General features: G+C 42.8%; 5 protein-coding genes across 10 annotated transcripts; 4 read left to right on the top strand and 1 right to left on the bottom strand.

Annotated features, from left to right (window-relative positions):
• The first annotated feature begins 8,171 nt into the window (after window positions 1–8,171).
• LOC117474917 (NADH dehydrogenase [ubiquinone] iron-sulfur protein 8, mitochondrial-like) lies at window positions 8,172–17,303 on the top strand. The gene is made up of 8 exons (XM_034120951.1): window positions 8,172–8,327; window positions 9,173–9,228; window positions 9,576–9,641; window positions 11,008–11,097; window positions 11,275–11,383; window positions 11,765–11,828; window positions 11,929–12,057; window positions 16,720–17,303. The coding sequence occupies exons 2-8, from the start codon at window positions 9,186–9,188 to the stop codon at window positions 16,849–16,851; spliced, it is 633 nt and encodes a 210-aa protein (XP_033976842.1). The 5' UTR covers window positions 8,172–8,327; window positions 9,173–9,185; the 3' UTR covers window positions 16,852–17,303.
• Window positions 12,461–15,005, top strand: LOC117474915 (golgin subfamily A member 6-like protein 22). Of its 2 annotated transcripts, XM_034120950.1 has the most exons (3): window positions 12,461–12,856; window positions 13,327–14,250; window positions 14,356–15,005. In XM_034120950.1, exons 1-3 carry the CDS (start codon window positions 12,626–12,628, stop codon window positions 14,917–14,919), a joined length of 1,719 nt encoding a protein of 572 aa, XP_033976841.1. In that variant the 5' UTR covers window positions 12,461–12,625; the 3' UTR covers window positions 14,920–15,005. The 2 variants fall into 2 exon arrangements, with proteins under 2 accessions (XP_033976841.1, XP_033976840.1); XM_034120949.1 differs by having other exon boundaries at window positions 13,327–15,005.
• Window positions 17,304–39,652: 22,349 nt separating the features above from the next.
• LOC117474905 (scavenger receptor cysteine-rich type 1 protein M130-like) lies at window positions 39,653–65,882 on the top strand. The gene is made up of 7 exons (XM_034120930.1): window positions 39,653–39,841; window positions 42,527–42,835; window positions 43,092–43,412; window positions 47,958–48,263; window positions 62,963–63,286; window positions 63,430–63,747; window positions 65,195–65,882. Exons 1-7 carry the CDS (start codon window positions 39,718–39,720, stop codon window positions 65,221–65,223), a joined length of 1,731 nt encoding a protein of 576 aa, XP_033976821.1. The 5' UTR covers window positions 39,653–39,717; the 3' UTR covers window positions 65,224–65,882.
• Window positions 65,883–66,331: 449 nt separating this feature from the next.
• On the bottom strand, window positions 66,332–85,071 carry patl1 (PAT1 homolog 1, processing body mRNA decay factor). The gene is made up of 20 exons (XM_034120929.1): window positions 84,937–85,071; window positions 83,056–83,161; window positions 81,577–81,792; window positions 81,043–81,294; window positions 79,334–79,422; window positions 79,078–79,158; window positions 78,688–78,888; window positions 78,304–78,405; window positions 77,990–78,076; window positions 77,349–77,566; window positions 77,100–77,244; window positions 76,521–76,638; window positions 71,841–71,938; window positions 71,328–71,387; window positions 71,078–71,223; window positions 70,830–70,989; window positions 69,894–70,019; window positions 67,208–67,299; window positions 66,906–67,055; window positions 66,332–66,688 (listed from the first exon to the last, which is right to left on the bottom strand). The coding sequence occupies exons 1-20, from the start codon at window positions 84,949–84,951 to the stop codon at window positions 66,667–66,669; spliced, it is 2,484 nt and encodes an 827-aa protein (XP_033976820.1). The 5' UTR covers window positions 84,952–85,071; the 3' UTR covers window positions 66,332–66,666.
• Window positions 85,072–85,105: 34 nt separating this feature from the next.
• LOC117474906 lies at window positions 85,106–103,597 on the top strand. Of its 5 annotated transcripts, XM_034120936.1 has the most exons (6): window positions 85,213–85,263; window positions 97,815–97,968; window positions 98,385–98,492; window positions 102,635–102,728; window positions 102,933–103,085; window positions 103,264–103,597. In XM_034120936.1, exons 2-6 carry the CDS (start codon window positions 97,822–97,824, stop codon window positions 103,455–103,457), a joined length of 696 nt encoding a protein of 231 aa, XP_033976827.1. In that variant the 5' UTR covers window positions 85,213–85,263; window positions 97,815–97,821; the 3' UTR covers window positions 103,458–103,597. The 5 variants fall into 5 exon arrangements, with proteins under 5 accessions (XP_033976824.1, XP_033976827.1, XP_033976826.1 ...); XM_034120933.1 differs by having other exon boundaries at window positions 85,106–85,219; window positions 102,635–103,085; XM_034120935.1 differs by having other exon boundaries at window positions 102,635–103,076.
• Window positions 103,598–109,479: the final 5,882 nt, after the last annotated feature.

Here is a 109,479-nt window from a genome sequence, read left to right as displayed (position 1 = left end):
CTAGCAAGGGTAACAACAGCAGAGGTACTCATTAAACTGAACGCCCTCAAACCTAACAAGGCCACTGGCCACGACAATATCCCCTCCAAATTCCTCAGAGACACAGCAACCGCCATCTCACCAGTCATAGCTCACATAATTAACCTCTCCATAAAACAGGGAAAAGTACCCAAAGACTTCAAAATTGCAAGAGTAACCCCCCTGCACAAAAAGGGCAGCAAATTGGACCCAGGCAACTACCGCCCTGTTTCTATACTTACCTCCATCTCGAAAGTCATGGAAAAAATAGTATATGAACAGGTCGAAAAGTACCTCGCAGAAAAGAAACTAATCTATGAATTTCAATCTGGCTTTAGAACATCCCACTCCACTGACACATGCCTTCTTTATTTGAACGACCACATCAAACAAGAGGTGGACGAGGGTAAATACTGCGGCATGGTGATGCTGGACCTACAAAAGGCTTTCGACACTGTCAATCACCCCATTCTGATTGACAAGCTAAAAGCAATTGGTTTTGATAAACTATCGGTGAGCTGGATGCAATCCTACCTGGAGGGGAGAGAACAGATGGTGGAGGTAAACGGTACTCTGTCCCCCCCCCTCCCAGTGAGCTGTGGTGTTCCACAAGGAAGCATATTAGGTCCGTTACTGTTCCTAATTTATGCAAATGACATGTCATCAGCATGTGACTGCAACTTGTTCCTGTTCGCGGACGACTCAGCCCTGCTGGTCTCTGACAGGAGCAGATTGCAGGTTGAAAAAACCCTCAGCTCCGAGCTCGGCAGAATCTGCACCTGGCTCGCCGATAATAAATTATCATTACACCTGGGTAAAACAGAGTCCATTCTCTTCGGTTCGAAACATAATCTCAGCAAATCCGACGACTTCTCAGTTGCAGTGGGTGACATTATTGTCACAAGTAAGAAGGAAATTACATACCTAGGATCTATTCTTGAGGCAAACCTCTCCTGTGACAAAATGGCATCCAATGTAATAAAAAAAGTCAATCAAAGAACTAGATTCCTATACCGGATCTCCTCTCTGGTAAACAAAAACACCCTGAAAACTCTGGCAGGAGCACTCATTCAAGGGTACTATGACTATGCTTGCACGTCATGGTACCATAGCACCTCCAAGGCGCTAAAAATAAAACTTCAAACATCGCAAAATAAACTGGTCAGACTACTGCTTGACCTTTCATCTAGAACCCACCTCACCTCTGCCCACTTTGACAACCTAGGATGGCTTAGAGTAGACGACAGAGTACAGCTACTTGCAATGGGCCTGGTCTACAAGATCCACTACACCTCTATGGTACCCATGTACATGTCAAAATTCTTCCCAAAGGTCAAGGAATACCATGATCATAACACCAGAGGGAGCTCCACAAATCATGTAAAACCCAGATTTGGCACAAAAAAAGGGGAATACACATATCGCAATTATGCCACATCAAGGTGGAACGCTCTTCCCACAACTGTAAAGGAAAGTAAAACTATACTTACCTTCAAAACCTCTCTTAAAGAGCACCTTCGGGGGAAAGCATTGCAAAACTGGCCCCGGTAATGGTACAAATCTCAACCTGTCGTACAATGGACAGCTTCCCCCCCCCATCTATGTATATACTCGCATTTTAGACTCTGTTACTAACTGTATATCTGTAGACTTGGTATGTCTTAAATGTCCGGTTAGGATGTATTAGAACGAAATCTAAAATGAAAATTGTAAATAAGCCATCTGTATGTAAAAAACCACCTGTATGTAAATTGTAAATAAGCCATCTGTATGTCAAATATGTCTTATATGTCTTAAATGATATGATGAATTGGAAATGGGGGACCCTGATGTAAACAAGACGAAAGTCTTTCTCTGGTCTGCATCCCCTTAACAATTGTATGTTTTGAGCTGTACTGTACTGTACCCAATATACAAGCTGTTAATAAACTTTTCAATCAATCAATCAATCAAACCACTGTGTGTGAGCTCTTTGTTGTCTGACGAGAGGGCTGCGGATCTGTTGAACAGCTGGCTTGGTTCGTTCTCCCGGGTGGCGAGGTCCTGTGCGTGGTTGCCAACTATTAGAAGTATTCGATGTTCTCGCGTCCAGGAGAGGAGCTTAGAATGAAGAGACTAATGGAGTCTCCGAAAAGGTTCAAATTGGTGAGTTTAATTAAATGGCACGATGATACAACAAGCAGAGGGTAAGGGAAAAGACAAAGCCGGTGTTGTCTTCAGAGTGGCTGCAGCGAAGAAGGAGTCCTGAATTGTCCTCTGCCGTTCTCCTTTATCCTCTCCTCGTTCCCTCCCGCTGTGAAGATAGGGGGTACGTCCTCCTCGGTCTTCGATGTTTGACATCGCGTAAAACAGAGGACTTTGACATTCTGTATTCCCTGTCTACTTCCTTAAGCCTTTTCTCCTTCTTATCTCTTTCATGACTTCCTATTTAATACCTTATAAACAGCTGTAAGTTAGTTTAAAACATTGTTCGCGACATGCTACGTACTGACCGGATATGAAGGATTTTCAGAATAAAAGCTTGGCATTGAGACTTTGAGAACTTCCGGGTTTTTTTCACAATAAAACAGCTTTTAAAACTGACGATATATTTTAGACTAATTATGCTATTAACATTGATTTTAATTTCTAACAATCCCTCCTTTCACACCTTTTAAGGTGTGAACACAATACTGAAATTAATGAGTTCTTCATCTGTAAACATTGATTTTAAATTTCTAACAGAATATTCCCTTAAGATTTCCATCTCTTCTTCTATTCTTTCCAACTCAGTTTAACATTTGTGCAGAAACAGCTGAATAGTACCAAACAGGAAATACGTGGCGCTGTCAGTTGCTGACTGATCACGAAGCGTAATTTCTTGACCTTTTTCCTCTCAAGGGCCATTTCAATTTTTACAACATCCTCCGAGGGCCGTACAAATTATTGAACTCAACCTCTGCTAAAAAAAACTAAAATCACAGCCCATTCATTTGGCCTTTCTTTCATGCTTCAAAGAAAAAGCAACCTCTTAATCCAGATATCTTTCTGTTTTATTTTCAAAGTTTTTATGTTATGCTTTGGAGAGAGTGTGTAAAAGGCCTAAGGACCAAAATGCAGACACTCGCGCATGCATGCACGTGCACGGTTGTGGCATGACCACCAAAACAGAAAGATATGGACACAAGATGTGTGCAAATGCAATTTAGTTTCCTATCCATGTGGACATGATTTAAGTGGGGGGTGGACCTAGCCTGCTTTAGGGGGGTCCGGGGGCATGCTCCCCTGGGAAGATGTTTTATTTTTAATATTGAAGTTAAAAGCATCAATCTGGTGCACTTTGAGAGCAACATTAAGAGATCTATGGATACATCTCTCAACACCCATATGAAACAGAAATGGGTGGCTGCAGCTTAACATTGTGGAGGACGAGGGGCTGCGTTAGATAATTCGGATCGCATCCAACGTGTCGACTGCACATCACAGCGCATTATTTTGACCCACAGTGGGAACGTCTCATGCTTTGACTGAAGATGAAGACAGAGGAGCGGCATTTCGCCGACAACTGTAAACAGGCTTGTCTGTTTGAGCAACTGGCTCAGTGCAGAGAACTATAGACAGGGTTGGGAGAGAGTGTAAGAGAGAGAGAGGTTCCAGGTTGTTGTATTGAAAATATTCAGGAGAATATTTGTCATTGTTCAGAGGTTGTTGTGTTGAGAATATTCAGGAGAATATTTGTCATTGTTCAGAGGTTGTTGTATTGAAAATATTCAGGAGAATATTTGTCATTGTTCCAATGATAATAAACAAACATTTGCATAAAGCATATTTGTCCACTCATATGTTGATAAGAGTATTAAAAACTTGAAAAATATTCCTCTAAGGTACATTTAGAACAGATAAAAAATGTGCGATTAATTTGCGATTAATCGCGATTAACTATGGACATCATGCGATTAATCGCCATTAAATATTTTATCTTATTATAGATATATTATAATTTAATCGACTGACAGCCCTATTATTAATAACAACATTTTTTTTACTGTCATATAGTATTTTATACCTGTTTTTCATTTATTCTCTTATTTTTTATAAATATAATGATCATATAAAGGTGTGCCTTTACCTCACTGAGCTGAGGTTATCAGCCTCTCAGTCTGACAGGAGAGAGCTCTCTTCCACCTGGTTGTAAAAGCTCTTTATATCCGTTAGCATAGCTAGCTAACCAGATGCTAATAACAACAATCCCCGGTACAGTACCGCTCTCTCTCTCGCTCGCTCACACAAAATACGCTCGTGCCACACACACAGAGCCGAGCTTGAGTGACACACAAAGACCCAGAAGTAGTTGTACTGTAATGTAGCATATTATTTCTATGGCGTTATTGTATGATCAGTATGACAGATGAACAGATTCCACTGGGCTTACAACTAAAGACACAGTCACGCAAAAACTGCGGCATGTGTACGGCTCCTTATGTGTATACTGCAATTGTTGAAGTGCTGGAGCGGCATTCGGGTGCGCTCCGGCAGCACTACACCACGTGATGACACGTTACGCTCGTGTTGTGTTCAAGGAACCTCTCCTTGGTCAGGAAAAACAGGCAGTCGTGTGTTTAATTCTATTGCGGTCTAGATTTCTTAAATTTGTTTGCGTGTTTATAAATTACCTCGAGGGCCGTATCAAATGGTATCGCGGACCATATACGGCCCGGAGGCCGGAGGTTCCCCACCCCTGCCCTAAAGGAATACCCTTTCCGTAATTTTTTAAATGTCGTTGTGTTTTCTGAAATGCTCTAGTGTTTTCTGAAATACTGTAGTGTTTTGTGAAATGTTGTTTTGACTGGCACTTCAGAGCCACCGTAAATATGGTCTTTATTTACATTAGCAAGCATCGCTAACACTCAGAGCTAACGCTATACTGGAGAGAATATGTGTAAAGAAGCAAGATATAAAAAGGTACTGTTCTTGTGGTAAACCCGCGAGAGAGAAAGAGTTTGAGCTCCATACTGTTTCAGAAATAATCCTTGATGTGGTTTGGAACATAATATGGCGTTTAATCATGGCATCGTTTAGCTGAGTTTCTGCTGGTAGACAGCCTTCTCTTCACAGAGCTCACTGCTTGCATGCAGCAGCTCCAAAGGGGCGTGGTCAGCAGCAGCTCGGTTACATTTAAAGGGCCAGACACAGAATCAGCACTTTAGTAACAGGGCTGAAATAGAGGGGTATGAGGCATGCTACAATGGGTGATCTGTTTGGTATTTTGAGCAAAACACTAAAGAGACATGTTTTGTATAGATATGGCCCTATAATAGATTGTTCAAATATAACATAATAAGTGAGCTTTAAAGGGAATCACAGATGTATTATCACAAAATAAGTGTAATACATCTGAACAACAAAAAGGACCACATAAAACTGTATTCATGTATATATATTTATCATTTTCATTTAGGCAGACAATTTTGAGCGTTGGGTTTAACAGCCTACTGTAACAAGTTGTAATTCTTCCTGAAAAAAATAAGCGTTAATAAATAAATGAATAATATAAAGGCATCAACAGGTCCGCTCAGCAGGACTCAGAATAACTACAGAGAGCAGGGTTATTAATGTGCAGTGCAGGTGTGTGTGGAACAGGAACACACTGCTGCTGCTCTGGCATAGATAACTGTGTCTTTTAGTAGTAGTAGTAGTAGATCAGCGAACATGTCTGCAAACCCAAACTCCATCAAAACTCTCTGCAGTGACTGACACAGTCGATCCAGATGTATCAGCTGTCGCTGTCATCACAAACAGAAGTCGCTTAACGTGACGTCTCATTTAGTGGGAATGCTGATACAGCATTCCAGTTATGCTACGCACGAAAAGTTTATTATTCCGCCGGCTTATTTTGCCGCGCTTCTCCTCCCACATTCCACATCGCAGAAACTCCGTTCAAACATCAAAACGTTCAGCTCGGTCGGGAATCGATGGCTATTACTTTTCTCATTCATAACTTTCATAATTCCAGAGATATATCCCATAATTCATCAAATTTTTTACATTTGAACTTTAATATTGCACAGCTCGTTAAGGCAGAGTGCGTGATGTCAGAGTTAGAGTGGAGGACATTTTGAAATTTGCCTTCATATTTTTTTTTAAAACTGCCATAATTCCCAAACCCTACATTCCTGAGACATCATTTTTCATGACAAACGTAGGAAAACATCTCGTAGCTTGAAAAATGACAAATAATTAAGCAAAAATAATTAAACAAAATGCCTCTTGAGGGCATGAAGTGACAAAAACGTTCAACATGCCTCCATTAAAACCCATTGTAATTTCAGGCTGATATTTCCTCACGGTAGCAGCCGCACACCTTTAGTTAATCTGCCAAAAAGGCCACATTATTAACCCGAAAGAACACACAAATTACACTTCAGATACTTAACTTCCTTGACATGCTTCACGTTTTGAAATTTCGACAAAACTTTCACATGTAAGAGGTTTATCTCTCATTCAGAACAATGGAAACCTTTGATCTCTGCACACCTCGTTAGCTCAAATATAAACACCTGTGTTAGGGCTGTGCAATTAATCGTATTTTAATCGCAATCACGATTTTGGCCTGCCACAATTACGAAAACAACATAATCGAAAAAAACGATTATTTGGCTTTGCTAGGTTGTGACAGTGCACTGCAACATATTTGATCTAATTTATTTTTATTTATTATATTAATATATGTTTAGTAGTTTGTGGAAGTGCGCTCCAAAATATTTGTTGATCTTGTTTATTGGTGTTTATTATTTTTGATATTATTTATTTAAATTTAAATATAAATGTATAATTTATTTTATTTATTTTTGTATTGGTTTTTCAGTTGAATTATATGTTCAGGGTAATCAACAGTTAAAAAGATACTGTTCAATAAATGGATGTTTTCAAAGTCAATGAATAATCGTATTTAATAATCGTGATATCAATTATTGACCAAAATAATCGTGATTATGATTTTTGCCATAATCGAGCAGCCCTAACCTGTGTCATGAAACACGATGATGTCATAACACACAGGTGTTCGTGTTTGAGCTAACGACGTGGTCACTGGAGTTTAACAGACTGTCTGAGCCTATTCTTTTCTGTCTGATGGAGACTTCATACTGACTTCAACATGTTCCACCTATTTTATACATTATTGGTGACACACAGCTGTCGTCGTTAGCTCAAATATAAACACCTGTGTCATAGAACACGATGATGTCACATTGACAGGTTTGGTAACGATGCAGCCATCAACGCATCTAAGCGTATTATGGGGTGTCATCCTATGCCGTTGCCATGGCGACACAATGCTCGCCATGAAACACGGTTTTCTCATAACTTCAGTGAAAATGCTCCAAACGGCCCAAAACTTCACAGGTTTGGTAACGATGCAGCCATCAACGCATCCAACCATATTATGGGGTGTCATCAAATGCTGTTGCCATGGCGACATACCACTCGCCATGAAGCACGATGTCGCTGTAAGTCCAATGGACACGGTCCGATCGTCCCCCAAACTTCGCTTGTATATCACCGGTCCAGCCCTCAACAGCTCTACGTCAATTATGGGGTTTCTTCAAATGCCGTTGCCATGGCAACACAATGCTCGCCATGAAACACGGTTTTCTCATAACTTCAGTGAAAATGCTCCAAACAGCCCAAAACTTCACAGGTTTGGTAACGATGCAGCCATCAACGCATCTAAGCGTATTAAGGGATGTCATCAAATGCCGTTGGCATGGCGACAGATCATTCGCCATCAAGTTAGTTCAAAAGTTTGCAGTTCAAATATTCTGCTGCTTTTCCAAGCCTTTTTACTTTCTTTTCTTCTCTCATCACACATTCAAGCCCCCAGTGTTCATGTATCATTTCAATCTAAATTCTTCACTTTCTTCTTACACATTACATTTCAGCATAGCAGTTTAGCGTCAGCTTTTCAGCATAAAGCATTCCCACTAGCAATTTCTTCAGGAATTGCATTCTCTAGTTGCTCTTAAAACACATCTCCTTTCTTCCTCTCTCTTCAAGTGGTGGGAGCACCGGGAGGGACTGACGCAAGTGAGGGGGGCAGGGATGCAAGTTAAGCGACTTGTACCCCCATGGATGTATAATAAGAACAGGTACCCCCGGACTGACGGGGACTGTGCGCTTTAACAAACTCCAGGAGATGGCAGTACTGCAACACGAAGAGCTGTAGAGGAAGTGACGGAATTACGTTGGGTAACTTCCTGTACACTCAGGGTCCGGTCCGTTGCGCAAATCGTCCGCTGTTCTGGTTTAGAAGGCCAAATAGCAACATTTCGGTAAGTTCAAACCACTTAAAATGCATACATGTTATTTCTTTCAATTTGAATTGAAAGAAAATTGAATAGTGAATGTTTTATTATTTATATTGAAATGATTATAATTACCCATCATTCACCTTACACGACCTTTGAGCAAAAGTCCTTGACAGTATGAGCTCTCGCTTCTTACGTCGACGTTAGCTAACCGGTGAGATTTACTCTTCCCTCACTAAACACACACACAGTCTGACTAAACTCACCGTTTGATCCACTTATTGCCCACAAAACTGCTGGGATTAACTGCCCGGTGTCACTGGGTTATTCTGTGCGTGCTTTGCAAAATACTGTAGACTAACATCAGCTAAACATTGGACATGTTACATAGGTTAGCTAGCAATATTTGCATCTGGGTAAGCTGAGGTCAATGATTCCCGGTTTAGTATGTAGAGTTCTGTGCCTCAGAATATGACTTTGTACTAAGTAAGACAATGCTATCACGTTAGCAGCTGAGAAACGCTAAGGTTACACCATCGCTCAGAGCAGGACATGTTTATGAGGGTCTTTTTGAGTGAGTGTTTAGGACAGATGGAGTATCCTTCGGACTAAAGGCTACAGTAACGGTTAACATAAACTAGGGTTCTGATGATAGCCCAATGTAGAACAATGTCACCGTTAAGTGTCTGTCAGAATCAACCTAGCGCTGTTTGGATTCTGACAGACATCTGGGAGAAGAAAGAAACTGTTAACCTCTAACACGTAGAAACTGTTATCCTTCAAGTATATTATATAATGTATGTAAGTATACGATAATGCTTCCATGCTTTTTCTGAACTGTGTCTCATCGGTAATGTGTGTGATTTCAGCATTGAAGACGTGATGGCTGCAACCCTGCGTTCCCTTTACTCTGTGTCAAGGCCAGGTAAGGGTCTCTTCCTCTCCTCCCCTCCCCCCCCCCCCTCCCTCCCTCCCTCCCTCCCCCTCCCCCTCCCTCCCTCCCCCCCCTCCCTCCCTCCCTCCCTCCCCCCCCTCCTCCCTCCCTCCCTCCCCCCCCCTCCTCCTCCCTCCCTCCCTCCCCCCCCCCCTGGATGTGCATTTAGAGAAATTAGATGTCCTTCATTACGGCGTGCTGAAATCGAGTCCGAGTCACTACCGGAGGACCGAGGAGGCGGAAATTAGAGACATGAGAAAGGGCTCTTGAGAACTTTGTAGTATCCTTCAGTTGTCTAGTCAGTGAGATCTTAATGATTATTCCATTTTTCCTTTCAGGCACTTTTGTGGCCAGCCATAATCTCATGAGGTCTTTCGGTGTGACCTCACAAAGAGAAGGGTTCAGTAAGTGTGTGTGTGTGTGTGTGTGTGTGTGTGTGTGTGTGTGTGTGTGTGTGTGTGTGTGTGTGTGTGTGTGTGTGTGTGTGTGTGTGTGTGTGTGTGTGTGTGTGTGTGTGTGTGTGTGTGTGTGTGTGTGTGTGTGTGTGTGTGTGTGTGTGTGTGTGTGTGTGTGTGTGTGTGTGTGTGTGTGTGTGTGTGTGTGTGTGTGTGTGTGTGTGTGTGTGTGTGTGTGTGTGTGTGTGTGTGTGTGTGTGTGTGTGTGTGTGTGTGTGTGTGTGTGTGTGTGTGTGTGTGTGTGTGTGTGTGTGTGTGTGTGTGTGCTCTCATTCAGCAGGAACATGAACTACTCATTATTCACAATCAATAGTGGTTTGTTTATCATTAGACAAAAGAGGAGAAACACTCAAGAGAATATACGTTTTTTGTATTAAGCCAAATGTTATTTAAAGTATCCTTTTAATACTTATCATCCTTATGTTCAGTCTGGGCCTTACTTGTAAATAGAACTCAAAACTAAAATTATTTTAAATAGAAGCTTAAGGGTTGTTGAGAACAATCATTTTCATTCTTTCACATTTTAAGGTTAACCATTAAATACCATTCTGACTTTATAGATGGAGCGATATATAAAAATCACACGTGTCCTTTACAACAAAAGTAAAGAAAATACATTTTCTTCAGATTTTCTCTCATCTTTAATTTAAAAAAGCAGACTGCAGAAGCTGCAATGGCTGGTAATCATAACCAGAGATCTTCCTTATCCTAGAATCATGTTACCTTGAGAGGCAGCTGGATAGGCCATATTGTGATATGACAAGAGAAAGCATGAATCTTGAGATTACACGAGATTAGCTGCTACAGGACAGGTATTGCAGAATCTCTACCGGTGTACTCATTTCTAGCAGTTCTAGGAATATAAGCTCATATCACACAGGTTACAAAGCTTCTAGCCATGGCAACGTAATGGATAGCATTATTTTAATCATGAAAAATGTTAATCCAATTCCACACAATTATGTTCTATCAGTCGCTGATTGTTAATTTTGCACATTTTTCAAATCGTAATGAAGCTGCTTCACCTGGTCTTGGCTTTCAGAGCCAGAATAATGGGAAGGAGCTAGGGCAATACTTCCATTGATCATCTTTCAATGGTATTGTGAAATCATAAATTGAGATATGCAGTTTCTCAATTGCGTCATCTAAAAGGATAATAACAAGCAAATACTAACTACATTTCTCAAAAATAAAATGTCTGTGTAAATAAGGTAATTTTTGTTTATTTTTTCAACTATTTGATCAATCTGATGGGCATGGAGAACGTACTCCCAACACAGTATAAGCAGCTCACCTGTTGTGTTTGTGTGTGCAGAGTATGTCAATGTCAAAGACATCCCTACAGACATGAAGTCCATCACAGACCGGGCGGCTCAGACTCTGCTGTGGACGGAGCTCTTCAGAGGTCAGCTCAGCATGGTCATATTTAAAAATGTCTCCTGTGAAGGTTAATGCATGTACACAGTTAATGTGATCGAATGGAGCTGTTTTCCACAGATATGCTATCTGTCCCTGTGATCTGTGTCAGTTTGACAGATGTTCTCTTCTCATTCAAACATGACTGATTGTGTTGTGATGTCAGGTCTTGGCATGACAATGAGCTACCTGTTTAGAGAGCCCGCCACCCTCAACTACCCGTTTGAGAAGGGGCCCCTGTCCCCCCGCTTCAGAGGAGAACACGCACTGCGCAGGTGAGGACGACCCCCTTGTTTTTTTATTGCAAGGTCATTGTCATCACATTGACTTTCCCCACATGTGCAGGGATAGCCTCCCCCGGTTTCGCAACTGCTAGCTTAAAGCTATGTGCGGCATTCAGGGCATTAGCATAGCAGCAAAGAACTACGTGCTATGTAAAGCTAATGGTATCCCTCTGCACTGCGCTCATTGGGCGGTTAGCTTTTATAATGACCTCCCAACACAAAACGTACTTTTGGAACCAGATGGATTGAATTTGTTAAGCATATTGGTTAATATTGGCCAAAGCTTAGAATTACATGTTTCTTAATTTGTCTTTGGAGTCATAGCACAGTCCATAACAGCTTAACAAAGTCTTTGTGATGATGTTACACCAGGTATCCTTCAGGAGAGGAGCGCTGCATCGCCTGCAAGCTGTGTGAAGCCATTTGCCCTGCACAGGTACACACACACACACACACACACACACACACACACACTCCCAGATCAAAGAATAGCTCTGTCAGTGTGTCTCTTTGTTTCTGACCATGTGTATGTGCAGGCCATCACCATCGAAGCAGAGACTCGTGCTGATGGCAGCAGGAGGACGACTCGCTACGACATCGACATGACCAAATGCATCTACTGCGGCTTCTGTCAGGAGGCGTGTCCTGTGGATGCCATCGTAGAGGTGTGTGTATAATCCTGACGATGTGTGACACACAGGGTGTCAGCATATTTAGACGAATAGACGTGCAGTAAAAACACTTTGTGAGGTCACAGATTGCATGATAGTAGGAAAGTCCTTTAAATAATATTAATAACTTGGATTTATATAGCGCCTTTCACGAAAGCCAAGGACGCTTTAAACAGTCATTGTTTTTGTTTATTAGCATGATATTGATTTGGTATTGAGAATCTTGGAATTTCACTGCTATTGATAAATTAGAATACCTTAATTCGTCCCATAGAGGGGACATTTAAAAGAGGCTCTGCATTTGACCCATCCTAGTGTTAGGAGCAGTGGGCTGCCATTATGTACGGCGCCCGGGGAGCAGTGTAGGGAACGGTGCCTTGCTCAGGGACACCTCGGTAGCACTTGGTCTTTCTGGGACTTGAACCGGTGACATTCTGATTCCCAAGCCAAGTCCCTACGGACACTTCTGGTAACATCACATCCCCTCAGTGATCACAATCAGGAGACACGGTTTTCTTTTCTTTATGTTAATTCCATTCCAAATTAAAGTGAATTTATTGCCATGTCCAAAGGAAAGGGCAGGGTAAACAACAGACTATGGAGGGTAAACAACAGACTATGGAGGGTAAACAACAGACTATGGAGAGTAAACAACAGACTATGGAGGGTAAACAACAGACTATGGAGAGTAAACAACAGACTATGGAGAGTAAACAACAGACTATGGAGAGTAAACAACAGACTATGGAGAGTAAACAACAGACTATGGAGAGTAAACAACAGACTATGGAGGGTAAACAACAGACTATGGAGAGTAAACAACAGACTATGGAGGGTAGTAGAGTAAACAACAGACTATGGAGAGTAAACAACAGACTATGGAGAGTAAACAACAGACTATGGAGGGTAAACAACAGACTATGGAGGGTGAACAACAGACTATGGAGGGAAAATAACAGACTATGGAGGGAAAATAACAGACTATGGAGGGTAAACAACAGACTATGGAGGGTAAACGACAGACTATGGAGGGAAAATAACAGACTATGGAGGGAAAATGACAGACTATGGAAGGAAAACGACAGACTATGGAAGGAAAGTAACAGACTATGGAGGGTAAACAACAGACTATGGAGGGAAAATAACAGACTATGGAGGGAAAATAACAGACTATGGAGGGAAAATAACAGACTATGGAGGGAAAACAACAGACTATGGAGGGAAAACGACAGACTATGGAAGGAAAACGACAGACTATGGAAGGAAAGTAACAGACTATGGAGGGTAAATAACAGACTATGGAGGGTAAACGACAGACTATGGAGGGTAAACGACAGACTATGGAGGGAAAGTAACAGACTATGGAGGGAAAATAACAGACTATGGAGGGTAAACGACAGACTATGGAGGGTAAACGACAGACTATGGAGGGAAAATAACAGACTATGGAGGGTAAACAACAGACTATGGAGGGAAAACAACAGACTATGGAGGGAAAATGACAGACTATGGAAGGAAAACGACAGACTATGGAAGGAAAGTAACAGACTATGGAGGGTAAACAACAGACTATGGAGGGTAAACAACAGACTATGGAGGGAAAATAACAGACTATGGAGGGAAAACAACAGACTATGGAGGGAAAATAACAGACTATGGAGGGAAAATGACAGACTATGGAAGGAAAACGACAGACTATGGAAGGAAAGTAACAGACTATGGAGGGTAAACAACAGACTATGGAGGGAAAATAACAGACTATGGAGGGAAAATAACAGACTATGGAGGGAAAATAACAGACTATGGAGGGAAAACAACAGACTATGGAGGGAAAACGACAGACTATGGAAGGAAAACGACAGACTATGGAAGGAAAGTAACAGACTATGGAGGGTAAATAACAGACTATGGAGGGTAAACGACAGACTATGGAGGGTAAACGACAGACTATGGAGGGAAAGTAACAGACTATGGAGGGAAAATAACAGACTATGGAGGGTAAACGACAGACTATGGAGGGTAAACGACAGACTATGGAGGGAAAATAACAGACTATGGAGGGTAAACAACAGACTATGGAGGGAAAACAACAGACTATGGAGGGAAAATGACAGACTATGGAAGGAAAACGACAGACTATGGAAGGAAAGTAACAGACTATGGAGGGTAAACAACAGACTATGGAGGGTAAACAACAGACTATGGAGGGAAAATAACAGACTATGGAGGGAAAACAACAGACTATGGAGGGAAAACAACAGACTATGGAGGGAAAATGACAGACTATGGAAGGAAAACGACAGACTATGGAAGGAAAGTAACAGACTATGGAGGGTAAACGACAGACTATGGAAGGAAAATAACAGACTATGGAGGGAAAATAACAGACTATGGAGGGAAAATAACAGACTATGGAGGGAAAACAACAGACTATGGAGGGAAGATAACAGACTATGGAAGGAAAACGACAGACTATGGAAGGAAAGTAACAGACTATGGAGGGTAAACGACAGACTATGGAAGGAAAGTAACAGACTATGGAGGGTAAACAACAGACTATGGAAGGAAAGTAACAGACTATGGAGGGTAAACAACAGACTATGGAAGGAAAGTAACAGACTATGGAGGGTAAACGACAGACTATGGAGGGAAAATAACAGACTATGGAGGGAAAACAACAGACTATGGAGGGAAAATAACAGACTATGGAAGGAAAACGACAGACTATGGAAGGAAAGTAACAGACTATGGAGAGTAAACAACAGACTATGGAGGGTAAACAACAGACTATGGAGGGTAAACAACAGACTATGGAGGGTAAACGACAGACTATGGAGGGTAATTGTCCCAAATTGACAACTAGGGTTGGGTACCGAACTCCGGTTCCGATACGGGGCGGGGCGGGAAATGTAGCGAGCACAAGACCAGGGTTGGGAAGCAAAACCCGGTTCCAAATAAGAACAAATAATAATTGTCCAGTACGGGGATTAATAAGAGTTGTTAGGACAGGAGTCTCTCGCTCTCTCTTTCTCAATGAATTCAATTCAATATGCTTTATTGGCATGAATGTCAGGGGAACAATATTGCCAAAGCGTCAAGGATAATACAATTCAATAGTGAAATGATCAGAAAAAGAAAAAAAATTCATTCATTAGGTAAACTAAAGTAGATAAATATATGTAAATAAAACAATAAGCTTTGTGTGTACCTCTCGCTCTCTCTCTCGCTCTCTCTATCTACAGCTCGTTAAACAGCTTCATCTTTATCAACCTATCTTATGTTCTTTCTCTAACACGTAATGAAAGTTATTAGTTTTAGCGTTTTAGCTCCTTTGTTGTTATTATTGACCACCATTACCTCTATGAAGTAAAGCAGCCTCCCTGTCTGTGTCCTTGCGCTGTCCTCACATCCCCGGACTGTGAGACAGACTCGGAGGAGCACAGGGATGTCAGTATTGTTTATGAAGCAGGGTATAGAAAGTACATTCTTTAAATGAAAATACTTTTTATTTACTTTAACAACCAGTGAAGCAGTTGGGCATCTGTCAGATATGTATTGCAGGACATGTGTTGGACAGACTGTTTGGTTGGACGTTGTGTCCCACAGGCAGGTTGCATTGTAACATCAGAGGAGGTTGTACATTCTCAAATTGCACCACTGCAGAGATGATTTGTATATAATTGTATTCAATAACAACAACCAAATTAAAGTGTATGAAGTGAGTTGTAAATATCAATACAGATTTAAATGTTTTCATAAATATATTTTTCTCCCAGTGAAATTGACATGGGACTTTTACCCACTCGAAGAACTGAAATCAAAGACCGAAAATAACCATAATCAAAAGCAGATCTGGAATTGTTAAGATCAGAACAATATCCAACCCTAAAAGTCCTTCCCTCTTTTTGTACACATTAAGTCCATAACACTGTATTAGTGTCCTCATCTGTTATTGGAAAGTCCTAACTGGCTGTGAGTGGCACGGTGCGGTTTGAGATGATTTTTAGATATAAAAAAAATGACTTGCATATAAATGAGAGCAACCTATCCGGGTACTTTCCCTCTACCTCATGCATTATGGTTTCATTTCAACCAATAGGGGATGCAGCAGCTGACACTGGGATTTGCTTGGCTTGTCAGTGTATTTTGAAATGCAGCAGCTACAGTCACTACTTTGACTTTTAACATTACAACTGTGTACTTTGATGATTGATGTTAGCCTCGTTAGCATCATTAGCTGTGATGATGTGTTTCCCACAGATGTCATCTATTGAGTGACCAGGTCCCATTGATCTCCGTCCTCTCTGTGGAGCCTGAAGACACAGATATTTTCTTTTACCATTTTCTATCGAAGTAAAAGTAAAGGAATTCATAACTTTGGATCTGTTTTGTTGTTTGACATGCAATACACGAAACAGCAGCTTTTAGTAGGCAGTATAAAAAAGGTTTTCCACTTGGCACCAATTCTTTGTTTTCACCAGAAAGTGGGCAGGGCCGTCATTTTGCCAGGCAGTGACGAAGTGCTATTGTATGACTGTTTAAATGATGGTTTACTGTGATTTTGCATGTTATGGTCCTCATCCTTGCCTCTGACCCCCCTCTCTTCCTTTTATTCCTGCTCCGACCGCTGACTTCTCCCCCCTCCTATTTCTCCAGGGTCCTAATTTTGAGTTTTCCACTGAAACTCACGAAGAACTGCTGTACAACAAGGAGAAGCTCCTCAACAACGGAGACAAGTGGGAGGCAGAGATAGCTGCCAACATACAAGCTGATTACCTTTACCGATAGAACCCCCCCCACACACTCACATATAGAGTATAGTTAGCACTTCATAACACACTCATACATCCATTCTGTACATACTGTAAGAAGACAGACTCGGCTGTGGATGAGCTCAGGGTTGGAATCTAGTTTGCAGAGCATCTTTTATTTCACACCAAACATCACCATGCCAGCCCCTCATGTGTTGAATATACTTTGATATATCTCTGGGTTTACCATGTCATTGTTTAGATTGCATATTTATTATAAAATGGCTCTTTCTGTGTGATACCTCAGCATGGTCCAGTCCTTCATGTGGGTGTCTGGAGCTGTGGCAGTGTCAGTGCTGTACACTGATAACAGACTGCTGATGTCCCATACAAGTATACACAAGTTAGTGTTATGATCTTGGATGTCAGTGCAGAGTTTTTTGGCTGTTTCCACCCTGACTCAAAAAATAAAGTTAAGTGGAAAACATATATTGTGTCGATTGTTCTTCTTTACCTTGCAAAATAAATGTACAACAGTCCACCACATGTAAAGGTCTACAAACTGATCAGACCCCTCCTCTGAGAGCGGGACTGTGACTGCTGCCTCCAGCTGGGTTATGTCATTCATCCGAGCCTTTCATGTCTCAAAGGTCAATGTGTAAAGGTCAATGTTAGGGGGTTACTTAGTGTAAAGTTATCTGATTGGTAAATGAAATTAGTTTAGCTCTACAAAGTACAAGTTACAGAAAAAGCTCAAAGACCTTGACAACTAATTATTTTGATAAACGTATTTGAAAAGTTTGTTTGGTAGAATGAACAAAAATAGGTATTTATCGTCCTAAAATATCACCACAGACTTTGGTAAAGGGAATCTTCTCAAGCTTCTCCTTTCTCGATGGCGAGATAAGAATCTGAGCCGGAGAAAGTGTAATGTACATTTTTTCTAGCTTTTTTTGACAAATAACTCTTTCTTTGAAAAGTCACTGTACATTTCCCACTCAGCAAACAGCAGACTAACGCTAACCTTAACCAAGTTCACCATATCAATGCAAGTTGATGAAATGGCCATGAAATGTTGTGTTCACAGCTTGCTTCAAACTGCTGCACAGTTCTGGAAGCTTCACAGAGATCTGCACCTTTCTACTTCTGTGGTGTTAGTCCGTACACTGTATGTTAAAGTTTACATCTTCAGAAACTCATTTGACCTTCTCTTTAATTTAGTTAGTGGCTGTCATTTTTAGAGGCACAGTTTGGTCTCCCATCATCTTGTTTTTTTCCAAATGTGAAATGACATGAATTACCTGAACAGTAACTACAAAACCTCTGCTATGAGTATTACCATGTGTGAGTGAACTGAAGTGTGGTTTCCTGAGCTGAGCCCCACAGCATCAGCAGAGACCGGTCGAGCTAACCTCGGTCGGTCGGTCACCTGGACTTCAGATTACCTTTCAGTTTGATGTATTCATGTTGTCAGCTTGATTAATAAGCTCATGTTTATTTGTATTTTACAGAATGTTCACACAGTGAAAATGAATATGTTATTTTGAATTGAGCATACTGACAGGTTAAATGATTTCATTGTTGTGATGTAAAGTAATGTTGACGGTGTGTTGAGCTGTTGGATCAGTGTGAGTAGTCTTTCAAACTTCAGCCGGTATGTGACCTCTGGCTCTAGGATCAATAAGACACTGGACCTGCTGTATGCCACACCGGAGTACTTTTCCCACAATAGTTCATCAGAACTACGATATATTTGCGTTCACACCAAAAAGCCCCAGGAACTAAAGTAGTTCAAATTAGTTCATCTGACCCGCTTTTCAGTCCCTGCTAGAGAGCAGGGACTGTTGTGGGAGAAAATAGTTCATACGTCTGATTGGCTGTGCGGAATGCAAACAACGCCCCGTTTAACTCTAGAATCTTTTTTGAAGGCCGCCATTGTATTTGCTCGCATTAAGCTCAGCACAGCGCACCAACGAGTGGATTACTTTTGTGAAAGCAGTTATTATGGCAACACTAAATAAATCATCGGAGCGGTGGAGTGATGAGGATGTGTCGGCGCTTCTGGCTATTTACTCGGAGGACGCGAAGCGCCGCATTCAGAAGCTTCTACTGAATGCAGTTTCCGTGGTTCAGCAAAGTTAGCAGACCTGGCAAAGTCATGTCGGGACGAAGGTAAACTGAAATACATGCACTGCACTGTTTTAATCTGCACAATACTGGTCTCAGATGTACTTTTATTTGCTCAGTAGATCGAGCTAGCCATGCTAGAACTGGCTAACAGGTCCAAGCTGGCTAACAACATCTAGCTAGCTAGCTATTCTCAGCCGTGCCCGCTATGAACACGTTTTGACTTGTGAATAAGTGTGCAATCTTCTGTAATTGCTTCACTAACTCATGGCACTAATCGTGTGTTTCAGGCGAGGTGTTTCTCTCTGGATTGGAAACTAGTTAGCTTTTCCCTCCGGTATAAAACGATAATATAACGTTAGCAATTAGCATGCTAGCTGGACATAATGCTACCTGTAACAATACATTGTAGTTGCTATAATTTCATCATTTGCAACATTCATTCCACATGTTAATGGTAAAAGCTTAAACAGTTGATTACCTGCATGCCACAAAGACTAATGTTCTAATATTTTGCACATTTAAGCAAAAATGTAATTGAAATTCTATTTATTTTTCCTTTTTTTTATTGATTGTTATAATTGTACTCAGCCATGTTATGTTAGATGTCAATCCACTTACACTGTTACTACTCTGGCCTTGAAAGAAGGCTACGCATCTAACTGATGTCCACTAATCCCTATAAAACAAAGTTCAAGCATACATTAAGCACAAAACAATAAATAAGGGCACTTTGATATTTATTTGATATTATTTGATCCTATCTTATCTTCTACTTTACACCTGCATTTTGTACACTGTCCCTGCCTGCACCATCTCCAATGTTGTCTCTGTTGACAACCTACTAGGCGATTAAACTGATCTTGTATCTTGCTTATTTCTCCTTAGGAAAGCGGGCATCATGGCGATGGACCGCCGTGCCATGGTCAGCAAGGAGAATGAGGACCTGCGTGCCAAGGAGATGCACGACGAACGGCTGCTGCATTCACACAAGGCCCAGGAATCGGACGACCAGCTGCTCATGGTGATGCAGCGCCATGCTGACTCAGTGTACCTTTCAGGCTGGGCTTCTGGCAGTGCTAAGCGAGCTGATTAAATCCAACAGGCCTTCAATAAAAAAATAAAGAAATACTTGTCGTCGTTGATAAACTGTACAATGACTTGTTGGGAGGCATGTGGTGCAGTGGTCTGGTGCGTTGGTGTTCGGATCAGGGGAGCACAGGTTCAAAACCCACTGCAGTCAGCATGTCGTTGTGTCACTGGGCAAGACACTTCACCCCAAATTGCCTACACCTGGGACAGTTCATTTTGTATTATTGTGATTATATATATATGCCACTGTTATTAATACTGACACTTCACTTTGCACTAAGGTGTGTCTGCTGAGCCTACCTATTGTTATTATATATATATATATATATATATATATATATATATATATGTTTTGATACTACTGACACTTTATTTGATATTGAAAATGTTAACTTCTATTTACATGCATACAACACACCTGGGACAGCGTGATGCTGTTGATATTGATATTGTCTTGAGTGTGCAATAAAAGAGAACCTACATGGCGATTAAACAGATCCTGCATCTTGCTTATTTCTCCTCTGACACTTTATCTTTACAGTGACCTGTGTAGCATCCTATACATCACATGTAAGTGATTATTCTGATACCATCATGTTTCATCGGTTATAAACTGGCGAAGCTTTATTTATTGTGGCTTTCAAAAAGATAATTTCATTGTATTTCAAAATGGCGTCCAACACAAGCACTATTTATTTATAGAAAGAGAAATGGTTAAGTTATTACCAGTGTTGTGAGTTCAATATTTTTAATTAATTATAGTAAGGGAACATCTTAGGAGTTAGTGTAGTGAGTTTCAGAGCAGTGTAATAATTATTTGACCTAAAACTAAATGTTTTTATGAATGTCCTCTGAGGAGGACATGGGGATTTGCCAACTTTTGATTTCCCCCATTTTACACGACACAAATGGAGGCCACTATGGGCCAAAACTAACACGTAGGTTTCTGTAGGGTTCATGGCAGACGGATGCAGTTGCTCTCAGGAGGATATATAATAAAGGTGTGTTAGCTGCTGAGCCTATTTAGTGTGCATACGACACACCTGGCACAGTTTATTCATTTCACGCGTGCGTGCATGTCGTCGTCCAATCCTTTTGTCAATCCTTCTTAACCGCCTTCGCTTCCGAATCAGCATTGCTATTGCATTTGACTGATCGACGATCTGTATTTGTGTTTGCTTAAAGGAAACCTATCATGCTATATTTAAATGATATATTGTAGGGCCATACCTATATAAGGTATATTTATACGTTTCTGTTTTCAAAATACCAAACAGATCATGCATTTTAGCCATGCCTCATTTCGCTCTATGTGCTGTTTGCTGTCTACGGGTCTGATTCTGCTGACCACGCCCCCCTGCAGGAGAGGGGAGCCGTGCTCTGATCAGCTGCTGGGCTGTCAGAAGAGGGGGAGAAAAAGAGATCTCCGTGTTTTATTATATAGAGTCGTTATTCATTTGTTTTAAAGCTCAATAAATAACAAAGAAGACCTTTGACCGGCACTTTTCAAATTTTGTCCAGAAGATTTAAACTTTAACGGACATCTTGACCGGCGAAACAAACTGAAACTGAAACTCTGCCGCACGGTCCCCTCGTTCCTTGGAAGAGGCGTAGAGAGGTGGGTGTTTGTCATCTGCTGGTGGACTAACCGGAGAGAATTACAGTGCTTGCCTCGACGGGGAGGGATTGCATTGCAGCGGGAGCAAACGCTTGCCTCGGGGAGGGAGAAAGAAAGCCACAGCGGAGAATAAACACAAGGGTAACCATGGTAACCAAGTCTTCTTCACTGCTTTTGTGGCAGACTACAGCGCCACTTACAGGCCTGGCATATGTACTACAGCGTCTCCAGCGCTTTCGAACGGCAATGGCCGTGGCTGTCTCCTCCTGATTGGTGGAGTTGACCCAATAGCCGTAGCGCCACCGTCCTGACGTCAGGACAGTGTTCAAATCTGGATCAGTTTTTATCAGATCTGTTGCAGCCCCTTTTTTAGAGATTTGGGTATGGAGGAAAATAGAGAGGGTTGTGTTTTCTGACACTTGGTGAGTTCCCTGGAACACCGGGGACACATATTCATGTATAAAAGACGTACAAAAGTGCATTTTGCATGATAGGTCCCCTTTAAATAACTCAGACGAAGCTCATGTCTGAGGTCGGAAGGTAAACAGACGCCTCATTTACAGCAAGTGGGTGCGGGAGGTTTTTCTTCTTCTTTTTCTCTCGTTTTTTTGGCGGATTGCAACTTGAAGGTGCATACCGCCACCTACTGTACTCGCCGTGAAGTTGTTTGCGGCCTGCCAGTAAACCCAAAGCAGAAGAAGAAGAAGTTACGTCAGCGGTTCATTTGCCTAATCCACCCCCAGGAACTCATTTCGGTGTGAACGCGATCTGCTTTAGTTCATCAGAACTAAAAGAGCTCTCATGAACTAAAGTTCTCATGAACTATTGTGGGAAAAGTACTTGGTGTGAACGCGCCTAATTGTGAAGGAAGCATGTAGCTCCCCCCTCCCCCCCCGCCTCGGCAGTTCAGACCACAACCTGATAGGGTGGCCTGTAGCTCTGACTTCTCACATCACAAAGATCTTTGAGAGACTGATCCTGCAGCATCTCAAACCCCTCGTGTGTGACTCCCTGGACCCTCTACAGTTTGCCTACCAGACAGACATCGGTGTAGAGGACGCCATCATCTTTATGCTGCACAGAGCCTACACACAGCCAGTGGCGTTTTCTCCTGGAGGCCAAGGGAAGTCAGGCTTCCCCTGTTTTTTCGGATTGTAGTTATAATTTTAATAAATAAATAAAAACACTAAACTTCGTTTAGTTTCGGAAATTCTTCTTTGCTGTGTGTTGCTGCCGGCCCATCTCTCCCCCATTCTCATTGAGTATTTTACAAAGAGTGAAACAGCGCCCCTCTAGATGTTATGGAAAAACAGTAGATTGCACTCTCTGTTGCGAGAGGAGGCCAGCCGAAATTGGCTTCCCTTGGGCTGCGTCTCAGGTCGACTATTTTCATTTCCTCGGTCGTCGGTCCTCGGTATCACCGGAAGTTGATTTGTCTGCGCCATCTTGAGTAGCGTCCCATGGCTCTTATTTGTGCCGGAGGACCGAGGATCGAGGAGCGATAATGGAGGAGCGATAACCGAGGAACCACCAGACCATCCTCCGATGAAATCCTCAGATACTTGCTCCGCCCCCTTACTGTGTATCGCTCACTGATTGGACGATGCAGCGCATGCAATGATCTGATGCTTCTTGACATGAGAGCAGTTTCCCAGCGGAGTGAAGAAAACACATGAAACTCACGGGACTCACTCCTCAGTTTATACTGTGTTTTGTTTCAATTAATGCATCATTCAGTTACAAATATGTGATATATCTGAACAACAAAGTGGTCAAAAATGATTTTATTAATTTATTGGAAACATTTTCATAATCACCTTTTTCGTTTATACATTTTAAGAATGGCGTTTATCTTTTTTGAGAATGAGTTCTTATTTTATTTTATTTATTTGGGTCTACAACAGATGATACAAATGTATATGTCAGTAAATGTGTACTAACAGAAGCGGGGGTGTTTGTGAAAACAAAGGGGACAGAGCTGCTGTCAGACATCAGCTGTGCGGTGTCATCACAAACGGACGTCGCTTCACGTGACGCTCCGGAGGAAAGGACGTCCCATTGCTCTTAAAACTCATTTCCCTGCTTCTCGTGGTTTCCTTGTGTCTCTCCATGCTTCCTTGGTGGGAGGGACTAAACGCAGGGAAACGACGCAAGTGAGGGACGCAAGGATTCCATTTAATCGACCTGAGATGCAGCCTTGGTGAAAAAAAATGGAGGGATTGACCAATCAGACAAGGCTCACTTCATGCCCCTGCCAACCTGTGATTAGTCAGAGCCAGTGGCGGCTGGTGGAAAATATTTTAGGTGGGGCTGTGGAAATGGTGATCAAACAATACTAGAGGGGTCCGGGGGGATGCTCCCCCGGTAATTTTTTTTGAGAAAAGACCCCTTAAATCATGACTTCTGGTGATGTTAGAGGGGGGGAGAAGGACAATTTGAGGCTTAAAAATATGAGAAGACTGATCAATACCTCCATAACTTCAGTGTGGTTAGCTATGAATCTTCCAAAACTTCCAAACACCTTGTCCTGGACATAGTTTCTACAGCATAAACTGTGCAACAGTACAGTAGGCCCACACAAACTGCAGAACACCGGGGCTTTGGGAACACTGATTTAATTCCCATTTAACCTGTTAAGGGGCTTTTTTCCCCCGTTTTTTTCTCTCACGAAACTGTGTCTCAGGGCTTCTTAAAATGTAATAAACTATTCATGTGTCCTACTCAGAGGAAACGCATCTAACTGATGATATGAACCATGTTTACCGAAACAAAACACAAGTCTCACAAGAAGCGTCTAAATGAGCCCTGAGCGAAAAAATGCTAACGCACTCTAGGTATAAATCAATCGATATACTTATCGGATATGCACAAACAAGCTTACAAGCTGAGATTCCACATATTCTAGAAATATAAGTATCATCACTGAGCGATCAGAACTCGCGACAGGGGAAGCAAATACAGACATCACACGACGTAGCTTTAGGTAGCAAAACATGGAGATATGCTCACCTTTTGCAGAATAACAATTCTGATCAAAAACGAGAAAAACGCAGCTGAAGGTTAATCCATAAATTAATCCAATGTGTCTGTCACTTTGAAAAATGATTGATGATCCATAATTCCATTTTTATGTCAAAAACGGAGTTTTCATTAGCTGCTAAATGGTAGCTTCCAGAGTGTATGACAGCTTCCTGTTTTGTCTCCTTGGATACGAGTCCAAACAACTCACAGACTGCACCGGGCGCTCACGTAGGAGCCCTGTGACCATCATATTTGACGACGCTGATTGGCTGAAATTATGTTTTCGCGGCATAGTTTACACGTTACAGATAGCAACAGTCAGCTGCTAGTGGCTGCTGCTGCACTGGTTGAGGGCTCCTCTCTTAGCGCCCAGACGAGAGAAGGTACACGGGCAAGGCCAGGCAGGAAACATGTGACTTATCAGTAACTTTAGACATCGTAACACAATTTTAAACGAGATTTTATTGTAGATTATACATTTTACTGATACCAATTATATAATATTTACCTTGTTCATTAAAAAAAAAAATAAAAAAAAATATATTTTTTAAAATATATTATTATATATTATTTTTATTTTTATTTATTTTTTTTAATATGGGAAGAGGTGGGGCGGCGCCCCTAGCCCCCCTATGGACCGGCCGCCACTGGTCAGAGCCATGCCAAGGGAAGCCAGAGGCGGCTGGCTTCCCTTGCCTCACAATCCAATCAAATCGCATCAACTTAGTGGTGCAGTAACGCGTCCTAAAACCCAGAAGTAAGCTGCGCTCGCGTTCCCTCGACAAAAAAGCAATGGGATTTCTCCATAGGATTTTGGAAAAGAGCTGGAAATAAGGTCTGTGGAAAACGAACCATGATTTTCGAATCATAAATCTAATCGATAGATAGATAGCGTCACTGCACCACTCTGTTGTAGCAAACACTGTGGATGGTGGCTTACAGCCCCCCTCCGCTACGCGCCGTTCGTTAGATGAGGCTGGTTATATTTAATAAAGAAAGGGATTCAAAACACCGGAATAAAGGTTATAACAATAATCTGATTTTACTGGTAAGAAACAAAACACGTATACAAGTTTACAGAGTACTCCGGACTTTCAATTTCCACTGCTGTGCGATACAGGTATCGGGACCAGCCAGTCAGAAAACAGGAAGCATTTTACATGCAAAAACAACAGTATTCATATTCATATTTTGGGGCGGAGATGTGTTGACTTCTTCCTTCCCATTTTACTCCGAAGCGAATCAGAGAGTCCGTGGGGAGGAGCTGTGTGAGCTGCTCACTCCCCCAGGTGTTTTTACTGGTTGGATTCACTTCTGGTCGGGTCCAATACAGCGAATCAGAGTTCTGAGAAAAAGTATGTTTTCTTCTGAGATTCGGAAGTTCACAAGAACAGAGTCAACCAAACATTGTACACAGATATATTGATGCCCAGAAAGAACCTTGAAAAGAATATGTGTGTGTGCTGGTGGGAGGAGGTGTATGTGTGTGTAACAGGATCTCTGGGTCAGTGAGTTGTAAGTGAGAAGACAATATCTATATATGGGATTACTTAAAACAGTTCAAACCATACATGTTCACTAAAATACAATTCAAAATAATACATGTTTACTTCAATACAGTTTAGAACCATATCTGTTTACTTTAATCCCTCTTTTGATCTCACCTCACGAGATCAACATATACACAGCATTTGAAACATAACCACTGTCATTCTTTTCTACTGTGTCTGTCCCAACATTTATATAAATCCATCAGAAGCTGGGATTTAGAGCACTTTAAACCTTTAGGAACAGTCCATCATAACAACTTCTTATGACAGTGGAGGGAGACCAAAATATGTTTAAAAAAGTTCGTCCTTGTCGGCTGAGTCATCGTACTCTTCCCCCTCCGACGCGTAAGCCAACAAGGGCATTTGGTACGAAGGGGAAGGGGCAGCTTTTCCCTCAATGGTGGAACTGATGAGTCTAACACACAATGAGCGGATACAAGGCACACAACAACAACCACATGTCACCAAAATGGCAATAAAAGTAGCCACAGAAATTAGAAGAGACATTATTAAACATTGCGCAAACACCCCCTTTCTCCGCCAGAAGCATATCCAACGCCATTCTATTTTGTACAGCCATAAGGGAGGTAGGCCCTAACTGTTCAGCTAGGCCTTCTACTGCGTCCCTAGTGAGGTTTGCTAAACGTAGGACATTGTAATGTACAAAGTTAATCCTGTCTACATTTTTGTTAGGGGTAATGGGAAGAAAAGCTGAAATGATAGGAATATTTTCGAACCCTGCCGCAATCTGGTCAGCTAATTTGTACTCATTAGGGACCCTCCGAGGGATTCCTATGGAGTCAATGTAAGTAGGGGAGTTACTGGAAAGGTCAAAGTTGACCTCTGCGTCTCTTTTGTTTAAAACGTGTCTTCGCCGTCGGTTAGCTAACTGACCGTTCAAGACGTGTTTCGCATCGAGGGGAATTAACCTGTCACCTAGTAATGTCAAAGGGGCATGGAGGCGGGTCATTGCACAAAGTCCTATTGATGCTCCCGGAATTCTGGTATACAACCGTCGGCCGCCACAATAATAGTAAAGCCCACCCCTGGCCCACTGACCTACCATATTACCTGCTAGAGTGCTGTTGCAGATTAAATTTAGGGGAGGCGCTGGTTAATTCGAAACAAGTGTATCCCCCTCTGCCTTTTCTTGGTGTAAAGCAGGGGTCGGCAACCTTTTTGATATGACGTGCCATTTTGAAATGTTCCTGTTAATCAGCGTGCCCAGGGCTGGCGGGGGGGGGGGGGGGGGGAAATCATTTTCCTCGCACACCGGAATCTTGTGCGCATATATCTGCATAAGGGCATAAAGGTGCGCTGCATTTGCGCATCAGATGAGGCTCCCTCCGCGAGGGGGAGGGGCGGCCCTTAGTGTGCCATATCAACATTAACTTTAATTATGACACCACTTCCATTTTTTTTATCTCCATCGGATTTTATTCCATCCATATAGGCAACCTACATAGCAACATTTTTAATAAACATTTTTCTCCCATAATCAGAACATTGAAATTATATATGAGCACTATACAACAATGCTTCAGCAATAAACTTAACAAATCGTTTTTAGTATGTCATTTGTTTTAAGCCCTGTGGTAACAAATTATATGCACAGTTGCCATTTCAGCATACTGCTTTCAATGCGACTCCTTCATCTACAAAGTTTTGCAAGGGCAGCAAATGTTAACAAATTAAATGTAACAAACTGAAATATGAGCACTATATAACAATGCTGCTATGCTTTTGAAAATATCCACATCGAAGAAGAAAAAAGAGACCGGGACAAAGAGCTCCATTAGGCAAAGCCATGTGTGCTACACATAAACAGAGTCATGTGTGCTACAAATAACAGTCAATGTGATCCCTGGCCCTGCTTTCCTTTGCTGAGCTCCATTATCTGCGGATCGTATTTTGTCACTTTAAGTTGCACACAAGCTTCAGAGTGGTCAGTTGTCAAACGACTGCGGGAGGGGCTGAGCACGCTCTTCATGTGCGAGAATATCTGCTCACAGAGATATGTTGAGCCAAAGACTGTCAGCAAAGCCAATGCAATTTTCCTGACACAGCTGAACTTCTCCGGTAGAGATATCCAACAGGTGAAGATGCAAGTGCTGTGATCATGTCTTGCCGTGGTTTCCAGCTGTTTCCGCAACTCCGCAAACTTCGTCATCCACAGTGTTGAACTCTTCAGCTCAATCAGCTGCATTATCATGTCCTGTGTATCCAGCCAGTCTATCACAGATACATCCAGTTCATGTCCATCAAAGCTGTCGGGTTTGATCAAGAAAGAGAACATGGGTCCATACTTCTGAAATTCCCCGAATCGTGTTGTGAACTCTGACTTCAGCTCGCTGATGTATTTGCATATTTCAGCGGTGCTGATGCTGTGCTGCGTGGACAGCTCCCTCAAGTGGGTGAAGTAGCGGAAAGTGGAGGTGGCCACGTCATCTGAAAAAACTGCCAGCTTTCCAACAATAGCCTTCCATGTGTCAAACATGTCCAAAACAGTTTGACCTGCGCCTTGCAGTTTCAAATTGAGCTCGTTGAGGTGTCCAGTTATATCTGTGAGAAACATAAGTTTCACAACCCATTTCTCGTCCTCGAGCTCTGGAAAGTCTTGGCCTTTTTCAGCCAGGAAGGCCTTTATGGCATCAAAGCAGCCAACAAACCGCTCCAAAACTTTTCCACAGCTTAGCCACCTAACTGCCGAGTGGAGAGGGAGATCTTTGAATGAGCTGTCCATTTCCTCCAGCAGGGATTGGAACTGTCGGTGTGTCAGAGCAGATCGCTTAACTATGAAGTTAACAATCTTCACCACTGTGGCCACGACCTCGTTAAGATCTGCATTTGACATCTTTGCACAGAGGTTTTCTTGGTGTATAATGCAGTGGAGTCTCATGATGGGGTGACCGACTTGTTTCTCAATTAATGTGACCGCTCCCTTGTTTCGCCCGACCATGGCGGGAGCGCCATCTGTTGTCACTGCAAAAATCTTGCTTATGTCAATCCCTCGCTCCTCAAACATAAACACTTTGGCTATGTCCTCACCTTTTGTTGTTTCAGGCATTGGTTTTAAGCAGCAGAGCTCTTCTCTTACAGTCGAATCACAATATCTTACCATGACTGCCAAGCGTGGTATGTCGTTCACGTCCACGCTCTCATCCAGTGCAACGCTGAATACCGTGGCTTCTTTCAAACCAGCTGTCTGCTGCACGCAAACGTTTTCTGCCAGTTCCTCGATGCGTCGTTCAACAGATCTGGCTGACACTGGGATTGCTTTTATTCTTGATTTTATTGTCTCTTTGTTTGGTAAGGAATTAAACAAAACCTCTGAGCTACAGAGGAAAGCTTCCTTAATATATTCACCGTCAGTGAATGGCTTTCCATGCTTCGCGATGCAATGTGCAATGCGATAGCTTGCTTCAGTAGAATCATTGTTAGCAGTGGCAAAGGCTTTGAGAGTGTTTGCCTGTTTCCCATAACCAGACACGGCACGTTTGATGGATTCAGCCTTGTCTGCCTCATCCTTGAAAGTTGTCTTGTGTTTGGTCTCAAAATGCCGTTTGACACTTGACGTCCGGCAAACAACATTTTCCAGACATAAAGTACACACAGCACGGTCCTTCTGAAACACAAAACCCCACTCTTCTGTCCACGAGGGCTGGAATGTCCGAACATTTATTTTAGATTTCTTAGGTAGCGGACCTGCCATTGTCTACCGGGCCTGCTCCGTCACTGATTAAAACAATTTTTTGGGCTGGAGTCGTAAATCAATTTACCGTAAATAACACGTCGCGCATATCTGCCAATTGCTGTGAAAGAGGTAATTTAGCATGCAGATGAGAAAGCACTTCAACATTTCCCCCAAAACAGCTCATTATGGGTACTACAATTTGTGAAGTGCCGGCGCGGCAGCAGTGCGTTCCTCCGTGGTGAAACGATCAGCACTACACCACAGTGGAAAGCAGCAGCAAATCGCCTGGAGATAAAGAGAGCGGGGCTGCGTTGCGTGCATGGCTTCTTTCTACACGTAACGGTGAGACGTGCTCTGTCGGCGGTCCTACATTTAAATATTTTGCACACTTATTCCACTTATTCCTAGCGTGCCACTGGTTACGGTGCCGCGTGCCAACGGTGGCACGCGTGCCAGGGGTTGCCGACCCCTGGTGTAAAGGGTCCTGTTTTTGTGCCATTATCAATCGGTGGGAAAAGGCTGGCTAAGGTTGTACAGTTTGATGGGCTAGCCATTTGGGTAAGTTTTAACATGCAGTTGTAACCCCAGGTGTCTGAAGGGAAGAGAGGAGCTGGGTCAGTTATCAAGTGGGGACGAGCGGTCGCGCAAGCTAAACAATCACCTACCATTTGTTCGTGAGCAGTCCCAGCAACCCATTTTAACCATAGATTATCATCAGTAAAACCCGTGGCCATTTGAATTATGTCTAGTGGTTCAATTTCGCCAACTTCGCTAGTACATTTATCTCCGCAGATGATTTTGGACATATATTGTATCCCGGCGTTAGTTGGGCGAGTTACTGCTGGTTTCGGAGTGACAACTATTTTAAACAGACCTTGGGGTGACTTGTTTCCTGCGTGTGCTGCCAAAAATATATAGACCTGCATCGCCGATCTCAACCCTTCTTAGGATAATTAAGACAGGGTTGCATCTTCCTGTAGAACAGGGAGAGGTAGGATTCTTTCTAATGACTTTCATTCTACGTTTTAGTGACGCAACAATCCTTGCTGATTTGAATTTAGGCGTATATCCCCAGTCTTTCGGACCAGAGTTAACTAGTACATAAGACCAGGATTCGCATTTACATCCTTGGGTGTGAGTAATATATACGTTATCTGCCCTCTTAAAGGGAGAATCAGAGGCATAACTTGTACCTGTGGACCTTTCCGTGAATGTATTGCATACTGTTGGGGTGAGGCAGACATATTTAGCGAAACCTGAGTATGATCTGTCATAGTTGGAACATGGGGCGATTGCGCACAGATCTATGTCCACTATTCCGTCGCTACCTTCTTGGAGAGTGAAGGTTCTTTTTGGAGACATAAGGCTCGCTACTCTAGTCCCTCTTTTGGTCCTTACTATCTCTTCCTCTGGGGCGGGAGTTGGAGAAAGAACATCATTAGTTTTACAGACAATGAAAATTATCGTTACCATAATGGTAAGTAGGAGGCCCAGGCCTGCTACCATTCTCCAGTGCCCGTACATAATTATGCTGTTAGCTCCAATTCTTCTGGTATCTTTAAACCGTATATTACCAATGGTCAATGCGATCGTACCTTGGATTCCCAGAATACAAAACGTGCCCCCTGAGGGAGATTGAGACCCAGATATGCCAAAACCCTCTTGAGTACGAGGAGTATTTAAATAGACATCTACCCTCGTCCAGATGTTGAGTAATGATAAAAGGGCCTATTCGGAAAGTAAAACAGGAGTTACTCCAAACTTGGTTAGTGATTGATTTTAAGCTATAGGTTTTAAATGGTAAATGCGGGTCCCCACATATATCAGTAGTCTTCCACCAACTGATCCAAATTATCAGGGGTGAGGGAGATACCCGGGTTTTATTACCTATCTCACGGAGGTTTTCTAAGCGCCTCTGAAAGGTACTCGTGTTGCTCGGAGTCTGAAGAGAGATTCCTGTGTCTGCCCCAAAAGAACCCTTCAACATTTCCTGGAACCTTTAACACATAGTTCTGTAGAATAAAAATAAACAAATCCCTTAAACAATGGGCAAAAAATATACAAATCCCTTAAATTATGGGATAATAAAGCAAAGTCCAAAGTTCCTCAAAAAATTGATTGTTAAAACAAAGTTCCACACTGGCTATATCAACCTGTTTCAGCGGGAAGTGGAGTTCCCTGTGCCGTCTTGGTTTGCCGTGTCTTTGTCCCCCCAGCCCGCTGACGGCGGCTTCTGGGCTGCCTGCTAGAGAGATGTCTTCTGGATTCTCCTCCTCCGGCCCGCTGATAGCGGCTTCCGGGTTGATGCTGGAGAGATGTCTTCCCGATCCTCCTCCTCTGGTCCGCTGATGGCGCCTCCTGGGTCGACTGCTGGAGAGATGTCCTCCTGATCCTCCTCCTCTGGTCCGCTGATGGCGGCTTCCGGGTCGACTGCTGGAGAGATGTCCTCCCGATCCTCCTCCTCCGGTCCGCTGATGACGCCTTCTGGGTCGACTTCCTTGACGAGGGCCAGATCTGTCCTGATGTCGTCTAGGGTCCTCGCAGGTGTTTTCCCGACCGCACACTGGCTCCAGTGGTACCAGTTGTCTCCCTTTCCTTCTAGGCGGACGGCATGGGAGGTCCTTTGGGTCACTCGGTAGGGGCCGGAAAACCTGGGGTTGAGCCACTTAGGCCTGATGACTTTCAGCCAGACGAACTCTGCTGTGTTGGCCTCGTGTTTCTCGGGTCCCCCTTTGTGCAACCTGTGTGGAGAAGTCTCATACCAAGCCCTTATTGAACTCATCTCTTCTACTTCTTTAGTGTTTATTGGCGGTTGTCAAACCAACTTGTAGGTGCATTACCGCCACCAACTAGACTGGAGTGTGGACAAGAGACTATGCAGAAAACAATAAACAAAAGAAATAAAACAAAAACAAACAAAAAACAAACAAACAAACAAAACAAAACAAAACAAAAAAGAACCAAAACTAGATTATTTTAAATTTATCAATTTCTCTTAAAAACGTAATAATCTCACATACATATTGCCTGATGTTTTTTTCCTAACAGTCCTGATAGCGACAAGTCATGGAATATTGCTTTCTTCAGTGTCTGGAAAAGCACATCTCTCTGAGTACTATATTTCTTGCAAAGCAGTAAAGAGCCTGCTTCCTGTGCTTCTTTAAGAGTGTCATCTGTTATGGCGGGCAGCAAGTCAGTGGACTTCATGACGAGCATTTGGAAGTGTCAACTCTGTCCAGTCTGATACTTATGTACATCAGTATTGACCTATATCCCCCCTTTTTCTGAAATAGAATGCCGTTAACGGTGTTCTCATTTTCAGAAATATCGAGCCTTATATATCAGTTATTAAATATCAGTTATATATTATATATTATTATTACTTATATATCAGTCATTAAATATCAGCCTTCTTCCGGTCCCCCAGTTTGATCCCACTAACGATCAATTTCTCTGTCTGCCCCCACTGTTCTCGTTCAAATTCTAAATATAATATAATCTACAATATGTCCAGCAGATGGAGCCAAACCTTAATTTATCATTAGTCTCTGTTTGTTTTGTGCCACACCCTGTTGGCCACCAGATGGTAGCACCTGACCAGGAATGAGCTTCACTTCAGCCACAAATACTTGAGACTCCCTTTTTTTGATTCCACTGAAAATCAATCTCTCAGTCTGTTCCCATTGCTCGCGGAAGCTTCCGGGAATTGGAACACATTTCAAACTCTCCTTCCATGATTGACTTCGTTTCTTATTATCTGACTAGGTTGATATGTGTTCGCTTGTATTTATTTAATATACTGGACAATTCTTGTCTTTACTCTTAACGTCCTTATTGTATTTATTGGAATGCCCTGTCCGAAATTTAAAGTTGTCCAGCGTGAAATTGTGCAGAATATCGTTACACACCCTGTTCGCTACCAGAGGGCAGCAGCTGACCACGAATGAGCTTCCCCTCTCTGGTGCAGACTCTGCACAGTTCTCCACACAACTCTCCTTCTATAGTTTTCTCTCAATTATTACACAGATTTTACGTAAAAAATCACACAGAGTTTATTCCCTTATACAGACTTCGTACTATCTGAATTCTATCTCCGTGTACTACTTCTTTTCTAAGTATGTACTGTGTACAGAGTGGTGTTCTTAAATTATGTTTGCAGTTTTACATATATTTATCCCCATACAGTCAGGCAGATTTTTATTGTGCGATGTATATTTCAACAGATAGCGTGACTTCCTGAAGCAAGCTTCTACAACCCCCTTACGGCGGCTGCGGCTTCAGGCAAGGAGTCGGAACCCAGTCAACAAAATCTCTTTATCGTCACATTTAATGAGCCTGATTAACCCCACAGCAAGAGTTGTGATGAGATTCGGTCGTTCCAAATGGTTAGTTGGAAGTCGCGTATCTCTCCTCTCGTATCACCCACATATAACAATTCTAGCAATTTTCAAAGAGGGATTGCCCACTCGATTGTTATTCAATAGGAAGTTCTTTATAACAACCTTTTACCTACGAGACAACTGTATAATCTTTACTTGACTTACGGGGACTTTAACCCATCTGTTTTTTACGTCCTCGCAGTTCTATACATTTAAAGCACTACCAAGGCAACCGTATAATCTTTACTTGACTTACGGGGATTTTAACCCATCTGTTTTTTACGTACTTGTAGTCTTTCTTTAGTGAGTTAAGGCACGGGACTTAGCTACCCGCCTCTTACAAACACTTTGTGCCTTAGGTACAGGAATGCTCTACCTGACTCTAAGCACTTTCCCAACTAGAATATGTATTGTATTTCCTACCGTGACTAAGAACACTGAGAACGCCGCTGACAACTCTAACATTTTGTAGTATAATCAATCACAGATTTTTGGTAGTCAAAACAGGTGTCTGCTCACCTTTTGTATATCGCGCACTTGGTTTAGTTGTCAACGGTGTCGAGGTGTCCTCCCCTGGACTGAATTCCGTCCGCTGGCTGTCGGTGTTCCTTTCTAGAGATCAGCACTCATCACGTCGCAGGTCACCATAATTGTTGTCGCAAATACTGTGGATGGTGGCTTACAGCCCCCCTCCGCTACGTGCCGTTCGTTAGATGAGGCTGGTTATATTTAATAAAGAAAGGGATTCAAAACACTGGAATAAAGGTTATAACAATAATCTGATTTTACTGGTAAGAAACAAAACACGTATACAAGTTCACAGAGTACTCCGGACTTTCAATTTCCACTGCTGTGCGATACAGGTATCGGGACCAGCCAGTCAGAAAACAGGAAGCATTTTACATGCAAAAACAACAGTATTCATATTCATATTTTGGGGCGGAGATGTGTTGACTTCTTCCTTCCCATTTTACTCCGAAGCGAATCAGAGAGTCCGTGGGGAGGAGCTGTGTGAGCTGCTCACTCTCCCAGGTGTTTTTACTGGTTGGATTCACTTCTGGTCGGGTCCAATACAGCGAATCAGAGTTCTGAGAAAAAGTATGTTTTCTTCTGAGATTCGGAAGTTCACAAGGACAGAGTCAATCTTATCTCTGCACCTGTATTCACTCCTTTACTTTCCCAAGGAATATTTCACACAAACTATTCTTTCCCAGACAACCAAACATTGTACACAGATATATTGATGCCCAGAAAGAACCTTGAAAAGAATATGTGTGTGTGCTGGTGGGAGGAGGTGTATGTGTGTGTAACAGGATCTCTGGGTCAGTGAGTTGTAAGTGAGAAGACAATATCTATATATGGGATTACTTAAAACAGTTCAAACCATACATGTTCACTAAAATACAATTCAAAATAATACATGTTTACTTCAATACAGTTTAGAACCATATCTGTTTACTTTAACTCTCACCGCCGTTAGAAAGTAGCATGCAACTGAAGCAAGTGCAATTATGGAGGATGGAGATTTGGAGTATTTAATCACAAATAATTGTACTAAACTTCCGCTACAGCAGCAACTAAAATTAAATCTGATGACAGGCCAATGCCCAAACTGGAGCTGTGTACAGCGAGGAAAAAAGGAGCGAATCAGACGTAAAACGTTAAAGGTCTCCTGATTTAGTTTGTCAGTTAGTCATTAGAGTTTCGTCTAGAGAGTGTGTGCGGACCTGTCGGTTAGAAAGCAGGCGTGTGTAAGTCCTGCATCTGTATGATACAAATGTGTGCAAAATGATACCGGGCGCTGTAATCACTCATCTGGTTACAGCGTTACATTGACCACCCTCCACCCCAAAAAAAGGACGTATTATTGGCTTCCCCTAATCTTTTCCCCACGCCACGCTCCGCCGCACAGCTCACTAATGGGGCATTGCCACCATGGCGCGGAGCACGGTTTAAGCGTGCCGTGTCGTGCCGGGCCCGTTTTTGGTTGCGCTTCCACTAGGCCTAGTTCCGGCCCGGGGGTACTTTTTCACCTCTTTTCTGGCCCGACAAAATCGTGGTTCTATCGTGGCCAACAAACAGGGCTGAGTCGGGCTGAGTTTGCTAAACTAGAGAGAGAATCGCTGGCAAGGGGGCTACAACTACAACAAGATGAACATATTTGACCGTGATTTAATTGTAATACACGTCTCAAAATGATGCCGAAGTAACAACATACTGTTACCGGTTAGTAAAAACCATGAATTAATGCTTTGACAAGTCTGCAGACAAGACGGCAGGCGAAAAACCTTTTAAAATGCGTGTTTTCTAGATGGAGATTGGCTAAGCTAACGCAATATATGCTCCGACCGTCCACACTCACAACAACGGCCTATACAGACATAAATAAAGCAGCGACTGTATTCGCCATGACACAGACAGTCTGTGGTTTGTACTTGTTTCACTTGTGTCTAGTTTCTGAACAGATATGAGGAGCCGTGAGCTTGAGTTGTGTTGTTTTTCTGGGGTTCTCATTGAAGATGACGTCACGGCTCCGCCTACACTGCGTTACTATAGTAACTACCCCAGTTCCTAAACTGTAATGGAAGCGCAGCATGAAGTGAGCCGGCCCTAACGCGGCCCAACGCGGCCTAGCAGTACCGAGCGAGGCCGAGGCCGACCGTGTGGTGGAAATGCGCCATAAGGATCCTGTTCTTCGACTTCTCCAGCGCCTTCAACACGATCCAGCAGCTGCAGGGCAGCGTGTCTGATGTGCTGCTGAGCAACACTGGAGCCCCCCAAGGAACTGTGCTGTCACCATTCCTGTTCACCCTCTACACCTCAGACTTCCGCTTCAACTCCGGCTCGTGCCACCTACAGAAGTTCTCCGATGACTCCTCCATTGTCAGCTGCATCACAGATGACAACGAGGAGGAGTACAGGGTGGAGAACTTCGTAGGCTGGTGTGACAACAATCACCTCCAGCTCAACATCAGCAAGACTAAAGGCCCGGACACACCAGCCCGATTTTGGGAGTCAGAGGCCGTCAGAAGCAGTCGGGCATTCGCGGCGCCCTACTCAGGTTGGTGTGTCCCGCACCGTCGTCTCTTTACGGCACCTTTTCACACCTCCCGACGCCTCCCGACGCCGATTCAACATGTTGAATTGGCCGCGGGAGGTCAGAGAAAGTCGGGACAAGCAATCACTCTGATTGGCTGTTCACACTACCGCTGCCTGCTGGTAAGGACAGTTATTGCCACTCGTCGACTGAAGTATTTGCGGTGTGTTCGTAGGCGGGCGGCGTAGCCGAAGCAGGCGACGTGGCTGACGGCAAAGTCGGGAAAAGTCGAGACGCCTTCGGTACGCGTTCTTTGGTCTCAGGTGGGTGTGTAGCGGCCTTAAGGAGCTGGTGGTTGACTTCATGCAGAGCAGGAAGAGGCCTCTGACCCCCATCACCATCAGGGGGAAGGATGTGGAGGTGGTGAACAGCTACACGTTCCTGGGAGTGCTCCTCAACAATAAACTGGAGTGGAAACACTGAAGCTCTCTTCGGGAAGGGGCAGAGCCAGCTGTTCTTCCTGAGGAGGCTCAGGCTGCTGCAGATGTTTTACCAGTCTGTGGTGGCCAGTGTGCTCTTCTTTGTTGGGGTGCGCTGGGGGGGAGACAACAACAAAAGGGACACTGACAGGCTGAACAAGTCGTGAGGAAGCAGGGGTGGATCTAGACAGATATTCATGGGGTGGCAAGAGGGTGGCAGGAGATTTTGAGGGGTGGCATCCCCAGGCAGAAGTATATGCTGATTTAATCGCAGTCATATCAATCAATGTTAACTTGGAAAGCCACAATATTTATATTTTAACTCAATAACATTAGGTGACATTATTGTGGCACAACAGTAAAGCCTTACATATAAATATATAAGGTGACAGACATCATTTAATGAATTTTAACTGAACAATAACTGAATGAGTTTGTTTCACTCTTAGACCAGCAGGGGTACCAAATCTATGCAGACTGCTGCAATAAGTACATAAATTAACTATCTCATCGATGTTTGTCTGAATGAATATGTTAACAATCATATTATTCCTATCAGCTGTCAATCACTGTTATGATTCACATATTCAGTGTTATTATTGAATAAACTATATTTTTTGGAGGAGTTAATGATGAATGTTCCTCAAGATGCTTGCTCACCCTCCTTCAAATTTGAAAGACAAGTAATTATATCATATATCAAAATTCAAAAGATTCAAAGGAACAGTTCAGCGCCCCACAACTTTACTGCAAACAGTTACAACCTTGACTTTACATCAGAAAGAACAAACATTAAAGAAGTGACTAACTGCATCAGTTAGGGTTAAAAAACGTGTATTCAGCTAAAACATATACATCGCTGCAGTTATTATCCAGTGGAAAGTCCTTACCTACTGGCCTAGTTAAATCAAAGTGGTTACTTTTTTTTGGCTGGGCAGTGTAGCTTTACACACCGTCTTATTTGACTTTCTCCCGGAGGGGAGGACGAGGAGGAAGCTGGAGTGTATCCTGGAGAACCCCTCCCCCCCTTCATGCAGAGTGAGGATGAAGAGTCAGCCTTGGACTCATCCCTCCTCGGCACAGCACCAAGCACCTCGGACTCTCCTTTGTGCCGGTAGCCATCAGGCTGCACAACCAGGGGTTAACAACATAACACACACAAAAATAACACGTATTGTACATAAAATCTGAACTGTACAATCTCAATGTAAATATATTTAACAATCTGGACTCAAATATGTATATATGTTCATTTAATTAATTTCTTGTTTTAACAGCTACTTACCTGTATATAATTTAAATGTAATCTTCAATTGTATTCATCTTGGGTGAATCTGTATTGTACTTTCGCTCTTACTCTATTGCTTCTTAAACTCCTGAATTTCCCCACGGGGATGAATAAAGGTCCATCTTATCTTAGTACTGATTCCCTAATGCTCTCCTCTTTTGCATTCATTAGATAACACACTCAAAGAGATGTCTCTCCCTTTGTTTACCTTTGTGATTGGCAAAAAGCTAATGATAAAGTTTGGACTTCAGTCTGAGGTGAAGCGAGTGTCACATCTCACCTCACAGTAACATTTGGCAACACTCCTGTCCTATCCCAGACAGTCATATTTGTTTTGATATAGCATTTTTTCAAGCTTAATTACAAAATGCTTTCGAGGTTATTGCCATTTGTCACATCTGTTTACATACTGTACTGTACAGTGTATAGCCACAGTTGACCTTTAGTGACCACCAGAGCATGCTGGTCATGTTGGTGCGCCCTCCCATAGGCTGCATCTACTGTGCAAACAAACCTGTGCTTTAAAGAGTGCAGAGTGCAGTGTGTTCATGGAGCGAGCTGCCAAAACTGAACGAATGGTCGGAGTTGTGTTTACATGAAATCAGAGCAACATTTAAAATGCTCTGGATCAAGCATAGTCTCATTTTCAGATGGTCATTAGCAGTATTTTGGTATTTTGCTGTGCAGATGACAGACATCTCCAGTCTAAAAGCAGAAGAAAAGCATGTGAGCAGGACGCCTGGTGAGTACCGCTGACTGCTTTCAAGCTGAGGCATTTAGCTTTCAGTTCAGTCTTTTCAAAATAAGAATACCTTTATTCGTCCCACAGACGGGAAATGTACATTTGTTACAGCAAGTAAAGAGCCAAAGACAGCTTAAAATTAATTAAGAAGCATACAAATATTAAAGATACAACTAGAAATTACAAAATATACAAAATAAACATCCAGTACCAGTAACAGTTTAGAGATAGCAGCCAGGTGAGAGTGTTGAAGGTGGGAGTATTTATTTGCAGTATATATACAGTATATTGCACATAAGAAATATTGCACAAAAGGGGTGTTATTGTCTTTGTTGTTTGTGGGTGGGGGGGGGTCTACCAGGGTCCGCGAGACACCGCGGGGGCAGCAGCATCCAAAGGTTCATCCCTTAAGAAATAAAGAGAATGGCAACTCAAATACTGAACTATACTTTGTAAAGTTATTAGAAATAATTTCATATTACTCCTTAATGTTTCTAAAAGCATGGACTGGCATGGTGTGGTGAATCATTATTTTGTTTATTATATCCGAGTTTTAAAGATTGACCTGTTAATTGAGGTTTCTGAGAGAAGACTCTATGTTTGCTAACCTCTGGTGACGTCCTCCAGCCGGGCCTGAGGACGCTCGGCTGGCCGGGGGTCGAGGGCCCTGCTCCGGCAGGCTGGAGGTGAAGCACCAGGGGAGGTGGAGAGCTCTGACCTTGAGGGGCCGAGAGGCTGGAGCCCAGGCCAACGTCCGCTACGCTCTGGTGGCATGCCGCCATATTGGTTGTGGTTCTGTAGTTTCCATTGAACACAACAGCAACAACACTGACAGTCAACCAGCATGGGAGGTTAACTTCAGCTGCAGCGGCCCCGAGCCTGTGACCTAAGGGGGGGGTAGGACGGTAGGACACGTTCTAAGCACATGGTGTAGTCCTATAGCTGAGGATTCTGGGTAGTGTAGTGCCTTCTGCCATCCACACACTACGAACAAATATTTGTTTCTCCGAATTGAAAGGGGAAAATACAAAAGCATTGTACACAATTTAAACCAATCAATGTTGTGTAATTAACAAGGATAATCTGGTGTTTTTGAGTTGATGAGTAGTGCAGATATCACTGTAAATAAAATCAATGGACAGTAAGGAGAATACTTACTTCCGGGTGTAAAATGCTCTGTTATCCAATGGGAATGGACGCTCAGCTCTTTGGGTCCGTAATACAATAAAGGGTACTTAATCAAATAGGAATATAATTATCTTTTAAATAAAGTTAACTAAAGGGAACAATCTCTTTGACACAGCTGAAGCTCTGGCCTTCCTTAAAAACGAACTAATTTAATAAAAATCACAGTTGTATTACTTACAATACATTGTTTTTTGAGAACAAACATTGGTGAATAATGCACCATAATACATTCTGACGAAAAATAAAAATTATTATGAATACAAATAAAATAAAAGAAGCCTCCTGTGAGTTACTACAAGCTATACAGTAGATTTTAAAAACGTTTTATAGAATAAAAGCTCACTGCTGGACGTTGTAGAAATGCGTGTGTGCACCACGACAAAGGAGCCTCATTCACTTTACATTGGCGTTGTTTGCGTGGTGCAGACACGTAAATGTAACAAAGTGCGTGACTCCACCACGCAATGCAGTGTTAAGGAGTCGTGGTGGAGTCACGCATTCTGGTGAGATCAGGTTGGGAAAAAGTGCCCCAGTTCTGATTGGCTGGGCGAATTGCAAACCACGCCCCGTAAAACTCTGAAAAGTTTTGTGAAGCCGCCATTGTATTTGTGGCATTAGCATTATTAGCATTAGCATTAGCCATTAGAGAATAACTTATGGCAACACAAAAAAAACATGGGAGCGGTGGAGATGAGGAGGTGTCGGTGTTCTGGCGATTTACTCGGAAGGCTTCAGTAGAAGGTGCTGGGAGTCCCAGCAGCTTCTACTGAAGCCAGTCCCCAACTCCTGGGACTTCCGGCCGGGGACTTCGGGCGGCAGTATACGCGGTGAAGTAAACCCAAAGCAGAAGAACAGGAAGTGATGTCAGCGGCTCATTTGCGTAATCTTCCCTCAGGGAAAAGTACTCCGGTGTGAACGCGATTGGTACTTAGCGCCCTGGGGTAATAAGTGCCGGGGCACTAAGTGCCGGCACTAAGTACTGCAAAGTACGCGGTGTGAACGCGGCTCTTGACATTTCCTGATGAAACGTGGTGAGACCAAAGAAGTATGATCTCTGTGTGATCATTTGTGTGTTATTCAAAGTTAAATATTTGTTTTAGACATCTGTTGTTTTTAATCTATTTCATACTTAGGGTTTCCTTAAATTGACCTCTAAAGCAGTATGGCAGTATTGTTCCAGGAAGTTCATGTGTGTGTGAGAATGTGAGGCTTGGAGCTGCTCAACAGTGCAACATGTCTGCAGCTTCATTTATCAACACATTCAATAAGGTCAGACTTCAAAGAGCATCCATGCTTCACCCCCTATTCCTGAGTGTTATTCCTACCCCTCGGTTTTCACAGCACACTGGTTACGGACCTAATATCCATCTTGTATTGACAATTCATTTGTTTACCGTGTGTTCATCCCCTGAGCCGTGTGATGGACTGTTTGAGAGTAGTCATAAATTACAGATACTGTCCCTTCTGACCCTCACTTGTCTCTCTCTGTCTCCCCAGAGGGGGTGAGGCTGGTGGACGGCCCTGAGAGATGTTCAGGGAAGCTCCAGCTGAAGTCCACTGGCTCGTGGGTTTCAGTGTGTTCTGGCTACTTCAGACCAGAGGCTGCTCTAGTTGCCTGTAGAGATCTTGGCTGTGGGTTCGCAGATCGTTTCCATGGGAGAAGTCTTGGCGCCCAATCTCAAATCTGGGGTCCGCTGTTTCAGTGTGAAGGCACAGAGAAGCATCTCGTGGATTGTCCTTCCACTACGCTCAACGCCACGGAAACTGACCCAAGTGAATGTAGTAATACTTTCCTACACTGTGTTGGTAATTATCCCGTTTATTTTTTATGTTATTTTTAAATAAAAATAGTATTGTTTATGTTTTCAATGTAGTAACTAATTTGCATGTTACAGAAATAAAACCTTTGAAAAATACAATTTTAGAAATGTTTTATAATTTATTGTAGATTTGCAAGTTACACGTAACACTTTAAGATACACTATTCATACATATTGGCTTATATTATTCGAACAGAATGTGGGTAATCCCTTAACTCTCTTTTTTACTTTTACTTTTTCAGAACGTCCAAGTCAACCTTTTGCCGAGCTGTATACCTCTCAGGGGCCTGTTGATGACAAGAACAGAGAGGTTTTGAAGGGCCATCGCTTTGCCATCTCTTGCTCCTACGCTTCACCCTACAATGTTTCCTCCATCCGCCTCCGCTCCGGGGACGGCAGTGACCCCTCCTCTGAGCAGATTAAGGCCCCTAATCAGAATGAAGCAGTCTTCCTCTTCCCTGCTGCAGAGAATTACCACCAAGGCACCTATCAATGTGACTACAACTTTGATTTCAGTAAAGAAATCTTCTCTGAGCCAAGGATAATGCACCTCACTGTAAAAGGTAAGCCTGAGCCTAAGCCTGAGCTTTTACATATAGCATAGGTAAATCACAGCAAAGAACAAAAGAAACAACTGAAATAAAAATATTAGTTACAAATTAAAAGAAAATGAAAAGAAAAATCCAATCAGTCATTTTCTGGCTACATTTATTTAACTGTCTTTGCTCCAACCTAAAAGTATAGTTAGCACTGGGGCCAAAGCAGAACAAAGCCAAAGCAGCTTTCATTTTTGATTTTCTTGCTCTCTCTGTATTCTATGGAAGCCAAATTCTGCCACAGAAAAGAAAAAAGTGTATCCCGCTAGTCATAATTATGACTTACTTTCACATTTTCTGACTTATTTATCTCAGTGATATGGCTTACTATCTCCTTATTTAGACTTAAAATCTAATTATTATGACTTACTTTGTCATTATTTTTGACTTGTTATTACTATCTCATTATTTGGATTAAAGTTCAGTTCAATCAGGAGAGACTTCATTTTTTGTTGAAAGAACATTTATTGACACATGCACTTCGCCCGACTGACATCGCGTGAGGTGTCTTCCATCTTGGGAGCGGACAGTGTCGATTCCAACCTCTCGGGAGACTTTACAGCAGATGAACTCAGTGAGGCCATAAGTAAGCTCAAGCCGGGCAAATCTCCGGGCCACGACAACATCCACCCGGAGTTCGTCACCCACCAGAGCACAACAACATCTGGCTTGCTCTGTGCATTATTCTCGTCGTGCTACCGGAGGTCAAAGCTCCCAAAGACCTGGCGCCGCGCCTCCGTCATAGCTCTGCCAAAGCCAAATAAACCTGCGGAAGACCCCAAGTCATACAGACCCATCTCGCTGCTCTGTGTCCCATTCAGGATCTTGGAGAGGATGATCCATAGCCAGGTAACACTACTCTTTCAGGACATCGAAGACAGCTTCCAGGACAATGAGAAAGCTGGGGTAGTGTACCTGGACCTGACTGCCGCATACGACACCGTCTGGCACCGTGGACTCCACCTGAAGCTGTTGAGGACAATACCAGACCGGCATATGGTTAAGTTCATCATGGAGACGCTTACCAACCGCAACTTTGTCCTCCAGACCAGCAATGGCCAGCGCAGCAGGCTCAGAAGACTGAGGAATGGTGTTCCGCAGGGGTTGGTTCTCTCGCCGATGCTGTTCAACATATATGTACACGACCTACCTGACACATCATCCAGAAAGTACGGCTATGCAGACGATCTAGCTATTATGCTGAGACAACGAACATGGAAGGCGATGGAAGATGGCCTTAACGACGACATGGGCACCCTGGTAGCATACTTTCAAAGGTGGCGTCTACAGCTCAACATCGGAAAGACAGTAGCAGCGGCATACCATCTTAGCACCAGAGAAGCTAGGAGGGAACTTGAGGTGCGCGTCAATAACAAACGTCTGGAGGTCCAGCAAGCCCCGAAGTACCTCGGCGTGCGTCTGGATCGGACACTGTCCTTCAAACAACACCTTGAAGAAGTCAAGGCCAAGGTAACATCAAGAGTCGCGCTGATCCGCCGCCTCGCTGGAACAACCTGGGGAGCCTCCGCTAAGACGCTGCGATTATCAACCCAAGCCCTGGTCTTCTCTGCAGCGGAATACTGCGCCCCAGCCTGGAGCAGAAGCCCTCACGCAAGTAAGGTTGACGTGGTCATCAACAACGCCCTCCGGATTATAACTGGATGCCTGAAGCCTACCCCTGTGTGCCTCTTGCCAGTTCTCGCGGCAATAGCTCCGGCCGGCCTCCGACGGGAGGCTGCCACCCTCGCCCTGGCCAGGAAAGCTCAAAAGCATGACTGGCACATCCTGCATAACATTACAACGACAGCAGCGCCTCTAAGTAGGCTCAAGTCCGGCCTCCCCTACAACAAGGCAGCACAAGAGATGCTCAATTGAACCTCTGAGGACCTCTCCAGAGATGCATGGTTGGCGGCTGCTTGGAAGCAGGAGTGGGAGATAGCCGGGCCCTCTCGCATCCATTGCTACATCTGGGACCCAGGAGATGGCGCCATAGGAGGAGACGACCTACCACGCCGGCAATGGACCACACTAAACCGTCTACGAACTGGGGTCGGTCGCTTCAAAACATCGATGAAGAAGTGGGGCCTGGCAGACAGTGCTGCATGTGAGTGCGGTGACCCTGAACAAACTGCCAAACACATAATCACCACCTGCCCTTTATATAGACCACCCTCGGAAGCCAGCCTGTAGTGGAGAGTTAGAGATAACGAGGGGTTACGTATGGTAACCCTTGTTATATAAGCAGAGGCGGAGCCCTCTACTGGACTCTATGGGTACTACCCCTTGATCATATCATGCAAGCATTCATCCACTGAGACTTCTATAAACGTAGCTGGCCCCGGGGCGGGCCTACCTGAATGCGCGCGCATCTCACCGTATAAAAGGAGGCCTCGCCTCCTGACTGTCATCCTACACTTCTCTTCAGCAAGCAGCATAGGACAGACAGGGCCCCCGAGTAGAGGGCTCCGCCTGTGCTTATATAACAAGGGTTACGATACGTAACCCCTCGTTATATCTCTCACAGCCCCGATGTATACACACGCTGTCTTCCAACAACAACACTGTTCCATCTCACTGTCTCTGACCGGCTTTCTGGTTAGCTGGTTAGGCTGACAGAGCACACTCTGACGCGCTTACCTCGCGAAAGTGTGCTCGGAAAACAGCGCTGAGGGCTCTCCCCCCGCGCCCATAGGCGGACGGAGAGAGTCCCCAGCCCTGTATGGGCTCACTATGCACCACCTCTCCCGAGTCCCTAAGGAGCACGGGCAGAGCGCAAGTGCCCCATGTCCCACACTCAGACACGCTTACCTCGTGAAGAGCGTGTATGGACTGGAGGGCTCCCCCCTCCTGCCCTAAAGCAGGGGGAAAGAGTCCTCCAGCCCCTTATGGGCCCAGTGCGCGCCACTTCGGGGAAACGTAAGCGCATTACGCCCGGGGAGGGGGTCAGATGCCCACTGACCCACAGCCCCCTTCCCTCCTCACCAGTCCTGTCTTGCCCCAGCAAGCACAGACGATGAATGTGTCTGGTCATGATGACTGGTGGTGGATGGGGGGGAGGCGGGCGGCAGCATGAACACCTGAAATCACAGCTGAGAGGAGAACCATTTTAAAGTTTGGCTGCAGCACGATGATTGGCTGCTGGAGATTGAGGTGAAATGTAATAGGTTAAAGAGAACGCTGTGATGAGCTGATTATATGCATCTGCCGAGTGAATGAATATATACCCGGGTTGCGTTCGAATAGTCCATTTAGCTTAGGAACCTTCCTAACAGAGTGAAATGACCCGGAAGTCCCTCAGTGGCAGCCATGATAAGTGCCGTTCGAATTCTCTAAATGAAAGGAAAGGAGGTTTCAAACTTCCTTTATAACCTCCTTTAGCTTAGGAACCACTGGACCTCCCTAACCGAAAGGAGAGGAGAAAATGCTGCCCCACAATGCCTTGCGGCCGCGGCATTTGCCGTCACACAACATTCGGCCGTTCACGGAAACAACCGATTATGAACGAGAAATGATATCATGAAAGTTACGGTGCTTATTAAGCATTTTAAAACGTATGTGGTAAGTTGCCAAAGTACTTTGTTTTGAACGTTCATCAGTATTATAATCAAAAAGAGAAATATGAACGTTAGTTTTTACTGAAATGATCAAATAAAGTCAACATTTCACAGTCTTTACTGAGCTTTGTGGGGTTTGTTCAACTTTTAAAATATGTTTGAATGGTGATATACACAGTGATAGATGTTAAGGACTAACGTTTATAATACATACATTTGTATTGATTTTAAGATCTTTTCATACAGTCATACGTATTGGGATCATTTGTATTAATGTCGACCGGAGGGAGAGGGTGACGAGCATAAGTTTCACTTTCCTTTTTTATTTCAATTCCAACTTTGGTCATGAAGAATATGTTTCTCTGTTGTCCCCGTTCATAAAGCATAAAACAACAGCATCAGAGCACGGTGCAGAGTCTCTAGATGAGTTTACAGTAGTCCCTCGTTCTTATTAAACATCCATGTTGTAGTCCGCTGTATAGAAAACTGTAGTTTCCATAGTTTCCCCACAGCAGCAGACGCACATTTATGACCTCCGCTGGCGCATCATAAACACGTCGGATAGTGAAAGTGCAGTCGGATTCTCTAAAGTACCGCAGTCTCTTCTCCTAAGTCCTTTTGAATTCTCCTATCCACTATCCCTTAACCCCGTGACGTTTCACTCAGAGGTCAAGGAATAGACGATAGGGTTAGAATTTAGGAGCTGATTTTTGGATTATTCGACCGCAACCCCAGTCTTCCTGAAAGAACTTGCGCTGAGCTTCATTTGAACATTTCTTATTATTTTGAGATAGTATGTCATAATAATGAGATAAGTAAGTCATAATTATGAGATAAGTAAGTCATAATTATGAGATAAGTAAGTGTAAATGTGTTTCTTCTCTGGCGGAAATGGGCTTCCACAGTATTCTCGACCTGGCCCAGGTTTGATTAATTGTACCCAGCTGGTGACTTTCAGATCTGGAGGATGTGAGGCTGGTGAGCGTTCAGAGCCGCTGCGCTGGAGCACTGGAGGTGCAGCACCAGGAGGAGTGGAGAGCCGTGAGCTTCCTGCATTCCTGGAGCCTGCGGGAGGCCGCTGTGGTGTGCACGCAGCTGGGCTGCGGCGCCCCAGTCTCCAGCAGCAGAGTCCAGCTGCCTGGTGCCGCCCGGCCCGCATGGCGCTTCTACTCCGATTGTGATGGCTCTGAAGGGGCACTGATGGGCTGTGGCTCCGTGAGGAAGTGGCTCTCCTCTTCAGGCTCCACTCAAGTGGTCTGCTCAGGTGAGAATGGCAGTTCCAGCTCTAGACAACCTTCCACAGATTCATATTTGATGAAATTGCAACTGATATTAATGCTTTTATCATAAAATAGCTGTTCTACATGTATGGAGCTGTTCAAATTGACCGCTAGCTACATCATATTATTATTACATTAACTTGAATTAATACTATTGTTGCACACTTGGAAATAAACAAGACTTCCAGACTTAAAATAAAATCCTTTTACTTCCGTCGTTCATTCTGTAACATACAAAAGCACTCAGCTAAGTCTAAAGAGTGATTCCTTTAACTCTTTTGCGTTTCACCTAAAGGACCCCTGAGCTGCCCTCTGTGCCTGTGTGCCTTTACTTCTTGTAACTGTTCTAGTGAAAGCTTCACCTATAAATTGGTATTGCACATGAATATCAGAAAATGACAGGTTAATTAAATAAATAAATAAAGTGCTTTTGAAAAATGACACAGTTGCATGCCCATTACCAGGCCCAATATTACTATGGGGCCCACACTATACTACTATGTTCTCTTAAGCAAAAAAAGAAAAAGAAAAAGGCTAAATAGTTTCTTTAGGGTACTGCACATTTTTCCATCAGTTACACTATAAAAATGTTTGTATTGAACTAAACAGTGAAGAAGATAACCTGTTCACAAGCAGTGCTTTAATCATACCACTGTTTATATGTTTATAATAATGATAGCCAGGTTTGTAAGAAATGGCCGAAGTGAGTCTCACTTTGGGCCCAGGGGAGAGGTGGAGGTTAACCCCGGTCTGACACCAACAGATGATGGTTCAGTGAAACATCACTCACATTTGGTGGCTTAGTGATCTATATTAACATAATACGCTAACTTGTAACACAGTAATACGCTACATGTTAACACTCAAGAATGAGTTGTGAAGCATTCCTTGCAGACTGTGGCAAGGCAAGTTTATTTATATAGCACCGTTCAACACAAGGCAATTCAAAGTGCTTCACAAAAATGAAAGACATTAAGAGCATTAAGAAATAGTGCAGCAGAAACATATTATAAACTGGCATTTCAAAAGCAAAGATGATAAAATAAACATAAAACATGAATAAAACAGGTATACATTACATGAATAAAAGTTACAGTGCAGTTTAAGATATAAATAGATCAATTAAAAGCAGCGGAAACAGAAAAGTCTTCAGCCTGGATTTAAAAGTAGTCAGAGTTGGAGCGGACCTGCAGGTTTCTGGTAGTTTGTTCCAGATATTTGGAGCATAATAACTGAACTTCTCCATGTTTAGTTCTGACTCTGGGGACAGAAAGCTGACCAGTCCCAGAAGACCTGAGAGTTCTGGATGGTTTATAATGTAGCAGCAGCTGTATTTATAAATCAATGATTTGACACACAGGAAGCCAGTGTAAAGACTTCAGAACTGGACTGATCCACTTTCTTAGTGTTAGTGAGGAACCAGTGTAAAGACTTCAGAACAGGAGTGATGTGATCCACTTTCTTAGTGTTGGTGAGGAACCAGTGTAAAGACTTCAGAACTGGAGTGATGTGATCCACTTTCTTAGTGTCAGTGAGGAACCAGTGTAAAGACTTCAGAACTGGACTGATCCACTTTCTTAGTGTCAGTGAGGAACCAGTGTAAAGACTTCAGAACTGGTGTGATGTGATCCACTTTCTTAGTGTCAGTGAGGAACCAGTGTAAAGACTTCAGAACTGGTGTGATGTGATCCACTTTCTTAGTGTCAGTGAGGAACCAGTGTAAAGACTTCAGAACAGGAGTGATGTGATCCACTTTCTTAGTGTTATGGCGCGTTTCCACTACACAGCCTCGCTCGGCCCCGCTCGGTATGGCTGGGCCGCGATTGGCCTCGTTAGGACCAGCTCACTTTATGGCGCGTTTCCATTACAGTTTAGGAACTGGGGTAGTATCTATAGTAACGCAGTATAGGCGGAGCGACGCTGCTTAAAACTGCCGTGACGTCATCTTCAATGCGACACAACAATGGAGGATGTGAAGATGTGAAAGCGATCGTTTGCTTGTTTCTTGCTGTGTGGTTTATTATCACAAGAAATAGACAAGAGTTGTTTCAAAAGAGGCGACGTATAGCAAGACGAGGTATAGAAGAAGCTGACGCGAGAGTTCTGGCAGTCCTCCTACGCCGCAGAGACTACAGGACGACTCGAATCACTACTACTAACTACAATGCTACTTGGTAAGCTAACGTTCGCTAACTAGCAATGTGTTTAGGCTCACGCTCCCTATACGACCAAAGTATTTAAAGTATTTAATTAATTGTAGCTACCACTTTTACGTATTAAAATATGTATGCTTTTGTTTGTGTATTTCAGAAGTTACCGACCGAGCTACCGAGTGGTGGAATGTGATTGTTCCATCTTTCACACACACTCAGTGGGTGGAGAACTTCAGGATGCCTGAGGAAAACCTACGTCTACCAGGGGTAGCAGTGGCACAAGGTGCAGAGGAGAGCAGGGACATACGAGAGGGTCTGATGCGCTACCTGAATACCTAGAATGTATAATGTAATACCTAAATATTCATTGTATTGTATTGAACATAAATACATCTTTTCTTTTTCACATACATGTGTTTGTCAAATTATTTAAACCAAAAAAATGTTATCAGAATTGACTATTTAGTAAATATTTGAATTTCAAGCACCAGTACTGCCCCCATAATAATAATAATCTAATAAATTAAGTAAATATCAAAGCAAACATAAATACAAAAGTGTAAAACACAACAGAACTATATTCATAAATGCAAGTGTAAAAAATTGTTAACATGGATGGAGGCTAAAGTATCCACAGCATAAAATAATATGATTATGATGGTTTGTCTGAAAGACACAGCCTCAAGGTTCAAGGTTTTTTATTTTGTCATACGAACATAGCTACAGTGTAGTTATGACAATGAACATCTTAGGTCACAGGCTCCTCCAACAGTGCAACACAATAACCCAGATCAACAGAAATATAGTGCAAGTAAATATTAAGCGCTGTGCACCGCTCTCTTTGTATAGGTGTTTTCTTTTGTTCTCTTCTCTTTGAAATATATAAGCAATGTGTTTGAGTCTAGCACAACGAGGGTCTTACAATTGAGTAATTTTTACTACATGTATTTATCATGTATTCTTAATACCATTATGTAATGTTATGTTTTAGAGGAGGACCTCAAGCTAGCAAACTCAATTTCAAACAGTATGCAGAGTTGTCCTGCTAAAGAGTTAAAATGTATTATTTAACCAAGTATTTATTCTCTTATTTGCTTTAATTGCAACAGATGATAAAGGTTTCACTGTGATAAGTATTCTCTTAAATCCATAAACCCCTGTACAGTGCTTTGTGGACGATGGTGTTTATGATATTTCTGACTGCAGAGGGACGCCTAGATGATGCCATCTTTCTGTGTGATCGCTGGTGGGTGCAATTATTTATCAACAAGCAATAAGATAAGACATGGCATTGATTCTGCTGGGCCAGTTGCCGTTCCTGCAGGGCCAGATCCTCTCCTCCTCGGTTTGTGCTGTTGATGCAGAGGACGTTGTTCGGAACTGTTCCTCCTCGCTAGTCCCAATGTAATCATCTAGAACAGAAACATGACTTGTAAATTCCACAAACTACTGCAGCACAATACTATAAATAGCAACAACAACTATAGAAAAGACAAACTGAACGTAAACAATGGCACATATGGTGTTAGCAAACAATAGCTCTCGCTAATGCTATCTGCCTAGCTAGCCTTCGGGGCTCCATAAAAGCATGGGTTGTCGAACATAAATGTAAGGGTAAAATAGACTTATTTGTTAGAAGTGAGCTTTAGAACAGATAGGGACACAAAGCAGGGACACAAAGCTTTCAAGCAAATAACAGAGCGTTAGCAAAAATGTACCATGCAGACTCCAGTAACGCCGTTGGAGAGTCCAGTGTCTGTGTAGAGACCTCCTGAAAGACTTTGATATTGCGAGTTGTCCCGTCGAGCACCCGCTGGACCTTATCATCTGCAATATAATGGATGTCGTCACTTCCTCGACCGACCATGGTGTGCTTTTCTTTGCCATTGTTGTAGCTCCTCTGTTAACAAAAATGCTGTTTGTAAAAATGGATTATCTCGCGCGCAGATTGTGACGATTCTCTCCGACCAATCAGCAGCCGAGAGCGTTGACGTCACAAACTCAGCCCGGTTGTCTTTGGCCCTGGCCCCACGATTTTATGAGGCCAGAAAAACTGTGAATTAGGACCCGCCGGCCGGTACTAGGCCAAGTGGAAACGCAACCACAAACGGGCCGCTGACGTCACAGCCCTCTTAAACCGGGCTGCGGGCTGTAGTGGAAACGCGCCATTAGTGAGGAACCAGTGTAAAGACTTCAGAACAGGTGTGATGTGATCCACTTTCTTAGTGTTGGTGAGGAACCAGTGTAAAGACTTCAGAACAGGAGTGATGTGATCCATTTTCTTAGTGTTGGTGAGGAACCAATGTAAAGACTTCAGAACTGGAGTGATGTGATCCACTTTCTTAGTGTCAGTGAGGAACCAGTGTAAAGACTTCAGAACAGGTGTGATGTGATCCACTTTCTTAGTGTTGGTGAAGAACCAGTGTAAAGACTTCAGAACAGGTGTGATGTGATCCACTTTCTTAGTGTTAGTGAGGAACCAGTGTAAAGACTTCAGCACAGGTGTGATGTGATCCACTTTCTTAGTGTTAGTGAGGAACCAGTGTAAAGACTTCAGAACAGGAGTGATGTGATCCACTTTCTTAGTGTCAGTGAGGAACCAGTGTAAAGACTTCAGAACAGGAGTGATGTGATCCACTTTCTTAGTGTTGGTGAGGAACCAGTGTAAAGACTTCAGAACAGGTGTGATGTGATCCACTTTCTTAGTGTTAGTGAGGAACCAGTGTAAAGACTTCAGAACAGGTGTGATGTGATCCACTTTCTTAGTGTTGGTGAGGAACCAGTGTAAAGACTTCAGAACAGGTGTGATGTGATCCACTTTCTTAGTGTTAGTGAGGAACCAGTGTAAAGACTTCAGAACAGGTGTGATGTGATCCACTTTCTTAGTGTTAGTGAGGAACCAGTGTAAAGACTTCAGAACTGGTGTGATGTGATCCACTTTCTTAGTGTTAGTAAGGAACCAGTGTAAAGACTTCAGAACTGGAGTGATCCACTTTCTTAGTGTCAGTGAGGAACCAGTGTAAAGACTTCAGAACAGGTGTGATGTGATCCACTTTCTTAGTGTCAGTGAGGAACCAGTGTAAAGACTTCAGAACAGGTGTGATGTGATCCACTTTCTTAGTGTCAGTGAGGAACCAGTGTAAAGACTTCAGAACAGGTGTGATGTGATCCACTTTCTTAGTGTTGGTAAGGAACCAGTGTAAAGACTTCAGAACAGGAGTGATGTGATCCATTTTCTTAGTGTTGGTGAGGAACCAATGTAAAGACTTCAGAACTGGAGTGATGTGATCCACTTTCTTAGTGTCAGTGAGGAACCAGTGTAAAGACTTCAGAACAGGTGTGATGTGATCCACTTTCTTAGTGTTGGTGAAGAACCAGTGTAAAGACTTCAGAACAGGTGTGATGTGATCCACTTTCTTAGTGTTAGTGAGGAACCAGTGTAAAGACTTCAGAACAGGTGTGATGTGATCCACTTTCTTAGTGTCAGTGAGGAACCAGTGTAAAGACTTCAGAACAGGAGTGATGTGATCCACTTTCTTAGTGTTAGTGAGGAACCAGTGTAAAGACTTCAGAACAGGAGTGATGTGATCCACTTTCTTAGTGTCAGTGAGGAACCAGTGTAAAGACTTCAGAACAGGTGTGATGTGATCCACTTTCTTAGTGTCAGTGAGGAACCAGTGTAAAGACTTCAGAACAGGAGTGATGTGATCCACTTTCTTAGTGTCAGTGAGGAACCAGTGTAAAGACTTCAGAACTGGTGTGATGTGATCCACTTTCTTAGTGTCAGTGAGGAACCAGTGTAAAGACTTCAGAACAGGAGTGATGTGATCCACTTTCTTAGTGTCAGTGAGGAACCAGTGTAAAGACTTCAGAACAGGTGTGATGTGATCCACTTTCTTAGTGTTAGTGAGGAACCAGTGTAAAGACTTCAGAACAGGTGTGATGTGATCCACTTTCTTAGTGTTGGTGAGGAACCAGTGTAAAGACTTCAGAACAGGTGTGATGTGATCCACTTTCTTAGTGTTAGTGAGGAACCAGTGTAAAGACTTCAGAACAGGAGTGATGTGATCCACTTTCTTAGTGTCAGTGAGGAACCAGTGTAAAGACTTCAGAACAGGAGTGATGTGATCCACTTTCTTAGTGTTAGTGAGGAACCAGTCTAAAGACTTCAGAACAGGAGTGATGTGATCCACTTTCTTAGTGTCAGTGAGGAACCAGTGTAAAGACTTCAGAACAGGAGTGATGTGATCCACTTTCTTAGTGTTGGTGAGGAACCAGTGTAAAGACTTCAGAACAGGTGTGATGTGATCCACTTTCTTAGTGTTAGTGAGGAACCAGTGTAAAGACTTCAGAACAGGTGTGATGTGATCCACTTTCTTAGTGTCAGTGAGGAACCAGTGTAAAGACTTCAGAACAGGTGTGATGTGATCCACTTTCTTAGTGTCAGTGAGGAACCAGTGTAAAGACTTCAGAACAGGTGTGATGTGATCCACTTTCTTAGTGTCAGTGAGGAACCAGTGTAAAGACTTCAGAACAGGTGTGATGTGATCCACTTTCTTAGTGTTGGTGAGGAACCAGTGTAAAGACTTCAGAACAGGTGTGATGTGATCCACTTTCTTAGTGTTGGTAAGGAACCAGTGTAAAGACTTCAGAACTGGAGTGATCCACTTTCTTAGTGTCAGTGAGGAACCAGTGTAAAGACTTCAGAACAGGAGTGATGTGATCCACTTTCTAGTGTTGGTGAGGAACCAGTGTAAAGACTTCAGAACAGGTGTGATGTGATCCACTTTCTTAGTGTTAGTGAGGAACCAGTGTAAAGACTTCAGTACAGGTGTGATGTGATCCACTTTCTTAGTGTTGGTGAGGAACCAGTGTAAAGACTTCAGAACTGGTGTGATGTGATCCACTTTCTTAGTGTTAGTAAGGAAGCAGTGTAAAGACTTCAGAACTGGAGTGATCCACTTTCTTAGTGTCAGTGAGGAACCAGTGTAAAGACTTCAGAACAGGTGTGATGTGATCCACTTTCTTAGTGTCAGTGAGGAACCAGTGTAAAGACTTCAGAACAGGTGTGATGTGATCCACTTTCTTAGTGTTAGTGAGGAACCAGTGTAAAGACTTCAGAACAGGTGTGATGTGATCCACTTTCTTAGTGTCAGTGAGGAACCAGTGTAAAGACTTCAGAACTGGTGTGATGTGATCCACTTTCTTAGTGTTAGTGAGGAACCAGTGTAAAGACTTCAGAACTGGTGTGATGTGATCCACTTTCTTAGTGTTGGTGAGGAACCAGTGTAAAGACTTCAGAACAGGAGTGATGTGATCCACTTTCTTAGTGTTAGTGAGGAACCAGTGTAAAGACTTCAGAACAGGAGTGATGTGATCCACTTTCTTAGTGTCAGTGAGGAACCAGTGTAAAGACTTCAGAACAGGTGTGATGTGATCCACTTTCTTAGTGTTAGTGAGGAACCAGTGTAAAGACTTCAGAACAGGTGTGATGTGATCCACTTTCTTAGTGTTAGTGAGGAACCAGTGTAAAGACTTCAGAACAGGTGTGATGTGATCCACTTTCTTAGTGTCAGTGAGGAACCAGTGTAAAGACTTCAGAACAGGTGTGATGTGATCCACTTTCTTAGTGTTAGTGAGGAACCAGTGTAAAGACTTCAGAACAGGTGTGATGTGATCCACTTTCTTAGTGTCAGTGAGGAACCAGTGTAAAGACTTCAGAACAGGTGTGATGTGATCCACTTTCTTAGTGTCAGTGAGGAACCAGTGTAAAGACTTCAGAACAGGTGTGATGTGATCCACTTTCTTAGTGTTGGTGAGGAACCAGTGTAAAGACTTCAGAACAGGTGTGATGTGATCCACTTTCTTAGTGTTGGTAAGGAACCAGTGTAAAGACTTCAGAACTGGAGTGATCCACTTTCTTAGTGTCAGTGAGGAACCAGTGTAAAGACTTCAGAACAGGAGTGATGTGATCCACTTTCTAGTGTTGGTGAGGAACCAGTGTAAAGACTTCAGAACAGGTGTGATGTGATCCACTTTCTTAGTGTTAGTGAGGAACCAGTGTAAAGACTTCAGTACAGGTGTGATGTGATCCACTTTCTTAGTGTTGGTGAGGAACCAGTGTAAAGACTTCAGAACTGGTGTGATGTGATCCACTTTCTTAGTGTTAGTAAGGAAGCAGTGTAAAGACTTCAGAACTGGAGTGATCCACTTTCTTAGTGTCAGTGAGGAACCAGTGTAAAGACTTCAGAACAGGTGTGATGTGATCCACTTTCTTAGTGTCAGTGAGGAACCAGTGTAAAGACTTCAGAACAGGTGTGATGTGATCCACTTTCTTAGTGTTAGTGAGGAACCAGTGTAAAGACTTCAGAACAGGTGTGATGTGATCCACTTTCTTAGTGTCAGTGAGGAACCAGTGTAAAGACTTCAGAACTGGTGTGATGTGATCCACTTTCTTAGTGTTAGTGAGGAACCAGTGTAAAGACTTCAGAACTGGTGTGATGTGATCCACTTTCTTAGTGTTGGTGAGGAACCAGTGTAAAGACTTCAGAACAGGAGTGATGTGATCCACTTTCTTAGTGTTAGTGAGGAACCAGTGTAAAGACTTCAGAACAGGAGTGATGTGATCCACTTTCTTAGTGTCAGTGAGGAACCAGTGTAAAGACTTCAGAACAGGTGTGATGTGATCCACTTTCTTAGTGTTAGTGAGGAACCAGTGTAAAGACTTCAGAACAGGTGTGATGTGATCCACTTTCTTAGTGTTAGTGAGGAACCAGTGTAAAGACTTCAGAACAGGTGTGATGTGATCCACTTTCTTAGTGTCAGTGAGGAACCAGTGTAAAGACTTCAGAACAGGTGTGATGTGATCCACTTTCTTAGTGTTAGTGAGGAACCAGTGTAAAGACTTCAGAACTGGTGTGATGTGATCCACTTTCTTAGTGTTAGTGAGGAACCAGTGTAAAGACTTCAGAACAGGTGTGATGTGATCCACTTTCTTAGTGTCAGTGAGGAACCAGTGTAAAGACTTCAGAACTGGTGTGATGTGATCCACTTTCTTAGTGTTAGTGAGGAACCAGTGTAAAGACTTCAGAACAGGTGTGATGTGATCCACTTTCTTAGTGTTAGTGAGGAACCAGTGTAAAGACTTCAGAACAGGTGTGATGTGATCCACTTTCTTAGTGTTGGTGAGGAACCAGTGTAAAGACTTCAGAACAGGTGTGATGTGATCCACTTTCTTAGTGTTAGTGAGGAACCAGTGTAAAGACTTCAGAACAGGTGTGATGTGATCCACTTTCTTAGTGTTAGTGAGGAACCAGTGTAAAGACTTCAGAACTGGTGTGATGTGATCCACTTTCTTAGTGTTAGTAAGGAACCAGTGTAAAGACTTCAGAACTGGAGTGATCCACTTTCTTAGTGTCAGTGAGGAACCAGTGTAAAGACTTCAGAACAGGTGTGATGTGATCCACTTTCTTAGTGTCAGTGAGGAACCAGTGTAAAGACTTCAGAACAGGTGTGATGTGATCCACTTTCTTAGTGTCAGTGAGGAACCAGTGTAAAGACTTCAGAACAGGTGTGATGTGATCCACTTTCTTAGTGTTGGTAAGGAACCAGTGTAAAGACTTCAGAACAGGAGTGATGTGATCCATTTTCTTAGTGTTGGTGAGGAACCAATGTAAAGACTTCAGAACTGGAGTGATGTGATCCACTTTCTTAGTGTCAGTGAGGAACCAGTGTAAAGACTTCAGAACAGGTGTGATGTGATCCACTTTCTTAGTGTTGGTGAAGAACCAGTGTAAAGACTTCAGAACAGGTGTGATGTGATCCACTTTCTTAGTGTTAGTGAGGAACCAGTGTAAAGACTTCAGAACAGGTGTGATGTGATCCACTTTCTTAGTGTCAGTGAGGAACCAGTGTAAAGACTTCAGAACAGGAGTGATGTGATCCACTTTCTTAGTGTTAGTGAGGAACCAGTGTAAAGACTTCAGAACAGGAGTGATGTGATCCACTTTCTTAGTGTCAGTGAGGAACCAGTGTAAAGACTTCAGAACAGGTGTGATGTGATCCACTTTCTTAGTGTCAGTGAGGAACCAGTGTAAAGACTTCAGAACAGGAGTGATGTGATCCACTTTCTTAGTGTCAGTGAGGAACCAGTGTAAAGACTTCAGAACTGGTGTGATGTGATCCACTTTCTTAGTGTCAGTGAGGAACCAGTGTAAAGACTTCAGAACAGGAGTGATGTGATCCACTTTCTTAGTGTCAGTGAGGAACCAGTGTAAAGACTTCAGAACAGGTGTGATGTGATCCACTTTCTTAGTGTTAGTGAGGAACCAGTGTAAAGACTTCAGAACAGGTGTGATGTGATCCACTTTCTTAGTGTTGGTGAGGAACCAGTGTAAAGACTTCAGAACAGGTGTGATGTGATCCACTTTCTTAGTGTTAGTGAGGAACCAGTGTAAAGACTTCAGAACAGGTGTGATGTGATCCACTTTCTTAGTGTTAGTGAGGAACCAGTGTAAAGACTTCAGAACTGGTGTGATGTGATCCACTTTCTTAGTGTCAGTGAGGAACCAGTGTAAAGACTTCAGAACAGGTGTGATGTGATCCACTTTCTTAGTGTCAGTGAGGAACCAGTGTAAAGACTTCAGAACAGGAGTGATGTGATCCACTTTCTTAGTGTTAGTGAGGAACCAGTGTAAAGACTTCAGAACAGGAGTGATGTGATCCACTTTCTTAGTGTCAGTGAGGAACCAGTGTAAAGACTTCAGAACAGGAGTGATGTGATCCATTTTCTTAGTGTTAGTGAGGAACCAGTGTAAAGACTTCAGAACAGGTGTGATGTGATCCACTTTCTTAGTGTCAGTGAGGAACCAGTGTAAAGACTTCAGAACAGGTGTGATGTGATCCACTTTCTTAGTGTCAGTGAGGAACCAGTGTAAAGACTTCAGAACAGGTGTGATGTGATCCACTTTCTTAGTGTCAGTGAGGAACCAGTGTAAAGACTTCAGAACAGGTGTGATGTGATCCACTTTCTTAGTGTTGGTGAGGAACCAGTGTAAAGACTTCAGAACAGGTGTGATGTGATCCACTTTCTTAGTGTTGGTAAGGAACCAGTGTAAAGACTTCAGAACTGGAGTGATCCACTTTCTTAGTGTCAGTGAGGAACCAGTGTAAAGACTTCAGAACAGGAGTGATGTGATCCACTTTCTAGTGTTGGTGAGGAACCAGTGTAAAGACTTCAGAACAGGTGTGATGTGATCCACTTTCTTAGTGTTAGTGAGGAACCAGTGTAAAGACTTCAGAACAGGTGTGATGTGATCCACTTTCTTAGTGTTGGTGAGGAACCAGTGTAAAGACTTCAGAACTGGTGTGATGTGATCCACTTTCTTAGTGTTAGTAAGGAAGCAGTGTAAAGACTTCAGAACTGGAGTGATCCACTTTCTTAGTGTCAGTGAGGAACCAGTGTAAAGACTTCAGAACAGGTGTGATGTGATCCACTTTCTTAGTGTTAGTGAGGAACCAGTGTAAAGACTTCAGAACAGGTGTGATGTGATCCACTTTCTTAGTGTCAGTGAGGAACCAGTGTAAAGACTTCAGAACTGGTGTGATGTGATCCACTTTCTTAGTGTTAGTGAGGAACCAGTGTAAAGACTTCAGAACTGGTGTGATGTGATCCACTTTCTTAGTGTTGGTGAGGAACCAGTGTAAAGACTTCAGAACAGGAGTGATGTGATCCACTTTCTTAGTGTTAGTGAGGAACCAGTGTAAAGACTTCAGAACAGGAGTGATGTGATCCACTTTCTTAGTGTCAGTGAGGAACCAGTGTAAGACTTCAGAACAGGTGTGATGTGATCCACTTTCTTAGTGTTAGTGAGGAACCAGTGTAAAGACTTCAGAACAGGTGTGATGTGATCCACTTTCTTAGTGTTAGTGAGGAACCAGTGTAAAGACTTCAGAACAGGTGTGATGTGATCCACTTTCTTAGTGTCAGTGAGGAACCAGTGTAAAGACTTCAGAACAGGTGTGATGTGATCCACTTTCTTAGTGTTAGTGAGGAACCGGTGTAAAGACTTCAGAACTGGTGTGATGTGATCCACTTTCTTAGTGTTAGTGAGGAACCAGTGTAAAGACTTCAGAACAGGTGTGATGTGATCCACTTTCTTAGTGTCAGTGAGGAACCAGTGTAAAGACTTCAGAACTGGTGTGATGTGATCCACTTTCTTAGTGTTAGTGAGGAACCAGTGTAAAGACTTCAGAACAGGTGTGATGTGATCCACTTTCTTAGTGTTAGTGAGGAACCAGTGTAAAGACTTCAGAACTGGTGTGATGTGATCCACTTTCTTAGTGTTAGTGAGGAACCAGTGTAAAGACTTCAGAACAGGTGTGATGTGATCCACTTTCTTAGTGTCAGTGAGGAACCAGTGTAAAGACTTCAGAACTGGTGTGATGTGATCCACTTTCTTAGTGTCAGTGAGGAACCAGTGTAAAGACTTCAGAACAGGTGTGATGTGATCCACTTTCTTAGTGTTGGTGAAGAACCAGTGTAAAGACTTCAGAACAGGTGTGATGTGATCCACTTTCTTAGTGTCAGTGAGGAACCAGTGTAAAGACTTCAGAACTGGTGTGATGTGATCCACTTTCTTAGTGTCTGAGGAACCAGTGTAAAGACTTCAGAACAGGAGTGATGTGATCCACTTTCTTAGTGTCAGTGAGGAACCAGTGTAAAGACTTCAGAACAGGTGTGATGTGATCCACTCTCTTAGTGTTAGTGAGGAACCAGTGTAAAGACTTCAGAACTGGTGTGATGTGATCCACTTTCTTAGTGTTAGTGAGGAACCAGTGTAAAGACTTCAGAACTGGAGTGATCCACTTTCTTAGTGTCAGTGAGGACTCGAGCAGTAGCGTTCTGAATTAGCTGCAGCTTTCTAATAGATTTTTTAGTGAGACCTGCAAAGACACCATTACAGTGAAAAGGAATCTAACTTCAATACAACCAACGTTAATATCTAGGTCGTCTCCGAGCTCCGGTGCTGATAAGGCTCCGGAAAACGGCCGTCCTACCTTTAGGACTAAACCCCCCAGAATCGAAGAGATCTAATAATACTATCACTGAAGTTCTGCCACTGTCTGTGTTTGAATGGATGTCATTGAAGACCTTAACAAGAGCAGTCTCAGTGCTGTGGTTTGGACGAAAGCCTGACTGGAACACATCCAAACAGTTATTTAAATGCAGTAAATTACTCAGCTGTTGAAAAACTACTTTTTCAATGATTTTACCTAGAAATGGCAGGTTTGATATGGGCCTGTAATTGTTCATTACTGAAGCATCTAAGTTATTATTTTTTAAGAGTGGTTTAATGACTGCAGTTTTCAGGGCCTGTGGAAATACACCTGAGTGAAGAGACTTGTTTACTATATGAGCAAACAAGGCACGTGCGTTGTGTGCTGCTTTATATTGTTCCATGCTCACTGCTATGAAGTGCGTTACAAATGAAACCCATTATTATTATTATTGTTTTTGGTAATGATGTCAGAGAAGAAAGACTGTCGTGCGTTTTTCAATTCCAAATTATAAAGGCCAAGTCTCTCTTTATAGATTTCAAAGTGAACCTGGAGATTTGTTTTTCGCCACCTACGTTCAGCTTTTCGACACTCTCTTTTCTCTGTTCTCACGGTCATGGCCTTTCTCCATGGAGATATTTTCTTCCCAGTCACTTCCTTTAGCTTGGTGGGAGCAATGGCATCTATAACATTTTTATTTACTGAGATGTTAGTAGGGGCAAGTGTGGAAGAAAAATTCTGAGTTAGCATTTACCTTGTGTTTTCAGTTAAATATGGCTTTGTGGTTACCTCTTTTTGAACATTTGTGTGAACTTTGAGATAATGAAGTCCAGAGTGTGCCCCTTATTGTGCGTGGGCTCCGTCACATGCTGAGTCAGTCCATAGTTATCAAGAACACTAAACAGTTCTTTAGCCCCTCTGTCCTGGGGGTTGTCAACATGGATGTTAAAATCACCAACAATGACTAATAGACTTTCAGTAAAGTCATCAGAAAAGTGGTCTATAGATATTTAGGAACAGAGCTCGAGAGGAGCATTTCAGCTGAAGGGCCACATGTTCAAAAGAAGCAAAGTCCCCATAAGATGTCTTCCTGCATTGAAGGGAATCATTGAACAGAATAGCAACTCCACCTCCTTTCTTATGCATTCTTTCCTGACTCATAAAACTAAAGTTGGGAGGGGTTGATTCGATAAGAACAGCTGCACTGTTATTTTGGTCTATTCAAGTTTCAGTTAAAAAATATAAAATCAAGATTGTGCTCGGTGATGAAATCATTGACTAACATGTTTTTCCTGCCAGGGAACTGGCTTAGGCACTTGAAGCATTGTAAAAACAGCAACTACAACAGTACAGTATAAACAACATCGTGTATCTGATACACTGTTCTTACCAAAATTACTTTGAATGGCTGTTGACTTTTCATCATTATTTTTTATTTTTGTCATATCTCCAGTTTTTGTCTTTGCCTGCAGACATCCTGCTTCCTCCCAACAGGCCTGTTATTTCTACGAGGGGTTACTATGACGAGCAGGAGCGGGATGTGCTGCTCTTCAAGGGCCACAGCTTCTCTCTCAACTGCTTCGTGGAGCCACAGTACCCTGGAGGTTCCTTCAGTCTCATGTTCACTGGCTCTAACCCAACCAGCTACACCCTGCCAGCTGTCAATCACTCTGCCTTCTTCAGGTTTGCTGCTGCAGAGCCCGCCCACCAAGGGAACTACAGCTGTGTTTATCACAACTATGTTTTCCATCAGAACTTCTCCGCTGAGGGCCAGAGCCTCTCTCTCATTCTTCAAGGTGGGAGAATTTGGTTGTGTAATTTTCAGTATTTTGATATAAATGATAAAATACATAAATATACAAATAAAAATAATTATTTCTTGGATATGCTATAGTATACTATCTACTTGTATAAATGACCATGATCTCATCCCATGTAGTGGACTACGATGTCATGCTTGATGATGGAGTGCTCAGAGAGGACGACAGTGAGGCCTGTGCCGGCAGACTGCTGGTGCTCCAGGAGGAGTGGAGGCTGCTGAGCGCAGGGTCCACGGTCTGGGACCTGAAGCATGCTGCTCTGGTGTGTCGACAGCTGGGCTGTGGTTCTGCTGCTTCAACCAAACAGATTGATCTTCTCCACAACACACCTGTGTCCAGATTCTTCTCTGACTGTGATGGATCAGAGTCTGCACTGATGGACTGTGGGTCTGTGCAGCTCTGGTTCTCTTCCACTGCGATTGAAGTGGTCTGCACAGGTGAGGCAATAACAAGTCTTAGTGAACAAGGTGGAAATAACTGATGGTGATTGGTTATTCTATAGGACAGACAAAAGCTGTGAGGTTGGCCCTTCCCTTTTGGTCCTGGCTCCTTTCAGTGGAGCAACAGGGCTTTTTGCAGATTTTCATTTTGAGATGGTCTCTGTGGAAACGTTGTTTACGTTTTAGCTTCTTACCTACCACCTGCCTCCTCCACCTCCTAACAGCCAACCTTTGTGGGTCCTACAATGGTAAATGTTGTTCATCTAGAACATAAACTGGCAAGTTTCCCATGTAGAAGAAATGTAATAACTTGTTTTCGTGTATTTCTATTGCATTTCGGTATAATCTTTCTGTACCTTGAGTGGTACCTCTCTCTGTGTGCCGATGAGCTGTGCTGCAGACTTTGCATTGGCTCACAGAGCAGTGGGTGAAACACTGAACTACCCAATGGCCGCCGCACAATAACTGTACAAGAAATGTAATCTATCTTTGTCAACGTAAGTAACTAGTGTATCAATTGTCTCATCCAGAATTCAGTTAGCCCTTTGGTCGTGTGACAGGCATGAGTCAGCCGGAGAAGCTGATACATGCCTATAATCGTTGTTTGCTTCTGAAGCTCAAGACATTTTGAAACCAACAAATTCGTACACACACTACATTGGTAAAACCACACCTTGCATCAGTCTCTGAAAAACAATCTTCATTTCTTATTTCTCTTAAAAGTAGCCTACTAGAAAATGGGTGTTTCTGCCCCATTTAGCCAACATAATGTATCTTTCCAGTGTTCTTTGTGGACCTGTCATTCCTCTGAGACTACACTCAATAAGAGGGCAATTCTCTCCTTACCAGGGATTCAGATTCCTCTCACTGCCTCTATTGCAGGATCTCTGGGCATCATTTAACACAATGGCTCATGTTACCCCTGTACTTCTATACAGTGTGTTTCCATAATATTAAACATTACAAATATAGGTCCAATTTAGACCCCTCCTCCCTTTTAGTTCTGGTTTGAGCTTAACCAAATCCTCAGAAATGAAACATCTTGCAATGTGTTTGATAAATGCACCTGTATGCTCACCAGCAACTTGCTAACAGTGTCTGCTGTAAACTGCTCATTTAGAATATAAATATCTACAGTAGGCTTATGCAATACAAACTTGTAATAAAGGATTACATAATTTAACATCAAATATTAAGCCCTACACGACCTTATTGAACAAATCTCTGACCTGTTGATCCAGTAGAAACCATAGTGTGGATTAATGGATGTATAAATGTTCCTCTAGCTCTGTCAGGTTGTTCCACACATTCATTCCTTGCCCTTCCTCCTGGGATACGTTGCCAGGTTGTGTTAGATGTGATTCAACATGAACACTGTTATAAAGTACACTAAAACCATTCATTTCCCTCCAAATATAAAAAAGTATTTCTACTGTGCCTGCAGGCCACCAGGGGGCAGCAGGCCGGACATGAAGCTGGAACAGCGCCACCTGGAGGTTCCTCATGGAGAAGACAGACAGCTCCCCAGCCTTATATTAGTTTCATGAGAACTCTAACCTAATGTGGAGGTTGTGTTTAAGAATGTTGATGTATTATTTCATGCCATTGATTCACTTCAATGGAATGAGCTACTTGTATGGAGAATGTGAAGCAAATCATCTTACTCATATTTAATACATGGTATTGAAAATGTCATGGACTTCATTTTGTTTTTATTTGGAAACATGTTCTGTAGGTATTTTTCTGTCAGAGTTACAGAGCCTCTTGGTGCTAACACTTAGAAAGCTTTGGAATTTCTGTTTTCTGTCAGAATCAGACAACTATAAGAAATATCAATGACTATTTACTGAAAATGGATTATAAGACTAGCTGAGTGCAAATAACATTCTGTGGCTTCGCAGCAGCTGGCCCTAGGCTCTGGAATAGTCTGCCCCTCCATGTGAGGTCGGCCCAGACACTAGGGTTTTTTTAAATTCTTCTCTCTGGCCTTCTAGTCAGAGCAGAGCATGACACCTGACTATTCCCTTTTATTGTGATTGTAGTAAAGTGTTTTTATTGCATGTACAGCACTTTGGCTCGACCAAAAATCGCTTTTAAATGTGCTTTATAAATAAAACTTGATTTGATTTGTTGCAGCCAATTGTATGTTTTTGTTATTATTTGTTATTTTTTGTTATTACGTACAACAGGGTATTTCAGTGTCAATGATCTGGGCTGTGATGCGTAATTCATTTTGACCGTGTTGCATACACACACCGTTTTTGGCTGAAATAATTGGTATTTCAAGCAATAACTTTTGTCGATATTGGAAAGCACACGCATCCTACTAGTTAATCCCAGTTTATCAATCTCTCTGATATATTGTGGTGAAAATGACCACCTTTAAGTAAAAAACTAGCTTGTAAGACGGGTGTAGGGAAAAAAGGAGTATGTGCGTAATTGGTGTCCAATGGATAATGGGCTGCAACAGGCTTATAAAGTCATTCTGAAAGACTTTTCATTTCCATCATTAAAGGGTTTGAAGAGGGAACAAAGACTTCCCTGATGCACACAGCAGGATAAGATTGATCCGAAACACGAGAAATAGAAATACTTTTTAATTTGAAGGTTCATCACAGGCATAATCGTAAACAAGATATTTAAAAATGCAGATTTCATTATCGTCGCCATACTCTCCCGTCTGTCATGCGCTGTGTCACTGTCACTCACACTCTCTCACACACACATTTACTTACACACCAGAGACTAAACACAACAAAAAAAAAGTGACTAGAGACTCTGCTGCATTAAAATACAATCCACCATGGATTCACTGCCTCACGCATGCACGCACACACACACACACACACACACACACACACACACTCACAGAGAAAGAAAGGTCTGCATCGGGGGGCTGTGTTGCTGTCGTAACTTCTACCTGGACAAAGAAGTGATCCTGAGAAAGGCAAAGAACAAACCATTAGTTTGATGAACAGACGTGTTCACCTAGTGTTATTAATGCAACAATTAAAGGAAATGTATTTTAGTAGCTCCTAATTCATCTACCCGTTTACTCTGTCTGTACATCAAAGATCCAAAACACACTCTTTCCGCTCATCTTATTTGTGCTTGCTTGCCCAACCAAAGCCCCCCCAGGTGACACTGTAACTCACTGTAGCTTGTCCTGTAGCAGCTCCAGCCTCTGTCGGTCCACGTAGCGCGAGAAGAGGGAGAGCAGGTTGGGAGGGGTGAAGAGGGGAGGGGACAGAGATGAGGGGGGGACGCTGAGCAACTCCCTCGTCACCGAGAACACCAACTCAGTCCTGGATCAATGGCAAACAGCAACAAAAGAGACACATACTTTGTGTGAGTGTGAAGAAGACGAGGATAAAACATAACGGCAGGGAAACAGGGAACAGAGACACGTTGGAGAAAGCAGGAGAAAAAGGTTTACATCATTGACACCACATCTTACCATCGATTGTCGTCCATGAGCTGACAGTTGGAGTCAGAGCTTTGCATCCTCTCTCCTTCACTCAGGATCAGATAGAGCAGCGTCACACCAAACTGAACCGAAACAAACAGAAGAGTTGTGTATGTAACGGGTACATGTCATTCATTATTTTGAGATTTGAAATCGCAAGGTCAGAATTTTTTTAAAAGACATTTTAATACAAATAAATGTCTTATTTTCAGATTAAAAAATGCCTTTAAAAAAGGATCAGCAGGACCCTTCCTGCAAACAGCAAACCGCGCTATCCATCTGAGAATATCAAAAGTCATTCATGCAGAAACATACTTCATTGTTTGTTTAGGTTATTATTTGTTTGTATATGTACATGGATGCACTGCAGGACGGAGTCCAGAACAAATTTCCTTACGGGGACAATAAAGTATATCGTATCGTATTTAGATCTGTGCGTGCAGCTGAAATGTTTAAATTGTTATATTTCCCTTTTGCCTCTGGCTTTAGTTGAATGCTACTTTTGTGGGCACTGAAAGCACTTAAAACAGAAGCAGTACTTGTACTTCAATTATTATGAATACTCATGTCAATGTGATATTTCTGTTTCTATTAAAGCATTTGCGAAAATTCAAAAAGACCAGAGGCCTGTACGACGAAGCTGGTTCAACATAACCTGGATATGTTTGAGTTAGCCGGTTGGCCTAATCCAAAACAAACGTGCTCTCGCCAAGCTGTACTACGACGCTGGTTATCAACTCGTTAACTCAAGCCAGCCGTGTCCTATCTAGTTAGGTGCGCGTTCACATGAAAGGGGTGGTATTTGGAGCATTCGACCAATCACAAACATGGACAAGCGTACTGACAGCGCAGCGTCATACTTCCTGAATGAAAAGTCAACTTTAATATTAGTCAAATATGAAGAAGTGAAACTTTAAACATCCATGACTTAAACACTTTATCCAGGATCAAAGCCACATAGCTGCACCTGCAAGGTGAATACAGCTGGTAAAAGAAAAAGTGTTTGAATGCGTACATTAACAGGTTTATGATATCACTGCCCCGTCCAAGACACGATCTGACTTTAATTACATTTGACTCGAGTGTTTCGTCAACTTAATGTGTTGCTTAAAATAATACTTCTGCATACAGTATGACACTGTGAGTGTTGCACGGCCAGATACGGCTCAGCTGACTCAGATAAGGAAATATATGATACATTATGATGTGATATGATATGAATGATAATGGGACACATCGACGTCTGCACTCACAGTGCCACGGACTGTACGTAATGTTACTCTGATCCGGTTACTTATGTTGTGGCAGATATTTAAGTAAGCTTTCTTAACGCTAATGTTATAATAGTCAGATTGCTCTGAAGATGGGAGGGGATATTCTATTCATGTTCACAGTCAGTTGATTTTTGCCGGCCGTCTTTCCTGCAACGGCAGTTTTTCTGTATTTCCTCTATCCTGTAATATGAATTGATCGCTTTAAACTCTGCACACTGAGCTCTGATTGGTCAGCAGGCGGTGCTTTCACTGAGTTGCTCTCTGATACCCCTTTCACACCGGCGCTTTTCCAGCTCCTGCTGGGAGCTAGAGCCTGAAAAGCGCCGGTTTTTCCTGTTCACACCGCAGCGGCGGCGCGTCATAGCTCCGGAATGCGGTTCACTTCCAGCTCCAAAAAGTTGTCGGTCCAGAGGCAAGAGCTTCGGAGCTATGACGCGGCGTCGCTTACGTCTCTTACGTCGAGGCGTGCAGGAAACCTTACTTTGACCATCCGTTCGCTGTTATTGATCATTGTGGAGATACATGGGCTGTACAGGTTGTCATGTCCGACTATCAGAAGTAGAATCATAATGAAAAATACGCCGGTAAAATGTGCCTATAGAAAACGGCTTAGCAAGTAGTCAGTTTAGCTTCGGTTGCTATGCTAACATCACCCATGTTATACCAGAGAAACTTTCATAACAGCGTTGTGATGCCAAACAGCGTCAATTCAGACTGACACCAAACAGCGTCAATTCAGACTGACACACATTCACTTAAGGGGAACTGGGGATATGTATCAGCTGCTTGTGTGACAGTCAGACAGTGAATACTTTAGAGCCGTGTGAGCTAACCCGGAGCTAACGGGAGAATAAACTCCCGTGGAAGAGCAGCCAGCACTGCAGCGGTCGGTAAATGCCGCTGAAACACATTAATAAACAATGAACCACGGCACTCTGGAGAAAAGCATAAGGTTGGAGAAGTCGTTATTTAATTTAATCTGGCTTCGTATGATTAAAAGCAACACGATCATCGACCCGACGCAGTCTCCGGCCCGTTGTTGTTGTGGGAGAAAATCAGCGACGTAAACTGTGACGTCATGACGCAGCAGCGGCAGCTCTGGGCAGTGTGAACAGAGCGGGAGCTGAAAAGGGAAACAGGAGCTGAACCAGAAAAGCTCTCGCGAGGAGCTAGAAAGTGAAAAGCGCCGGTGTGAAAGCCGCATTAGCCTGCAACCTAACCTGCTCCGGGCCAGGTTAGCCGCTCAGCATAAGTTACCATGGAGATCTAGCCCTCTAAAAAGAGAACCAGCGTCGTAGGACCGGAAACCCAGAGTTTTCCCTGAAGCTAGCTCGCTAAGCGTAACTCCAGCTTCGTCGTACAGGCCTCTGTAGTCATTATGGTGGATTTAACAAAGGGTGTACCTTGTTGTGCAGTACTGAGGCCAGCTGGCCCTCGCTGCCCTGCAGCTCCTGGAGCAGGTCAGTGAGGGCGGAGCTGCACAGAGACTGGATCACTGCGGCAACCGGCTCCACCAACCAGCACAGCACCTGAAGAAGAGCGGGGACCGAGGATGAAGCTCCAAGCATTTCATAGTATGGCACAACGTCTTTTCATTCATCTACTCTCTTGATGTGGACGCATCAAAGCCCGGAACATCCTTAATAAAGGGGACCTTGATTAATGTAGGAATTACGACCCGAGGAGCCAGACCGTACATTACTGACCACTACAGCTGGGTCAGCAGAACATGTCAGAACCTTTCATTTTTAGTCAACATTTATTATTTGACCAACACTGGGTGCAAAGTGCTGCCCAGCCAAACTGTGACTGTGCAGCTGTCAGCATAGCACCCAGTCACAATAAACCATCTAAAGCTTTAAATGTTAGTATTTCCGTTGATATCGTCCTATTCATTGTTTTTTTGCAGGAAAACTGTCAGAATTATAACAACATTTTAAATCTATTATAATAGATTTAAAAAAATCTTAGGATGAATAGTTTTAGTTATGTATTATTTATTTTGTATACGTTTCCTAGAGCTAGTGTTAGGAAGTTATTTTTTATATTGCTGTGAAGACTTCTCTAAAAAACTGTTTTTATTTCTACTCTCTTGAATTTCTTTTTACAAGATAACAATTTGCAGAATAGTAATTTTTACTGAATAGTGAGTTCAATGCCTGCAAAACACACGTTCTTCTGTCTGATGGACGAAATTAGAAACCCTGCAATTCTGTAGAAAAGCAACTTCTGACATGTTTCAGAATCCACTCGTGTGACATCTTACTACATCATAGGATGAATCGTAAGAGAGTCATTCACTTTGGGTTTCTGGATCAAAATGGGTCCTGAGGCATTACCTGGTCCTGCTTATCCTTCTTGGCCAAGGCAGGAAGGTTGCGGGAAATCGCCATGACAACGGCGGCAGCCTGGGGTGAAGGTAGGAAGGGGAGGAGCCTGGAGATGAGGCGCTTGCCCTTCCTCACTGACATGATCATTACACACTGCTCATCACTCACCCTAATCAAGAGGAGGACAAAAAGAATGAGTGAGGAAAGATAGGCTCTCACATTGTGTAGCAAGAAGACTAAGAACAAGGTTAGTCTACCTGTCGTCCCACTCCTTCTCCCGCAGAGTGTTGCACAGCTGCAGGGTTCGGCTCTTGTGCTGCTCCAGCAGAGCCTCCCTGTCCTCCTCCGGCGCCTGGACAAAACGCTTCTCAAAGTCTTGAACCTCCAGCAGCAAACTGTACATCTGGAGGACAGGGGTAGTTCGAGAGAAAAGAGTCAAACATGTGTATTGAGGATTCAGATGTGTTTGCTGTTGATGAACATGTGCTCCATCCGTCCTCGTCTTACCTTCTCCACAGTGTAGAGGATCTGTCGCCTCTTATTCCAAACCTGCTTCTCTCTTTTCTCCTGGGGGCAGACAGACACCAACCGTAAGACTTCAAACCTGACCAGAGAGGATACTAGAGAGACAATCAGCACTGAATAAGGTACAGAACTATTCAAACTAGAAAGAGCAGAACTACATGCAGGTGAGCCTTCAGCCCCCCAGATAATGGGGCCTCTAATACTTTTACACAAACATATTTACCATTGACCAATCACAAGGCAGCCAGCTTTCTGTACATCCGACCAATGCCAGACCAGCCGCTCCTGCAGCTGCCTCACAGTGGGGGGGGGGGGTCTGTAGCTGTTACTGTGAAGCAGCTTCAGGAGGTATTCAGCTATAAACACTGAATCTCTTCTACACCATGCCTCAGACCGCTAACCTTCACTATAACCTCTTTGCTTCGTCTTATCCTTCTTACTAAAGAGTCGTTTTTTTGTTGTTTTGTAGACTAAAACAGGAACATGCCAACAGACCTCGTCATCGGTGCGACTTGTCACCACGGCATCGATCATCTTGCGAGGGTTGTTGACGCTGGAGACCGTCAGCTTACCCAGAGAGCCTGCAAACTGAACTGCAGAGACACACATGTCAATATTCTCCAGTATTCTGATGATGATCTATACATCACGTACTATAGAGGGGAGATCATATTCTGGCGTATTACATTGCTTAGTTGAATACTCAATTCTGATTGGTCAATTTGGACATTCAGCGGTCTGCTCTTTTTCCGAACAGCAGATGCTCTAATCAAGGAACCATGTGCAGTCATATCAATGCGCAGAAAGAAGTCCAGTCATTTAAGCCGATGGTACGCAGTAGAATGGTCTCATTTGACTTAGCGAAAGCAATGCAATGATTTTTAAATGAATATTGTTAGTCAAATCATTGTTTATTCAGTAAGTAGCAGAGGTGGGGGACTCGAGTCACATGACTTGAGTCGCATATTTTTGGACTTGAGACTTGCTTGACTAACATTGATAAAAGACTTGACTTTGACTTGGTATTCATGACTTGACTTGAGACAGATGACTCGAAAGGACTTTACTTTTTAAAATTAAATATTTGCATTTGTTTTTGTATTGTAGGGAGCCCCTAAAGGGCAATGAGAAAAAAAAAAGGATACTGTATCTCGTTCGCACGAGAAAGTTACCGGAGCGCCAAATAGGAAGTGGAGCACACAGGAGACAACCGTTTCATTGCAGACTGTAATGTTTATGTTGGGAAATGGCAGTGCATACATTATTTTAGATATATATATATAGCATTGGGATACATATTTTTTAAATCCTCTGGAGCAGAGAGCGGAGCTGTGGATGATTGTTATTGATGAATGCATCAGTGTTTCTTCGGGTCAAAAACACTAAACTCACAACTTAAAATGAAAGCGTTTAGTTTATTTAATAAAAGAGCACATGTTCAATGTGACAGTAGATATAGATTAGTTGCAATTTGGTGCTATATATATATACATATATATATATAGACTTTTTGCCAAGTAGTTTTCTTACCGTTATTTATATCAATCATGGTATATATATAACGGTATATAGTAGATATATGGAGGGAGGTAGGTAGGTATGTATGGATGTATATATATATATATATATAGATATATATAGGATATAGATATAGAGACAGACAGACAGACAGAGAGAGAGACGGAGAGAGAGAGAGAGAGAGAGAGAGAGGAGAGAGAGAGAGAGAGAGAGAGGAGAGTGAGAGAGAGAGAGAGGAGAGAAGGACGGAGAGAGAGAGAGAGAGAGAGAGAGAGAGAGAGAGAGAGAGAGAGACAGAGAGAGAGAGAGAGAGAGAGAGAGAGAGACACACAGACAGACAGACAGAGAGAGAGAGAGAGAGAGAGAGAGAGAGACAGACACAGACAGACAGAGAGAGACAGACAGACAGACAGAGAGACAGACAGACAGCAAAGACAGAGACACATACAGACAGAGACAATACAGTAGAGACAGATACACAGAAAGAGAATAGAGATATACATATACAAGATGAGTAGACAGAGATATATACATATACATATACATATATATATACATATACATATACATATACATATACATATATATATACATATACATATATATATATATATATATATATACATATAAAAAATAAAACACCTTGAATTTCATGCTCCGTTGTCTTGCGTTCCAAGACAAAAACGTTGTTTCTTTTGATGTGAAATATTATGTATTTCATTTAAATAAAAAGCAATGTTAGTTTTGTTCACAATTTGTTTAGTTAGATTACCTTATTTATTTCTCCAAAAGAACCGATAAGAGTACCGTTAAAAGACCGGACCGATAAGCGGTATCGATAAAAGTAGTAGTACCGTTAAAACCTTAACGATACCCATCCCTAACCAGGAGGCAGCGGGACGTGTAACTCGGCCTCTGAGAAGTGCAGCACCAGCGCGCAAAGAGCTGTGCCTTTTACGCAACGCCTTCACTGTGTTGACTTTCATTAGAACAGCTAAAGAGCGACCGCAGGCTGCTAAGTTTTAACCACACACACCTCTACACACACACACACACACACACACACACCTCTACACACATCGAACTGCCCGATTAATCCCCCTATTACTCGTTTTATGAAGGAGATGTCCGGTCACTAAGGCGCATGATGTGTGTGTGTTTGTGCTCTGCTCAGCTCTGCTCTGTGTGTGTGTGTGTTCGCTGTGGTTGTGTGTGTCCGACAACGGCATTTGTTTTCAAATGACCATGAACAGTAATTTCTACACATCTGGCCAATGTATATGTGGCATATGTATATGTGGGTGTTCCCAAATGAAAGAAATTCGTTTAATCTTAATGTCGCACTGTCTGCACACAAACACACACACACATATCATGCGCCCTGGTACATACACTATTCCGTTGTATTGGCTTTGATGCAATATTTCTTTGTGCACAGACACAGTTAGGAAAACAATGAGACAGTGTCATATGGGAGCACCTTAGACAGACCATGGAGGAATGCTGTGACCCTGCTGAAGGGGAGCCAGGGCAGGAGGCTTAACATGTTGATGATATTTGTGTTGTACTCCTGTTATCACTTTAGAGCCCTTTTAGAACTTATTGGGGTTTATTACATGGTTTAGTTGAATACTCGATTCTGATTGGTCAATTCAGAACACGTGACACGTTGTTAATCCAGAACAGACAGACCGCTGTCAAGGATTTATGACCGTTGTTAAGGACGCTCAAATCTGCAGAAAGAAGTCCGGTCGATTGAACTGTATACAGTTTGGCTGAAAAGCAAACTGCATGCAGTTTGCTTTTCTAACTGACAAGACAAGAGCGACAAGAAAACAGCGGAGAAGTAACGGGCAGAAACCCTCCTTTTTACGCAGCGGTCCAGACATAGACATCAAACGGCGACACATATTCAGTTGCCAGTTACTTTGGCATTAGGGCAGGGATATCTAGCAGTGACGTGCGGTGAGGTTCATGGCTGGTGAGGCACTGACTCTTTCAGAGTCAGATTTACTAATATTATAGCCTATTTTGACCTTAATCGAAATATTCTGTTATTTTCAAAAGCTTTTTTAGTCTGATGCTATGATTAATTTTAAACAGACCGATCAACAAAAGGATACCCAAAATCTAAATATTGGATTGTTCTTTCTAAGTAAGATCCCATTTTCATTACAGTTGTGGTCTTACCTTGACTTGAAGATGAATAGAAGTCCATGCTATCCTTCTGGACAACAATCTCTATTACTGTTTTGTAAAAGTCCTCCTTATCTTCCTGTAGTTTCAAAAGTCTAGTTTGTTGTTTGCGGTAGAATAACAGTAGCAACAAGAACCTGTGAGCTCACGTGCGCCCCCTTCAGTGCGGCAGAGGTTATGGCTGCCTCCCCTGGTGATTTTTTCATTGCCGTTGTACGAGAGACCAGCGAGCCTAAATATCATATATACGTGAAATAAGTTATTTAGAGACTATGGATGGCGAGGATAAATGTAATAAAGGGATCTACAAACATTACATTGGTGACCTACAGTGAGATGGTAACAGGCATGCGCTTAGGGCCCGCTTTCCAGCCAGTTTCTGTGGGGTGACGCATTCTGAATTGAGGCAGGGCTCATCTGTGCCTCACCTCAGAATGCGTCACCCCACAGTAAATGGCTTGAGCGCGCTCACAAAATAAGTGGCCGCGCTAAATTAGTGCCCGCGCTCCAGCAAGTTACTGTGGGCTTACGTGAGGCAGTGCTCGTGCTTGCCTCACTTCTCATCGCTCCCGTAGCGGAGCTCGGCAAATATAAAATGCGATTGGAATCATACAGAAATCACATTTACACAAGATCAGTGGAGACATTTTATTATTATTATTATTTAGTTTTTCTTTAATTGTTTTTCCGTTACATTGGAGTATGACAGGTGAGGCTCTGCCTCCCCTGCCTCCACTGACTGCACGTCGCTGATATCTAGATACTTTCCAAGGTTTGACATCATGAATTGTGCTACTTTTAAAGCATGCAGCGATGTTTTCAAATCTGTAATCAAAAAGCTCTGCCTTCCTGCCGTTGCGTTGCTCCGTTTTTTTTCTTCAAACGGTAACAACGGACTATTTTCCTTAGCGGATGCATGTCAATTTAAATCAATACATACAACTATTTTTTAAATCAATAAAATCATTTTCTAAATCCATGAAAGCATTTCAATTAATATTGGGAGTCATATCATTACTTTGTTGAGAATGTGGCCATGTAATAAGCGGGATAATGTGCAGCGACTTGGTCATTATGGGTAAAAGAACACCTTCATGCAGATCTAGATCCCTCCGCTTCGCGTCGGGCTCCTGATCTGCCTGTCGGTGTTCTTTTACCCATAATGACCGCGTCGCTGCACATTATCCCTTACATAATTTCAGCGCCCCACTCTCCATCGCTGTTTATGTTGAAAATATAACTAAACTTTTCATAACCACAATATTTTAACTGATTTAAATGCGGAAACTGGGGTTATTCATAAGAATTTCATATGACTTGACTTGCTTGACTCTCACCACAGTGACTTGGGACTTGCACATGTAGGACTTACTCCCACCTCTGGTAAGTAGCCATGTATTAAGCGGTATTATGTGCAGTGAGCCTGCACGTTATCCCTCTGTGTGTTCTCTCATCATTTACCTGGTCTGTAGGTGTGTTCCACCTTGGCGACCTGCGGAGTGATCAGTTTGGTGGTGTGCTCCTTCTTGCTGCTGTCTCTCTCTCTTTCCTGTCGCTTCTCCATCTTTTCATAGTAGTTCTACACACACACACACACACACACACACACACACACACACACACACACACACACACACACACACACACACACACACACACACACACACACACACACACACACACACACACACACACACACACACACACACACACACACACACACACACTTTTGACAACAAGACTCACTTTCATTGCTTTACTCTTATTTTGCATGCTTCATCCTTTTCCTGTATTCAATATATTCATGCTACCTTTGCTTTCCAAAAGAAAATATTCAACACACTGAAATTGACATCAGCTTTCACATGCTTTCTTTTAGTTTTCATTATCGATATAGTGCTCAATCATCTATAAACTGTCTTGTGCTAAAACGTTTTCAGGTTGTTTGTTTATAGTGAAACCTGAACATCATGTAAAACCTGTAAAAAATGCCCCTGCATGATTGCAGCAAACAGGGTAACTAGTGAATAGAAAACCCACCTGATAGTAGTAGTCATCCAGGTAAGGGTCAGTACTTTGCAGCTGCATCATCTGGATCTTGGTAACCCATTCCTTCTCTTTCTGACTCATAAGGTTACTGTAGGGGTCCCTGCTGCGCCGGTCCCCTCCCGTCCTGCCACGGTCCCTACAGGGAGGGAAACACACACACACGACATGTCTTTCCTTGTTGGACAGCAGTTCTCCTATTGTTCATGTGTTCTGTGTGTACACTCATACACTCTCACTTACACTCCCCGGTTCTGCATGCGCTGCGTGAGCATGCGGCGGTGCTGTGGGTGGAGGTGGGTGGTGTTGTGCCGGATGGGTGGGGTGTGGTTTTGGGGGCAATGGGGGGGCGGCGGGCCCATTCTGTGACCAAGTGGAGGAGGTGGCCCCCCGAAGAACGGCCTGAAACCCCCGCCTGGTAACAAGGGAGGCGCTGGACCGCCACGAGGAAAACCAGCCATCTGAGGTGAGACAGACAAAGTAATGTGATAATTAGTAATGTGATGTAGGAGTCTACCATTGAACAATTACAGGGGCGTGTCTGAAGCTCGACCAACAACCAATCACATGAATCTCCCGCCCCGGACCCACAAGCACACGGTTTGATTGGCTAGAGCTTGTACTGGCATATGATTTACTACTCATTAAGTAGTTCTGAATAAACTGTACAGCTATGACTCAAACATTTGAATTTTCTCTAAATGTCACTAGTATTGAAGTAAAAAAGTAATATACTTCATTTTAATGCTCGATCTGAGGTATGGCAATTCATCTGTGCATAGTCTTCAATTCAATTTTTCTTGTTTCCAACAAAATGCATCCGAGTTACTTGACTGTTTTTCAGATGATCTATTGGGATAATTGACTGTCTCTATGGCACCAACCTGAGAGTTGAGCAGCTGGGCCCGTTGAATCTGAGACAGAACAGGACCCACTCCAGGGGGGAACGGACCGCGGCACAGTGGGGAGTTCTGGACAAAAACAGCAAAAATATATTTTCATAGACATGAAAACTGAAAATGGAGCTTGGACTTCAGACCGAATGTTCAAGCTGTTCATGGATATACTCATGGAACCATTCATGTGTTCACTTCACTTTTTATGCAACATCAAACATAAAAGCAGCCCTGTGATGTTTGGATTAATGTGCAAACAAACCGGGGAAATCAGAGGGGGGGGCGGGTAGAGGAACACTTACAGCTATATTGAGGAGGGTGTTGGGTGACAGACGCTCAGGGAAAGGAGGAGGGTATCTGTGCTGGATCGGGGCTCTCACATGAACCGCCGTGGGATGGTGGATCTACAAACACATACACACAGCGCAGGGTTAAAAGAGACAAAGCCAACTAGAGGAAAGTAACATCCCAACAGCTGTTCAGCCTACATGATTGACTTTAGTTCCTCTAGTGGTAGTATACAAGAAACACTAGGTTAGATGCTCTATTAAGTGTATTTAAAAAAATAAAAAAAAACATTTGGATCCTACCAAAGCCAAATAGCATTCATGTCATTGTAACCTTGGAAATTGTGGAAAGGGGGAATGGTTGAAGGAAATCTGTAAGGAAACACTTCTGTTATTCACCTGATGATTCAGGGCATGGCTCATTGGCTGTTTTGGCGGGGTGCCAATAGGCACTGCCGTCACAGGAGGGGAGCCTATCACAGGGGAAGAAGAGCGTGGAGGTGGGACCCTCTCTGACAAATCCCGTCCTTCATCGCTCCTACCCTGAGGAGGACGTGTAGGAAGGCCTACCTCATTGATTATAGACATTAGTGGACTATCCTGAAGAGGAAGAAGAGGGGGAATAACATATTAGTTAACACTGATGACCTGTCCAAAATCACCACCTTGGTTAAGTCCTTTACGTGCCGAGCATACTGGAAACAGATTGGAGAAATATGTTGTGTTGTGATGGATCATTCCAGACAGTGGAAGAGAACGTTTGAAAAAAAAAAAGCCGGTGACCCTTACCTCCATGTGTGTAACCATTCCAAGGGTTATACTGACTGGACCAAAACCCATACTGTTCTCCCAGATACTGTGAGAGTTCATCTAGAGAGAATGACAGAAATTTGAATTAACGGTGGAGAACTTTTTTATTTTATAACAACAAAGATTAAATAATTGTTACTACAACAAACAAGTTATACAAATATATTTAACAGCATGAAATCAAATCCAGGAAATGATTTAAATCCTAATTCCACAAATAATTAAAACCCCAAACCTGGGCCATAGGAGCAGTTCCTCTACGCAGCAAGTGCTGCTGCTGTTGGTAGCTGAGCATGGAGGAGGGGGGAAGGCCAGGGGGCAGGCCTGGAGAAGAGCACAGCAGATTTTAATAGAAAGAATACAGAGAGGGTAAACCCAAGCCCCCAGGAAGTGCGCCGGACTCTGAGGGTAATATTCGTTGTGGCCAAACGGCGGTACTACACTTGCGTATCAGTCGCTGGGCCCGGAAACACTTTTCCCATTGACTTACATGGGGAAAGAGACGTCTGTAAATCGTTGGATCATTTTTTTTTAAACTAAATAAACTACCCAGTATGTACGTTTGTATAGCCCTTATTAAAAACATTCGGTCCTCAAGTTGTAAAATGTGCTAATAATGTTATTCTGAGAGTTATTTTAATCGGCATTATGAACGCGGATCTAACCCACGGGGCCGCGCCGCCCGGCACGTTCATGTGACGTGTTCAGTACTACATGCGTTTTACCTTTATCCATGGATGCACAATAAGAACGGATTATATGATTACTTTCGTGACGTTTCGCTCCCTCAAAAGTTGGGCCATTTTGTCTTCATCCGCCAATGAGCAACTCTCATAGGAATGAACGAGGCCCCGCCTCCCACGCTGTATCCAGTTCTTATTATACATCCATGGGTAAACCACATTGTCAAAAAGTAGCCTAAAAAAGGGTGTTGTGTCTGAAGGTACATTTGACAAAACACTCTTTTGGATGGCAAACAAAGCTCACCTATTATACTTTTTTTGAACAATCTATTGTAGGGCCATATCTACACAAAACATGTCTCTTTAGTGTTTTGCTCAAAATACCAAACAGATCACCCATTGTAGCATGCCTCATACCCCTCTATTTCAGCCCTGTTACTAAAGTGCTGATTCTGTGTCTGGCCCTTTAAATGTAACGAGCTGCTGCTGGCCACGCCCCTTTGGAGCTGCTGCATGCAAGCAGTGAGCTCTGTGAAGAGAAGGCTGTCTACCAGCAGAAACTCAGCTAAACGCTGCCGTGATTAAACGTCATATTATGTTCCAAACCACATCAAGGATTATTTCTGAAACAGTATGGAGCTCAAACTCTTTCTCTCTCGCGGGTTTACTACAAGAACAGTACCTTTTATTTCCTGCTTCTTTAAACATATTCTCTCCAGTACAGCGTTAGCTCTGAGTGCTAGCGATGCTTGCTAATGTAAACACAGACCATATTACTTCTAAACACGTTGCGCATTGTTTCTGATACAGCAACGTTTCTGTTAGGGACGTTGCCAGGAGTTCAACGTAAAGCCAGCCCACATTTTAGTAATGTCGTCATGACCGCAGCAAATCTGGATCAGCTGCGTTGTACCCCCGTTTTTAGAGATGTGGTTACGGAGGCAGAGAGAGGGTTGTATTTTCTGACATTTTGTGAGTCTCCTTACACACCAGGTACACATATTTATGTATAAAAGACATAAGAAATTGCATTTTGCATAATAGATTACCTTTAAGCTGTTCTATAGATAAGGGCAAAATAGCCCAGAATATAAATCAATCTAACAAATGCTTTATGTTTTTGTGGGGATAGATAAGCATTATACTTTATAAAAAAAAATATATATATATACATATATATATTATAGTTATGCTAGTAATTGACCATGGTTATGTTGGCTGTCTGAGTGATAGCTGATGTAACCAATACATTGGTTCTAACCTGAGGAGGGCCCAGGAGGCAGCTGGTGCTGGGGGTGATGGGGATGCTGGTGTAGTTGATTGAGATGTGGAATGGAGGAGGGCTGGGGCATGACCATTGGTTGTTCCAGGCCCTGCAAAGCGGATAGGCTGGATCCTGAAGAGCTGGGGGGAGGAGCAGCTGCTCCTACCCCAGCGATGGCTGGATCAGCCTCCAGGATGAGTCTGGCCAGGGACTCAGCCAAGCCCCCTTCCCCTGCTCGATCCTCCACATCTGAAACAACAGTTTTACTTAGGATTTTCCAACTATGTGTGTCTTTCTTTTGCTCTTCATATTATATTTCACAATACGTCAAGAAAAAAAGCTTGAAGATTAGCAATTATTTTTCAGTTTCCAAAAAACTTGACCTGTCACAAGCAATTCGGAACTTTACAAAAAAAAAGAAAATTGAAGATATTAGGCATTCACAAAACTTGCAAATCTCCAGCAAGCAATACTGAAATCTAGCATACAGAGGAACACGACTAGCGGCATTTCCATAACTACGGCACTGACCTGGTGGAGGCAGTCCAGAGGAAGAGAAGGAGAATTGAAGGGAAGGTGGAAGGGGGAGTTGGCCCGCAGAGGAATGGAGATGGGAGGAGGATGAATCAAAGGCTCCTCCCAAATCTGATTCTCCTCCCATTCCCCGTCCTCCCCCCAGCCCTGCACCTAGCCCGGTGCCGCCCTGGAGCCCAGCGAGGCGTTTGTGTTCCTCCTGCCAGTCGTCATCTGGAAGAGAGGAGCCATATCAGGGCTCGACATTATAAATGGCCCGCTGGCCCGGAAGCACTATTTAGACCCCCCGGGCCAGCATAACCTACTTTCCACTTGCGGGCCACTAAAAATATTGCTTTAAAAAAAGAAATTGTCCTGTGGTATTGGTATTTTGACTAGCAATTTAGTTAAATTGTTTCGCTTATTAATGCTACAACATAGCGGTTCGTGAGCGGGAGCGCGCTCGTTCACTACAGACTTTCTCGCCACCTAACCATTCGCCAAAATGTTTTTAATACCAGCCGTAACCGGCCAAAAAACAATCTTCAAATAAAAGAATGTCACCGGAAGAGTTAAAGGAGAGTGACAGGGAGTATGAGAAGAAGAGGGAGAGAAAGTTTCAGCCACACTGGCTTGATCGATGGAGTTGGCTTCTATATGATTGCCAATATAAACAAGGTCTTTTGTCAGCTCTGTACATCAATGCCGACCTATGCTGACAAGTAAGTGAAGAGTAGAAAATATAAAAAGGTATTGGCTATAGGGAAATGTCCCAGCAGTTTAGGAGAATGAAGGTTCTAATCTATTACATTGCCATTGCATTTCTAACTCCTGATGACAGGAAGGCAGAAAGCGCATTATACAAATAATAATATACTTATAATAATAGCAGAATCTTTAACAATGACCACAATATAATTATTTTAATAAAACAAATATGAACAATTGAGGAAAATGAGGAAGAACTGATGATTCAAATGTTGTAGTACAAGCAGTAATGTAGTTTGTGCATAAATTACTATTGCAACAAATGTGTTCATTTTCTTCATTATTAGTCGATTTCTTTGGACGAATGCTCTTGGGCCAGTGGTTACAATGGTGGGGCATTACAATTAATTTGACCCTTAATGTCTACCCCTGCATATAACATCAACACATTTTTTTTTTCTTAAAAAAAGTAATTTCACAATGGGAATGGTCCTTTAGTGTTTTAGTGTTTAATGATGGTGACCAACAACAATCAAGAGCACCGACAGTGTAATATCTTCACTGTCAGGTTGTGACAGGAGGGGTAAACTGCGAACCAGATTAGTGGGTTAGCGTAGATAGGTTGAGCATAAAGTCAGAGTTCTCCATGATACAGAGGTGGATCTCTTTTATCCTAGATCGCCGGGACAACCTATGCTGCAGACTCAACCTGGTTTGGACCAGGTTATGTTCAGAATTTAGGTCTGTAATCGGCTAACTACTTTCCAATACATTGTACGCATAACTCACCGATGGCCCCTGCTCCGAAGGTGTCATCGTTAAACTGATTGATTTCATCTTCCTCTTCTATCATCCCGTCATCTTCCTCCTCCAACGTACAGTCTTCATCCAGGGACTGCATGGAAACCAGATGATGGGCCAAGAGAGAGGGTGAGTGGAAGGTTCGGGGAGGAAGGGAGTCATGGAGATCACAGAAAAGATAGGGAAGAAAAATAGGAATGGTTAGCAAAAAAAAAAAAACAAGAGGAGGAGAATAAATGACAAGAATAAGATTGTAAAATATCTCATGAAGCAGACTGAGAGGTTGGGACCTTGATAAGGGATCATTCCAATAATGCAAGAACATTATGGAATTTTTGCAATAACAAAACAAGGGCCCTGGACATGTGAATCCCTTCTATCATGAGTGTCTCTAGCACTGGTAGTACCAGAGGTACAGATATGATGAACAATGATATGAATAATGAACTATAGACTGAATGCAATATTCTTGACAGACTGATCTTCTTTTAAGTCTGACTTGTCGATTCAGATTGTCTTTCTTTCTAAATACTATAATTGACAAACATTCTTGTAATTCAAAAAAAGGAAAATTCTATTGTATGTTCATACATATTAGAACAAATATTCTATACTATATATGTGGGCCTTTTATAGAGGGTCAACAATGTATAAACTAAGTATTAAGGCACAACTATTTATAAATGTTATATAAATGCTGAGCTGCATTATGTTATAATAATATTGATGGTGGTCTGACAGAGATAAGAGACACAGAAGAGAGGTCACTGATTACGCTGAACAGCATCATGGGAAGGAACTACACTGGAATATAAGGAGTCTCTTATTTAGTTATTTGTATAGAACAGTGCTCAGGTCATCAGTTGAGACATGATGGTTTAAGTGACTGGACACCTGAATAATCCTGTAGGTTTAAGGTCGGTTCATGAAGAAAAATTATGGGTTATACCCATACCGCATTACTACACAAGGTATTAATACTGTGTATTTTATTTTTCATTTATCAGCTTCCCACTGTGTTTCTTAAATTGTGCGGAAAGCTAAAAGAAAATGGGCTATCAGTGCATCAACACACTAGTATAGTGGTTATCATGCCACATACACCATATGAATAAGTGTGATGATCAATGCGAGTCCCAACTGCTGGTCATGAGCCTAGGACAATACTTTCACTAAGCCAATCATTTATGCAAGTTTAACAATTGTTTTGGCTTGTCATGGTAACATGACAAATAGCATTGCACAGGTGCACGGCAGAGGTCGACATGTGGGGAATTAATGAAAAAAGTGAAGAATGAGGTGGCTAAAGAATCCTGTTTGACTTCAGACTAGTCCAACTGCACTTGTAACGTAGAGTTCTAGAGTGTAGAGTGCGAGGAGGAATACTCACTGAGACAATAATATTTAGATAGCGTTAAGTATAACTGTTAGTATCTCACCCAACAATATGAATAAAGAGAACTCGGGACTTCTTTCAGACAACCTGGAGGCAGCAGGAGTAGCAGTTAGCAACAATGCTAATGCTGACGTTATATCACGCAAGACCCACGTCGAAGTAAAACTGGTGCTTTAAAACTAACCCGCATGTTAATGTGAAGATACAGCTGGACACTTTTAAACATTGCCCTTTCACGAGTGAGATGTATTGATAAAACACTGGCCGTTGGATGGAGCTCACCCCTGGCTCATGTCACTAGGCAAGCGGGCTGACTCGCAGGCCGCCAACCGCATTGGATTCAGCAGTCGCATAAACAATAGACACCATGCAGCATAGAAATAACACTGTCTGTAATGACTAACAGAGCTCAGTGTAACATATGACATTGCCCTCAGGAATAGGACTCATGGGGTTTAGGGTACAACACTCACCTGAAAACGAAACATCTATCTTTAGGCTTTCGGGAAAAGAAGTGCATCGGAAGGGAGCGTGGCGGCGCGCAAGTGACGCAGGCAGCCAGGACGTCCACTTGAACGTGCCTTGCGGAACAACGTGAACGAGCACGCATCTGGGCACAGAGAGGGGCGGGGCCAAGCCGCTGCGGACGCTTCTTCATTAATACACTGTCCGCTGTTGGTAAACAGGAAGAGGAGCTGGGAAACAGACTACCGATCACAGACAACAGCAGGATCGCTGAACAGATCCGTGCCAGAGGTGGGAAGTCACTGAGTACATTTACTCAAGTACTGTACCTAAAGGTAGGGTAGGTAAGAATGGAGAAACCAGCTCGAGTGCGCTAGAATTTGAAAGTACACAGCCGAAAAAAATCTGCCCCTTCCTTCAGACTTCCTTACGGAGCCCCTCCTCCAACACACACGAACGCGCACATGACCAATGAGGGCACGAGATACATTTGTGCACGAGATGGAAGGCTATGAAGATAGATATGGTGCAAAATGCGAGAGCGTGTAAAACCTGATGTGAGCACTTGCAGAAAATAAAATCTGAGCTTGTGTGCATACATTTACACTTGTATAAAATATCCACGTATCTGTGAACCAAATTTGAAGTCACAGAAGAAAAAAAAAGTTTTGTAGCTTGTAGAAAAAAAATGAACTTAGTGATAAAATGTTCACTTGCAGAAAAATATATTTTCCATTACAACTGCAACTTGGTTATTACAACCTCTCAAATCAGTCATTACAACTTCACGAATCTGCTCTGTGGCAGTATAAATCGACGAATCTGCGGCCTTGACTTTTGCTACACTTCTTGCGATGAATGTGTCGCTAAAGTAATTTTCACCTGTAGATGTGGGGGGAGGGAAGGGGTTGGAGCGAAGGGGCGGAGCTATTAGAACGACGAGATGCAAGCTCGGGTCAGTCACGCAGCCTACACACGGCGGCGTGCGTTGCCACTTGGCGGTGGGCATGTCTTGAGCTTGGGGAGTTAACGCGAGCAACGCGACCAACAACCAATCACATGAATCTCCCGTGTCTCCCCCGGATAAAAAGGCGTGTATGAATCTCACCATAGACATTCGTGTCTAAAAAGCGATTTTTAATTAATGTCTATGGTGCTATTTTATACAACATTCCATGCTGTTTAAATACTGTCTATGCCTGCTAGCTGTCCATTCAAACGAAGTACACTGGATATAAACTCCCCAAACAGGCGAAAACCTACCAGTTTCACCCACTGTCTCTGCCACCTCCCTCCATGCCTGGCTCCTCCGGTTTGTATCCCGGTAGGTGAACAGGGACTGAAAGCACCGGGTGATTCCCTACCGCTACGATTATTTTCTCCTACATTTTTTGGCATATGAGGAAATGAACTGCGGTCTGGCTCTCCCAGCATACACGCGGTTTGATTGGCTAGCGCTTGTACTGGCAGATTTGCATACGCGGGATTTGATTGGCTGACGCCTCCGCCTCAGCTTCAAAAGTAGAACATTGCTCTACTTTTGCAGCGAGCACCGCGAGAAAAGCTACGCTTTGCTCCCACAATGCAGTTCGGCGAAACGTGACGTCACCCCATTCAAAGTGAATGGGCAGAAGCGTTGAAGCGTCAACGCACGCCGCCGTGTGTAGGGGCCGTCACACAGCCATGTCAGGGGGACTGCATGTTGCTCCTTTCACACTAACGCGGTATATAACCCGGTTCCGGGGCCGGTTCGGAGCTTGTGCCTGATAAGCACCGGTTTTTCCTGTTCACGCCGCAGCGTGAAAAGGAAAACCGGTTCTTACCAAGCTCGAAAAAAGTGTCGGTCTAGTCTAGAGGCAAGAACCGCATACGTCACGCTTACGTCGGAGGGGGGCGAAATTAACCTGAACTAACAGTTTATGGAGAGTAAGGTAAATAAAAGTTGAAACAAGCACTAGCGCTGAGCAAAGTGACTACAACGCAACCACACACTTGTAAAAAAAACACTTTATAAAGTCAGGCAACACTAACCAGTAACCAGGCTTTGTGTGATTCTGTTTATTTGTACCTTACTTTGACCATCCGTTCGCTGTTATTGATCATTGTGGAGGGGGCAGACCAGGGCCGTCCCTCCCTACAGGCCGATCATGCAGGCTGCATGGGGCCTCACATTGCGCAGGGGGCCTCGCGCAGAGGGCCTCGGCTTATGAGCTTGGCTTGTGCGCAGTTCTCAGCGCACCCCCCTTACATAACAGTTAAAGTTTACAGCCTAAAAAACATGGAGCATTTTTTCCCCTTTTATTCATTTTTATGTGAATTTGCACATTTCATGGTGATGCTCAGCCTCTCCCCTTAAAGGTAGGGTAGGTAAGTTTGAGAAACCGGCTCGAGATCGCTAGAATTTGAAAATACACAACCGGAGAAAATCTGCCACTTCCTTATAGAGTCCCTCCTCCAACACACACAAACGCGCACATGACCAATGAGGGCACGAGATAAGTTTGTGCACAGATGGAAGGCTGACAGGCAGGTAGGCCATCCAGTTATTTTAGCCGGGCCGGCTAAAATGATTGGTCGTACTTTTTACAGTACTACGGCTTCCACAGATGACATTTTTTAATGGATTTTTTGTCAAAGCACTTCAGATATTCATTGCTATCGGGATGTTAAGAGCATTCCATGGAATATAACAAAAAGTGTATCTCGAGCCGGTTTCTCAAACTTACCTACCCTACCTTTAACTCCTAACAGTCATCATCATGTCAACCACAACACAGAGAAATACTGATAGAAATGCGTGTACAGTTGTTGATACATTGCTGACAGAGGGAACTACATTTGAATACAGATTTAAGAAATATCAGTTTTTGAGCATGTAATAAGCATGTTTTGTCTTGACTATATTACAACTATATTATAATAAAAATAATATAGTATTTATATTATTGAATTGATTATGATTATGATTATTATTATTAGTAGATAGTAGTTTATTTGCATGAATTATATTTTAATCTTTTTGAGGCTAGTATTTGGCAGGAAATGCAGACGTATTCACCTGTAAACGCATACTGAACGACATACATGCACATTTACCATTTACCTCACTGTATAAAAAAGTAACTGTGTTGATAATAATAATAAACAGGAATTATATTTGCAAAGTACTTTGTTTCCCCAAAAGAAATGTTCACTCCTGTCGGTTGGGGAGTGGGGGGCCTCATCTCACAATGTCGCTTGGGGCCCCAAATTGGCCAGGGACGGCCCTGGGGCAGACGTTTTGTTTTGTATTATAGCAGCTATCAGATACATGGGCTGCACAGGTTGTCATGTCTGACTATCACAAGTAGAATCATAATGAAAAATACGCCGGTAAAATGTGCCTGTAGAAAACGGTGTTACCGTTTAACTGGTGTCACTGGGAACTGGTGATATTCAACCCAGTCTCACGGCATTTCGTGTTATTAGTCACGAAATTAATTTAATCTATTGATTCGTGTTCACCAACACGATTTTCACATTTTTTTCGTGTCACACAGAACGATTTTAAATGCAATGTATTTCTATTGGTAGTATGTTTCGTGCCTGCAACACGTCTTTTTGTCCGGTCGGGTCTTGGAAGACCAGAAGCTGTGTGGTTCATAAAAACATGTTCTTACTCAATATCTTACCCTAAGCCTAAATTGTATAATGTCTGAGTTTTTTTGCCGTCAGTGAGGAAAAGAAATGGGGCTCAGAGCCTCAGAATACTGAAATCTGTATTTTATGTCATCTTTTTTTCCTTCTAATTTGTTATTATTTGGTGCAGGCACGAAACATACTACCAATATAAATACATTGCTTCTAAAATCGTTCTGTGTCAGAATACTTAAATCTGTATTTTTTTAAATGTCTTTTTCCTTCTAATTTGTTATTATTTACATTGCTTTTAAAATCGTTCTGTGTGACACGAAAAAAATGGCGAAATCGTGTTGGTGAACACGAATCAATAGATTAATTTTGTGACTATAACACGAAATGCCGTGAGACTGTGTTGTGATATTCTATAACGGTAGGAATGTGTCAGGAGCGTGTACTTTGAGGAGCCATTGTCGAATAACCAGGAAATACACATTTCGATCGCTTCTTCTGTCGTTTACATTCATCTTTTGGTATATTTGGCTGGATAGGAACACTTTGATGCACATTCAGTACCAGTGTGTGAGGTTGTGGTTGCGATGCCGATATCCGGACGCGTACAGCGAGGACTACAAAAAGACACATGAGGTGACTGGGGATGTCTGTTCAAAACATTGCACGCTTGAATAAATCATTTAAACCAGCTATTGTTGCCAGACTTATTACTGAATATCGTTCTTAATGTGATACCAAGTCCATCTGAGACCTGTGTACACCTTCAGACAGCCTACACGTGAAGCACACGTTGTTTACTCACAGTTTGAAAGCAGCGTGGAGAAGTCTTCAGCTGTGGAGCTGTGATCCGCCCAGGTTAAACTGTGTTTAATATTAAAGACTGTGTAGAAAATGAAATGTAGCTGTGATGAACAATGATGTCGTTTGAGTGAGCCACGAATCAATACGACATCATTGTTCATCACAGCTACATTTCATTTTCTACATTTGCTGTTGGGACTTGGGTTTGAGTCCAGCATGAACTTTTTAGTTATTTTCATGTCGATGGACACTGAATTATATTTTTGAATAGAGGATTCATAATGTTGTTTGCGGAGACCAAAATTAATGACCAAGCAGCATTTTAAAGTCTAAATATCCCTACACATGCACCAATGACATTTCTGCTCCTATCTTTGCAAGACGAGTAAACAGTCACATCTTATCTGGATAAGTGCTGCAAAGTGCAGAATACCATTTTGTTAAGGGATACATGTGTGTCGTATTAAATATTAATATTAAACATGATCGCTGGTAGATAGCCACAGAACAGAAGTCGTATCACAATTTAACCTGGGCGGATCACAGCTCCACAGCTGAAGACTTCTCCACGCTGCTTTCAAACTGTGAGTAAACAACGTGTGCTTCACTTGTAGGCTGTCGGTGTACACAGGTCTCAGATGGACTTGGTATCACATTAAGAACGATATTCAGTAATAAGTCTGGCAAAAATAACTGGTTTAAATGATTTATTCAAGCGTGCAATGTTTTGAACAGACATCCCCAGTCACCTCATGTGTCTTTTTGTAGTCCTCGCTGTACGCGTCCGGATATCGGCATCGCAACCACAACCTCACACACTGGTACTGAATGTGCATCAAAGTGTTCCTATCCAGCCAAATATACCAAAAGATGAATGTAAACGACAGAAGAAGCGATCGAAATGTGTATTTCCTGGTTATTCGACAATGGCTCCTCAAAGTACACGCTCCTGACACATTCCTACCGTTATAGAATATCACTAGTTCCCAGTGACACCAGTTAAACGGTAACAACGGCTTATGCCACAAGTTAAAGCAACAAGCAACAAGTAGCCTAGTCAATATAGTCAGTGTAGCTTCGGTTGCTATGCTAACATCACCCATTTTATACCAGAGAAACTTTCATAACAGCGTTGTGATGCCAAACAGCGTCAATTCATACTGAAACACATTCACTTATGGGGAATTGGGGATATTTATCAGCTGCTTGTGTGACAGTCAGACAGTGAATAGGCCTACTTTACAGCGGCCGCTGCTGTGAGTTAACGGGAGTCCAAACTCCAGTGGACGAGCAGCTGCAGCGGTCGGTAAATGCCGGCATACATGCCAACCTTTCCAAATCCAAAAGAGGTAGGTTTGCGCGCGGCAAATGTGCACGCCCAAATTAGGTAATCAGAACCCCAGTAATTACATGTATAAACCATGTATTTAACATATATTGCATCATTTTATGCATTTTTCAGAAAAAGTGGTAGTTTCGTAAACACTAAACAGTGACATCAACGACATGTTTGGTCTGTAAAATGCCCGAAAGGTAAAAGAATGGGAGATAAATATCCCAAAGTCTCCACATTTTATTATATTTTTAATGTGTTTCTGGTCCTCTTTCAGTTGCATTGTTGGAGAAGCCTGTGACATAAGATTTTCAACGACATAATTACTCTGTAGCTATGTTAGCTTGACAATAAAGAACCTTGAACCTTGAACCTTGACAGTGTAGATCAGGGGTGCCCAAACTTTTTTGAACCGAGAGCTACTTTTAAAGTTGCCAGTCTGCCGAGATCTACCAGTCCAAATAGAGAGGTGTAGCCATTACTGACAGCCTACTACCAGGTAAATACACACTTCTACTTGTATAAAACTGACCTTTGTACGATTAATACTTCATAAAATACTGCAGATCCTTTATCTTACCTCTTTCTAATCTACACACACACAAGTATTTAACTGAAGTTACACAACAGTGTTGTTGATACAGAGTTGGGAGTTTATTCACACGTCACATACCACAGTGGGTAATGTTTTCAAGAAACATTGAACAGTGCTGCCACATATGACACAGGAGAAAAAGAAAAGACTCTGAACCCTTTCTTTGCCATTATATAAAAATAGTGTTGCTACAAAAGTATAAATTAGGCTTACTAATAAGACAACTCAGATCTGAAGCTACACAGGAATCTGCTGCCAAAGTGCAATAAAAAAGACAAAATTAATAGAATCAAACCCTTTTCTTTTTTTTGCATTTTAGTAGAGTATAAAAAGAAATGCCTTTAAAATAGGATGCAAGCAACACTAGTTTCTGAATTGATAATAGACTATAATCAATTTAAACAGAACAGATCTTAACGTTTGCATTCTTATACCATTCTGTACAATAATTATAATGAATAAGTTCAAACAAACTAAAACTTACAGCTGATTAATAACGGTATCTAACTTGAGTTTTTATTATATCAAAAACCTGTTGAAATGCTACTGTTATTTTTACTGTCCCCAAAAAGCGCGTCGGCAGCCTCCAGGAATGCTTCTTTCACAACTTCGCCGTCTTTGAAAGACTTCATGTGTTTGGCAAGAACGTGACTGACACGATAAGACGCTATGGTAGCAGCCTTGCTCTTGTTGTTGGGCCTGGTGAAAATGGACTGCTGTGCATTTAGCTGTCCTTTCAGGTCCCTCACCTTTTGGGAGCGTAGGGCAGAATTAGGAGGGAATTCCGTCTCGTAGCGTTTGTGCACTGTTTTGAAATGCCGCTCCTAAATTACCCTTCTTCGGTAAAGCCACGCTCGCATTGCAGATGAGACAGATGGACTTTGAATTGGAATAGATACAAAAATAATCATCCTCCCCACTCGGAGTGAAAATTATATATTTTGGGCTCTTTTGCTTCTGCCATAATTGTGGTCTTGTGTGTGCGGACTGCACAGCAAACTAGTGCCCACTGCCCACTGCCTACCAGCCACGCCCCGATACATGGGGTCACACCAATCACAAAGCTTTGATGCGTTCAAGTGCATTATTCTGGCACAGGAAGATTATGTTATAGGACATTAACGATAAAACAGAATATTGTTCTATTTTTAGACACATCTCGCGATCGACTGAAACACAGAGGACTGTTTGTATGATGGGATCACAGACACGCTGCAAACGGTGTCCGCCAAAAGTCGAGTCCAGTGTCTATGTAGTGTCATTTTTATTTGTTATAGTTTGGGAAGATTGAAAATCGGTAGGGAGAGTCAGCTAAATCGGTAGGCGGTAGAAACATGTCAAAAGCGGTAGACTACCGCCCAAATCGGTAGGGTTGGCAGCTATGAATGCCGCTGTAACACATTAATAAACAATGAACCACGGCACTCTGGAGAAAAGTATAAGAACTAGTTATTTAATTAAATCTGGCTTCGTATGATTAAAAGTAACACGATCATCGACCCGACGCAGTCCCCCATTGTTGTTGTTGTTGTGAGCGAAGCACGGAGCTAGAACGGGAGCTGCGTTGGTGTGAAAGGGGCAACAGTAGTATTTGCTAAATACCGAGGTCCAAACATGCTAGGGGGGTTCGGGGGTGTACTCCCCCGTGATTTTTGGGATTTTCATGATCTTGTTAGGTGCTTTTTAAGTCCTGTGGGGGGTCACAAATGGATAATATATTGATTTCAAACCATGTCAGTGGGCTGCAGCATAAATTATTTTTGAAAGTGTAATGCATAAGAATCAGTTGATTGTTACTATGAATGATCTGGACATGCAGAAGAGGCTAAAATGATCACATAACATTGTCAACATTCATTTTCCATGTCTCTCCTTTCCATAACCTGCAGCCTCTCTTCCATCTTCTTTAGTCTCTCTGTCTTCTTCCTGTTCATTACTCTCTCTGTCCTCTACTCTTTCTCTTTGTTCAATCTCTCCCTCGTTGTTCACTTTTTGCTCCTCCTCACTTCTCGCTCCTGCCAGTGAATTAAAAGCAATTCAGCAATTTAGTTCATTTCACTTGTTTGCATTCTTTTTAAAATACAAATCTGTTTTGTTTGATTCTCAAAAGAGAACAAAGATGTAAGCAAATTGTGTTTTATACAATTGTATGTTATGACATCATAACTGCAATAGATGTATGTTGTTAAAAGTATGCCTATTGTCTATATTGTAAATGAAGATAGATAGATAAATAGATAGATAGATAGATAGATAGATGGATAGATAAATAGATAGATGGATAGATAAATAGATAACTAGATAGATAGATGGATGGATAGATAGATAGATAGATAAATAAATAGATAGATAGATAAATAAATAGATACATAGATAGATAGATAGATAGATAGATAGATAGATAAATAGATAACTAGATAGATAGATGGATGGATAGATAGATGGATAGATGGATAGATAGATAGATGGATAGATAGATAGATAGATAAATAGATAGATAGATGGATAGATAGATAGATAGATAGATAGATAGATAAATAAATAGATAGATAGATAGATAGATGGGGTTATTAAGCCTACATTCTTTTGTGTGACTGTACCTGCAGTTCCTCCCTGACTTCCATCACTTTCTCTCTCTCTCTTTCTCTCTGCCTGTCCTGTCTCTTCCTTACCAAAGCTGAGCTTCGACTGAAGTATTCTTTTCATTATATCTGAGTCAGTGTAAAAAGAAAACAATACAATGTTATATCTTCAATGTTTTACTCAAATTGAAATGAAAGAAAAGCATTACAACGTTTGTTAAAAGGTAATCCTTCTGACATTGGATGAATGAAATTAACTGTAGCTCTCTAGCTAGTTTATTCACGCAATTTAAACCAAAGTAGCCTATAGCTGCAATATAAGTTAGTGTGCATGTTGTCGGACGTCCACTGACTAACGTAGAGCGTTCACACAGGATCTGCTGGTCATATGATGTCCTGATGAACAGAAACACAAGCAGCCCGCTGGACTCAGATCTCTAGATACCTCATCACTCCTCCGCTGCTCCGATACAAGTCCGGGCTGCCGAGGTTTGTTGATACATGTCGTCTTCTTCTGTTTGCTTTAATCGAGGCTACGTAGTTATGCAGCGCCCCCATCGGCAGTAAATGGAAGTACTACAAAGAACCCCGTTTAGTGCAGTTATTTCACAAGTTTTTTTATACGCAGCTCGGAAATAATTACCGAGGTCCGGACCTCTGTGACCTCAATGGTGGATACGGCCCTGGTAGTCAGTAGTCACTTGTGTAACCCGAGCATGCGCCTCGCCGTTCCGATAGCTCCGCCCCTTCGCTCCAACCCCCGATCCCCCCACATCTACAGGTGAAAATTACTTTAGCGACACATTCATCGCAAGAAGTGTAGCAAAAGTCAAGGCCGCAGATTCGTCGATTTATACTGCCACAGAGCAGATTCGTGAAGTTGTAATGACTGATTTGAGAGGTTGTAATAACCAAGTTGCAGTTGTAATTGGAATATATATTTTTCTGCAAGTGAACATTTCATCACTAAGTTCATTTTTTTCTACAAGCTACAAAACTTTTTTTTTTCGTCTGTGACTTCAAATTTGGTTCACAGATACGTGGATATTTTTATACAAGTGTAAATGTATGCACACAAGCTCATATTTTTTTCCTGCAAGTGCTCACATCAGGTTTTACAAGCTTTCGCATTTTGCACCATACCTTCATAGAAGGCTGACAGGCAGGTAGGCCATCCAGTTATTTTAGCTGGGCCAGCGCCACGGCTTCCACAGATGAATTTTTTTAATGTATTTATTGTCAAAGCATTTAATGTATTCATTGCTATCGGGATGTTAAGAGCATTCCATGGAATATAACAAAAAGTGTTTCTGAAGTGAATTACCTACCCCATCTTTAAGTACATTGTTGAGATACTTACTTTACTTGGGTATTTACATTTTTGCTACTTCGTATCTTCTACCCCACTACAGTTCAGAGGTAAATTATGTACTTTTACTCCACTACATTTATACCTTTAGTTACTTTACAGATTTGGATTAATGATGTGAACTAGAAAATGCATTTCCTGCAGAAAATGCGTGTGAATGCTGTAAACTGTGAACATTTGTGGCGGAATTTAGCTGAAAATGCAGAAAAAGCTGAATATGTTATCAGTTGAATGATCTCTGTAGCTGCTTTTAGCTACAGAAACCAAGTAAGTGTGTTGCTGAACTTAGTGGAGAAATGCAGAAAAGTGAAATGATTTGAATCAAAATTGTTACAGCTCAAATGCATTGCAATGACTTTGTTGAACACTTGAAAGTGAAATGTTAAACTGGAAGAGTATGAAAAATAGTGAAGAAACTTAATATTTAAAATTAAAGGTTTAAAAAAGGTATAAACAACAACATGTATAACCTCAATGTCCTGAAATAGCTGAATAAGTTAATAGTTGAATGGTTTATAGCTGAAAGTAGGCTGAAGGAGTTAGATATTAAATGTAAGTAGTAGTGAATGAATGTTTACAAACACCTGTGTGTGTAGGCCCAGAGATCAAAGGTTACCATGGTGACTACGTTATTAAACACCTGTGTGCGTGAGCCCAGAGATCAAAGGTTTCCATGGAGATGTGCAGTGAAAGGAGAGCCTTTCAATTGTTCTGAATGAGAGATAAACCTCTTGCATTTCTAACTTTTGTTGAAAAAAAAAAAAGACAAACCTCCAGTGTTTGTGTGTGCGTGTACCAGTCTGTCTGTGGGCGTGTGTGCTCTGATTAGATGATGTCACTCAGGTGTGTGGCCCCAATCTGCTCAGCAACACCATGGCAACCAACTGCAGCACTGAATCCCATTAAGAATGCATTGAGGATTATATCTGACAATTTTGCCACCTGTTCAAAAACTATGGCTCCTATAAAAAAAATACCAGACCGTGAGCATCAGGGAACCCCAATGAACTGATATATGTTTGTTTTTTTGGTTTTGTGTGTAAAATGTGGAGATGGGAGCAGTTTGTTTAAAGTTTACTTCTCTCTAGTCTGAAGAAAGATCAGAAAAAAATTAACATGGGAGTCTATTGGGAGCTAGGTGGAGTTTTTGACAAGTTTTTGTCTCTTCATGTCCTCAAGAGGCATTTTGTTTAATTTCTTTTCTTAATTTCTTTTAATTTTTCAACGTAGGAGAGGTTTTCCTACGTTTTTCATGAAAAATGATGTCCAAGGAGTGTAGGGTTTGGGAATTATGGCAGGTTTAAAAAAATGTTTTGGCCGAATTTCAAGCACTCCACTCTGTTTTGAGATAAAAGCACTCTAGACTTAACGAGCTGCGCAATACATACTAATGTTAAAATCTGAAGAAGGCCTCTTTACCAAGCTCCAAACTAAGTTAAATATCTCAAAAAGTGTAAAAGATATGATAAATCTGAAGAACAAGTTTTATAGCTGAATGTCTTGTGATCATTTTAATAGTTGGAATGAAGTCTCTAGCCGGAAGTATGTGGAAGCAGCAGCATTTGGCGCAAGGTGTAGGTAAAAGAGGATTTGAAGGTTCCTCCCATTGAGTTACATGTTAAAAAAGAGTTTAAAAAGCTGAATATTTCAAAAAACAATTGAAAAAGTTGAAAGTTTCCTATCATGTGCTGAAAAGGCTGAACATTTTGATATTTGAATGGTTTCTGTAGCTGAAAGTATGCTGAAGTTATTCAACGGCAAAATATTGGTTGAAATAAGAGGAAGAATAAAGATTTGAAGAACTATAGTGGAATACTGTAAACAGCATTCGCACTAATAAGAAGAAGAAGAAGAAGATATAAAGATTTGAAGAACTAGTGGAATGCTGTTGCACAGCATTCGCACTAAATATAATCAAGTGTTAAATCAGACTTTAGTTCCACCTGGAGTAAATTCACAAGCTACCCTGCAGTATACAAAGTCATTCAAACTAGCTGCACCTTTACCAGCTTTGAGAACACTTTCATGATCAATCATTATAAAACATCATATATATTATTCTGAAATGGACAATGACTACTTTTGGTACTTTAACTATGTTTTGATGCTATATGACTTTTACATCCTCAGCCATTGTACACATTGATTAAGGCTATTTTTTATTAGGCTACATTCAATTTGAATCATTTCCAGGCTTGTGTATAAATCGCACCCTTTTTAAACATGAGGCTAGCAACTGGCATCACTATTGAGTATTGTTCAAATGATATGTACGGATTTGATTGCAGAGCTTTCATTTGAGCAAATGAAGAGAGCAGATTGAAATGTCTAACTCCACCTAACTTTTACCATTATGTGGATACCTTCCCATGATTAGCCTATTTGAGGAGCAATATTTTGGCCCCATGCAAAAATGTGTACAACTCTTTGTCTTTGTGTTGTTTCCACGTCTGAAATTGTGTCACCATGATTCTGGTGTGCAGTGTGCAAACCCACCCGCATGTCGGTTGTTAAATAAAATATTGTACAAATATATATAAATATTTATATGTTTTTGTGTGTGTGTGTGTTAGACCCACTATGGTTCAGCGTCAGCTCTGCTCTCTGGAGCAGCTGAGGATCTCAGAGTTTGGCCGTCCTTTTCCACGACATGGCCTTCAGCTCCTGTTCTGGTTTGCCAACCACTGTGTGACCTGTGAAGTTATTAACTTTGTGCTCATCATGAAGGTAAGAATAGATTAGATAACACGTTAAACTGTAAGCCATTTTTATGCACCATTATACTTCAAAGCAAATTCAAAACCTTCTTGTAATAAACCTGATTCAGATTCAGACATTTTGGCTCTGATTAACCTTGTAGTGTGTTCATTCTTCCTATTTTTCTCTTGTTATATGCGTTTTTTATCTGTAATGAGCAATTTAGCTGTAGTACACATATTGTTGCACCATTTCAGAAATAATAATATTGATTGTCATTGCCTGTAGTATATTCCACTGTGCTCATACAGTACTAGTCCCCAGCAAGGCTACCATTTAGTTTAAGAGAATGTATGGCTAATGTTACAGCAGTAATATTGTTCATTTCTAATTCAATGAATGTGTAGACTTTATGTATCTAAAGTGACCAGAGTGTGTTACTACAGCTGGTGTCAGACTGTCATCCAGAGAGAGGTATCTACGGCTTCCACCTGTTTGGCAATATGGAGGAACTTCTGCCTGTCCTGAACAGAAACTGTAAGAGTAAGAGACAGGTGAGTGATGTAGTTGTTTTTTGTTTGTCCTAAAGGCACTTCAACAAGTTTACTCTCACTTGTATCGTTTTTGTGAAAACTGGCATATAATGTGTTCTGTGCTTTTGGAGGAGGCAAATTCATTTAAAATTATCTTTCTTTCGTTAACTAAGTTTGTGTCAGGATTGAGCATGGCAGCATGGATAAAGGCTTAAACTGAGAATTACCTTAACACTGACAGAAAACCAGAACTTAAATACATACAAGAACAATCAAGAAGACAAGACAGGGGAGGGAAAACACAAAGGCACCAGGTGAACAGAATCAGATGATCAGATAGGAGGGAAAACAGGAAAACACAGACAGACTGTGACACTTCAAAATCAAACAGAAAGCAGCATTACATTCTGCAGCTAAAATTAATTCCTGAGGTAAAAGCTCAAATTAGCATTGATTTGCAACCCTGTTACTAAGATGGAAGCACAGTTAATTGCTATCTGCTGGGCATTGCTGCCTGTCGCACCATCGGACCAGGTGCAGGGTCCTCAGCTGGGAGCCAACCTTCACAGATGTTTCGCCCCTTTAATCTCAGAACATCTCTAGGTGGTGGGGCAATGAAGGCAGTGGTTGGAAGATGTAAATCCCGTTCATTCCGACAGCTTTGAGGAATCATTGGGTGGATTTTCCAGCAAAGCCTCTGACTTCCACTGGATAGGTGGATGCCTTCTTCCCAGCTGCAGCGCATGCCTCAGAGAGCTTGCTGTATTTGTCCTTCTTCCTTTCAAAGGCTGCATGCCTTTCCCACAAGGGAAAGTGAGCTTGACCGTGATCACTGACTGGCATTGGTACAGGGTGAACTGGTAGCTCCAGACCTTTCATTTCCCGCGAAAGTGGCTTTGATCTATCATCCCTAGCCCTTCAGGGGGCTGCGACATGTCAGAGGAAGACATGTGTTTGTCTGAGAGATCAGTATACAGCCTCCCAAGACTTTGCACAGTCTGCTCTGCCAATAGCAGAATCTGATCTCTGTCGACAGAGAAGGTTTGATCTTCATCCTTGCCCAAGTGAGGAGCTCTTCCAGCCTTAGCAGGAGTCTGTTTGTGCAAGCCGCTGTCTGCAGGAGGGTGGTGACATCTTCCATGTAGATGGGCGCAGACGAGACAAGGACCTGATGTGGTGTGGGTGTGTGGGGCATCGGCGAGCAAACAGTGGACAGTGAAACACACAGAGACGTGGGCGTTTCAGAAACCCAGGTCGTCGCACGCATCTCTGCTTGTCTAGCAGACATCTCTCAGTGGATGTCTGCTCACCACCTCAAGCTCAACCTTGACAAGACTGATCTGCTTTTTCTTCCTGGAAAAGATTGTCCCACTCTTGACCTAACAAGAGTTAGGTCAACATCGGCACCTCTGTTGTTTCCCCGACTCAGACTGCAAGGAATCTGGGTGTGACCCTAGATAACAAACTGTCCTTCACTGCAAACATCGCTGCAACAACCCAGATACACTCTTTACAACATCAGGAGGATACGTCCCCTCCTGACCCAGAAAGCGACGCAGCTTCTGGTCCAGGCTCTCGTCATCTCACGCCTAGACTACTGCAACTCCCTCCTGGCTGGTCTACCTGCATGTGCCATCCGACCTCTGCAACTCATCCAGAATGCAGCAGCTCGTCTGGTCTTCAACCTTCCTAAATGTTCCCACACCACACCGCTCCTCCGCTCCCTTCACTGGCTTCCAGTAACTGCTAGAATCCACTTCAAGACACTGGTACTTGCGTACCATGCTGTGAATGGATCTGGCCCTTCCTACATCCAGGACATGGTTAAACTGTACACCCCAGCACGTGCACTCATTTTAAGTTTTAAGTCATGGATGTTTAAAGTTTAACTTCTTCATATTTGTCTAACATGATAGTTCACTATTCAATCATTAAGTATGACGCGCTGCGCGGTCAGTACGCTTGTCCATGTTTGTGATTGGTCAAATGTTGATAACCCCGCCCCTTTCACGTGAACGCGCTCTCAGCCGGACAGAGAAACCCTGGGTTGATTTACCGAGTTGATAACCAGCGTCGTAGGACCGTTTAGCGAGATCTCGTTTGTTAGGGTTAGTTAAGCCAGATAACTCAAACATATACAGGGTCTGTTGAACTGGCTTCGTCGTACAGGCCACCGCTTAGGCTGAAAAAGAAAAGGCCAGCAGTGAGTGGTTTACAGGCTTCTTAAAACGGCACCCTACACTCTCTCTCAGAAAACCAAAGGCAACTAGCCTTGCCAGGGCAAATGCTTTTAACAAGGATAATGTCAAGTCTTTCTTTGACAATCTGGAGAAGGTGCAGAGATTCCCTGGGACCAGGGGACATCTGGAATATGGATGAGACTGGTGTGACGACAGTTCAAAAACCAGACCGTTTGGTTGCCAGGCGTTGGTTTAAACAGGTAGGGTCACTTACATCTGGTAAAAGAGGTAATCTATTGACACTAGCTTGTGCAGTCTCAGCAACAGGGAACAGTATTCCCCCATACTTCATATTTCCTCGGGTGCACTTCCGTGATCACTTCCTGAACAATGGGCCGCGTCCGGTGCAGCCGCGCTCGTGGCCGGCGTGCCCGCACTCGCTGCGCCCAGTGTAGCCGTGCCCGTGCCTGTTTTGCCCGCAGCAGCGGTGCCAGGCGGGTTTGTGTTTGGTCCCATGATGGCAGTTAAAGCCGCAATGTTTGTGGGGATTAATCTGAAAGCAGTTGTGGAGGCTGAAGCTCAGGTCAGGGCTGGATGCAGAGAGGGTGTGATGGAGTGCTCAGAGCAGGAGCTGCAGGTTGTCTCTGGGACAGTGATGCAGAGCAGGGGGGGAAATCAGCTGGTTATGATGGAGTAGATATGGAGTCTGACTCTGAATCGGATAGTGTCTCCGTATCTGGAAGGCTTGGGATGGATAAACACCTTTTCCTAATCAGGACGACTGAAGCTGACCTGACTGATAAATGTTCTGCCCTAGGCGAGATTTTCCTCTCTCTCTCTCTCTCTCTCTCTCTCTCTCTCTCTCTCTCTCTCTCTCTCTCTCTCTCTCTCTCTCTCTCTCTCTCTCTCTCTCTCTCTCTCTCTCTCTCTCTCTCTCTCTCTGCCTTTTAACTCCAAGATGTATTAACTAAATAATGTCTGTCTTTTTTGCATGGGGTTATTCTTTTCTGGGCCACCTTCCAAAGTTCTCCTTGCCTTATTCACAGACTATGCTGCCAAAGAGGTTGAGTTTAGAGTGCTGCCTGCTAGGGTGTTTTGGAGGATGGGTGTAAGCTCTGCTCAAAGCCATGCCTTCTTGCCACTCGTGCTGGCCACTTAACTTTGGCTTTACGGGACGGCTTCTCCTCTGGTGTTACACCTCTTGTGAGTTTGCTGCTTGCAAGCACACTATGATGACTCAGTTGAGGGCTCTGCACCTGCTGGTGGTGGTGCACTTCCTGCTGGGTAAACTGGTGTAAGTCTTCTATCTCACCATCTGCAATTGTGGGCTTAGCAGCAATGTGGTGCTCAACCGGACTCTGAGTCCTCCTTGTTTCACCTGCTAATGCAGTGCATGTTACTATAATTTGAGTAATTACAGTTGCATATAATGCAGTTCAATTTATCGTCTCTAGTCAAGTTAAATGTTTAGATATAATCTGGCATAATATACATGTTTTAAAAGTGTTCCTCTATTCCCCCAGAATACAAATTGCTTTTTGTTGTGGTTGGCACCAGGGAGCCTAAGCATTTAAGGGTTGCAACAATTCACCCGTCCTCCATCTCTGGAATGATCGTAACAGCTTGTAAATCTGCGTCTATCATCCTGGCATCTACTGTTCCTGCTGACCGATACTGTAGCAGGAACTACACATTTACAGTTGCGGCTGGTGTTATCCCATCACAAAATTTGCTCTATAGATTTTTTTCTCTCACACAATTCTTGAAGTACAATACTAAAGAGTTTAGAGCAACCCTTTATTTGGATTTTTTTTTAATCGAAATGCTTCTTCATGTACCACAACTCTTGAGTAATTATTCTCTTCAAGCCATACATCCATCTATACTCAATGCAACAGTCCACTAGCCTGCCTTTATTCTACCAGCCATCTGATTCAAATGCAGCTGTTAATTCTGTTTCCCTCTATCTCTGTCTCTCTCTAGGTTTTGTACTTTGCAGTTGGCAACCTGAACACAGATACGTACCCAGGGTCTGCCAACCTCCCCACATATGTGAGGGAAAATTATGTTTGTGAAGGTAACATTGGTGATATCAATCTAGATCGCATTATCGTCAGTTACCAGTTGCGAACCAGGGTGGTAGAGAGAGTGTATGTCACGGAGCATGACAGAGCTGCCTTCGGGAGGTTCAGCACTCACGGGACTTTTGAAATCCACCCTGAACTGATTCAAGCCCTGCAGAGCCCACAGGCAGACCTCACCACCTTTCTCTCCCGGACAGGCTACTGGGGAGATATACAGGTGGTTCAAGCAAATGATATAGAAGAGATTTACTACCCAGAACCTTCAGCCCAGCAAATGTCCAACATAATGCAGAACTACAGTGGATCCACAGCGAGAGCAGAGCGTCGGGGATTATCTACATGTGAGCAAGGTCTCAATAAAATTGAATATTGAAACCAGTGGACATTAAGTCTATTATTGTAGTTGTATATGTGCATGTTATTGTTTTACTTTGCCCATGTTTTCATATAGGAAATAAATATATATATATATATATATATATATATATAATTAATGCTGCTTGACGTTATGTGAATTTCTATTTCTAGATGTTGATTCAGTCAAGAAGAAAAAAGAAGGTGGTGGCGTCAGCTTTGTCAAGATTCTCCTCAGTGCTGGAATGCTCTACTTGGCAGCCAAATGTTTCGGCTGGCTGAGGAGCTGGGGGAGGCTGGGCCCAGATGAAAACACTCTCCGGAAAATTCTATCACACCATCATGTCATGCTGGATTATGTGTACTAGGAATTTAGGGTAAAGCATGTATTAGAGCACTTTACCATGAACAAGTCTCCTCAGTCAGAAGCAACACAACTCTTTCTGACACTTTATTAAAGGAAACCTATCATGCTATATTTAAATGATATATTGTAGGGCCATACCTATATAAGGTATATTTATACGTTTCTGTTTTCAAAATACCAAACAGATCATGCATTTTAGCCATGCCTCATTTCGCTCTATGTGCTGTTTGCTGTCTACGGGTCTGATTCTGCTGACCACGCCCCCCTGCAGGAGAGGGGAGCCGTGCTCTGATCAGCTGCTGGGCTGTCAGAAGAGGGGGAGAAAAAGAGATCTCCGTCCTCCGTGTTATTATAGGCCTATAGAGTCGTTATTCATTTGTTTTAAAGCTCAATAAATAACAAAGAAGACCTTTGACCGGCACTTTTCAAATTTTGTCCGGAAGATTGAACTTTAACGGACATCTTGACCCGCGAAAGAAACTGAAACTGAAACTCTGCCGCACGGTCCCCTCGTTCCTTGGAAGAGGCGGAGAGGTGGGTGTTTGTCATCTGCTGGTGGACTAACCGGAGAGAATTACAGTGCTTGCCTCGACGGGGAGGGATTGCATTGAATTAAAGCAGCGGGAGCAAACGCTTGCCTTAGGGAGGGAGAAAGAAAGCCACAGCGGAGAATAAACAGAAGGGTAACCATGGTAACCAAGTCTTCTTCGCTGCTTTTGTGGCAGATTACAGCGCCTGGCATATGTACTACAGCGTCTCCAGCGCTTTTGAACGGCAATGGCCGTGGCTGTCTCCTCCTGATTGGTGGAGTTGGTCCAATAGCCGTAGCGCCACCGTCCTGACGTCAGGACAGTGTTCAAATCTGGATCAGTTTTGATCAGATCCGTTGCACCCCCTTTTTTAGAGATTTGGGTATGGAGGAAAATAGAGAGGGTTGTGTTTTCTGACACTTGGTGAGTTCCCTGGAACACCGGGGACACATATTCATGTAGAAAAGACGTACAAAAGTGCATTTTGCATGATAGGTCCCCTTTAATATGCCTTGTCATATGTATTTTAGACAGTACATGTCACATTCTATGGAGGAATCTATAGCCATTCCAATTGTATATGAAGTCAACATTTGAATGTATTAGGTCTGCTTGTTCAATGTGAAACATCTTCAATTAAAAGGTTGCTACATATTGTGTGCAGTGCTAGGAGTGACTGTGCCTGTTGCTGTGGTCCTGAGTCTCTTCTTATTTATAGACATATGCATTTTCAAGCATTTGGACTACCTAATGTATGTTGTAAATCTATTATCTATTCCACGTCTGTCCATCCTGGGAGAGGGATCCCTCCTCTGTTGCTCTCCCATTTCTCCAATCCCAGCGGGCCTATCAGTGTTTCAGCAAAGCCCATCATCGACGTTGGCGTTTAGAAGACTGAGGCCCTCGATTTAGCAGCAAAGATGTATTAGTTTTTATACAGATTTATTGAGATGCCGATTTCATTTTCCAGCAGGACTTGGCCCCTGCCCACACTGCCAAAAAGACCAATGCCTGGTTTAGTGACCATGGAATTACTGTGCTTGATTGGCCAGCAAACTCCCCTGACCTGAACCCTATAGAGAATCTATGGGGTATTGTCAAGAGGAAGATGAGAGACACGAGACCCAACAACGCAGACGAGCTGAAGGCCAACATTTCTGTATTAAAAATCAGTTTTTGTATTGGTCTAATGTAATATTAAAATGTTCGGAGAAACTGAATTTTGGGTTTTCATTAGCTGTAAACCGTAATCCTTAAGATTAAAACAAATAAATGCTGAAAATAATTCACTTTGTGTGTAATGAATCTATATAATATATGAGTTTCACCTTTTAAAAATGGAATTACTGAAATTAACTAACTTTTTTACGATATTCTAATTTATTAAGATGCACCTGTGTAATAACCATGAAGTCCCTGAAATACACCCTGCGATCGCAGTTTCAAATCCTGCTGGTTCCTGTGTATGGCTGCGATAACAATGTGAAGAATAGCCGACCTATGTAAAAACCAATAATCTGATCTTTAAAAGTTGTATTAGGTGTATTATATTATTGTTGATAACGTTTTATAAGTAAAATACCTACATTCAAAATATACTAATACTAAGGTATTAGAATCAAAATATACTTAAAGTACCAAAATACTCATTCAACACATTAGGCCATTTCAAAACATGATAATAATATATCAATAATAATCAATTGATTTACTCATGTGTTCATCCCTTTATTGCAGCAACAGCTGGTAAAGGTGGAGCTAATTTATTCTTTCACTGCTGGTATAGGTTGTGAATATCTTTAAAGGTCCCAAGTCATGCTTTTCCGGTTATTACCCGTCCCCTTGTGTTCTGTAGCTTCTGCATGTAAACGGTCTGCAAAGTCACAAACCCTCAAAGTACACCCTGTAGCGAGTAAAACTCTAATACAGAAAAGACCTGTCTGTGCTGCCCCAGAACGCCTCGTTGGGGATTTCTCTTTTTCCATTGTTTACTTCTTGGGTATAGTGACGTAACGTAACGGCTCCGCAGATTGATCCAAATGGACCAATCTGCGGAGCCGTTACGTTACGTCCGCGGAGCCGTTACGTTTGGACCAATCCGCAGACTTCCTCACACACACACACTCGGCGGGACGTTGCGAGGCTCGCTGCTGCGAGGAGCGGGACACTGTGAGCTGGCTCACTGGTGTGGGGTCGGCGAGACACCGCGGAACTCAGCCTGAGCACACACACAAACTCCCAGCCAGGCTGCGGGTGTGTGTGTGTTTCGCGCTGGGTTTCGCTGTGTCTCGCTGTCTCGCAGACGGCCACTGGGCTCACAGGGAGGGGGCAGGAGCTCCAACAAGCCGTTTAGGACAGAGAGTGAATACACATACTATACAGAGATGCTGTATGAGAAACCAATGTGAGTTTGGAACATTGCACAATGTAAATCTATTCTAGTAGACCTCAACAATGGAATTATGATCAGTAGAAATGGCCATGACATGGGACCTTTAAGGCAGGGGTGTCAAACTCAAATACACAGTGGGCCAAAATAAAAAAATCGGTACTAGTCGAGGGTTCAATGTTTATTGCAAAACTTATTGAAATGAACTTATTGCACATATTAAACCTGGAACTAACAAAGCTTAAATGATTGCCTATAAAAACAACATTAAACATTAAATAATCAGTTGCATTAATTTCTTATGGCTCTATCTGCAGCTTTTCCAGAGTCCTTTCTCATGATTACATTTCTCCTCAGGCCAACAACAGCTTCAAAAAAACTATTCCCCTCAAAGAAAAAACCAAACATGCCCTGTTGTCGTGAGAGAAAACGTGCAGAAGGAAACATCCATTTAGACTCAGTGTGCTGCTCTGTGATGCTAGTTCAAGCAGATACTTGGCATCTCATCTTGGGTGCAAGTTCATCAATGTTTGGGGTCAGGCTCTGAGCTGAGGAGACCCTCAGGATTGAGTGAAGGTGTGCGTGCAATATACTGGAAGGATTTGGCCCGCGGGGCTTGAGTTTGACATGTATGCTTTAAGGGATCATTAAAGTTCTTAACCATAATAATTCATGATACATTATTTCTTTATATTATATATCATACTTTGTAACGGAATCCAAATCTTCAAAGTAACGCAAGTTATCAAATTAATATAGTGGAGTAAAGAGTGCAATGTTTGCCTCTGAAATGTAGTGAAGTAGAAGTATTAAGGGACATGAAATGTAGTCCTCATAATTGTACAGTACTTATTTATAACAAACCGAAGAAGAAAAAAACATCCAAAACGTTTTTTGTCACAATCTGTCTGTTTTATTGTTAAATGTTTTTACCCCGTGTCTCATGTCTGTTTTTACTTCTATTTCGTATATGGCTTCGCCCTCTAAGGCTATCGCTATTGGGTAATCCCCCTGCGCACCCGCGCAGCACTGAAACACTTGTAGTCCACGCCAACCCGCGAGGTGGGCCCCACCCTCGGGCTCCCTTCCGGTATAAATAGGAAGGAGGCCCGACAATCTGCTCCCTCTTTTCTTCAGCACCCCGTTACTGAAGCACAAGAGACACTTCAATTGCAGAGTAAACATGGGTGACAATTGTGTGAGAGATTGTCCCTCATGTGGCTCTGGGTTCATAATGAGTTATGACTAGCACACAGTGTGTGAGTCCTGCCTGGATTCACATGCTGTGTGCCCTCCTCGGCCGGGGGGAGACGGGCACAGTGGGTGCATGTGCCCGTCTCCCCTCGGGCGAAAGGAAGCGGAGAGCGGACGCTCTCGCTGCTGCGGCCGAGGAGGACGATTGGCCCATCCAGGCTTACGAGCCCGCGGACGGGGGCCTCGTGTCCCTGGGGCCAAGTGCCGGGCAGGAGTCGGACGACTCCTGCCCCACCTCCCTCCACGGTTCACCGTTCGGTTCTGCCGTTTTTTTGGGGTAAGACAGGCCAACATAATCGCCGGACGGCGCCCTACGTTGAGCGCCCCCAGAGACCAGTATGTCGCCCGCCAGGCCGACCGGGTGCACCAGTGTGCCTTTCAGGCAACCGCCTTGGCGTCAGGCTCGCCCTTCGGCGGTTGCAGGGGCTCCGTCCCACGTCTCCGCTCCCCCACCACCCCATAGACAGGGTCTCCCGGCGGCGAGTCAAAGGGGAGTGAGGCTCCCCCGCTCCTGGTCTGCTCCACGAGAGCCTCTGAGGAAGCAGAGCCGGTTCTGACGTTCTGGGGGGTTGTGAGTAAAGTGTGTTCATTTTCCAACTTTTTGTACTGAGTCATCAGTAACAAGTGTTTCTCACATATCCCACTCTGTGTAAGCCAGCTGCCTATAACCTATCGGTTAGTAGCCAGCAGGGCTCGTTGCAAAAGCAGAGTTCGCTAATTACGCCGGCTGCCACTAATCTGTTGATTAGTAGGCAGCAGGGCTCGCTGCAAGAGCCTGTCGGTTTTAACCTATCGGTTAATAAACTGCAGAGCTCGCGGCATTCCTCTGTCCGAGATACGCCTCCTACACACGGTCATAATAAACCCATGAGCGCCGTTGTAACGCCTCATGTGAACAGCACTGCACACCTCCACTCATCCCCTGAGCGCGTACGCCTCATGATGAGAGCCGGAGTGAAACGCAGCGTGTGGAGGCTCCCTCGCAGCCCTTTCGGTCCAGGCCCACCTTGGGTTGCCTCACGGGCAGCGGCGGCGAGGGCTCTGACGTGGCTCGTCGCCATTACGACCACAACACATCTCGAGCATGTGCTCTCAGAGTGTTTCTCAGAGTGTTTCTCAGAGTGGCAGCGCGTGTGTCTGATGGACAGATGGACGAGCAGGCTGGCTGATCAGCAGAGGGTGCACCCTGCAGTTCGCCTCTCCCCCCCCCCCCACAGTTCAATGGGATACAGGAAACACTCCTGTCATCCCAGGAACAGTGTCTTACGCTCTAGTCAGAGCTGCAGGAACTCCTGTTGAAAGAGGCTATTTCCAGGGTTCCTCAAGGGGAAGAAAATCAGGGGCTCGCTGCAGAAGCCTGCTGGTTTTAACCTATCGGTTAATAAACCGCAGAGCTCGCGGCATTCCTGTGCCACCAAGGATTAAAAAAATCTGCGCGCCCCGACAGGCACATGTATCTCACTCATTTGTAAGTCGGCAAAATATTTACAATAGCACATGTTTCAATGCTGATTGCTGAAATGTTACATTTATCATTTGTAGTTTAGGCCCATGGACAGTGCAGCTTCCTTGCATTGACAGTTCTCTGTGCTGAATTTCTGCTGAGTCTTTGCCTCATTTTTAATTGTGTGACCTGTCTGGTTTAAATGAGTGTGTTGCTGCTTTGATGAAGCCTAATTTGATAAAGTTTCAAATTAATTTCTGAAATATTTCGTTAATAAATATTTCATGAGTAATATAGTTGTCCACATTTTATTTGGCATTAGTAAATAATTATGCACATTTACAGATATTTTACATGATATGAGTGATAACACGTGTTATAAGGGCTATTTTGCACAATAGGTGTG

The sequence above is a fragment of the Trematomus bernacchii genome, unplaced genomic scaffold (assembly GCF_902827165.1).
Source record: "Trematomus bernacchii unplaced genomic scaffold, fTreBer1.1, whole genome shotgun sequence".
Taxonomy (NCBI): domain Eukaryota; kingdom Metazoa; phylum Chordata; class Actinopteri; order Perciformes; family Nototheniidae; genus Trematomus; species Trematomus bernacchii.
The sequence above is the reverse complement of the archived record's forward strand: the minus strand, read 5'-3'. Positions and strand labels throughout refer to the sequence as shown.

Bases quoted from the DNA above. Each gene is read 5' to 3' on its own strand.
- LOC117474905 (XM_034120930.1), top strand. From the start codon at position 39,718: ATGCTCTGGATCAAGCATAGTCTCATTTTCAGATGGTCATTAGCAGTA. The intron at 39,842-42,526 runs GTGAGTACCGCT...CTGTCTCCCCAG, and splicing joins GCATGTGAGCAGGACGCCTG to AGGGGGTGAGGCTGGTGGAC. The intron at 48,264-62,962 runs GTGAGAATGGCA...CTTTGCCTGCAG, and splicing joins CACTCAAGTGGTCTGCTCAG to ACATCCTGCTTCCTCCCAAC.
- patl1 (XM_034120929.1), bottom strand. The intron at 71,939-76,520 runs GTAAATGATGAG...GTGTCTCTGCAG, and splicing joins GGAACACACCTACAGACCAG to TTCAGTTTGCAGGCTCTCTG. The intron at 71,224-71,327 runs GTAAGACGAGGA...CCTGTCCTCCAG, and splicing joins TCCTCTACACTGTGGAGAAG to ATGTACAGTTTGCTGCTGGA.
- LOC117474906 (XM_034120933.1), top strand. From the start codon at position 97,822: ATGGTTCAGCGTCAGCTCTGCTCTCTGGAGCAGCTGAGGATCTCAGAG. The intron at 97,969-98,384 runs GTAAGAATAGAT...GTGTTACTACAG, and splicing joins ACTTTGTGCTCATCATGAAG to CTGGTGTCAGACTGTCATCC. The intron at 98,493-102,634 runs GTGAGTGATGTA...GTCTCTCTCTAG, and splicing joins ACTGTAAGAGTAAGAGACAG to GTTTTGTACTTTGCAGTTGG.
- LOC117474915 (XM_034120949.1), top strand. From the start codon at position 12,626: ATGTCCAAAGGAAAGGGCAGGGTAAACAACAGACTATGGAGGGTAAAC. The intron at 12,857-13,326 runs GTAAACAACAGA...AGACTATGGAAG, and splicing joins TAAACAACAGACTATGGAGG to GAAAGTAACAGACTATGGAG.
- LOC117474917 (XM_034120951.1), top strand. From the start codon at position 9,186: ATGGCTGCAACCCTGCGTTCCCTTTACTCTGTGTCAAGGCCAG. The intron at 9,229-9,575 runs GTAAGGGTCTCT...TTTTCCTTTCAG, and splicing joins TTACTCTGTGTCAAGGCCAG to GCACTTTTGTGGCCAGCCAT. The intron at 11,098-11,274 runs GTCAGCTCAGCA...TTGTGATGTCAG, and splicing joins GTGGACGGAGCTCTTCAGAG to GTCTTGGCATGACAATGAGC.